Source organism: Eschrichtius robustus, chromosome 2 (genome assembly GCF_028021215.1).
Source record: "Eschrichtius robustus isolate mEscRob2 chromosome 2, mEscRob2.pri, whole genome shotgun sequence".
NCBI lineage: Eukaryota > Metazoa > Chordata > Mammalia > Artiodactyla > Eschrichtiidae > Eschrichtius > Eschrichtius robustus.
The window spans coordinates 26,932,999-27,077,177 of record NC_090825.1 but is presented as its reverse complement, the minus strand read 5'-3'; the positions used below and the strand labels follow the sequence as shown (position 1 = coordinate 27,077,177).

Below are 144,179 nucleotides of genomic sequence, written 5' to 3'. Positions count from 1 at the left end.
GCTGGGAATGTGGAATTTTGCCTCCTGAATTGCAAATGTTGGTTACTAGTTTTAATTAAAATTTTAAAAGACTCTTGAGATAAAACATCTGTAAACAGGCTGTGTATTGGTTTGCAAACTTTAATATACTGTGTTCCCCAAAATAAGTTTTGAGCAGCCAGGGGGCAGCAGGAGGGTGTAGACTGTCATTGGAGTATGAAATGGATAGACTGGAAGGCAAGACTAGTCCACTTGGCAGTTTGGCCCAGAGAGCAGAAGCAAGAAGCAGGGAGGTCCAGCTATCACCTTGCAGAGCAAGGGCCCACAGAGATTGGTGGAGGATGAGGTAAGGCCCCACTGTTGGTGCACATTCCGTCTTCTCCAGGCATCCCTGGGGAGGGCACATTCCTCATGGTCAAGTGGCAGAGCTGTTGATTTAAAAGATTCTTAGAATATTCTGTTCAGTACCCCAGTGGGTTTTTCTTGCCTTGGAAACAATATATCTAGGCGATGCCTTGGACTGTGGGACCTCCGTAAAAGTGAATAGGAAGATTGTCATAACTCTAGGTCCCTACGCAGAATTTCCTGGGGCCTGGCAAGTCCCTTCAGGTCCTGCATCTATTGATTTCTTTTTTCCTTCCCAGAGAAGAGTGCTGGTCACACCACCAAGTCACAAGCTAATTCTCCATTCTTTCCCATAAATTTTAGCTTCTACAGAAAATTGGAAGATTGGCTCTTGTCATATAGAGAATCTTCAATTTCTTTTTCAATAAAGCTTTTAAAAATTACTTACAATCACCTCTCGAAAATATAAGTAATTAATCAATAAGCCCATCTTTCCTTGAATGCAACAGGCTCTCTGAGATTCTTCAGAGGATTTCAGGCCAGATGAGAAATGATGGGGAATGCAAAGAGAAGGTTTCCACAGATCCAGGTATAAGGGAGAGGAACCTGATTCAGAGATTTGCCTGCAAGTTGTGAAAGGAAAAACTGGGCCTAGATGTGATCATTACTTCTCTCATTGGGGGGCCAGTTACCAAAGCCCACCTGGACAGGCTGTTGGCGTGTTTATTTTGAAAAAGCTTCTCTCCTATTTCTAATATCCTCTCTCCCTACCACCCCCCAAAAAGTCCAACTGAGAATCCCTATGGTAAAAAAAAAAAAGAGATGAACAAATCATTCTGGGATAGCAAGGCTGTGGATTGGCCAAGCTGGACACAAAGCGAAGATTGAAATTGCTCCTAGGAAAGATGTGAAAAGGTCCTTTACTGTTTACTACAACCTCATTGTGACTTGGTTGTGTTCTAATAGTCCCCTGGGGAAATGATAAATAGATACAATGCTTCACAGAGCATTGCTTCTATTGTTCCCTTACTGCACAAGGCTTCTCAGAGATGGTGCCCTGGAGCTGTAACCCTAATTTCTTTATAACATTTACAACCAACACAACAGTGCTTGCAGATAAAGACCCCAGAGATATTATACTGCTTTCTCAATGAAAATAAATTGAGACTAAGTTCCACTGCAGAACAGAGCACAGTATAATACGTTCCATTATGCATTTATTCCTTCCACTGTGGGCATGTACTATAGAAATAGTGTCCAACATATGCATACTCTGGTCCTCCATTGGTTCTCCTCCCATGCCCTCTCCCATCCCACCTTTCTCTTCCAGTTCATTCCAGACAATAACCAGCCAGTGCTCTGTCTCTACTGCCTCTGTGCATACTCCCACCCTGCTGGCTCACAGCAACAGCAGCATCAGAAGTACTTTTATTGCTGACTATCATTTATGAAATCCCCTACTCTCAGCCTCAGCTACATTCTCTCATTTAATCCTCACACCAATCTTGTTGTCGTTAGTTTCAACCACTAAGTGTTTTAGGGGGGGTTGTTTGTTTTTTACTGAAGTATAATTGACCTAACATTATATTAGTTTCAGGTGTACAACATAGTGATTCAATATTTTTATACATTACTAAATGATCACCACAATAAGTCTAGTCACCATACAAAGTTATTAAAATATTACTGACTATATTCCCTGTGCTGTACATTACATCGCCCTATTTTTTTTTTTATAGCTGGAAGTTTGTACCTCTTAATCTCCATTACCCATTTCACCCATCCCCCCAACTTCCTCCCCTATGGCAACCACCAGCTTGCTCTCTGTATCTATGTTTATTTCTGTTTTGTTTTGTTTGTTCATTTGTTTTGTGTTTTAGATTCTATATATAAGTGAAATCATATGATATTTGTCTTTCTCTGTCTGATTTATTTCACTTGGCACAATACCCTCTAGGTATATCCGTGTTGTCCCAAACGGCAAGGTTTTATTCCTTTTTATGGCTGAATAATATCCCATTGTGTGTGTGTGTGTGTGTGTGTGTATATATATATATATATACCACATCTTCTTTATCCGTTTATCTACTGATGGCATTTAGGTTGCTTCCGTATCTTGGCTATTGTAAATAATGCTGCAGTGAACATTGGGGTGCATATATCTTTTTGAATTTGTGTTTTCATTTTCTTTGGATAAATACCCAGAAGTGGAATTGCTGGATCATATAGTAGTTCTATTTTTAATTTTTTGAGGAAACTCAATACTATTTTCCATAATAATTGTACCAATTTACATCCCCACCAGTAGTGTGTTTCCATTTCTCTGCATTCTGACCAATACTTGTTATTCATTGTCTTTTTGTTGATAGCCATTCTGACAGCTTCAAAATGGTATCTCATTCTGATTTTGATTTGCATTTCCCTGATGATTAGTGATGTTGAATATCTTTTCATGTGTCTGTTGCCCATCTGTAAATCTTCTCTGGAAAAATGTCTATTTAGGTTCCCTGCCCATTTTTTAATTGGATTGTTTGGTTTTCTGATACTGAGTTGTATGACTTCTTTGTATATTTTGGATATTAATCCCTTATCAGACAAAACATTTGCAAATGTCTTCTCCCATTTCGTAGGTTGCCTTTTCATTTTGCTGATGGTTTCCTTTGCTGTGCAAAAGCTTTTTAGTTTGATGTAGTCCCATTTGTTTATTTTTTCTTTTGTTGCCCTTGACTGAGGGGACAGATCCAAAAAATATTACTAAGACTGATGTCAAAGGGCATACTGCCTGTGTTTTCTTCTAGGAGTTTTGTGGTTTTGGTCTTACATTTAAGTCTTTAATCCATTTTTAGTTTATTTTTGTATATGGTGCAAGAGAGTAGTCCAGTTTCATTCTTTTTCATGTAGCTGTCCAGTTTTTCCGGCACAATTTATTGAAGAGACTGTCTTTTCCCCATTGTATATTCTTGCCTCCTTTATTGTAAATTAATTGGTCATATGTGTGTGGGTTTATTTCTGGGCTCTCTATTCTGTTCTCTCTATTGATCTATGTCTCTGTTTTTGTTCCAGTGCTATACTGTTTTGATTACTATAGCTTTGTAGTATAGTTTGAAATCAGGGAGCATGATATCACCAGCTTTGTTCTTCTTCCTGAAGTTTGCTTTGTCTATTCAGGGTCTTTTGTGGTCTCATGCAAATTTCAAGATTATTTGTTCTAGTTCTGTGGAAAATGCCATTGATTTTTTGATAGGGATTGTGTTAAATCTGTAAATTGTTTTGGATAATATGGACATTTTAACAATATTAACTCTGAATCACGAACATGGTATATATCTTTCCATTTATTTGTGTTGTCTTCAATTTCTTTCAACAATGTCTTATAGTTTTCAGAGTACAGTTTTTTTTGCCTCCTTGGTTAATTTATTCCTAGGTATTTTATCCTTTTTGATGCAATTGTAAATGGGGTTGTTTTCTTAATTTCTCTTTCTGAAAGTTTGTTATTGGAGTATAGAAATGCAACAGATTTCTGTATATTAATTTTGTGTCCTGCAATTTTACTGCTCTAAGAGTTTTTTGGTGGAGTCTTTAGGATTTTCTATATATAGTATCATGCTATCTGCAAATAGTGACAGTTTTACTTCTTCCTTTCCTATTTAGATGCCTTTTATATCTTTTTCTCGTCTGATTGCTGTGTTTAGGGCTGCCAATACTATGTTGAATAAAAGTGGCCAGAGTGGGCATCCTTGTCTTGTTCCTGATCTTAGATGAAAAGTTTTCAGCTTTTCACCATTGAGTATGATGTTAGCTGTAGTTTTGTCATATAAGACTTTATTATATTGAGGTATGTTTCCTCTATACCTACTTTATTGAGAGTTTTTGTCATAAATGGATGTTGAATTTTGCCAGATGATTTTTCTGCATCTATTGAGATGATAATATGATTTTTTTAATTTATTTATTTTTTTATTTTTGGCTGCGTTGGGTCTTCGTTGCTGCATGCGGGCTTGTCTCTAGTTGCAGCGAGCGGGGGCTACTCTTTGTTGCAGTGTGTGGGCTTCTCATTCCAGTGGCTTCTCTTGTTGCATAGTACAGGCTCTAGGCATGCCGGCTTCAGTAGTTGTGACACACAGGCTCAGCAGCTATGGCTCACGGGTTCTAGAGTGCAGCCTCAGTAGTCGTGGTGCACGGGCTTAGTTGCTCTGCAGCATGTGGGATCTTCCCGGACCAGGGCTCAAACCCATGTCCCCTGCATTGGCAGGCAGCTTCTTAACCACTTAACCAGGGAATTCCCAATCAAATGATTTTCATCCTTCGTTTTGTTGATATGGTTTATCACATTGATTGATTTGCAGATATTTAACCATCTTTGCATCCCTGGAATAAATCCTACTTGATAATGGTATGTGATGCTTTTGGTGTATTGTTGAATTCAGTTTGTTAATATTTCGTTAAGGATTTTTGCATCTATGTTCATCAGGGATGCTGCCTATAATTTTCTTTTCTTGTTTGTTTGTTTGTGTTTTTGTAGTGTCTTTGTCTGGTTTTGGTATTAGGGTAATACTGGCCTTGTAGAATGAGTTTAGAAGTGTTCCTTCTTCACATCAATCTTATAAGGCAAAGACTTTGTCATTTTACAGATGAAAAAATTAAGTCATAAAAGTAAAGGGAGTAATTTGTCCCAAATTACAATTTGTCCAGAATGCAAATACAAGTCAATTTGGATTCCAAAGCATTGTTCTTTCTATCAACCTGCACTGGATTATCCACACACTCAGTCTCTTCCTTTCTTTTACACATCTCCAGCTCACTCATTAAGTATGTTCTCTTTTCTTAATTAATTTTATTGAAGTATAGTTGATTTACAATGTTGTGTTAATTTCTGCTATACAACAAAGCAACTCAGTTATACATATATATATTCTTTTTCATATTCTTTTCCATTATGGTTTATCACAAGATATTGAATATAGTTCCCTGTGCTATACAGTAAGATCTTGTTGTTTATCCATCCAATATATAATAGTTTGCATCAAGCACACTCTCTTTTTAAGCCACATTTTCTGTGACCCCTTTCTCTTTGCTTTCTCTTGCTCAGTTTCCTGTTAAAAATTCCTCTTATTTTTTCCATTCATTTTTGCTTGACTTGTTTGATATGTGAAAAAGTAGTACTAGGCAGGTACCTATGAAAGAAAACAAAATTTGTGCTTTTACAAGTAAAAAGTAGACATAATAAACAATACCACTATTCAAAGACTGAGAGATACCCAAAATTCCTCCAGAATTTCTATAGGAATGTGCATCCATTTTCTCCCCGTTCTCAAATGAAGTATTTTTCTCCTTAACCGTAAACTGTATTATTTTCAGTTTGATCTAGTTTTTACTCTAAAATCAGGTTATTTGGGGTTGAAGAGACTTTTGCAGGCTGACCTGGGAACTCAAGCACCGAACATGCTATGTTAACCCAGGAAAAGGAATTTTGAAAACCCTGTTTTAGTTGGTGATAGTTTGTATAGTTTCTGGAAATGTATAATATGGAAACATATATGTATAATGTCTCCAGTCAGTCTGTGCAAGCTCCTGATTAATTCAGGAGAACAGCCTCCCCTTTCCCATAATCTTATACACCAAAGGACTGTCATTTATTTTTTTCACAGCGGTAATTATCTAAATGTGTTTATCCTCTTAGCCCTTTCAGTTGCCTGCCTGCTTGATCAATGAACGCATAGTTCACATTCCTTCCCTTAGATTCCTGTTCTTCCTCATTATTTCAGTCCCACTCTGTCACTTTTTCACACAGCATGAAATTGGTACATGACGTTATAGATAATTGAGAGATGAGATGAGATCCAGGATTTTATTTCTTATACCGTGACTCATTCCTTAGCTTGGTGTCAGGAAGACTTGCTTTGGTGTCCTTAGAAACTACTTAGAAACTACATTTTGCCCTAAATATATTTTTATAAAGGTCTCATTTATTTATAAATTCAGTGTCTACCTTTTGGGCACCTTCTGTGGTGCTCCAAAATGGTACTTGCTCAAAAATAGAGTCCTGGCCTAGGATTTATGAAAACTGGATCCGATTCTATTTTAAGACCATTTGTGTGACCTTGGACAATAAAATAATTCTATAATCCTGTCTATGAATAAGGCACAGTTACTTTCCTCAAAGAGAACTTGGCACCATGGACTTTTATTTGTTTCAGGCTCTACCCTCATAAAACAGCTTATACTTCATGTGGGGAGATTAAATGTGCACACATAAAACAGATAACAAGTCAATGCAAACTAATCAAACTCTGAAAATTGTCATGTATCTAAAAATGCTATTGAAAGTCACAAAATGGATGTTCGTGTGGACTAATATAGTTGGCAATGACTTAATGGAGGAAGAGAGATTAAAGGTGAGTCTAAGCATATGGGTAGGTATATTAGTCTGCTCGGGCTGCCATAACAAAGCACCAGATACTGGGTGGCTTAAACAACAGGAATTTAATTCTCACGGATCTGGAAGCTAGAAGTCTAAGATCAAGGTGCTAGCTGATTTAGTTCCTGGTGAAGGCACTCTTCCTGGGTTGTAGCTTCCTTGCTGTGTGCTCACATGGCCGTTGCTGAGCAAGAATAGAAAGAGAGAGCAAGTTCTCTGTTGTCACTTCTTATAAGGACTAATCCTATAGAATTATGATGCTTATGAGCTTATTTAACCTTAATTACTTCCTTAGAGGCCCCTTCTCCAAATATAGCCACACTGGTATTAAGGCTTCAACATATGAATCTGGCAGGGAGACACAAACATTCAGCCTATAACAGTAGGGTACGACTAAAGAGCGTGGAGAAAAGTGGTTTGGAACAAGAACAGCATGAGAGAAAATGAGGAGGTAGGAAAAGAGTGTATATATATATATGGCATTCATTATTTCTTAACAAATACTTATTGAGCACCTGCTCAGGACCAGGCACTGTTCCTGGCACATGGGCTGCCCTCATGGAGTTATTTCTAGCAGGTGGCAACACACATAAACATAATAAGTCAATTATTTAGCAATGTTATCAGATGTGTAAAAATGATGAGTACTATGGAAATAAGAAGAAAGTCAAGCCAGAGATGGGGGTCAAGGGTAGACATGGTGAGGCGGAGAGGTTGAGAAGTTGAATTAGGGTAGTCAACACAGGCCTCTTTGAAAAGAAGAGAACTGAGCGAAGACGAGGCAGTTAGTGAAGTGGCTAAGTTCCAGACAGAGGGAAGATAAAGCAAAGGCCTAAGAAGCAGAAGATTCTTGACATTCAACAAAGAAGGAAGATGCCAGTGTGGCCAGAGGGGAGTGAGTGAGGATAGGGCTGTGGGAAAGTCAGAGTGGGTCTCAAAGGCCACTAAAAGGACTTTAGGAGCCAATGCAGGGTTTGAACCAACAAGATCCAACTTTTTGAAGGCTCACTCTAGCTGATGCGTGTAAGGTTAGGAGCTGGGAGGCCATTAGGTATTCATTGTGATAAACTAGACAGGATATGATGGTGGTTGAGACCAAGATGGTAGCAGGGAGGTGGGAGAAGCGATCTGATTCTGGATAGATGTTGACAGCAGAGCCAAGAGAACCGACTGCGATTTTGAGTATTATGTTTACATATCTCACTAGATTCATTTCACTGTAGTTAGAGCACTTCTACTTTCCTACCCCCACTCCACCGCTGTTACTTTGTAGGTGAGAAATGCAGGACTCAGAGAACCTCACTGAGTTTTCAGAAATCTCTGTGTTAGAGGATTGAGAACCAAAATTGTTTCTGTTTGTAATACATAGTACAACTTCATTTTACATTGGTTAAGTGCTCTCTATACTGTTAAATATGAACAGTCCTTGATCACTCTTCGAAAAGGTGCAACTCAACTCTCCCTATTTCCCTTTCTTCATTTATTTTTCTCCCAAGCAATTGCCAACATCTAACATGTTGTACTTGTATATCTTGTTTATTGTCTATCTCCCACACAAGAATATAAGCAGCAGTTTTTCTTGGTTTGTTCATTGCTGTATCTCTACAGCCTCAAGAAGTGCCTGGTACATGTAAATATGTATTAAGTGAATGTGCTCATGCATGACTGTGTGGAAGAAAGCAGGAGGGAGGGAGAGAGAGAAGAGAATGACAAAGGAGAGGAGGGGAAAGGAGAGGAGAAAGGGAGAGAAAGAAAAGGAAATTAAATGATGAAGCTGCTTTAGGAGCACATATTCCTCAGTGCCCTTTACTAAGGGACACAGGAAATTCAAACTCTCCAGCTTTTTAGGTCTAATACATCCACATACATATACACAAACAAAATAATAGAACTAAAATTTAAAAGTAATAAAAAATAAATGAGAGAATTGTTAGTTTTTTAAAACAAAATTCAACTTTTTATATATTCCTTTCCCACAAATGATATTGAGTCTGGGCACATTTTCTTTACGCCAGAAGATCTGAAATCCTGCCAATTTCCACTGGGAGGGAGATGAAAGCTATGGTAGGAGTTAGCAAAGCTATGACATAGATTTTTTTTAATGAGTATTGAGCAAATAAATCAAGTGACACCATTCTTCCCAATAATGCTAAACTAGTGGCTTATAATTCTGAAGCCCCTCACAGAAGAAAATGTGCTACATGCTTATGTATAAATGAAAAAGAACTGAAATTTCAGGTCACAAGTTCGTAACTCTGAAAGCTGGCCTTTCCAATCTACAGCCCCCAATAAATCAAAATGCAGTATAGCCAGCATGGGAATGATTTCCTGCTACTGAATCAGTGTCACTGTCTACTGCAGTTCTTCCTAGATCTGCAAATGGGTTGAATTGTATGAAAACCTACCCTTGGAAATGAAGAGTGAATATTTTCAATTAAACTATATTTCAGTTTGCAGTTTACAAAGCATGTTTTCTGTATTTCACCTATTCACTCTCTCACTTCACCTCAGCTTACCCTTCCCCCTCCCCGTGTGGGCTAAGTAGAGCTCCCTTCCCGGGGTGAGAAGAAAATTACTCAACTGGAGTCTTTCCATGGTCCTTGTGCTGGGTACCTTCCGTGTGCCACTCCAGACCCATTCTCCTCCCTTCTCCACTCCTCCTACTCTGCCCTCTGTGTCTCGAAAGCCATTAGCCTGCAGCTACCATCCCCTGGGCTTCTGGCTTCTCACTGGGCTCGGCCAACGGGAGCCACTGGTAGGAGAGGGGAGGGCAATGGACAGTAGGCCCTGGGCATTTATTTCTCTTGCTCCCTTCTTACTGGATCTCAGTGCATGAGCTCTATCCCTCTAGCCAAGCACATGAGCTCTATCCCTCTAACCAAGCACCGTTCCTTTCTGGTGGCCCCTCGGCATTCCAGACATGGCCCCCTTCCCTATCCCCTTCTGGCCTAGAGATGGTAACATGTCAATAGCCCCAAATACTGCATTATTTGTTGTTTTCCTTGAACTTGGCTCTTGCTTTGTAAACAGTCCTTTTATTAAATTCTCCTCAAATCACCTGATTTGAGTGTACCCTCTGTTTCCTGCTAAAATCCAGTAATACACACACTTAATAAATAAAGACAAGAACAGAACTTGCACCCAGATCTGTTAACTTCAAGTCCAGGCCTCTTACCCTGGTTCATAGTCGAGGCTATTCAATGGTAAACCTGATTGCCCCCTTCACCTTTTGACAATATCTCATCTCCAGAGGCAGATCCAGTTTCAGCCCTAGGGGGCAGGTGCAGGATGAGGCTAGTGGAAACTCAGAAGGAATTGATCATTCCGGAGGAATCATCATTCCACTGTGTTTTATGGCATGGGTGTAAATCAGTCCCACCTAAGATGCCCAGAAGGGAAGGATTCCTGATTCTCAGGCTTTTGCTCTTTCACCATGCTAGCCAAGCCCATCAAACTATGCTCTTCTCTATATGATATAATACTGAGTAAGAGGCTTCCCTGGTGGTGCACTGGTTAAGAATCCACCTGCCAATGCAGGGGACACAGGTTCGAGCCCTGGTCTGGGAAGATCCTACATGCCGCGGAGCAACTAAGCCCATGTGCCACAACTACTGAGCCTGCGCTCTAGAGCCTGCGAGCCACAACTACTGAACCCAAGTGCCACAATTACTGAAACCTGGGTGCCTAGAGCCCATGCTCCACAGCAAGAGAAGCCACTGCAATGAGAAGCCCACGCACCACAACGAAGAGTAGCCCCTGCTCGCCGCAACTAGAGAAAGCCTGCGTGCAGCAGTGAAGACCCAAAGCAGCCAAAAATAAATAAATAAATAAATGAGTAAGACAATTTAATCTGCCTCTGAGGAATCAGAAGGATGTTAGGATTCTACAGCTGCAACTGTCAAACACAAAAAGGTCTCTGGGTAAACCAGGTGCGCAAGCACAGTCCTGTGCTGTGACAAATTCAAGCTTAGCGCTGAAGGAGACAGCTGAACATGTTCATGCCTGACATGAATTTCGTTCCGTGATAGACGTTCCTGTCATGTCAGGTTGGCCTGTGAAATAACATTACTCTAGACACCCACGTCTTCTCAAGAGTCTATTTAGATGACGGTTTAGATTTACTAAGGACAGTTGACTATGGCCCTTAATTCTGGTTAACAGGCTTGATCTTAGTTGAACTGTATAGAATTTGTTTGTCAAAACATGATTTTTTTCCCTGAGTTAGATAAACGACCCAAGTTCAATGTGCTTGATTTAGACCATTAAAATGTTAATCACATGTCAATTTTATGTCACTGTGAAAAAGAAGAGGCTGCACACTTGGGTCCTTCCATTTTCCTGAGACGTGCCCTTGAGCTCTCCTCACTGGCTACAGAAATTTAAAGATAAAATTCCATACAGGGAAAATTCCATACAGAACATTTTGCTTTCTTCCAGGGAGTAAAATGAGAACACCAAGGGAAAAAGAAAGCAGCTTTGGCCAGGGAGGAACCCCATGAGGGTCAGAGTTGAGAACAACCTCAGTTTGTCTGCACTGTTGCTATAGATTTAAAATATACAGTCATGCAATGGTTTTGGCTGATTTCCCAGGGGCATATATGTTCCAAATTCCTAGCTCATCTATCAAGAGCTATAAATTGTTTAATGTTGCTTAAGACAAGCTGGGTGTTGCCAATACATCCTTCCCTTCAGGGAGCGCTTTTCTCCTTGAACGTTTTCATCTTGGCTTGTTTGAGGCAAAGGCCTTAAGAACACATCAAGTGCTTTGCACTAGGTATCACCGCACCCTGAGGGCTCCTCCGTATTCTATACCTCATAACATATAGAAATGAGTCTTTTCGTCCATTCTGTCTTTCACTAAGCCTTTAAGGATTATGTTTGTTCCAAATACTAAGCTTAGAGGACTTTAGCAAGTGGGAGAGGTCAACAAGTCAACACAAAACCATAATCCAAGCTGATTATTGCTGAGAGATTTAGAACAATGTGCTTTGGAATATTTTTCAACAATCTTGTCCACAACTAAATTATGGGCTCATCTCTGTGATTTTGCCTTCTTAGACTCTTCACTGTGCCCCCAATATAAATACCTCCTTTAGCCCAGTCCTTTCCAGAAGAGAGCCCTATCCTCAATTCTTTCTAATGGATGGGCTTGGAAAGTCTAAGTGTGTCTTCCACAAAGCTGTTTGTTCTATTATAGTTCCATCAGAGTCCCTATATCATAAAGATCATTGGGAGATTTTGACTCTTCTCCGAGGCACCATGCCATTCCAAATAATAGCTAGGAAGCACAAAAGCTTTTGTGCCATGGAATTCATTCAAGAGGAGGAGAGGTCTTTCTCTTGAAGGATTTTATGTAGAATATTGAAGATGTTAACTCAGTCATTGGCCCCTAAGCAGGGGCTTCTTTCAAAACAGAAACGACTGGCAGCTAAATGTTCCTTTAGTTAAATCATCTGAAAGTATAAACACAGGAATTCCACCTCCTTATCGATTTATCTCCAACGCTTCTGACAGATAAAAGAGGTGATCTCACATTGTTGATTGAGATGGGTAACTATTTTACTTAAGCTCTCCAGCAACAAGGCATTATTTGGAATATGTTAGAGGAAAGAAAAAGTAAAGCTAATTCTTTAGGACAATTATGGAGAAACTGCCAATGGAGCTGGCATTTCTTTTTTATCGTTTTGTTTTTTGGTTTTTTTTGTTGCTTTTTGGGGTTTTTTTAAACATCTTTATTGGAGTATAATTGCTTTACAATGGTGTGTTAGTTTCCGCTTTATAACAAAGTGAATCAGTTATACATATACATATGTTCCCATATCTCTTCCCTCTTGCATCTCCCTCCCTCCACCCTCCCTATCCCACCCCTCTAGGTGGTCACAAAGCACAGAGCTGATCTCCCTGTGCTATGCGGCTGCTTCCCACTAGCTATCTATTTTACGTTTGGTAGTGTATATATGTCCATGCCACTCTCTCACCTTGTCAGATCTTACCCTTCCCCCTCCCCATATCCTCAAGTCCATTCTCTAGTAGGTCTGTGTCTTTATTCCCGTCTTGCCACTAGGTTCTTCATGACCTTTTTTTTTTTTTCCCTTAGATTCCATATATATGTGTTAGCATACTGTATTTGTTTTTCTCTTTCTGACTTACTTCACTCTGTATGACAGACTCTAACTCCATCCACCTCACTACAAATAACTCTATTTCGTTTCTTTTTATGGCTGAGTAATATTCCACTGTATATATGTGCCACATCTTCTTTATCCGTTCATCCGATGATGGACATTTAGGTTGCTTCCGTGACCTGGCTATTGTAAATAGAGCTGGCATTTCTTTATAAACAGTTGGCTTCAAATGATCCAGAGATTAATTGACTGGAAGCAGGAATGGCCTCATCAGCCTTCACTTTGACGTCATAAAACTACTGTTGCTTGCTCTTCCCTCCATCAAACGAAGGGACTCAAAGCTCTTCGTGGGTACACATTCCTGTTCCCATCGCCAAAAGCCCTCATGCGTTTAAATGTCAATGCCTCTGAAAAGGGACTTCAGCCCTGCTGAACCAGGAAGAGGGAGAGCAAACAGACGCTTATCTGCAGGACCAAAGGAACAAACTGCTCCCTGGTCTGAACTTGAGTCTACAGCCAAGCCAGGCACCAGGAGGATACCGTCTGGCAGGAGGCCACCGCACAGCCCTCTGCGGAGTCCAGCGCCCTGAAAGAGTTCATTCACTCCACGTGGGTGAGCAATTTCCTCCCAAGTGGCTACTCACCAATGGCAGCCTCAATTACAGGCAAGATTGATGGGTCTGTCTGGCGTGCTAAATCTACCTTAGCTCTTTTTTTTTTCTTTGAAGAAAAATCTTCACACACAAGAACTAAAGCTCTGGGACAAATCTCATCTCAAATAATGGGATGATTTCTTTAAATGGAAGAAAAAGGAAACAAAGAGGGAAACCACAAGAAATATTGCAGAAAGTGACTCAGGAAGCACTGACTTCCACACCTCCGTCCTACACACATACACAGACACACACACACACACACAAGCACACACATGCACGCACACACACCCCAGAAGGGCAATAACTCTCAGGGCCAAGAGTTGAAGACATTTTCTTACCAGTGTGGGAAAAGCCATAAGCTCTGACCACGGGAATGCCAAGGGCTCTGTGCTCACTCTCTCTCTTCCCAGCTGGATTCCTGCTGCCTGGGTCTGAAGCTAAGGGGATGAGTTTGCCTTTGTCTGGTTTTATCTAGAATAACTTTTTGGTAAAGCTGTATTGGACCCTAAGCCCTCTGAATTTCACCTACTAGAATTTTTCTTCCAGAGCCAGCTACATAATTTATGGGGCCCTGTGTAAAATGCAAATGTGGGTTCCTTGTCCACAAAAGCAGAGAAAAATGATATTTCTTTTGTGGTTTCTCTTTCAACCTTTTTCAGGTGTTTTTTTATTGGCTATTCAATGTTGCACATGCAACAGAGCACTTCAAGGTGAGTGGAGACCCTCACAGGTGTCTGGGGCCTCACCCCAAAATGTGGATTGCATATGCTTGACCACCAAACCTCTGTCCACCACGTCCATGCCCCCACCAGAGATAGAAGTCAGCAGCAACAACTGGGCAGTCTCAGGGAGTGGGAGGCCAAGAACCCATCCAACAGAGGTGGCAGGAGACAGGAGCACAGGTAAATCAAGGCTCCAAGCCCCCCTCTGCATGCTCCACTGTCCCATTGGACTTCACTTACAAAACACAAATTCAAAGATAAAATTAAGAGTTTCAAGATGGTGACCACAGAGCATTAAACTCCAAGCATGAACCCTTGTGTGAATGTGGGACGCTGTATAACTGCACTGGGCACCCACTCACGGAGCCAGCCCTGTTTTCTTCTAATACAGGAAATATGGATATGAAGCTAAAAATTACAAGTTTCTATAAACATATAGATTTAGATAAACAGAGGATACATGCACACATGCACTTACATATGTAGAACTGACTCTTCCCTATATTGTTCTCTTAAACTAGTTGCTTAGATGCAGGGTTACTGAGACAAAGGTATAAACATTGCTGGGATTCTGAGTGTACATTGACAGATTATTTTGATGAAAGGTGTGGTGACTTCCAACGCCACCAGCAAATCCTGGTAGGACAGGTTGACTATATCCACTTTGGCACGGGGTGGAGGATGGGGTGGACACGGGTACTGTGTGCTAGTCAACAGTTTTGTTCATTTAACAGGGAAAAAAAAGTTAGCCTAATGTTATTCTTATTTGGGTTAAAATGTTATTTTATGTACTTTTTGTATGTCTGAAATATTTTGCAATTTTTAAAAACCAAAATTTTTAAAAATTAAAGTATACTGTTTAGTGATGTCATTCAGCAGACACTATTTTAAAACGTCACCTTTCGAGTTGATCTTAATGGGCGAGTCTGCATCCAGCAGAAGAGGAGAGGATAGGAAAAAAGAAGGGAAAAAAAGAAAAGGAAAGGGAAAATTAAACCTCAGTAGGAAAGTATCTTACCTTGAGTCATCATTGTCACATGTAGCAGTTGGAGCTATCACTTGTTATTGTAATTGGACAAACGCATCTGGTCTCATACATTCGTTATCAGTATTCATCCAAAGTCCTTTATCACTTGCTGCTTTTACTGTGGTTACTCTCATGTATGTTTTATCCCCCAACCTTTCACCCTCAAACAAATCATAAGCCCCTTGGGTTTTCTGCAGCTTTGCATGACACAGTGACAGGTACATAGACATCACCAGACTTTCTAAAAGCATGAGAAAAATTCAAACAGCTTATACACGTTGAGGTCCCTCACCCTATCCTCTCACCCTCATGTGTAGCTATTACTAGATTTATTAGTTTCAGGTAGAATTTATGATAACCATGAATTAAAAGATAAAGAGACAAATTCAGAAACATATATATACGTATACACACAGACACACACAAGAGAATGACATTTTGTGAAACTAAAATACTTGCACTATTCAGAGCACACAATAGTTGCATTTTTACCTAAATTATTTCCTAATTAATATCTAAATTCAGGAAATTTAATATGTAATCAAGAATAGTTTTTAACTTTAATTTGGCAAATAAAACTCTGACTATATTAAAAGCTTATAATAATTATACATTAAAAGTTTACAAATATTATGATGAAGCTAACAAAAAATGAGGTTAAACATACCTATGTTGAAATATTTTAAAACGGAATACTTTTTCTTAAACCAGAGCTGAAACCAACAATAATAAATATAGACAACTTAATACAAAACCTTCTACAAATGGAGAAAAATATTTTTAAGGAGATACACCGGACAATGCAGTTACTACATACAAGTGTCCTGGCCAGTAAGAAACTCTGAATATAAGTACAGATGTAAATACAGAGATAGACATAGACATAGATAAGATGTATTATGGATAATTGAAAGTGTTATCATCTCTGTGTTCTCTGGGAAGTGGAGGCCATATGTGAAAATACTAACATTAAAAACGAAGTTTATTGAGGACACGGAGAGAGGGAAAGGTAAGCTGGGACGAAGTGAGAGAGTGGCATGGACATATATGCACTATCAAAGGTAAAATAGATAGCTAGTGGGAAGCAGCCGCATAGCACAGGGAGACCAGCTCGGTGCTTTGTGACCACCTAGAGGGGTGGGATAGGGAGGGTGGGAAGAAGATGCAAGAGGGAGGCGATATGGGGATATATGTATATGTATAGCTGATTCACTTTGTTATAAAGCAGAAACTAACACACCATTGTACAGCAATTATACTCCAATAAAGATGTTAAAAACAAACAAACAAAGTTTATTGAGCACTTATCATGTGAAAGGTATGCTAGATTATTTAATTCTCACAACAATTCTAGGGAAATGGAGACTGTTATCTGTTGTTTTGCAGAGGAGGGAACTGAGACTTAAGAAAGTGAACTAAGCTAGTAAGCAGTGGAACCAGAAGATGAACCCAAGCAACAAAGTCCTGCTTTAGCTTCTTCATTTGTCTGCCTTGCATTGCGTTATTAATGGATTCGCTATCCTTAAAGCTCGGACCAGGCCACCAACTGTTTCTTGCCCTTGGAAGCTAGCTTGTAGGGTTGCCAGATTTAGCAAATTAAAAATACAGGATACTCAGTTAAAACTGAACTTCAGATAAACAATGAATTTTTTTTTTTAGTATAAATATGTCCCAGTATTGCATGAGGCATACTTATATTTAAAAAGGTTCATTGTTTATTTGAAATTCAAATGTAACTGGGTGTCCTATATTTTATCTGGCAACCCTACCATCTTGCCATCTCCCAGGACCTCTGAGTGACCATCACAGTTTCCGAAATGACAGCAGTGTGGCTTTTGAGAAAGATAGAAGAGTAATTATAGGTTAAAGTTCACATCAAAGACAAGGACAGACCCTGTTTCCATAGACAAAATCTCCACTTAACAGCAGCCAAAATGAACATCCCTCTTAAGCTTGCAGATTGGGCCAAACGGCCTCATTGAACCTCTCCTCTCTTTGGCCCTGTAAACCTTAATAAATATTTACAGAATGAGGGCCTTCTGACCTTCAGACTTCTCACCTTGTAAATAATGATAATTTTTCACTGGGTTGTTTTGAAGATCAAGTGAGGTTAATGTCTGTAAACATTTACTGTAAATGCTGTTTTGGGACTCGTGTTTTTGAATATATGAAATTAAGAAGTTATGTCATTTTTATCCAAGAACCAAGAATAAGTACTGTTAATCCAAGCCACTTTCAGTGAACATATAAACCAGGAAGCCTAATACTTAAACAAATTAAGATAAAAACTAACGTACTTGAAAGGGTATTTTTTTAAAAAGACAGGTTTAAATTCTGAAATCAGCTGTAAAAATGACTTAGCATCTGTTCAGGCAGTTACGTACAAGTAAAAATAGCCCTTTTTATTCTTTATATCCATTATTATGAAGTGTCGACTATTTTTAAATAATATGACATCAAAAACAAATAATACTAATAAAGATCATCCTTTTTTCTCTTCTTAACTGAAAAGTTACCAAAACACAATTACACAGAACAAAGATTTCATTAAAGATGCTAGCAGACAAGAGTAACATGGGAAGAGGAAAGTAAATACGTTATATACATACACGGTGATAATGAAACAATGATTTTTGAGTGAATTTTTTTTTTTTTTTTTTTTGGCTGCATTGGGTCTTCGTTGCTGCGCACGGACTTTCTCTAGTTGCGGCGAGCGGGGTCTACTCTTCATTGCGGTGCGCGGGCTTCAGTAGTTGTGGCACATAGGCTCAGTAGTTGTAGTTCACAGGCTCTAGAGTGCAGGCTCAGTAGATGTGGCGCACGGACTTAGTCGCTCCGCAGCATGTGGGATCTTCCTGGACCAGGGCTCGAACCCTTGTCCCCTGCATTGGCAAGCAGATTTCTTAACCACTGTGCCACCAGGGAAGTCCCTGAGTGAAAATTTTAACTTACCAACATTTTTCAGTTTTTGGCTCAATTCTTGCTTTTTACACAAGTCTTGTTTTTTTAAGAAACCTCCTTCATCCTGTAAATGGGAATTTTGACTGTTCTGTTCAGAAGGAAACATTTTTCTTGAAAAAAAAGAAAACACCTCTGAAGGAAAGTTAATTGAACAGAAGACTCAAATATTCAAGTTGGATTGATCAGCAGAGGCAATCTCTTCCCCAGAATTCCTTTGTAGACCAGTAGCCCTCAGTCTGATGAGGGTTAGACTACTTGAAATATAACTTCTTCTAATAGAAACTTCTGAAAGAGTTTTAAGAAACTCTAGGGAGTTTGAAGAGAAATGATAGAGCTATAGAGAAGAGGGAAATAGCTGAAGCTGGTGGACCAGAATGTAATCCTGTGGCTTCAGAGAGTAGGCAGCTGAGGAGATAGGGTTGTAAGGAAGAGAATATAAACCTTGTGAGGCAGGAAAATCTGAATTCTTGTCCTACTTCCACTACTAACTTGCTGTGTGATGCTGGGCAAATCACTCAGTTCCTCTGAGCCTCCATTTTCCTATCTTCAAAATGGAGATGGTAATACCTCACAGGGATATTATGAGGAGGAAATGAGATCATGTGGCATAAATGTACTTATTTAAAGTTGATAAACGGTTGTTATAAAGAGTGTTCTTGCATTACTTATAAGGGAGTAGAGCAGGAAGGCTAGATCCTCAGGAAAGAGGGGATTCAGTGAGGAGAGAGATAAGAGGCAGAATTCAAAACTTTATAGAGTTCATGTGGGTACAGGGAGAAGAAACTGAGGATGAAAACATAGATGTAGAGGCCAGAAAAAGAATTATAGTTCCTGAAAGTTCTGATGTTAACTGGGACATAGACCTGGAAATTGTTGTAACAACCTCCACTGTCTGTGCACTCATAACTAAAGTCATTGTACATGTAGCTGGTCCTACAAAATCACTTCACACAATAATAACTCCCATTTGTGCTGTGCCTGAGGGTTGAGTGGAGACAACCCAGAATGGGAGCAGTGAGTCAGGAGAGTAGAGAAGAAAGGTCATGAGTTTGAAGGAGAAATACAGGATTGGATGCGATAGAGGAAGGTTTCCCAAGTGTCAGCCAAACCAGATAGATGCATTCTGCCTGGATGAGTCATGTTTTGCATCGGTTCCAAATTGGAAACAGTTGGCAGTCAGAGAGGAAATCAAGTCAAATCAAATCAAATTATGAGTTCAGTTTTGCTCTTTCCCCTGCTGCCCTGCAGGTAGGAATGAGGAATGAATGAGGTACCAGATACCACATCCCCCAGATTCCAGTGGATGCAGTGAAGGTCATCGGAGTGATTTTCTTGAAGTCCCCTCCCCCCACTTGGCTTAGGGTGAAAGGGAGTGTTCCCTGCCCCCACCCCAGGGTCATGCTGAGAATCTTCTCCAGAAATGTGCTCCTATTAATCTTGTCAACCTCCTCATTAATTCATAGCCTTTAAAAAAGATATAACCTCTTATATGAGCTAATAGCAGCAGATCTGGATCACTCACTTTGCAAGTCCTGCAAAAATGGTCTGATAATCTCACTCCATAATATAGGTATTCACACTTATTGGGGGTTTTTTAATATAAATTTATATTTTATTTATTTATTTTTGGCTGTGTTGGGTCTTCGTTGCTGTGCGCAGGCTTTCTCTAGTTGTGGCGAGCGGGGGCTACTCTTCGTTGTGGTGCACAGGCTTATTGCGGTCGCTTCTCTTGTTGTGGAGCATGGGCTCTAGGCGTGCAGGCTTCAGTAGTTGAGGCTCGCGGGCTCTAGAGCACAGGCTCAGTAGTTGTGGTGCACGGGCTTAGTTGCTCCGCGGCATGTGGGATCTTCCTGGGCCAGGGCTCGAACCCGTGTTCCCTGCATTGGCAGGTGGATTCTTAACCACTGCACCACCAGGGAAGCCCACACTTATTTTATCCTTGATTTTTTATGCCTCTAGAAAAAGTGAGACATCAAGAAAATTCTCAGTTAACATCCCACTTCATTAGTGTATTGATAGAAAAATCTAAAGGAATATGCACGAAACCATATAGTATCATGATTTTCAAGGAAGTGGGAGTGATCAAAAGAGACTTTAAATTTCTACAAGACACAGTTCTTCTAAGTTCAGATTTGTATGTGTATTTCTTACTTTTGCAAAAAGAAAAAAAGTCATTGATATAAACGTCCCCAGGATCTTAGGATAAGGTATTCACAGGGAATGTTGAATTGAATATGAAGTCCATGGAGAGAGCAGACTCTGGCTTCAAGCATGGTGAAGCTCTAGATTCAGAAGATGACATCAGCTCCCTGCCCTCTCTCCCTCCAAAACTTGGCTTTGCCTTCCTCTGAGTTGGCTGCATTCCCGGGCAGACTGTCTCCATGTGGAAGGAAATATACCTCCCAGAAGTTCCAAGTTCATCTGTGAGCACCAGGGGCACCAAGTCTCTTGATGCTCACAAAGTCAGGAATAGGGAGAGTCTCTCTTTCATAGAGGTCATGTTGCTGTCTCCCACCCCGAAGATTCTCAGTGGCCCTGCTGGGACCAATCGCTATGTCCAGGGAGTAGAACACTTTGATTGGCCAGCCTGGGTTAAGTGGCTGGTGTCACCAAGTGACAGGTGAGATAAGATCCACTTGATTATTGGCCCTATCTGTAATAAATGTTTTAAAAAAAAAAACTGATGTGGAAAGAAATCAAGTCAGATGCAAGAATTTCTGGATTGTGGAATGAACAAGAGTTACTAAGAGAGATACTGAAAAACAAACAAACAAAAATAAATAAATAAAATATACATAAAGGGGAAGAGCATGTCCTCTAAAGTGACGTAGGGCAGAAGAAAAAAAGAAAGGAAGGAGAAGGAAAGAAGGCAGGAAGGAGGGGAGAGAGGAGGGAGGAAAGTAAAAGATGACTACTACCTCAGAGATGAAGCATCTATAGGGAACATTTATTGACTGCCTACTGCATGCATAGTACTGAAGATCCTTGGAAATCTAGCATTTAACTTTGAAAGTTTTAGCTATAAGGGACTTCAAAGATCCAATATATGATAGCATATAATAAATTCTATAGTCATAATGTGTCCTACATCAGTGGTTCCCAAACTTTAGTATGCATCAGAAGCACTTGGAGGACTTGCTAAAATACAGATGGCTGGCCCAGTAAGTCTGGGGTGGGACCCAAGGATGCACATTTCTAGCAAGTTCTCCGGTGATGCTGATATTGTGAAGACCATACTTTGAGAACCACTGCCCTACATGAAAGGGTTTCATGAAGACAAATTAGATAATGTAAGTAAGGCGGCTACCACTGATTTGAATCTCTGGTTCAGCAAGAGTGGTAACCTTGTGTGAAGAACAAGTCAATTCAACTTCTGCATCTCAACTAGTGGTGTTCATGAGATAGAAAAACCATAAATTCCATTAGTATATTCTTCACAATTATCAAAGGTTTGGTGTTCAAAGAAGTTTAACCAAGGGCACACCTTGGATAACGGTGAGATTCCATGTCAGATGCTAGCTCTCTGACTGAAGCTAAATCCAGAAGCAAATGGCCCCCCTGACCTTTCCCTGTTGCTGCTCCGTCCTATGAAAAACAGTGCACGTCATGGCCAAGTCAAGGACACCATCAGAAAGAAACCAGCAAAACAGGCAGAAATGACAAGATGCTTTAAACTCAAGGTGCTTTCATCTCCAAAACAGCATGTTCTTTCTCTTTGGTTCACCCACTGTTTCTGACGGAAGTGAAACGCTTCTCTGGCTTCCAAGAAAGATTTATGACTGAAAAAGAACAGATTTTACCCGGCAGCGGGTGCATGCGAGGTTTGCTCTCTTTCATGGCAGGCCCAATTGCTCTTTATTTTGCAGATGCTAATATTAGACTCGGTTAATCGTTGCACATTCCTTTTATTAGGTGAGGAGCTACATTCTTGAAACCACTCTCGGGAAAACAATCCGTCACTTCCAGACCACCCTGAGTTGTAGGCTTGGGGTTTCGGCAGCGGTAGCACTGCTAGGCCATGTGGCAGACGTCTGGGCAGCCCAGAGACATCTGTTCCTCAGCCTCAACCCTTTGCAAGTGGTTCAGGAACTTCTTCTTTTCTTGTTCGCTTGGTCCAAGGTTGCTCCTTCTATAAACATCCAGAAGGTGTTAGTACCACCAGAATATCAGACTTTATTGCCTCTTTCCCTATGAGCAAACCGGCCTGTAATGAGGGCAAGAATGTTGGAAGAGGATGTATTCAATCTACTTTATTTGAAGTCCCTAATTCAGACAAATTAGAGCCATCTGAGTTTTGTGCAAAATCTGAAATAGTTAGGTTAGCTCTCAGTGAATATGTCTTGATTCTAAAAGTCATTTCTAAGTTGATTATTGGCAAATTAGTAGTCAATTTGCCATGGAAACATTGTGGTTAGATTCTGAGCCAACCCCCAGAATGCTTCCTTAACTCATTTTGTGCCTGGAGTGTAGCAGTCCACTAAGAGTACCATGAAATCTCATCACCACTTTCAACTCTGCTTTTGAAATTAAAACATTCCAAGTTCCTACTCAGGACATCAGGAAGTGGTTGCTGGGACTGTCCTGTTCCAGCCACAGTAGTCTGCAGGATTCCCAACAGTGAGATGGGGATCCCAGAAAGCAGAAAGGGGGTTCCAGGGGGAGACTTGGGGTGATGGCAGCAACAGAAGCTGAGGTCTTCACTGAACATCAGCAAGCAGTAGCAGCTGTCCACATTTCACATGGTGGTCCCCATCCTTGCTGAATGACAACAGTGGAGGAAATGGGGAGTCAGGAAACAGGAGGAGGAAAAGGTGGCCCCTCACAGAAGCAGTGATGCCCGTAGGGAGATGAGCCTCTGGCTTGGCCTCCAAAACAAGAAGTAAATACTTTAGAGTCTTGAATTAGGAAGTGGTCCACATGATGACCACAGCAGAACAAAAGAACGTGTTGCCAACAAGATCCTGTTTCACATAAAAAATTTAAAAAAAAGATTTATAACTGGCACATCAATTCAAAACATAAATGCTTCCAATATGCTTGAAAGTAATTTATTCCCTTAAGTCTTTTAGCACCTACTTCTCTGCCTACCCCCAGTTTCCATGATCAGACCTCACCCAGCGACATTTACAGACTACCTACTCTGTGCCAAGGCCAACCTCATGTATCTACTATTAGTTTGCACAACCTGCAAAACATTTGCTGTGCATCGGAAATAAACTCACTTGCCTCGTTTATTTCCCACCTAACACCTCTGGGCCTTTTTCTCTCCTTTGCTTCTTCTTCTTACCTCTTTAAATTCATTCAATCTGACCAGCCCTCCTAAGGGGACTTGTGGGTACTGCTCATTCTATGAATCCCACTCCTGGTCATATCCCAGATGGACAAGATCCCTGCTGCTCCCCAGACAAGGAAGCAGGCATCAGTCCTGGCTGCAGCCTGAGGGTCAAACAGGATAAACAAAGCCTGCCTCTATTTCTGTCTGCATTCTCTTTTCTAGCCTCTAATAGGACTTGCTTCTTTTACTTTCTTTCTTTTCCTTCCTGCCATTTTTTTCCTTGTATCCCTTGCCTTGTATTCCCTTTCCCTTCCCTTTCACTCTTCCTTCCTTCCTTTCAGCCTTTATCCATAGAACCCCTGCATCCTGCTAAGTAGTGTGGGGAAGTAGGAGAAATGTTACATATACACATATCCAACTCACAGAGAGGAGAGATGGACAGGTTAGGCTCCCAGTGAAGAAAACAAGAATGCAGGATTACATTCCCAAATTATCCTACTTGAAAGACTCCTCACAGGCATTCATGGAAGTCTCCAGCCTCTTAGACTTCACTTACATTTCATAGCTTTTACTGAATTTTCTTCAACTGTCTCTCCAAACACGCTTCTCTGGTCCATAAATCATTTCCAGTGAAACTTGGATCATATTTGATGTAATTCCTGTAACTTTGCTAGAACCGGAGACAGACCATTCATTTCTAAGCAAACCTCTACTTAAAAGATCACCTTTGCCATTTCTCAGTCAGCATTGTTAGTCACTCCATCCTCCCTCCTGATAATCATGATGGTCTGTATCTCCCTAAAATAGTGGTTACTGTGACCCTTGTTGCCACTTTTAATTTCATTGCGTCTTTATAAACATTTATTTATTAAACTATGAAACAAGTCTGTTCAAATTGCATGGGGCCAAATGTGAGAGAAATGCTGTAACATTTGATATTCCCAGCCTTCCCCAACCTTGTCCTTTTAAGTTAAAATACCTTTTATACTAAAATTTAGATAACAGGTAAGGCTCAGAGGTGACTTCTTCCAGTATATGAAATTTTCATTGGGGCTAATGTAAGGTGGAACTTCAGGGAGGGAGCATCCAGGCTATGTTCTGAAGCTCTTGAAATATTGATATTATAACATTAAGGTAACCACTTACTCCCCTGGGTCTGAGGGCTCTGAGAAGTCAGAGGAATTGCTCACTGTGCCACTGCTACCTGGAGTTTCACTGTTTTTTAAAAATTTTTATTGGAGTATAGTTGACTTAAAATGTTGTGTTAGTTTCAGGTGTATAGCAAAGTGAAACAGTTATATGTATATATATCTCCATTCTTTTTCAGATTCTTTTCCCATGTAGGTTATTACAGAATATTCAGTAGAGTTCCCTGTGTTATACAGTAGGTCCTTATTAGCTATCTATTTTACATATAGTAGTGTGTATATGTTAATCCCAATCTTCTAATTTATCACTTCCCACAACGTTTCCCCTTCGGTAACCATAAGTTTGATTTTGTGATCTGTGAGTCTGCTTCTGTTTTGTAAATAAGTTCATTTGTATCATTTTTATTAGATTCTACATATAAGTGATATCATATGATATTTGTCTTTCTCTGGCTGACTTACTTCACTTAGTATGATAATCTCTAGGCACATCAATGTTGCTGCAAATGGCATTATTTCATCCTTTTTATGGCTGAGTAATATTCCACTGTATGTAGGTACCACATCTTCTTTAGCCATTCCTCTGTCAATGGACATTTAGGTTACTTCCATGTCTTGGCCATTGTAAATAGTGCTACAATGAACATTGGGGTGCATGCATCTTTTTAAATTATGGTTTTCTCCAGATATATGCCCAGGAGTGGGATTGCTGGATCATATGGTACTTCTATATTTAATTTTTAAGGAACCTCCATACTGTTCTTCATACGGTTGTACCAATTTACATTCCCACCAACAGTGTAGGAGGGTTCCCTTTTCTCCACACCCTCTCCAGCATTTATTGTTTGTCGATTTTTTGATGATGGCCATTCTCACCAGTGTGAGGTGATACCTCATGGTAATTTTGATTTGCATTTCTCTAATAATTAGTGATGTTGAGCATCTTTTCATGTGCTTTTTGGCCATCTGTATGTCTTCTCTGGAGAAATGTGTATTCAGATCTCCCAGCCATTTTTTGATTGGGTTGCTTGGTTTTTTGATATTGAGCTGCATGAGCTGTTTGTATATTTTGGAGATTAATCCCTTGCCAGTCACATCGTTTGCAAATATTTTCTCCCATTCTGAGGCCAATATCACTGATGAACATAGACGCAAGAATCCTCAACAAAATACTAACAAACCGAATCCAACAATACATTAACAGGATCATACACTGTGATCAAGTGGGATTTATCTCAGAGATGCAAGGATTCTTCAACATATGCAAATCAATCAATGTGAAACACCACGTTAGCAAACTGAAGAGTAAAAACCATATGATCATCTCAATAGATGCAGAAAAGGCTTTTGACAAAATTCAACACCCATTTATGATTTTTAAAAAACTCTCCAGAAAGTGGGCATAGAGGGAACCTAAATCAACATAATAAAGGCCATGTATGACAAACCTACTACTAACATCATTCTCAATGGTGAAAAACTGAAAGCATTTCCTCTAAGATCAGGAACAAGACAAGGATGTCCACTCTCACCACTTTTATTCAACATAGTTTTGGAAGTCCTAGCCACGGCAATCAAAGAAGAAAAAGAAATAAAAGGAAACCAAGTTGGAAAAGAAGTAAAATTGTCACTGTTTGCAGATGACATGGTACTATACATAGAAAATCCTAAAGATGCTACCAGAAAACTATTATAGCTCATCAATGAATTTGGTAAAGTTGCAGGATACAAAATTAATACACAGAAATCTGTTGCATTTCTGTACACTAAAGAGGAAAGATTAGAAAGAGAAGTTAAGGGAAAAAATCCCATTTACCACTGCAACAAAAAGAATAAAATACCTAGGAATAAACCTACCTAAGGAGGTAAAAGACCTGTACTCAGAAAACTATAAGATGCTGATTAAAAAAAAATCAAAGATGACACAAACATATGGAGAGATATACCATGTTCTTGGATTAGAAGAATCAATATTGTCAAAATGACTATACTACCCAAAGCAATCTACAGATTCAATGCAATTCCTATCAAATTACCAATGGCATTTTTCACAAAAATAGAGCAAAAAATTTCACAATTTGTATGGAAACACAAAAGATCCTGAATAGCCAAAGCAATCTTGAGAAAGAAAAATGGGGCTGGAGGAATCAGGCTCCCTGACTTCAGACCATACTACAAAGCTACAGTAGTCAAAACAGTATGGTTCTGGCACAAAAACAGAAATATAGATCAATGGAACAGGATAGAAAGTCCAGAGTTAAACCCATACACCTGTGGTCACCTAATCTATGACAAAGGAGGCAATATACAATGGAGAAAAGACAGCCTCTTCAATAAGTGGTGCTGGGAAAACTGGACAGCTACATGTAAAAGCATGAAATTAGAACACTCCCTAACACCATACACAAAAATAAACTCAAGATAGATTAAAGACCTAAATGTAAGGACGGATACTCTAAAACTCTTAGAGGAAAAGAGAGGCAGAACACTCTCTGACATAAATTGCAGCAATATCTTTTTTGATCCACCTCCTAGAGTAATGAAAATAAAAACAAAAATAAACAAATGGGACCTAGTTAAACTTAAAAGCTTTTGCACAGCAAAGGAAACCATAAACAAAATGGAGTTTCACTTTTTAAATGATCAGAGTGTAGTTAGGAAGCAGCCTGATCCGTAAAGACCACCTACGACAGGGAACTCCACCGTAGGAGAGGCATTCACTTTGCCCTCACCCCTCCTGGAACACAGAGAACACACAAAGGCAAGCTCCTCTTTAAGTCCCCTGGAAGAACAAAGTCTCTCTCCTGGGAGTCTAACCAAAGAAAAGAGCACTTTGTCAATCATTACTCATCATCAGTTTGGCCAAAGAATTGGGGGTTGGGGGGAGTTGTGGTTTTTTGTTTTGGAGTGAGTTTCAGGGGGGTTTATTTGGGGGGGGGTTGTTTGGTTTTCAGTTTTGGTTTTTTTGTTTGGTTGGTTTTTTGGGGGGGCTGTTGCATCTGGGTGGCACAGAATCTGGGCAAATTACATCACGTAAACAACCAGTTTACAATTCTGGGTGGTTTCCCTGAGGCAGAAACTCTCAAACGTGTCCTTCTAAATTTCCAGTGGGATCTATATCACCTTAAACCTAACAGAGTTAGCATTTTCAGTCATCCTCTTGACCTGGTGAAATGGAATTCTCTATGTACCTCTTCAGAGCTCAGGAGGCTTCTCTGGAAAAAAAAAAAAAGTTTCTACAGACTATCATTTCCAGGTGAATTTACCTTAAAATGGAAGAATGAATAAAAACACTTCTGTGCATTCTTCTTCTCCCATCACCTGGTGCTGTAGACTCAAGGGCTCAGCTTGCCTTTGCCTTTGGGGACAGGGGAATGCTTTGTGATACTCGTAGTGGGTCTAGCTTTTCTTCCTCGAGATTAGTTATTCAGTGACCTTGTTTGATTTAAACAAGCCCCATTGATTCTTTTGCCTTCGACAAATGGAAATGTCCAGTAGGAAATCCATGTTTACTCTTGTGCATGGCAGATATGCATTATTGACTCTAATCCTCAAAGGCTCTTAGAAACACTGAGTCAAATTTTCATTTCTTATGATGGTCCCTGGGGAAATCTCAGGCAAAAATCATTTGCTTAGATAGGCAGGAAACAATTGTTAGTATTTCATTTTGATTCATTTCCTGAGAGGACTTGGAAAAACTGAGAGACTTCCGCTCCTCTGATATAGGACATAGAAAAAAATCAAAATATTCTGCTTAGAATCCACAACAAGGCAAGCTGCACTAGCCAAGACTGTCCCAATTCTAAGAAAAAGCCAACAACTCATTCAAACAAAATCAAATTGTAGTTTCTAGAAGGTAAATCTAAGACAGCACTTTTCAAACTTTTGTTTTTACTATAACCCACAGCAAAAATATATTTTTTTACATCACTTACACACACGTATATATTTGCCTGAAATATATTTTGTTAAACATAACTTACCCTTATTACATGCTGTGAACTCTGATATTCATCTCTTTTATTCCATTCTATTCAATTCTATTTCATTCTTTTAAAAAATGCTAGCTGTGACCCACAAAATTGATTTCCCAATCCACTACCCACAGTGTGAAAAAACACTCTCAGGGTGGGGGATAAAGAAGTTAATCCCTATCACAAATCCTCTTAATCCTCTCACTTCTGTTAGAGATGTTCAAAATTTCCCATTGAGGATGTCACTGGTTTGGCTAAAACTATTCTCTCTAATTAAAATGTAAATGAACACTGTATGGCTAAGAGATTAAATCTGGTTCATCATGTACATCTTTATGATTCTGAGTCTATTACATCACATCATCTCACGGCCATCACATCACATCCCACAGCAGATAAAGGAGGTCAGGTTGGAGAAGAGAAGAGGTGGGAGTGAGGACACAAATGTTCCAGGGAAGGAGTGGGTAAAGGGCTTCTTCTGAGGGCACCTTGGTGATCCCAGACCTTTGCACTCTCCCCATATGAAGGTGAGGAGAAACCAGGCTGAAGCCCTCCTCAGCACATCCGGAGTTCCCTGGCTGCCCCGCTCCTCTCCAGTGTGCATCATGGGGCAGGAACGGGAAGTACAGGGCAGAAGTGGATAGAGCAGAGCCAGCGCGCCGTGGGGGCTGCAGTGAGGCTTCCATTAGGCTGTGGAGCAGCCCAGGAGCAGGCGCCACCCACCCCACCCGTGGCCCCACCTCCTTCCCTTCGCTCCACTCTTTCTCCCTCTGGGAATGTCCTTCCCATTCCTCTCCACCTTGCTTACCTTTTCCAATAAGAAGTTTCCAGCTCTGCCAGCCCTTCTCTGGGTGCCAGGAGCACTTTCTGCCAGTACCAGTCCTCTGCCCTTTCAAAGCAGCATGTGCATACCTCCACCAGAGCGCTGTGTGCAGGGCGTCACCATTGTTTGATCAGCTGCCTTGGTTGTGAGATTGTCAGCTTGGTGAGGGTCCTATGGCCATCTCTAGTACCTGGCTCAGTGACCACACCTATTTGCTCATTCATGTATTCTTTCATTCATGTAACAGATATTAATATAGTGCTAGCACTCTGGGCCAGGTATAGGTAGTACAGTGATGAGCTGCCTTGTAGAACCTGTTGTCTATTTGTTAATGTTGTCTGTTCGTTAATGAATAAATATTTGCAGAATAAATGAAGGGTCGAAGGAGCAAATAAATGAACCCCATACTGCCTTATGTTGTTGTCTCACTGCTTCATCATATACCCCCAGTCATCCGGGACAGCTTTAACTGTGAGGAAGTCCTGATGTTGAATCAAAGTCTGTTGCCCTGAAGCTTCTATGTATTAGTCCATAAAGAATAGGAGCAGCTGACGACAACTGCTATGTCCCTGGGCCTTCTCCTCTCCAGTCTACACATCCTCAGTGTTTTCAGGGGCTCCTTGAGATAGCTACATCAGGAATAGCATGGAATGGATTGAGTTGCCCCACCAGTCTCCTTGCTTCCCTCAAAATTCTCTCCACTTGGTCTACAAGCTCCTCTGAGTGTGATCCCCATAACAGAACCCCCGCCTCCAGGTGTACTGACAGCTGCACCTGCAACTCCACATTCACAGACCCAGTCTCCGGCCACATCAGCTTCTCTGAAAAACACATTCTCTTGCTGACTTAATATTAACAGTGTTGACCACACGCTTATGCTTAGACTATAGGAGGCTGTTTATCCAGAAACTCCCTCTACTTCTTGAAATTTTGGAATTTCAAGGACATTTAAATGGCTCTTTTGAGAACTGCCCTTTTTTATATGGTTCTGTTTCCCTGGTTACAGGAGAGATCTTACCAGGTTTCCTATCAGAAATCTTCCACAGAATTTTTCTGAGCCTCTCTCAAGTCCAATAGCAAAAGTCAGAAGACGTGAGACTCATAAGCATGTAAGGGCCATGACCCTGCCTAGTGCAAAAGGATGGTCTGTAGTGAGAGAGAAGAAAACCCAAAGGAGAGAATGCCACCCAAAGGGAAGCTGAGACTAGAATGGAGAGAGCCCCGGGGCTCTTGTGTCCCTTGCCCCATTTACCCCTGAAACCCAGCAGCCTCCTTTCCTTCCCTCGGTCTGGTTGTTCTTGGATTCCGAGAGCCAATCAATTCCCTTTCTGCCCTTTTGCCTAATTCCAGTTGGGTTTCTGTAAGTTTGCAACCAAAAAAATTCCTGACTAAAACAACCCCTAATTTTTTCTTCCTGAGTGCTGCTGTGCTGTTCCTGAACCAAATATTCACAACCTGTACTTACGGATTTTTGAACTCAAAAGCAGGACCTTACATTCAGTGCTATGGAACATCATCTGGTTTTATTTGATTCATAATTCTAGTGTAGCTGGTCACAAATTTGCACACACTGCCTTCAGCTGTGCTAAGAAAATGTGGCTTTTGTAAACTTGGTAACAGAGCTAGTCACCCTCATAAGACCCTGCTGGGTGGCAGGAAAAAAAATAAATTTTCCAGTAATGATGTCTCATTAAAGAAGACTTTTAAGCCAGAAGAAACTGACTCAGTTCTTTTGAGTAAATTTTCAGTCCGTTGGGGCACGCCAGCCCTTCTTCTCCAAGATGTCAACTAGCTGAAGGAGGGAATCATGAGACCTCATGACGATGGAAAAGGGTTCCCAAATCCAAGTGGCATCCTCTGGTTCTCACTGGTCTAACCATGGAGCAGCTTGTCCAGGCTCATCCCTGAGAGATCAATGGCCCCAACTGAGCCTTGGGGTATCATACTGGCACCCACGGCTGGATCAGTAGCCCTGGCCATTTGCCTCTGGTCACAAACTCACCGTATGCTGTTGTCAAATAAAAACAAATCCAGACTTAATAAGATGAGACTTTATCCAAAGGATTGTTGCAGAAGGGGGAAAGGCTATTGCAGAAGGAGGAGGGGCTATTGTAATAGGGGGACTCTGTGACCATAGGTCTGCCAGCCTCTCAAGAATTCAGCAAAAAGTAATTTTTCTTTTATAGAGAGGAGTAAACAGGGCTAAAAAGAACTGGGTGTGGGGAAGTAGGATGAAAGGATGGTGTGATGGAATAGTAGAGCAGAGAGTATATGGTACTCTGAGACCAGCCTATTCTTAGGAGGGGTTGTATGCTGGCTCAGGCTGAGGGTAGGCCAAAGTTCAGAGACCTGGGAGAAGGAGAGAATCCTAACTCTAACTAAACCAGTTTGCTTAACAAGTTATTTTGTTCCAATTGATCAGTATACACAAGCAGTTTAGGTAATCATTTATGAGGCAAAAATGGGAATTTGGAGACTGTGTGTCTGGTCTTGTCATAGGTAAACGAGGTGGCATCAGAAACTCTTTTCTAGGTCCTATGAGGGAGGGTGGTTCTTTGTGGTGATCCCTTTCCTGGAACACAAAAGGATGGGGGATTTCTTATCCTTCACTTGTTTTCCAGGATCACAGGGTTCGGGTAAGGTCTAACACTATAACTGTGAACTTTTGTTTTCACTCTAAGTCCTCTCAGCTTCTCCATGTGCCCTCCTTGGGGCACGGGAGAATGTCTGGGCTCTAAAAATGAAATAAACAGATCACAGGAGGCCGGAAGTGGTGTGTCTGGTCCTTCCATCGACCTGCCTCTCTGTCAGGGATACACCACATTGGAAACTGCGGCTGCCCAACCCATTGAGAGGCCAGTTCCAGAATTTTGCAAGTTATCTCAGTCTGCATCTAAGGAAACTGACCAATCATCCCAATATGACTGGGTTTATGGAAACCTATCTGGATATTTCTTCAGCCCTTGCATTTTTGGTCTTGAATAAAGTCCCCAAAGCCCTTACGCCTGACTTCCATATCTTACTCTAGCTCCTTCCTCCTTCCCACAGCCCTCTGAGATTGCAAGGGATGAGCTTTCCTTCCTTCTCTAATGGCAGAGGCTTCTGAGACATCATACCTAAGTTCCCTCTGCTCTGTTACTTATAATAAACCTCAGTGGTCTGAGACCAAAGAGGAGCAATGTACTCCTAGTTATATATCCAGGAGAAATAAGACATATGTCCACACAAAAACCTGTTCAGGAACATTCAAGCAGCATTATCCATAATAGCCAAAAGTGGAAACAACTGGAATGTCCATCGATTGATGAATGGATAAATCAAATGTGGCCTGTCTTACAAAGGAATATTATTTGGCAATAAAAATGAATGAAATACTGACCCATGCTACAACATGGATGAACCTTGAAAATGCTATGCTAAGTGAAAGAATCCAGTAACAAAAGACCACATGTTGTATGATTCCTTTTGTATGTAATGGCCATGATAGGCAAATCTATAGAGACGACAGTAGTGGTTGCCAAGAGCTAGGGGAGGGAGGAAGGGGGGTTGCCTGCAAATAGGTACAGGGTTTCTTTCTGAGATAATGAAAATATTCTAAAATTAGATTATGGTGATGGTTGCACAACTCTGTGAATATACTAAAAGCCATTGAATTGTACACAGTGTTTTGTGAGCTGTCTTCAATATATTTGCCGTATTGTAGTGTAATCTGTAACCTTATTTACTAAAGGTGAGGATGGCCTCTAGGAGCTGAGGATAGCCTCTAGCCAGCAGCCAGAAGGAAGCTAGGGCCCTTAGTCTCACAGCCGCAAGGAATAAATTCTGCCAACAACCTGAGAGAGCTTGAAAGAGGATACTTTTCCAGTCAGGCCTCCAAATGAGAACACAGCCTGGCTGATACTTTGATTGTTGCAGCCTGAATCCAGAGAATCCAGCTAAGCCTTGATCATATTCTTGACCCACAGAAATAGTAAGATACATATTGTATAGAATATATATAGTATGTAAATATATACATATAATAGTGACATAGTAAATGTATACTGTTTTAAGATACTATGATTGTAGCAATTTGTGACATGGCACAGAAATCTAATACAGGGTCACACAGTGAGGGAACAAACTGTTCAGACATGTGCCTTTGTTCTGCTTCAGATTATATTGCCCCTTTAGTCAGGTGGCTGAATCAGAACTCAGAAGAACTAGGATCCCATTAGACAATTTCCATTAAATTGTGAGCAGCAATTTCTTTCCCTTCTCTATGCCTAATTTTTCTCACCTGTAAAATTAGGATATCATAGTGGTTGAACTCTAAGGAACATTACAGCTCAAGTATTTTTTGCCCTATGGCCCAAAAAGAGGAAGATACCCTTGAAATGCATTTGAGCTGAGGTGAAGCAGAAAAGAATGAAGTTTGGACATAATGGAACAGAAATGAGCAAGTATTGAAGACTAAAAGGAAATTCAGCTCAGAATAGAAAGTTTAAAAAGCCCATATACTGATGGCTCCATAGAAGTCAGTGAAATGACCCAGACCAATTACAGACACGATGCTGGCACATCCCGCCAAGTGGGCAATGGGACCATTAGTACTTCCCACCTTTGGTTTTATGGACTTCGTTCTGAAGACATCCATCGTTTGGGTGTTTTTTTAATCTAGCTCAAGTCTTTTCCAGTGAAAGCAAAAAGAATTTACCTTTAACCCAACTCTGAGAAACTCTGTGGAAATCCTCTTCATGTTCTCCACCCCTAATAACAGGCATTACTCAGTTATTAGACCACTGTCATGACTTCTTGTTAGTCGGAAGAGCAGAGCCAATGTTCCTAGAAGTAAATTCATGTGAAATAGTTTTGTGGGTCTCCATTTTCTAATGCTACATAAAGAAAGGCTTTGAATAGTGCTGGATTCTGGGAAGAACCATGGTGAGTATTTTCTAAGATTTCAAAGTCAATGGGGGTAAAACTGAGAACATAAATGCTAAAACCATCATAAGCTGAATGTTGGAAAAAGAGAAGCAAGTGTTCTTTTCAGTGTGAAAAAAAAAAAAAAAAAAAAGCCCTGCTCATTAAGGCCTTAGCATGAATCTACTCTTACAAGTCTAATCCATGAATAAACTAAGAAATAGAACTTTGCTGAAAAATTCCTCATGGATTTACAAGTTGCTATGAGTCCCCAAGGAGTAGGGTTTGAGCTATAAAGTTGCCTGAGGTACACAAGTCTGTACAGTGTAGTGAGAATTTGGAAACTGACATCTGTCCACAACAAAGACACTACTGATACCAAAAACCAGGCCTATCTGGCTTTCTGTCCCCTGTGTTACATAGCACTTAGTGTGGGTTTAAGAGTAACTTAATGGTTGTTATTTTAAGAAAGAGGGAATTTTGAGGGATTGTTGGATGTATGAAAGCAGAAGAGCCAACCTAGATTTCATAAAAATCTAGGACTTTAAATCATTTAATTTAATTTTTATCTTAAATTTATCATATAATTGGTCTAATAATATTCAAAATTCTTAACTACTTAGAAACATATAGGTAAAACCAGAAAACAAATGTACATATACCTTTATTCCTCTTGTCAAATGAAATAACAATATTAAAGAGCCCAGCAAATAGAAGGTATCAACAAATGTAGGTTTCCAACAAGGACCTACCGTATAGCACAGGGAGCTATATTCAATATCTTGTAATAACCTATAATGGAAAAGAATCTGAAAAAGAATATATATACTTATATATATCTTATATATTCTTATATATATTCTTGAGTAAATACATATGTACCTTTGCTGGACGCCTGAAACTAACACAACATTTTAAATTAACTATACTTCAATTAAAAAGGTTAAATTTTTTTTAATTTAAAATTAAAAAGTAAAAATAAATATAGGTTTCATTTCATCTTCCATTCTGTGCTTCATTCAAATGTCCCATGATAATGGATGAATTCTTTGCCAACTCTTAGATTTTGTAATGAACTAAGCTGAATGTTAAATGTGTTGTTTTGGATGAACATCAGTTAAAAACACAGTCACAAAACTGGACTATAGTAAGACTAAGCTGAGAATATTGACTATCCAATCTCTGATGCTACAGCCATTTGTGAAGCTTGCTTTGATCAAATGCAGCATTCCTTTCTTCCTCAACTGAGGAAGGATCTAAATTGGAAGAACTATGGGAGACAGGAAAATGAGTAACTTTGGGGACATAAGAATGCCTAGTCAGAGTAAGGATTATTTTATCTTCTGTATATTTTGCTAATTAGACTGAATCAAAAATCTGGAAGGGGCTTCTCTGGTGGCGCAGTGGTTGAGAATCTGCCTGCCAATGCAGGGGACACGGGTTCGAGCCCTGGTCTGGGAAGATCCCACATGTCACGGAGCAACTAGGCCCGTGAGCCACAATTACTGAGCCTGCGTGTCTGGAGCCTGTGCTCTGCAACAAGAGAGGCCGCGATAATGAGAGGCCCGCGCACCGCGATGAAGAGAGGCCCCCACTTGCCACAACTAGAGAAAGCCCTCGCACAAGAAACGAAGACCCAACACAGCCATAAATAAATAAATAAATAAATAAATAAATAAATAAATAAACACAAAGTTAAAAAAAAAAAAAAATCTGGAAGTCAGTGATTGGTAGTGATCTTACCACCTTAAACAGATAACTGGATGCTCATCAGATGGAGGACTTCTGGGAAATGTTTCGTGACCCTTAGATCTCTTCAGGATGGGCTTTTTACTTACCTTGGAGTTCATTCAGACTTCCTAGTTCACATTCAAGAATTCAATAAAAGAAAACTTTTAGTAATTTAACTCAGTGTATTTAATTACATATCAAATACTCATCCACCAAAAAATGTATTGGTGTCCAACTACATTCAAAATGTCTTGCCAATTAGGGAGAGCAGTTTGGAGAGAAACATAGGAAATAAATAAGACATAATTCCTGGCCTCTAAGAATGCCTAGTCCTGGTGGGAGAAATGAGACATAGTCACATACAACCACAATACAAGGTAAGATATGCCGTAAGAGGAATACAGGTAATATAAAATGTGAGTTTGAAGGCAGAAGGATTATTTGGGATTGGCAGGAGTCAAAAAAATGTTCAGTAGTATTTGCCATTGACTTCACAATAAGGAGCAATCAGATTTATCTTAGAGTCAAGAATCTCTGAGAAATCTTCAAGTCCAATCCTTTATCCCATGGGTTCTTAAGTAGAAATCCATGGACTGACTTTAGGGTATTTAGACCTTCTACATTGCTTCTCATTCTCTGTCTCCTTTGGAGACCCACCCTCTTCTACCCCGTCATTAAATATTGAAGTCCCTCAAATATTCATCTCAGGCCCATTCATCCATACCCATGACTTCAATAGCTATAAATATCAATGATTCCTAAATTTATCTCTCTAGTCAAGATCTCATCTCTAAGTTCCATATATTTCACTGCCTACTAGGCATCTCCACTAGGAAAACGCAACACTTCCAAGATGTACCTCATAATCTTCCCCCTTAAACCTGGTCCTCCTTTATAGTTACTCCCTGCATCCATCCTTAAACACCTACAACCCTATCTCCACACACTGAAATTAGATCATCTTTTTTCCAACTCAGAGCTGACCATGTCACACTTTCGTTAAGATCTTTTAACAGCTTCTCATTGTTCATTAGTTAAAGACCAAACCCTGCACAAGGCTTCATGATTTTGGATGCTTTTGGATGCAAATAACAGAGAACCCTCACTCAACTAGCTTAACTAATAATGATGTCACTTAACAAGAAGTCCTTAAAATGGCGGCTCCAGATGGATCATCAGCATCTTCAAGGACCCAATTTTCTTCCATCTTTTTTCTCTGCCATTGAATTTTTTCAAGATTTCTGGTTTATGTTCACCATAGTTTGGTCATGAAGGAAAAATTTTCTTCCCATATCAATCCTTCATTGAACTGTTATTTAAAGTGTCTTCATTTTGTCTTTTAATTATGGTGAGGGCATTTTGCAAGGCACTTTCAAGTGTGATTAGGTAGGGTCCATGGGATATGTTGCTTCACCAAGGGGCACATTTTTGAGAACAACCACCCTGGTCACATGACCAAAAAGGGTCATGGTCCCATACTAACTTATCTGTAAAGCAGCAGCAGCCAATGAGTTTCAAGGTCAGAAGCATTCAGTTGTATTGGACTGAAATGTTTAACAGTGTTCAGTCATGAATAGGTTGGCACACTGTGTTTCCTTCAGGCTACCTCCCAATAAGATAAAATATTCACTGATTGTGAGTCATAAATTCTCCCCTTGCCATGTACTTTGTTGTGTTAAATGGGTACAGGGCTGTAACTCAAGAGATAATAAGGAAATAAAAGGGAATGTAAGAAGTACAATTTCTTATTTTAGAGCCATGCTCTGAGGAGAGGCACACCAGGCAGAAATGCACCATGAGATACCCTCTTTGGGAATGGCATAATGCTGACAGGAATACAGCTTGCAAAGCTAAATACACCAGGTTCTAATCCAATATTAACTGCAAATAAAATCTGATGAACAGAAAGTCATTTGCAGTAAAAGTTCTATGTTGCTTGTAGTCATTACTTAAAGGTAGCCAAGGCAACCTTTGCGACCTCCAAAAAAAGCCCAACCACCCTAGCTTGAGGAGAGACCGAGACTGAAAATCAGAAGGGAATGGACTCCTATAGTTCTAGTCTAGTCTGTTCCAAGCATAGAAAAGACATGGCACAATGACCCTAGCATGAGCTCACAGAAGAAAAGCAGAAGCCAAGATGAAGTGGTCTTTCCATCATTAGGAAAACACACAGAAGGCTTATAAGGAGAGCTCTATAAAGCTTATGTAATGAACCCAGGTGGAATTTGGTAGTGAACATTAATTGAGTGATAATTTTGGATGGAAAGCAAACATGAACTTTCTGGATGTTTTCTACTCTTGATCAGAATCTTAATTTGTAACAACTTCTTTTAATTTTGAAGATCATTTGAATACCCATCGCCATTGAAAACTGAACTAAGCAACTAGAGATTTACTGATGGGATATTTTCAAAACATCCATAATTCCAGGAATCTTATGAAGAAATATAAGAAAGATATTGCCATCTCACATCCATTAGGATGGCTACTGTCAAAAAAACAGAAAATAACAAGTGTTGGCAAGGATGTGGAGAATCTGGAACCCTTGTGCCCTTTTGGTAGGAATGTAAAATGGGCAGCTGCTATAGAAAATAGTACAGAGCTTCATCAAAATATTAAAAATACAACTACCATATGATCCAGCAATCCCACTTCTGTGTATATATATCCAAAAGAATTGAAAGCAGGATCTCAAAGAGATATTTGCACACCCACGTTTATATCAGCACTATTGACAATAGCCAAGAGATGGAAACAACCCAGATGTTCATCAACAGATGAAACTAAAAACAAAATGTGATGTATTCATACAGTGGAATATTATTCAGCCTTAAAAAAGACAGAAATTCTGACACATGCTAAAACATGGATGAACCTTGAGGACATTATGCTAAGTGAAATAAGTCAGTCCCAAAAAGGCAAAAATACTGTATGATTCCACTTATCTGAGGCATCTAGTAGTCAAATTCATAGAAATAGAAAGGAGAATGGTGATTACCAGGAGCTAGGGGTAGGGCGAAAGGGGGAGTTGTTTAATGGGTAAAGAGTTGCAGATTGGCAAGATAAAAAACGTTCTGGAGATACATTTCACAACAACGTGAATATGCTTAACACTACTGAACTGTATACTTAAAAATGGCTAAGAAGGTAAATTTTATGTTATGTGTTTTTTACCACCACCATAACAAAAAAGACATTGCCAATTCCTTCACTGGCAATTAACTTTCAGGAGAGACTGGGTGAGAGACTTCCTCACAGGTAATGGGAAGATGGATGGGAGAAAGAATACGGAGAGTTTAAGGGGTCTGGATTTGTCTGTCCTTCCCAGTAACTTGGGAACTATTGAGGCTGCAGAGCGTAAATGAAGAGAGAGCTGAGATAATAACCTTGGGATACAAAAGGGATTGAAGAGGCTTATGCAAGACCTCCTTCCTGCTAACTTCAGGTCTCCTCAATTCTGAATCTCTTGATAGATCTGCATATTTTGATACCACACACCCACTCACTCTGTGCTCCTAAGAATCTGTACTACCTGAAATTCAAAGCAGAGTCTTCATATGATTTGCCTCTATCGTGCTGGGGAGAAGACTCAGAGAAAGTACTGCATCCTGAGAGCTACAGCACAAGAGGTAGGTGAGCCATCTAAGGGTGGAAACACATGGTTCTTTAGGTTGGATCAAGGCAATAGTTCAAAACCTTCAGGCACAGGCTAACACAATAAACCACAGGATTACAAAGAAATGAAAAGAAGGCCAGGCAGTGGGTCAGAGCCTAAGAAACAGAGACCAGTAGTCTGGACCATAGACATGACTAGGAGCCTCCCTTCCCCGGGTGGGAAGTATGACCAACAGAGGTTTAGGGACTCAGTCAGGTGGTCCAGGCAGCAGATGCAGAATCCCTGCAGCAAAATGTAACTGATGCCCCTGTCAGAGAGCTCTTCCCAGGAGTAATACAAATCACCCAGCACAGAAACTCACCTATACCCCTGTCAGAAAGATCTTCCCAGGAGTAATACAAATCACCCAGCACAGAAACTCACCTATACCCCTGTCAGAAAGATCTTCCCAGGAGTAATACAAATCACCCAGCACAGAAACTCACCTATACCCCTGTCAGAAAGATCTTCCCAGGAGTAATACAGACCACCCAGTACAGAAACTCACCTCACCTCGAAGACCCTGATTCAGGACTTCACCAATGCCTGACACTTTCTACTAAGGGTAAGAAGGTGCATCTGTTGTTGATCTGTTTCCATTCTCTTTACATCAGATTTCAAAGACTTCACTTCTGGCAGTATGGAGGATGGGATTACCTAGAAACTGCCCACTGCAGAACAGCTAGAAATGCTGGATAACTCTAACAAACATTCCTTTAAATGCATACCTGAGCTCACCAAAAAAATCAATGGAAAGCTCAGGAACCCAAAATGCATAAGGAACGGAATGAACACTGGAGCAGTAAAAACATGAGCCCTGGTTCAAAGCAGGTGGGGATTTGTCAGTTTACAGAAACCAGGACTTGGGTTTTAGCCAGACAGGAACAGAGAATAAATGTTTCCGAGAAAATGTGCCATGACTAGGTGTCTCTCTTAGGTGACCCTGGGTGACTTCTAGCCTTCTAGTTAGAACCAGTGCACAGATCTTTCTTCCCATTGACTGGTCCTGAGAAAGAACCTGGTGAACTTTCTTTGGTGGTTCTTCTGGATATGTTTATCTCTATCAGAAAGCAGAGGACATTGAAGCTACTTAAGTACAATTTTAAAACTCTGGAGACCCTCAGAGTCCTCCAGCTCTGGGCATTTAGTCACCTGAGAGCCTTTAGCTCCTCATTTTCTCACCCAGGTTCACAAAGTTTAGGGCTACATCATCCACTCTTCCTGCCTGCCCCGCTCCCAGGCACCTAGAGTCTAGAATCTCTAGCCCAGAGGATCCTGAGTTCAGAGCCTGCTTTGCCTTAAAATGAGCAGTCAAGCCTAGAATGTTCTTTCTGAAAAATTAAACAATTATTCCTTTTAGAAGGCGGGAGCCTGTCTTTTTAAAGCCAAATATGATGCGTTTACTTTAACAAGTCTCCATAGTGACAACTTTGGTCATGGCCACCTCAAGTCTGGAATCAGCATCTGGGAGAAAATTTGGAGGTCTCAGGACATGGCACCAAACTGTCAGGTCAGGAGACCAGCAGGCACCTTGGAAGGAAAAAAGGAGCGCACAGTTACAGTAAAAACAGAACTCCTTATCGGTGATGTTCGTTCTTAAACAAGGAATTCCGTGTTTTCCTGAGAAGGTAAACATGAGAAGTTTATTAGCCCTGAGATGACTCACTGAAACACACCCAGAGTAGCTGTACGTTCACTGGGAGACCCCCACTGGCATTGCAGGCTGTAAATTATGGTCATTCCTAAGAGGTAACAAGAGAGGTTCTGTCAGCTGTGCGATTACTTTGTTTTGGCAGGACACTTTGGAGTCAAGAAAACATTGGCTGGAGTTCAAGGCCAAGATTTTGGATCAGCTGCCTCCATAATTTTTCAGAAATGTGATGACTGTTCCTCAAGAAATAGTTTCCTAAGAAAGCTGCAGGAATGTCTCCTGTACATGTTCAAATGGGATTTAAAGAATGAAGCCCTTGGGGACTGACCAGTTCAACTGAGTTACCATGGGCTTCTCAAGCAAGGGGTGAGAAGGCCAGGTCACATCAGGAATCCTGCTCACCAAGTGGAGTGAAAGAATTAGCGATTTTCATTGAGATAAGGCATGCCTGGACTCTGTATCTTCTACATGATATATGAGAACAGCAATATAAACTCTATTGAGGTTACCCAGATAGATCTTCTCTCTTCGAGTTCTGTGTTAAACTAACAGTGTACTACGCTTCCTACGCTTCTCCATATCCTGTTTGGATGTAATAATTGTAAAGAGGAGAATCATGTGAACATCTAACTGGCCCCCAGCCCTCCAGAGGGCCACTGAATGCACTCACTCTTTCTTGCCTATTCATAGTCCTTGATTTATATAGCAGAAAGAGTCATTCATACTTTAAAAATTCAGGTAATCATTGCAATTTGAATACCTGAGTCTATGGCTTGGTGTGAAGAACATTCCCTGCTCTTTTTTATTTAGCATAACATTGCATCTATGTAAACACCGTATTAACACTGTATATTGGGTTCATCAACAGAAACATTTACAATGTCCCTGAGTTCCTAAGATAGAAAAGAAGATAAAGTTTGGGTTGTTGGAGGTTAGGTATGAAATTGAGAGTCGACTACTGAGTCAGAAATTCCATCACGGAAGCATAGATATGATGCCTGAGGACTGAGCATGCTTAGCAGTGAGGACAGAGAGAGGAAAATGCCGGTCCTTTGAGGCAGTAGCTGGGCCATGCAGATAAATACCCTGAAAATTAGCTTATTATCAGCTATTACAGTCATTTTATTGATTTTATAGGAGTAAAATTAAGTGTATTAAAAATACCGTTTGCTCTCTAAGAGATTAAAAAAAGATGGTAGCCGGTCTCTGAGAGTTTATATAGTTCACACAAATGGTTTCCAAGATGGAGGCTGATGATGGATTTCTCATTCTATTTAGGAAATTATATTCATTTCTCTTGGGGAAGCCTGTAAAAATTTCTCTGCTCTACTATGAGTGTGCTTAGATCGTTTCTACATTAGAATACAATATTTAAAATGTCACAAGATAGTGTTATGCAAATGGTATGGACTGAGATCTTACTTGGAAGGCCTACTATATTTCAATTGTTTTGAATTGAGTTATTTATTTATTTATTTATTTATTATTTATTTATTTATTTTTGGCTGTGTTGGGTCTTTGTTGCTGCACACGGGCTTTCTCTAGTTGCGGTGCACAGGCATCTCATAGCGATGGCTTGTCTTTGTTGTGGAGCACAGGCTTTGGGCATGCAGACTTCAGTAGTTGTGACACGAGGGGGCTCAGTAGTTGTGGCTCGCGGGCTCTAGAGCGCAGGCTCAGTTGTGGTGCACGGGCTTAGTTGCTCCACGGCATGTGGGATCTTCCTGGACCGGGGATTGAACCTGTGTCCCCTGCATTGGCAGGAGGATTCTTAACCACTGTGCCACCAGGGAAGTCCCTTGAATTGGATTTTTATTTTCTATATTTTTTATCATGTTGCCAACTTTACCATGTGTGCCATGTGGTGAGTGGGGTTGGGTGTACATTTAAGGAGGTGGGAGAGTCTAAAAAGTTCAACAACGAAGCTTCCAATTATCAGATCCCCAGGGATTCTCATCCTTTTGTGCCATTCTCCCTTTGCCATCCCACAACTTGCAATCCATACACAAACCTCACTAAAATACTAAGGGTTTCTTGTGAGACAACAATTTGGGAATATTAGCTGAGGCCGCAAAAACATTTTCATATTTTAAGGATTTCTGTTATAAGAATCGAAATCTTTACTCTCTCAGCAGACCCTTAGGGCAGAACTCTCTCCAGGGCTCTTGTTAAGCTGGGAAGTTCATCCTAACACTCAAGATTCTTTTTAGGGTCTGAGGTGTCTTTCATCCGCTAGTATAAAAAAAGCACTAGACTTTTGAAGCCCTGGGTTCTAGACCTGAGATTATTGTTTGTCAGCTGTGAGATTTTGAACAGATCATTTAACTTCTCAGAACATCAATTTCTTTATCTGTGAAAGAGAAGTGTCATTGTTGGGTTGAGTTCTGGGTTCACCTACTAGGAAGACAAGAATGGCAGACAGTGGTGTGCTGGTGAGCATTTAACAACCGTGTCTCTGAAGGGAACGTGCCATGGTTTGTAGTGTTTGTTGATTTCCGTGGTGTAAATACTCGTACCATGGCCCATTTCTAGCTACCTGTGTGACGTCGCTGAAGGTGGAGCTGGGAAGAGATGTACATCTACTGGAGCTGGGAAGAGATGTACACCATTATTCTGTATTTCCGTACAGATACCTTACAGATAGAGTAATGTAAATAACCTCAAATGCATAGGTAATGGGAAAATGTAGTAATTAGAAAGTGATGGTTTGAGTCTTTATTTCCTTTGCTTTTAATAAGATTTATTTAATTGTGATCTGGTTTTTAAGAATGGCTTTGTTTACCAACCAGCTCACAGAGTTCCTGAAAATGTAATAAATTGTTCTTACAAGCCAGTAGGAGCCAGCTCCAACACACCACCAGTGGGTTTGGTTTCTTTATATGACAGAGATGAACCAGAGAATGGCAATTAATTAATTCTTAAATAAAATCTAAGAAAGGCTTTCAGCCAAGGCTTACTTGAATGAGAAGATGGGTAGAAATGAGAATAAAATGTAAAAAAGCATCCACAGTGATATGCAGGACTTGGGCATCAGGGGCTATTCTTTTTTCTCTTAAGTCAGAGCAGCTAAGTTTACAAGGGCTTGAAGTAAGAAAAAACAGTTTCAGTGTGATGGTTTGGAAGGACACACTAAGTGGAGGTCTCTAATGTGTTGTCACAGTATTGTCACTATCCTTATTGTTGTTATTATAATAAGCTGATAAGTAGTGATCTGTCTCACTATAGAAGCTGCTTGTAAGGTAACTAAAAGTTCAACACTGGGGACTGGTTTTGAGAAACAGCTATGAAATCTTTGAAGGAAAGAGCTTCAGTCTGAGATGTTTGTTCTGCCAACAGTTTTGGTTTGAAGATGACTTAATCATGACTAGTCAGAATGTGAGGGATCGCTCAAAGAAGGGCAAAGATAAACTATTAAGAATCTGGGCTGGGACATAGGTTTTGTGTGGCCCTTAAAAGAATCAGCCAGCAGGGATTTACTCAAAAAATATCTCTAAGCTCGTGGGATACACAAAGGGGGGAAGGCTGGCCCAGAAGACAAGATACAGTCTCATGTAACAATGAATAAACAAGCGGACATTTTGTAATTCCATCAGACAACAGATTATATTTCTAGACTGGTGGATTTCAGGAATTTCAACCATTATTTGCCAACTTTTTATTTTGTCTAATAAAGACATTAAAACAAAACAAAACAAAACAAAAAACCGGGGCTTCCCTGGTGGTGCAGTGGTTAAGAATCTGCCTGCCAATGCAGGGGACACGGGTTCGATCCCTGGTCCGGGAAGATCTCACATGCTGCGGAGCAACTAAGCCCGTGTGCCACTACTACTGAGCCTGCGCTCTGGAGCCCGTGCGCCACAACTACTGAGCCCGCATGCCGCAACTACTGAAGCCCGCGCGCCTAGAGCCTGTGCTCTGCAACGAGAAGCCACCGCAATGAGAAACCCACGCACCGCAACGCAGAGTAGCCCCCGCTCGCCGCAACTAAAGAAAGCCCGCATGCAGCAATGAAGACCCAACACAGCCAAAAAAAAAACACCCCACTACTAGTGTCACTACCATTTTATACTAGAAAAAGTATTTTTTTCACAACTCAGACACAAAATCACTAAGTTATAATCTCAGAAAAAGAGCCAGTGCTTTAAATACTGAATCAACTTGCGTTTGTGAACATTTCCCTATTATTGCCCTAATTTTTCTTATTTCAGCACAAACTGGTAAAACTCCATGGATTGACACCAGTCTGCAGATGGTATTGATACTTGGGAACCTCTGAGCTACAGTCCTAAATTCTGCTATAAACATACTATCCTTTTCTTATCATAGTGATTGATGTGTGGTAGGACAGGAGGTGACAGAGGATTAAAGGTGGAGGGTCTTTGGGGGCTTGTAGACATACTGAGGACATTAGGACACCGAGTGTGCCTCTGGTGTATTTCAGAGGGAGGAGAGCTCGGGTTCTAGAACCAGATTTGCTACTTTCACGCCTTGGTGCTGTCATTTCCTGACTGGGGATCAGGGCAAGGTGTTGAAGCACTCTGTGTCTCAGAGGTGACCACAGTGCCAGCCTCGTAGGGCTGTGGTGGGATACAGGACTGAGTAAGATACAGGACTTAGAACAGCCTCTGGCAGAGGGTCTGTGCAACAGACGCGAGCTATTGCAGCTGCTCTGTGCCAGGAACCTCAGAGCCATAATCTTGGTACCCCCCCGCATCCTCATCTATGAAATGAGGATAAGGTTAGAAGGATGCTTGTCTACCACAAGGTTCATGGCAAAAAGACCCCACGTCCTCTGTTTGGGACCAGGCTTGACACCAGGAACCCAAGAACTTGAGGCAATAAGTAAAGCTGCCTCATGAAAATAGTAACAGCTCCAATTTATTGAGCTGCTGCTGCATATCAGACATCGCTTGAACCCTACAAAGTAGTTAATATTCTCCTGATTGTGCAAAGGATGAAACTGAGGCTGGGAGAGGCCTGTGGTTTGCTGGGCCCCAGAGCTAGTAAACAGAAAAGCAGGGATTTAAGCTCTAGAGTCCTCCTTGTGGGAAGACATTTAAGAATATCCCAGTTTTAAGAACATTTCACAAAGCAGAAAGATTATGGATTGAGTATTAACATTACAAAACTACATGGAGTCTCTTTGGGGAGAAATATTTTATTTTGGAATCACTTAGCACTTGACAAAGATGATAAAGGAAGAGAAACAAATCTAAAGTATCAGAGAAATCTTTGAAGACCAGCAGCTTGGAAGTTATGATGTTGAAAAGATAAGTAAGGTGGCAGTAGAAGAAATGGGGCAAAGCTCCACGTGAGATCGTCCAGTTAGCTGTACATGCAGAATTTGCAAGCCCCAAAGCCCTGATGTAAACCAGCCCTGATGTAAATCAGAAAACTGGGTGTAAGAACATCAAGAGTGTAGGGATCTGGCAAACTGGAGAGCATTTGCCCCATCCAAAAACATTCAAATTCCTTTTGTTTTTTTTTTCCTTTCTAAACACTGGCTGGCCAAACAAAACACATCTGCAGACCACCCATTCATAACCCCTGCGACAATAAATGCCACAAAATAGAGCAGCGCTCATCCGAGGCGAGGGTGGATGAGGAAGCTTACAGAGGAGTTGGGATGTGAACTGCAGATAAAGGATGGATGGACCTGATTAGAAAGCAAAGGGTTTTCCAGGTGGGAGGAACATTGGGAATAAAACGTTGCTGGCAGGAAAGTGCAGGGAATGTTTAGTGGATGACAAGTAAATCAATTTGAGTAAGTCAATTTCAGCATAATTTGACTGAACAAGGAATAGTGAATAATAAGGCAATAAAGGAAGACTGAGGGGGTAGGGCTGTGACACCAGGAACCGAATATGGAAGCTGACCTCTGAGGATTGGGAGTCATTATAGGTTACTGAACAAGAGAGAAGCATTATCACAGCAGTATTTTAGGGAGACTGACATGGCAGTGCTGAGACAAATGAGTTAAAAGAGGAGAGCTTAGAAATAAGAGTTAGGAGGCTGCTCCCTGCTAATTTGGGGTGAGGTGATAAAGGCCTTGTTTAGTGGCAGTAAAAATGGAGAGGGAGAGATGGATGAGAATCTGATTGGATGTGGAAAGTGAAAAGGGTGTGAGGTCTACTGATAGAGACTGAACTGACCACGAGCCGCGGGATTCAGCAGTTTGGCGTGGTTGCTAGAGCCACCAGTCTGCCTTCAAACCCCAGCCCTGCCGCCTAGTAGCTGGGAGGCCTTGGGCAAGTTACTTAGCCTCTCTGTGCCTCAGTTGACACACCTCTAAAGTGAGGAGGATGACCGTAGTCCTGCTTCGTAGGGGTGACATATGGATAACCATGTCTGGTGAAATAAACGAGCACAGTTTAGGTGCTGGCGCAGTCTTGGCATGTAGGGAGCTCTCCATAAATAGCCACTGGGATCGGATTGAGGTGGGCACACGCTCCTTCTCATTCTTCATTTTCCTTCCGAATAAAATGCTGAGAATAGTCCTCAAGGGTATACGACTAAGATACCAGGTGGCAAGTTCTATTTAGATAGGGCCTCTTGCTGGATTTTTGCCTGAAAGCATAAAATACCTTTGACGGCACCCAAGACGGCCACTGCTGGGGGAGCACAGCCCTCACGCACAGCTGGTGCTTCTCAAGCAGTTTATGGAGCTGGTCCACCCCCGCCAGAGGGTGCCCAGCACTGGCCCCTGCGAGAAGGGATGTGGAGGAGGGGCCACAGCCTGGAATGCAGCCTCCCAGACCTGCCTCACCCGACCCTCTGCACTGTGGCAGGCTTTCCAGAAGAACGCTCTGTCTTCATCTGGTCTCTGGGGCCGCTAGGTCCCGTGGGGAGAAGCCCCACAAGCACCAGGGATTTCATGGCTTTGATGAGGTCACTTTCCAGCAGCCTGCATGATGCCTGGTCTCTCTTGGCCCACTGGAGTGGCCGTGGAAAAAGAACTCCCTTCTGTCTACACTGGAAAATCCCCCCCCCCATCCACTAACACACTTATGAGGTGCCGCTGTTGCATTTGGGACAAAATCCCAGCATTCTCAGGGGAGGCCTGGGGTGAGGGCAGCCCCGGGTGGGAAAGATGCTCTTTAGGGCACACGAGAGTCCCTCATGTTGCAGGGGAGAACGTACTGCTCTGACTGATCACAGCTGCTAGCGTCGTTGCCCAGGGGGGATGAGGTCCAGGGAGCGGTCCTTAAGGTCCTCTCAGCCAGCGGCGGAAATCAGGATGTGTGTGGCAGGTGTGACACACTGGTCCAGCTGAGGAGAAAACAGATTTGAATGAAACTGCTCACGCCCTCTGAGATCTTCGGAGGAAATGTGGCCATCACTGTCCCCTCCTGGCCCTTGTCTGGACCTTTTGGCGGGTGAGGGAGACAGTGTACAGAAAAGGGACCTCTTTCTCTTCATAGTCTCTCGTTTCATCCTCTAAGAAGGCAGGACTAGGTGTCATCAAGCCAAATTGCCTTGAAAAGGCTCAAAAATGGCCAACTGAGAGTATTGTCTCCTTATCCAAGGAAACAGGAGAGTGTGGTAATCATTCGCTTGAATGCTTCACTGTGTGGCAAGTTTGAAGTCCTCCCAGCATCCTGATGAACTCGGCACTATGATTATCCCCATTGTCACACAGGTTACACAGCCGCAAGGATCAGAGCCAGGATATAAACCCCAGGAGTCTGGCTCCACTGTGTCATCGTCTATGAAATGGGAATGAGAGGCCTTTGGCAGCTATGACAGTCAGGGATGCACAAAGCCTGCAAAAGGAATTATTTTTCTTGGTTCTATTTCGGTGATAATAGATGGTTTATTAAATTGTTATTTTTTTAAAGACCCGCAACCATTGGTACCTCTCACAATAGTAGATGCTATTTAAGTCAACCTCAGAAGCCCATGATTTAGGGTTAGGGTGAGGCCCTAAATCAATGGTATTTGGAGCTCCCAAGGGTTCTTCCAGGGACATACCCCCCGCTAGTCGCAGTCATGAGGCATCTTTGGCCTATTGTGGGGTGTTGGGTGTTCATGAAGAAATTCAAAATGGGTAGGATGTGGAATGGAAAGATTCAGGGAGGCCATGGTCCCCAAAGTGATGTAGGAAAGTAGTGATAATACTCTGTGCTATGGACTGAATGTTTGTGTCCCCCTTAAAATTCATATGTTGAAGTCCAAACCCCAGTGTGGCTGTATTTGCCTCCAAGGAAGCAATTAAGGTTAAGTGAGGTCATAAAGATGGGGCCCCATCATAGGATTAGTGTCCTTATAAGAAGAGACACCAAAGAGCCTCCCTCCTTCTCTCTCTCTCCCTCCCTCTCTCTCTCCACACACACACACACACACATACACACACACACACACACACACACACACACACACATACACACACACACACACACACACACAGGACAGGCCATGTGAGGATGCAGGAAGTAGGCAGCCATGTACAAGCCAGGAGGAAAGCCCTCACCAGGAACCAAACTTTCCAGAACTGTGAGAAATAGATTTCTGTTGTATAAGCCCGAGCCTGTGGTATTTTGTTACAGCAGCCCAAGTAGACTGAGACACCTGTGTTTCCTGGAGGTTTCCTGGCCCCGCCCTTTATTCCTGCCAGGACCGCCCACATTCTGCCCCCCACTCCAACCTCCAACCCTAGAGTCAGCATCCTGATGCAGAATCTTCTCAAACTCCAGTACCCAATGTGTCATTGGTGGTATTGCCAGGGGACCTCACTGGTGGTGGCAGCAGCAGCAGCAGGGCCCGGGGCACCTTGATCCAACCCTAAGGATTGGTATGTGTTTCTTGGGCTTAAAGTAAATCATGACTAACTTCCCAGAGAGTGAAGCAGCTTTTTACAAGCCAGAGGCACCTGTAGATGCTCCAGGCTATTGACTTGTTTAGTACCCTAGAAACTGAGGAGCTCTTTAGAATGACAAAACTGACTTAGGACCTCTTCAGAGTGGGCAAGGGACATAATAATATGAGGCCAACGTGGTGTCCTCAAGCTGTAGAGACTCAAGATATCATTCACAAAGATTTCTCCCCTTACTTGCCAATTCAAGGTTTACTCCTCATTTTAATAATATATTCTTTTCTTATTTCTGCAAATTTCCCTTTCCTGGGAAGAAATTCTTGAGTTCTTTCATGGGTACCATTCAGACAGCACAATTCATCACATCTGCTAATTAATCTTTTACTTAAACTGGTCCTAGGAGAACAGAAAGTCCTCGGAGAATATGGATATGTGCAGTGTATGTTGGTTGAATTAAAAACAGGAAAAGGTTTCTGTGGGATGTATTTTTTTAATGAGAACACATTGTTATACTGTGAGCATGTGGCATTCTTGCTTAACAGAAACATTTACAAGAACACATACACATTTATATCCAAACACCAAATGAAGATATCTTAAATGACCAATCTGCACCAGAAATAAAATATATTATACAAAACAGGGGTTATATCCACAGTCATTAATTCTCGTTTTCTACACAAAACAACAATAAATTAAATCACATTATATGCAGATAGTTCTACTTACATTAGAATAATAAACTGTATGTAGTTGTCAGCTTTTACTTTTACTTTTCTACCAGACTCATGGTACGTATGTATTGTTCGGTAGTCCTATATGTAAATTATCAGTGAATAATATGGCCCAGAAGACAAGGGCTGCAGAAGTAATCCCCCACGTGTCTGTTCTGTGTCCTCTTGGATTCAATTATGCACCATGCACAGGGAACAAAGCTCAGATTCCCAGGACCCAGCAGAAAGATGTGCAAACTCACAGCATCTCCAGGCTGTTACGGGCACCTCATTGCTGTCTTGTAAGACACACCACACTGAACATTTTAAGATCTTGGCATTGAATAATAAATAGGACATCCTGTCTCAAAATCCAAATTTTCCTCTTTCTCAACCTTCTCTGTGCAATTATTATGTGCTATGACAGCTTTGTTCTCCTAGCAAATAGAAAGCACTTTGGTAGTCTATGTTGTGACTTACCCTGGTGAATGGGCCCTTTATTCCTTGCACGTAGAAATTTAGGTCTTTAAACATGTGAATCAAAGCAATGCAGCACTTTTGCTAACTCTTAATTCTGCTTGTTCAAATATGTCCCCTAGGCATCATCCCACACCTGATACATCAAAGAGCTATTGTAACATACGGATTTTTACTTCTGAGACTCAGCTCCCACTGAAACCCTTTCACTGTGCTTGAAGTGGCTTAGAATATGCACATTAACAGCATCAGCTGGTTTAGAATTGCTTTGCCTTTGGTATGAATTAACATTAGTGGTTAATGAGAAATTTGAACAAACTCCAATCCAGCACCTTTTGAAAGGCGATTTAATCCTGGAGTCTAGCTATGGGGGCACACCTGCAAGCTCTACATGCTGCAAACCGAAGCCAGGTTTGTTGGAGTATATGCACATCAGAGGCTTGAACTGCCCTGGGAGCACGTGGTCAAGTTAGGTGAGGGTTCTGATCAAAAGCCAGCTACATTCTTACAGCCAGCACGTTGTCTTCTTTCCCCCTGAGGAAGCATGGAGGCTCTACTCGCAAGCTGCTACCTGCGTGGGCACGATGCTGATGCATCTTTGGAGCCATGGTGGGCAGTGGATGGGGGGTGGGGGGAAGGGTGGCAAAGATGCTGGCAGCTGGCAACACTACCCTCTTCTGTTTCTTTCGGAAGAGCTTGATCCTGATTCTTCTTGCTGGGTGTGTCCCAAGCTTCTCACTGAAGAGGAACTAAATTCTAGGTCATTCTGTAGTTCTAAAGATCACTGAAAAAGAAACAGATTCCTCTGAATAGCACCATCTCATTCTCTGTGCTTCCGCACTGCCCCCAAAACATAAGCCACGTTATTAGTTTCCATTTTTTCTACTGAAGAAGAAACTCAGCTCATCTTCAGCTTCCTTATGAAGCACTGAACCACACGGCGTAACTAAACAAAACCCATGAAATGTAGACCGAGGGACCTGATTTTGGTTGTTGTTTGGCTTTATGACTGCATCCACTCAGGATCTGAATGCTTTGTGTCCCAAGAAACATAGGTATGTCTTCCTTTCAGTTTATAAACACTCCCTTAATACCAGTGGCATAATATTCTATTTGGTCTCCTAAGAGACTTCCACAAACAGCTACTTTATGCTCGCTCACAAGAAGGTGGTAAGCCCACTGGACCTACTCTGAATTCCTGTCTCTGGCTGTATAAGGTCTATACAATGGCCTTACTTTCACGGTCAACAACAAATCTCACACTCCCCAAATCAGCGGCAACCAGAAGGAAAGTGGTCAATTAGGGGAGCAAAGGGCACAGGTGCCTTGAATAAGTGAATGACACCAGGAGCATGTGAATAGGGAGAAGTGCCTGACATTCCAAAGCAAAAGACTGAATTTAAGGAAGAAGAGAAAAGGAGGCATTAACTTTCCATACCTTTCTCCCCTTCCTCCATTAAATATAGCTTCTGAAGTGTAAAGAACCATTTTAAAGCCTGTGGAACCATGTCTGCAGTTCAGGAAAGGACAAGCTGATGGTTCTTCCAAGAAATGTAGTGCTTACAGGGACTTCCTTGTGGAACCTGTGGTCATTCTGGGGAAAGCTCCACACTCTACACAGAAAGTTCTTCCTGGATAGAAGTGATCACTTAGAGAAAGCTTTTATTTCTGAGTCCAGAAAAGAAAAGATCTAAGATGATGATGATGACCATAAAAACCTATACTTATTTCCAACACCAAGAGTATACACACAAAAATATATACTCATTCTGACCTGTATCAATGTCAGCTTATGTTTCGCCAGATAAGAAAATACTGATAAAGTATCCCTTTTGAAATCTGAACGCCCTGGATTTCAGGATAATAATTTATAGAACGATTTAAGAACTAAAGTCCTATTTATTTTACCATATGATATGTGGCTACTGGCGAAGTTGCCACATGAATAACTAGTTGTCAAACATGTTAGCAGTTAAGAATTTCAATCCCGAGTTATAATCTCCAGAAGTCTTAACCCAGGGTAACCTTGGGCCAAACACCTACACTTTTAGCAAAGGTTTCCCAACTTAAGGGAGCTTTCAAAACTTAATAGAGTTTTGTAACTCATGCGACAATTTCAAGGAAGAAAGGATAGAAAACAGACATGTAAATAAACAATCTTAAGAACCCTAGAATCGCTTTAAGATTGGAAGAGAATGGCGTCCACATATCAGAAACCTCATGATTTGCTCTACCATTTTTAAAAGACTAAATTCTCACTTAAAATTTTTAAGATTTTACCTGGGAATATAATATTAAGTTTAGAACTATTCCTCTACCTGAAGTAGAAATAAAAGATATTTGCTTTAAAAAGGTTAGCGTTAACAGCCCTTATATAAATTCTAGAAAGGTTAGAAATGTTTCTACCCAAAGACTGCAGCCAGGTAAGAGTGTTTTTTCCCTGTAATAAGCACATAGGCTCAAATTTTTAATGTTTTTTACAAACACAAGATAATAGAGAATGAGTATCTCTAAAATACATGGAAAACATCACTGAAAAACATAAATGAGAGAGAAATAGTCTCTCAACTCTCAAAAATAAGATGGATGCAACTCTTCCATTCTGTTTTCACGTTGAGGAGTCCTGAGATGTTACACGCGTCGCTTTCCTGGATTTTACTTCCCAAACTGTCTTCCTGTGTCAGAATTTCTGGAGCTGGCCTCTCTTGCCTTCTTTTTCCATCCTGTTTTGAATTCAGCAATTTTTCATTCACGCCCAGCATGGAGAACTGCAACATAGTTCTTTGAGTTGATCAGAGTTCATTCTTTTATCATGTTCTCCAACTGCCTGCATTCCATTCTTTTTTTTTTTTAATTTTATTTATTTGTTTATTTATTTATGGCTGTGTTGGGTCTTCGTTTCTGTGCGAGGGCTTTCTCTAGTTGCGGCAAGTGGGGGCCACTCTTCATCGCGGTGCGCGGGCCTCTCATTATCGCGGCCTCTCTTGTTGCGGAGCACAGCCTCCAGACGCGCAGGCTCAGTAATTGTGGCTCACGGGCCTAGTTGCTCCGCGGCATGTGGGATCCTCCCAGACCAGGGCTCGAACCCGTGTCCCCTGCATTGGCAGGCAGATTCTCAACCACCGCGCCACCAGGGAAGCCCTGCGTTCCATTCTTAAACAATGGAGGGGAAATGTGCCTCACGCAGAAATAATCCATTCACTTTGACTGGCTGAAGTAGGAGTGGCGGACGCCTCCAGGGAAGCAAGCTCAGGCCAACTTCCAGGACACGCGGCTCTCACTCGCCCTGCCTCACTTCCACCATTACCAGCGTGAGCCACAGCCTCCATCACTACCTAGGAATTGCTCCAATTCCGGGATTCCCCTATTTTCTTAAACTGCCCTATTTTCCTCCTATAGATGGTCTTTTCCAGACATTAAGATAATTTTTAAAACTATTTTACAGCTGCTCAAAACATTATTGAGGAAAGACCCTTGCGACGTCATGATAAGGTGGTACACTGATCTGGCAACTTCCCATTCTTCCCTCACTGTCTATATTCTCCACAAATTATACATGAAAGCAGCAACCTGAGTTTAAACCTATGAGCAGAGAACTAGGCACAAAGTAGAGGTTTGGTATATACTTATTCAACCCTGTCCAAATTCCTCATATCCCTACCCCTGTTACATGGGTTATTAGTGGACGACTGCGAGGCTCTCTGGAGTTTACTAAAAGGGAATATAGTAGCTATTTAGATTCCCTCTTTTAACCAAAATCATCATTGTGAATTTTAGTAAAATGTCATTTATTGTGTCGTTTCTATGCTTACTGTCAAGTTCTAACTCTATAAAGTTCTTCTTGAGAAAAAAGGACCGCCTCCCTTTTATAAAACCTGACTTAATTCTATTAGATTTCATCCTTGGTCTTGATACTCATCATTGGCCAGAACTGGAAGGAGTCTATCCCTAAAACAAGTTGCATTTAAAACAGGTAAATTGATGTATTCCTGTAGAGTCTATAATCTGAATACATTTCCAGATCTCTGTAATTAAAGCAGCAATTCGTATTGGGCTACAGCCACGGGGAAGAGGAAAACAGGGAGAAAAAGAGAGGCATCTTTCATCATTATTGGTTTGTTGTACACTTTACCCATGCTTTTAAAATATAAGTGAAATTTAATCTTCAAAATGAAAAAATAGACACATTTTCTAATAGTAAAATATAAGATTAAAATACTTAAAAATAAAGTGTTAGTGTGAAATAGGGCTTTTTTATATTAAAAAATGAAACATCTTAGATTTGCTTTTCTTGTATAAATCCTCTTAACTTATTAATAGTTACAACTTTCCAGAGTAGCTTTTATGAGATGCTGAAGGAGACAGGGGGCAGAGGGGGATTCTTTTTCGAGATATGAAGTCAGGACCTGAATGTATACATCGGACAGAGCAGTTTTCAACCTCAGATCTGTCCACCAGCACTAGAGAAAGGAATGATGTATTTCCTACCTTGAGATTTTTCATTACGTTTTCTTCTTCTTGGGGTTAAATTCTTTTCAAGAATATTCTACTTGTAAAAATTATTTTATTCTAGCTATAAAACATTTCATTTAAGAAAAACACATTTTATAGCCTTGCATAAAATCCCCCCAAAAGCCATCAAGATATGAAGACATCAGACCTTCAAAACATAAATCTGATCATGTGCCCTTGAAACAGTATGAACATTTAACAAAGTGACCTTATATTCTTATATTTGTTTGTCATGAGATGAAAGGCCGGGAGGCATACGGTGATTAATTACAGTTCCTGAGCTTCTAAAGAAATTTTACAACAAAATGACTAACTGCTTAAAAGAAAGAGTTTTTCAAGAGCGCCCCTTCTGTTCCATTGATGTCTTTCATCCCATTTATCTCCTTAAAGAATCTCAAGCCAAAAGAATAGGCTTCCTTTTAAGCCACCGAAAAATGGGATCTGATGGAATCTTCCCGTAACTCCCGATGTTTTCCAACGTTGCTTTCTTCTTGCTGGTTTCGCCTCTCAATGGTTATTCTGTATTTCTTCCTGGGTAAAGGGAAAGTGAATGTAGTAATAAAACCTCGCTTGGCTACAAAATACTATGGTTTCTCTTACAAAGAATGCCCTCAAGGGACATCTGGGTTTGGGTTAATAAATGAGAAGTGACACAATATGAAACCCTGGTCAAAGATTAAAGTAGTGTGCCCTAAGGCATTGTGCCCTTATTCAAGGAGGAAAATTGGCCTGCTTTCCCAGATGCCATAGAACAAGCCTTCCCCTTCTTCCTGTGTGCCTCGTGGGTTAAGTCTTGTCTATTCTGCCACAGAAGCTCTCCCCAGCTCCCAGGATATGCCCTAGATAAAGATCAGATGAAGCGTACAGGAATACAATTGTCCCCACAAAGAGTCACATACACCCGGAGTTACAGTTCCAGGCAGAAATGAAAAAAATCATGGTCCACTGACTTAAGAATAAGCCACAAATTCAACCACCAAAGATTGCAAAGGAATGAACTGGTCTCAAGATGCAAAACTATCGGTATCTTGAACACACATAAATATTACAACTTTACAAGACTCGGTGCTTAACCACAGTGGTCACTAAGCATGCGGGTTCTCAAATACTGAGCACAGACGTCCTGAGAGCATAGACTGCTTGGAGCCACTATGTCCTCTACAGTAGGTGAGCCCAGCACCTGTTTCTAAACTGGAGGAAGCCTGAGACTGGGGAAGTTGATTCTCCCTTTGTCCAGATTCCCTCTCCACTTACGCATGTGGTGGGTGGTAGGAATTGGGTCAGAATATTTGTGAGCCAAGGACAGCAGTGGCTCTGTGCCCATAGGGGGAGGCAATAGAAACCCTGACCCACTGCCTGGTATGCTAACCCACTGACCACCAAACCAGCGTCACACCAAAGGAATGGCTCAGTTCTTCTCACCACATGCTTTTTGGGTAAAAGCAAGATAGGCACAGGTCACAAGGAGGATCGTTCAAAGGCAAGTGGCAAAGGCAGTTAAGGGGAGTGAATTTTAAAACTTTATAAAGTGGTCCTAACCTGAAAAAGTAGAAGGCCATTAGCAAACCAGCTCCTAGTAAAGCTCCCACAACAATTCCTGTCACCGCTGACTCTTCTAGGCCACCTGCTTGAAAAAGAAACAGAGATAATCTGAGTTCATTTTGAGAAATAGCTAGAAATCCCTCATTCTGACGTTTCATTCATTGAAAACTTTCATTCATTGGAAGGTATTTCTCAATTTCCCACTTGGGGCAAATTTTCCAATTTTCCTTTCTTTTTCAGAACTATTTTCTAGGGGATCCTCTTCGTTGTTGTGGCAGTGGTGGTTGCGGTTTGGTTTTGGGTTTTGGGGTTTTTAACCAAGTGCAAAGCTTAAAAAGCACTTAAGAAAATACTAGATGAATGACTGTTACAAAAAAAAAAAAAGTGAGCACAGTGGGAATAAAGCAGGTTCAAGGAGGATTTGAAGAAAACTGGAAACTGAAGTTCTCAGATCTAGCCACACTCTTTTGAGTTTACAGTCAGAGAAGACAACCATGCGGACCATGGGACTGAGCGGGCTCTTCTCAATTTCAGTGTCACTTGGATGGTGACACTTCCAAGTGCTGGAAGATTTGGTGAAAAAATTCATTGGGTTAATGTTCTGTTTTTAGATGTTCTTTCACCAAAGCCAGAGTTTCATGTCAAAATGTCTTATATAGCTTTGTGAAAATGTAACAGTTTGAAACAATCAAGTTCAGTAGTGTCCCAGTTATTATATAAAAATGATAAATAGCTAGCTTGTGTAGGAAGAGTTTAGGACACAGTCTTATATGCATTCGTGTTTAATCCTCAAAGCAGTCCTAAGAGTGGGGTACATTTCTTTCATTTTACATATGAGAAAACTGAGGCTTAAAGAAATGGAAGGAACGCTCCTGGGTTCACAAAACCAGTAAGTGACAACGGTGGGATTCCAAATCCAGGCCCAATAACTCCAGAGACTGTGTTCTTAACATATTTCTGCCTTATGCTTTCCCATAATTATTGCATATACACAAATACCTCATAGTTTAAAGACTGTTCCCAAAACATAAGGAGCACACATACGTTAGCCTAAAGTGAACAGATTCCCTGAAAGGTCTATACTCACTTTGCCCTCCCTCAATAGCTTATCAAAGGGTCTCGCTAAAGCAATGATTTCCAACCATTTTCCTACTTTTAAGCTCCTTATGAGACCCTCCACTTGCTTCTATATTTATAACAAAGCTGCTCATAAATAACAGATTTCACACTTATTTGCCAATTTGTAAATTTTCAGGTGCCTAAGGGAACACTGGTTCTGAGGGGTAAGAGGATAAATACAAACTTTGAAACTAGAGATGAATAAGTGAGTGACATTTAGTATTTGATATTTTGATCTTCCCTAAAAGTGTAAACCTCAAATACTAAGAAATTATAGTAAGAGATGTAAAAATAGGGAGATGCCTTCTACCATTTTGGAAAAGGATGGAAGGGAAGAAGGCTCTGCTGAAGCCTCTGCTTTAGGCGGATGCCAGTTTGTGAATTGTTCCCATGGGTTTTACCACATCAGAAACAGGAATCTGCACTTTCAGGGCATGACCCCTGCATTATACTGATACCATAGATGATGAAACACAGAGCGAATTAAGTCTCTACACTTACATGCTTTGCAAGGAGAGCTGCTTGAGTGCTCCACCATCCTGGTTTCATCTATTCTCAGCTTTAAAGGCCCCCAAGGGTATTTGACGTTCGGCCGCATCTCAAAACGACCTTCTTTTCCAAAGTAATCACCAATAACCTATATAAAGACAAAAAATATATACATATACACACTGAAAGGTCAAAGTTATCCGGTTCCAAAGGAGGCACAGAGTGGGCTCCCCTGTCCTTCACACTGACTACGATGGTGTGTTTCTGAGGACTTTGTAAGTCAAGATTTGCAAGCGCCAACAGCGCTCCTAAGGTGAGCGTAATTTATGGAGAGCAGGCTCCGCATGGCAGGGAAGGTGGTTATACAGAAAGCAATAAGCAGGGAAGGCACGGCTTTTCCCTTGCTCACGGGAGAGGGGGCTGCTCCTCCCACTTGCCACAGAGCAGCCCACATGGTCAGCCATCTGTCAGACCCCAGTTCCTTTCAGGGATGAGTGAGGTCAGGACCCATCTTAAGGGTCCCAGGCTAAGTGGGCCTCACACCACTTAATGAGCTTGGCATCTAGTTCAAGCATTAAAGAGGGTCTTTAGGAACTGCCCACTTCACCCTCCTCTGGTTGCAAAATTATTCCGCATCCTGACTTCGGGGGTTACATTCTCCTCTCTGATGAATTTACCCTATTTATACCCCACTTCCAAGCTGAACTCCTTTTCAGTTAGTTCCTGTGGCCCCTGAAAAAAATTAGTATTCTTTTATGGGTCAGTTCAAGGTTCACGCTCAGTTTCTGGTTCAACAGCCCTTTCATCAGCTCCCTGAGCCCTGACCTAGAAGTACCCTCGCACCCAGCTTCTCGGGATCCGTTTCCCTTTTGTCTGGGCACCAGCACCCTGCTCCTGAGCGGCCTGTGACACTCCCTCCCCCTCTCTCTCCTGAAGGAGGCCCAGCAAGCTCTCATAGCCCATTTCATGTCAGAATGAAAAGAATTCTAGATAATCGCCAAACTAACAATCACTGGCATGTCCTGAGCACATACCAAGTACTTTACACACATGCACTCCTGAATCCTCACCACAGCCCTATCTATAATAGACTGTTACTATCCACCTTTTATAGAGGGGGAGACTCGAATATACACGAGACTCAGACCATCAAAGAGTAAAAAACCGTGCAGTAAATGCAGCAAGTGCGGGTCCTGCCGGCTCAGCCCCTCCCACAAAGGTCAAGTATGTGTGGACTAAGAGAAAAAGAGCCAGTCCTTTATGCAGGGTCACATGAAGTGTGACAGGAGCGTCAACTCTGGGTGAGAGCCTTCAGAGAAGCAGAGAGGGAGCAGCTTATGTGACCTGAAACACTGCATATTCCTATCATCTTTATTTATAGATTTATCATGTAAAGTTTATATAGTACTTTTCTAGGTTCCATTTTATCTGGTGCTCATGATCGCCATGTGAGATCAGCAAGGGAGAGATTATGATTTCCTCATTACAGCCAAGGAAGCGGAGGCAAAGAGCTTGCACCCCAGGAAGTATCAGAAACTCCTCTTGGTGTCCAGGGCCCCCTTTTCTCTTCGTGATGCTATCCTGAAACTCCATCATCTTTTGCAATACTAATGCATGTCCAGTTTGTACACACCCCCTGCCAAAAACAATTTTTTTTTCAAATTTTTAGGGAGGAAATAAATACACAATTTCACTTTACATCTCTCAGCTGTTGATGCTGTCCTGCATCTTAGGACTGAGTTGTGATTCTTGGCCACTTTTGAAAGGTAGGATTTCCCCACTTAGGATAAACGTGGAACCATTTCCTGAAGTCTTCCCTGATACCCTCAACCAGAAGGAAGCCCTCTCTTGGAAACGCCCTGTGTTCAGCTCATTTTTATTTGGAGGCTGCTTTGGGGGCAGCTATTTGGACACCAGGACAAATACATTCCTTGGAATCTCAACAAGCAGAGGAGCGGCTGTGGCAGAAGTCCTGTTTGCTTACCTCCTGCGTGCCCGCTTCCGTGTCGGTCATGGCAATCACGGAGAAATCCCCGTACCGGTCTCCGTTGGCATCTATGGACACCTGCCCGGCAATACCTAGAGGATGAGATGTAAAGAACCCAGTTGGTTACTTAAAATGCCTCTGTCCGCCAACAAAAACAAGAAAATGAATTGACGGGACTTTTTTTAAACAAACTCATGCCACAGGGAATCTCATCAAACTCGGAGCATTTTTGTTGGCATTTGAAAAGACATTGTAATTTCATCTGTGTCTGCATTCCTAAATTCTTAACATTTCTCCATTTAAAAATGAAAAGAAAAAGAAACAAATGACCTTCTTTGGGGAATATGTTAAAGAAAAAAAAAAGATTAAGGCTAATCCTGAAAGTAGTATGCTTATCCCAGAGTTTTGTATTCATTTTTTTGAAAAATGCAGAGCGAGAAGTGGAGTTGTAGTACAGTTCCTAGACTTGTCATGGGTTCACATTATCACTGGGCAAACATTATAAAAGAAGACCCATTCCAGGCCCAGGACTCAGTGAATGTGCTTGCCTATGGGCTCCTTGGACGCCCAGGAGAGCAAAGGGCCTGCTTCGCAGGTCATGGGAGCCAAGAGCAAAGACGATCGAGTTTTATCGCACTTGTGTTCATTGCTTGGGGCGTTTTGTTTTTGTCTTCCAGTTTAATGGAGATGTAACTGACATATCTCACTGTGTGAGTGTCAAGTGTACAGCATAAAGGTTTGACTTACAGATACTGTGAAATGAGTTTAACATTCATCACCTCATATAGATACAATAAAGCATTCATTGTTTACCCAGTGATAACTAGGGGCTGAATTTAATGCTAAGGCAAAGATGATCTGGACACAGTGTCTGCTCAAGAGAGAGGCAGCCTGGACAAGGGGTTTATTTTGGTGGCGCTGGAATCCAACTGCCTGCATCTGAGTCCCAGCTTTCACATTTCCTAGCCTATGACCTTGGGCAAGGATTTAGCCCACTGAGCCTCAGTCTCCAGGGCTGTAAAGGAGGCAAAATAGTACCTCCCTGCCAAGAGGCTGCTGAAAAGATTAAGTGAGCTAAAAGAGGTAAAGTACTTTCAACATGGGTTTAAGAGAAGTTGGTCATCTTCTTATTTTGTTATTACTTCTATCGCTATGCCTGGAATCTGGGAGAGGACATCTGACTATGCCCACAGCACTCAGAGAAGGAGCTGGCACATCTAGCTGGAGACTCCTGGACGACTCAGTAAAAGAGCAGGTCTTTTATAGGAATGTTGGTGAAGCCTCTGATTCGGACAAGCAGCCAGCAGAGTGTGGGAGTGTTCTAGGCAGAAAGGCAGCCCTGTTAGTATTTACAGAGACACAAAGCTGAAAGGTACCCAAGGGATGGTGAGCTTTTGGGGGAGGTGGCCCATGTGTATGGAAGGGAACGGTGAGATGTAAAGCTGGAACAGCTGGAACAGGGTGGCCAGAGCATGGAGGGCCTTGAGTGCCACACAAAGGATTTGGATTTACTTTGGTTAGCAATGGTGGCTTACAGCAGCTAATCAATAAAAGCAAATACGTATATACTATTAGTTGATATTAATATGTCTATATTGCAATTTTCATTAACTAAGAGAATTTATATGTCAGCCACATTCTAAGTATTTGTTTTCTTTCAATTTAAACTGTGGCAAAGTTCAGTGTAATTCTTAATTGGCACCTCTACTGATGTGGTTCTCTCCGGAAGTAAAATGAATGTCTGGGAAAAGGGATCCCAAGGGAAAGCTCCATCCTCTAGTGTGGTTTGGAGAGGGCAAGTATTTGGGTTTACTGTCCTCTGGGTTGCTGTTTGAAGGCCCACTGATTTTTCCAGACTTTGGTCTACTTTGCCGGAAATGGAATGGAGCTACTATTCATCTTGATTTCTTTGTCTTCTTAACATAGACTGATTACAAAGGATACACCTATCTCAAGCTAGCTTATCCTTGACAGTCTAAACAACTTTTAAGTAATTAATGTCATTTAAATATATATACATTTATCTCCAAACATATTGGCTGTCCAAAACCATATGCCATTCTGTTCAGAGGTGTTTATGATGGTGTGTTCTGCTACGTGTTTTGCAGAGTATTTTATAAGGCAAGGTGGCCCTAGTAATCCAAGACCTCATTACACTTTAAGCTATTACAATTCTGCCAAGAAATGGAGTGTGAACCCTCAGGGTGGCCAATCAGCAAGTGAAACTTCACCTGAGCATATTGTACATAAGGTGAGATCGTCAGGCTGACAGCAGAATTTTCCTGTACATAAGTAATGAGACTTTCCACCCTCATTTCTATTGGCCTGTAGCAGAGCTCAAGGTTTGAGCCACAGTCCTATTTACCTTGTCACTCTGACCTCTCACACAGAGAGGAAATTCAGCCTTCCCAGGCCATTTATTGAAAGCCTTGAGATTTGGTCATAGGTTTCACGGTAATAAAATCCAAATCTGTCAAATAACGTCCAGAGTATTTTTCCCTTGACAACTTTATGGTCACTTACAGTGACCATTAAAATTTAAATTGTTTTTAATTTTAGAACAGTTGGGGATTTTTTTTTATAGTTCTTTTGGGGACTACCCTCAGATTGATCATTGTTTAGCAAATAAAATGGGCTCTTCAAACAATTCAAGGTCAAAACTTACCTTGGCTTCAATTATCTTTACATTTGGACAAATGAGATTCTAAGTTTAGACTGAACTATACAGTTGATTGTTTTGGGACTCATTTCGTATTGCCTGTGTAGACCCAGCCCTAGAATGGAAGCATCAGGTTGGCCTATGGGAAAATTTAGTCCATGCCCTCTAAACAAAACTGAGTTTCAGCCATTGTGGGCACCTGCCCTTCCCTTAACAACATCCCTCAGATGACCAAGAGCAAATGACCACATCGTGTAGTGAGGAGTAACTAGGAACAGGATGTGGCCTACCAAGGTCGTGTCCACACATGCCGGTTTCTCAGTGCACAGGACACAACTTCTGGGAAATTTGACTCAGTCCTAATATGCCCCCGACTTATCCTATTTGATTCCAACTCCTCAGCTGAAGCAGTCAGAGGTTGAGCAAGATAATCCTGGAGGCTTATTTTATTCGTTCATGTCCTACAATCTGTCCAAAGTTAAAGCAGATGTCACTCTAGTTTTGAGTAAGATGTGGCATCCACTGAAACCACCAAGGAGAAATGAAATGCACCAAATGTCACCATAGCTGCTGCCCAGACAATTCTCGCTGGAACTTGACCTCTCTGTACCATCCTACCCTTTCTAATAACCAAGGGCAAGACGAGGCAGTGGAGTGGATGGGAGTCCCAAGGGAAAAAAAAAAAAATATGTGCCCCAAATCTAGCCTTGATAAATACATGTAGGCATAGCCCCAGTGCATTAAAGGGCTCAAAGGATGAGTTGGCATGATGCAGAACTGAAAGGGTCTTTGTCAGTCATCAGCTAGTCCAACCCCCTTAGTATTGATGACAAAGAAGAAGCCCAAAGGACTGAGGTCACAGCCAGTGGCTAGGTTGTGGGTTTCCTGACCTCTGGTCAGTGACCTGTATGGCAGTGGTCCTCAGATGATACCCACCAGCATACTACAGTTTATTTTCCTCAGCCCCCAGAAAGCCCCCATCTAAAAAAGACTCAATACAGATCCTGTCCCTCGACACCCTCTGGTGGCTTTCCATCTCACTCAGGTGGAAACCCAAGGTCCTCAGTGCAGCTTCCAGGCCCACAGGATCTGGCCCCTCTACCTCTCTGACTCTGGCTACCATCACACTGCGGCTCACATACTGCTTCAGCCACACTGGCCTCCTTGCTCTTACGGGGGCCCTCAGCACTCTCCTGCCAGATACACTCAGGGTCTCTGTGTTTGCTGCTGCCTCTGGAATATTCTCTCCCAAACATCTACATAATTTCTTTCACTACTCTGAGGTCTCTACTCAACCACCGCTTATCAGAAAGACCTTCCCGGACAACTCTATTTAAATTAGCAGCCCTACCACACCCCTCCCATCACTTTCCAGCTCCCTAACCTGCTTTACTTTATAGCCCCTGAAGTGGTGTATTTATTCATTTATCGCCAGTTCCCCCTACTACCATGGAAGCTCAGTTGATTGCAGGGAATTTCTTTAGTTCACTGCTGAATCCTCAGCACCTTGACTGGTGCCTGGCACATAGTAAGTGCTCAAGAATATCTGATGAATGAATGAATGAGTGAATATGAAGTTGATATCCACAGGGCTCCAGCAGCTGGATCATTCTCATATTGAGTCTCATGTTCATTCTTTTTTTTGACTGATGGGGAGGTGAGAGGAAACTAGCACTCCACATGCTGTTAGCAAGAATATGGACTGGTAGACCTTTCTGGAAGATATTTGGCAATACCTAATGAACTTTAAAAGGTACCAACATACTTTTGGACCCAGATAGGCCATGACTAAGCATGTTCCCTATTGGATGTACTCACAAAAATTCATCAAGATGTGTAAGATCATAATAGCATTTTGCATAATAGCAAAAACTGTAAGCAACTGAAGTGTCCATCAATAGGAGACTGGCTAAAGAAATACTTGTACAGCCAAACAGTGGAAAACTATGGAACCATCATTTAAAAATGTGCTGAATCTATGAGCGTTCATATGGAAAATTCTTCTACTTGACATACAAGTGAAAAAGCTAAGATGAGGAATGGCATTCACAGAATGACCCTTTTGTGTAAATTTTTTAGATAAGATATACAAATGCATATGTGCTGGCAGAAGGCATAAAATATTTTTAGGCTGAATCATAGGAAATTGTTAATAGTGATTACACTGGGGACAGGGGACTAGGGTGTGAAGGGAAAACTTTCACTTTTCATTTTGTACATTTTTGTAGCATTCAAATTTTCCAGCCAAGAATGGTCTCATTCTTGTACAATGTTTAAATGTCAATGGAGATTGCTTGAGTGATGAGATGACGAGCCATTTTTTTGTTGTTGTTGTTCTTATACTTCTCTGTTCTTAAGCAACAGCTAGTATTCACCATTTTAAAGAATAAAATATAAGCAGAGAGCTCAAATGGACCTGCTTATCATCTCAAACCTCCCAGTTTTGAAAAGAGGAATGTATATCTGGGATTATTCCTTTTAAAATTGATCACAGAACTCTTCACAAACTGATTATTTGCTGTGAATGAGGCTTGTAATTAATTTTAAGAAGCCTAGAGTTGTCTAGTAATCAGGAGACAAGGCACTTCCTATTTCAGTAGGACTCTTTCACAAGCTTTATCTCATTTAATTTTCACAACAAGCCTGTGAAGTGGGTTGATCTTGACTTATGATCCTTCTTCTACTGCTGAGAAAAGTAAGACACTGGCATGGTCCCAAAGTTGTAAGAGAGAAAAACAGAACCAGGAAAGAAGCAGCTTGATCAGCTGCAGAGTGTTGTTGTCTTGTAGACTGAAACCTCACCTTCAAATGTTCTGTTCCAAGTCTGCTGGATAATTTTCCCTCCATCCTTCTTACTGTAACCAGCTCTGAGTACTTCATGTAAAGCCAGGACGTAGAGGAGAATGGCATCGTGGAATCCTTCAACAAACATGTTAACCTGGAAAGGAAAGCCCAGCTGGGTGAGCCCGGACAACAAATGACTCACATTCGGGAATAATGCGGGCAAATCCAAGTTAGACTCGAGGCCCGTAAGCGACGGCAGAGGTGTGCAAAAGAGTAGCTAACAAGACTCATGCCACAATTTTCCTGGCACTGGCTTAGTCAGGAAAACCCTTCCCCCGTTTGGGAGTTTGGAGAGCAGACAAGATATTACAGAAGTCAAGAACATTGTACCTGTGGGCCAGGTTAAGTATTCCAGGTGCATCAGCCTTTGCCCATAGATGCCTCTGCACACGTGCCCTCCTTCTTCCCACGTCTGCTCTCTACCTCAAGCCAACTAGAGTCCAACCTTCCCCCTGAGGTCTTCTCCATCTTCACCAGCCCCTGTGATCTCCATGCTCTGAATGTGGAGCATGGCTAAAAAAACAGTAGGAATCCATTCATTCATATTCAATACTACTGAACGCCTAGTAGAGCACAAAGGGGGCAAAGAGGAATGGACGCTGCCATCCCTGCCTGCCCAGCATTTCTGTCCTCTCCTCTACCAGCATCAACATCTCAGTTTCTCTTTCCTATTTGTGTTCTGAGTAGTTCCAGGGCATCTGACCACTCCCTACCTCCAGTCCCTGCCAAGCTCCAAGGAGAAGAATGGAAACAGGCCCTTGGTTTATCTCAGTTGAGTCCTGGCTCAAGTAAGATAGCCCTTGTGCTCAGAAACATACAACTTCATGTGAAATTGGAGAAGTCACTTAATCCTTCTGAGCCTTGTGTCCTTCTATAAGCACCATTTGGCAAGTTCTGATACCACATTTAAACCCACTGTAACGTTCATTGAACATGAACTGAGCAAATACAATCTTGAAACACTTAGTAGCTTACAGATTAGGTATAAGAGTACCCCCAAATTCTAGCCGCCTTATTTCAGAAGAAAGCATCAAGAATGGAATTCCATGCAGCAGAGTGAATTGGGCATCCCACAGACAACCACGGTGAGGCATTGAGAGAGGCATTCCTGCCCCAGTCCTAGAAAGAGACCCCGGAGGAAGAGAGCCACCTGGTTCAAATACACAAACATTCACAGAAGATATGGCTCAACGTCCAGTTCTTCTTGGCCTCGTCCAACCCTGAAGGACAGTAAGTCCTGTTTGCATCAGAAGAGCAAATATTTCAGAATTGCCAAAGCCTAGTGCTGAGAGGCAGGCTAGAATAATGGTTAAAGAGCCTGGGCTCACTACCCAGCTCTGCCACTTCCTGGCTGTGTTTTTGCACCACTCTGGGTCTCAGTTTTCCCCATCTGGAAAACGAGGGAAATATTCGTGCCTATCTCAAGAGGTTGCTGTCATGTTTAAGTGAACTAATAGACGTAAAATATGTAAAAGTCAGCACTCACTGTTAGCTTTTGTTGTTATTGTCTAGAGACAGAGAATTATAAACCTAGGAATCCTGCTTAGCTTCTAATTCCTAATAGCAGTGTTCAAAAAAATAAGGGATCTACTTACTATTACAACATATCTTACTGACCCACTTTACACTTAATGGAAACTAAGCCTCCTTGTTCATGCTTTCATATTCCAAACAGTTCTTTTCCACAAAGTCACGTCCTTAATTCCACCCAACTGCGATGGGTGCAGCCCAAGCTAGTCAATTCCACTGACCCTCTGGGAGAGGCAGAGGACAGAAGAGTATGGTTTACAGGAGACCCCTCAGTTAGCTGCTAGACCCAAAGTCTAATCCTGGCCCTGACATGTTAGTTGATCTCTTTAGTCTTCAATTTCCTTATCGACTAAATGGGAGGTTAGTATCTACTCATCTCATAGAGCTCTTCTGGGGATTAAGTGAACGAGTGCATGTAAAACATCTAAAACAGTTCTTGGGACTGTGAAAGCAAATGGTAGACATTAGCTCTTACTGTTAGCCATCAAGCTTAAGTCTCAGAGTCATTATTTTTTTAGGCAAAGCAGAATGGTGTAGAAATAAAATCTACTAGTCAAAGATAATTTTCTGCTGATTGTGCTATGCTAATTCAATTTTCCAGAGGAATATGAAATTTTCACTTAGGACACGAAGTCATCATGGCTTGAGAAAGTAGCATGCCGATGAGTTAATGAGTTTTAATGAGTGGACTTTAGCTGTGTAACTTAATCCTCAGGCCACAATAAAAACTATTTTTTCAAAAGATCAATCTTCCCTTTGATAATTGTATAAAAACCACCCTGCTACAGAGGGAAGCATCATAGGATCGTGGAATATGGGAAACATAAGATGCCTTTGAAAAGCCCTGGTCTGATCCACTCCTTACTTTGAGAACCTAAAGACATTGCTCACGTGCCATCTCCCTGCATTCTGTAAGTGAGAGCTGTTCCATCTATAGTCCTTGTTCTGAGGGAGCCTAAGACAGCCCCTACTTAGACTGTGAAGTACCAGCTGCTGGACATCACCTGTCCACCTCTCTCCCTCCTCCTTCTCAAAATCCTAACCCTGGGCCACCACGCTGCCATTGGCCACCCAAAGCACTGGACACGTGTCCCAGCACCACCCCCTGTCTGGCTCTTGAGCTTCCTTCCTTCTTGATATGCCCTCTGAGCTGCCCCTCTACAATCAGGATGGGAAGAATAATTATCTGGCTGAAAAACATGAACTTGGATTACTTCTGTCCTAACAGGCTTAATGGTAGAAGAGAATAGATAGGCTCTCAATACATGCCCGCGTCCGAAAACTCATTTTATCTGGGTTTGCAAATGAATCACAAAATTTACCTTCTTTCCTCTCAAAGTGGCTGAGTGTCTCCCTCTCCTGCCAAAATTAGCAGGAGAGCTGCTGGCCCCCACTGAGGTTCACTCACACCCCAGCCCGCTGCGGGGGACATTTCATAACACCTACCTCATAGGACCTCAAGCCAGAAGCAAAACCCCAGAGACCGTCTTTTCTCGAGGAGAACATTCTCACATCCACACGTGTTTTTTAATGGGAGGAAAGCCCATTAGCACATTATAGACACTGAAAATTGGAAGTGCCAATTTAAAAAAAATGAGGGAGAAAAATAAATCCAGAGTATTAAGTTGCCTTTGGAACACTTTCCGCTGACCCCCAGGCTGAAAGGAACGAGGTCATCTGGTCCGTCCCCCCGCCTCTGGCCAGAACAACACTGGGACCTCAAACTCCTGCCTGACAGATCAGGCGGTGGTCACTAAAGGAAGAAAACAGGGTTCCCTCTTCTGACCCACCTGTTCTAGTAGTAAGCCTCATTTCTAGCCGGAAAGCCCTTCCCTACTGTCACTAGTCATGAGTCTTCGTTAAATTCCTAAATGCAGCCATTCCCCTGCTCGATGCCAGAGTTAAGAGAACAAATACAGTTCGTGAGCCCTAGGAGTTTTGTCTCCACCAAACAGCACCGCCGCCCCCCACTGGCGCGTAGATGGACTCCACACAAGGCAGCTGGTGAAGTCGACCCCCATGAGGGACCAGCTCCAGGATGATAATGATTTGTGCTGTGCATCAAAGTGTCTATCCTTCAAACAAGATGGAAATCGTTCACCATCTTCCGCTCATTCTGGGGAGTTTGCCCAGAACAAGGAAGCATGCTCTCCCGTCATTTCATCTCAGTTCCCTTGATTTTGTCCTCTGGTGCTGGCCAGTGGCAGCTATTCCACATAAAAGAAAGCCATTTTTTGCCTTCGGCCTTTCTCCCTGATATCACCTGTCAGCCATGTCTATTTGTTAGTGTGGTTTCTTTTTAATTCTCTATCATGGGAAAAGCTGAATACAAATCTAGTTCTTTTCCAAAGCTGACTCACAGATATAGAGAACAAACCAGTGGCTACCAGTGGGGAGAGGGAAGGAGGGAGGAGCAATATAGGAATAGGGGATTAAGAGGTACAAACAATTAGGTATAAAATAAGCTACAAAGATACATTGTACAATGTGGGGAATATAGTCAGTATTTTATAATAACTATTAATGGCATATAACCTTTAAAAATCATGAACCACTATATTGTACACCAGTAACTTATATAATATTGTACATCAGCTATACTTCAATTAAAAAAAAAAAAAGAAATCTAGTTCTTTTTTAACTGAGCGTAAAGAGTTGCCATTCCTGACATGGCTCCTATCTGTGACGGTGAGCAAAGTCTTTCTCATTTCTCTTTGGGGAGACAAATTCATAGGTGAATTCCTCAATGCTTGTGCTCCAAACAAGACAGCAGAGAATGCTACATGCCTCAGCTGTTCTTGTAAAGTAAGAGTGGACAACCCGGCAGTAATCTCACCACCAGGGTCGTCTGGATATCTGAAAAAGCCTGTAAAGCTCTCAAATGGAGACTAGTGGGAGAAAGCTACCAAAGTTAAGCACAAGGCTAGGCTATCCCAGGGCTTCACTGAGGTATTCACATGTACTCAAGCATATCGTAAGGTGGTTCTGTCTTTCTCACCACAAACCAACGGTTCCAAATGCAAATGAGGAAAGCAGAGGGTTTGGGGCAGTGTTTCTCAAGAGTCTTTTGAAAAGACATGACCCTTAACGTCCCCATCAGTTAAAGGGGAGATCGGGGACAAGGACATTTTGATGGCAGGCAGATAAGAGGAGAGATGGTCCAGGACCTGCCTCTCCCTATCACAGCAGAAACAATGGCAGCTTCATCTTGAATGACTAGTAATAAGACCCTGAAAATGAACCTTGCCCTGCCCTTCTAGGACACTGGAGATGGTAGACGCAGAAGAAAGTGGCCTGGCCATGCTGCATGGGGAGGCAGAAGGTTAAAGGACATTATGCATTTGATGAACACTGCACACATGACCTCCATACTATAAAAATATAGATCCTATCTGTTTTCATTCCCTTTTCTTTTGAATCATAAAATTTAAAATCTACAATATAGAGTAACAACAGCAGGAACTTCCATAAATCAAGTGATGTCACCAATTCTTCAACATCAAGAGGGGTTCTCACTCTTACTGGCATACACCCCAATGTCTGCTCTTCTATACTGGGCCTACCTTCATGGAATTCACACTTGGTGACTTATTTTAGCCTTGAGGAGAGTGAAGTTGAAAATTTTTACCCTTATCCTAGTAACTCCGAGGAAATGCAAAGGGCAAGTGGCTTGCCAACAGTCAGGCAGCAGACCTGGGAGAGAGCCAGGGTCCAGCCCTGTGCTTGGCCGAAGAATTGCCATATCGTCTGGCAGACTTCTTTGGGGTGGGGATGGGCCCTAAGTTGCCCAGATGACTGTCTACATCCCAGGCTCAGCTCTGTCCCTATAGTAATGCCCTAGACTGGGAAACTAACTTGGGTCTCCTAGCCTAAAGTGTGGCTGCATGCAAATAGAAGCAGAATTTTTTTCTCTCTCTCATCACCTAAAACAAAACGGATCATTAAACAAAAGCAGTCCTGGGAAGATCATTCAGTCAAGTTCTGACCCCTCAGGTGTCTCCCATGCTACCGCAATCGACTGCCCTTCTAATGACGGGAACAGCATTGCAGGCTGCGCGCAGGTGCCGCGGTGCTGGTGGACGGCATCCACTTACATGAGGCAGCCTCAGCCAGGAGAGCCGCCCCGAGAAACGAGGTGGAGGAGAACTCCGTGGAACTGGACTCCTGGAATTAGTGGGTGTGGAGCACAAGCATGAGAATGACTTTTTAAAGTTCTCCCAGCGCTCATACAGGGAACTCGGTCATCTGATACATGTGCCCTTTGAATGTGTCCCACACACACGTCACATAAGGATGCTTCTCATCACCTATCACTCTTGAAGGCTTAGTTGAGAAATGCACATACCTAATGACATAATCGGCTCTGGCTTTCAGATGATCAGGTGAGCAAAGTCTGTCCTTGGCCTTGATGTCCCACCAGTGCCCGACCAGATGTGCCTCCGGAAAGCCTGGGGACCCGACCCCCACAGACTGCTCTGGACACTTGCTGGCCTTCTTTCCAGGGGTCTATGTTCCTGTCGGGCACAATGTCGATGTGGGTAAACACACACACCAAACCCAAGGGGAAGGGCCGAGGCAGGCAGCAAGTGCCCTGCTCACTCTGCTGGACGGTGAGGCAGCCCCAAGACTGCAAGTGGGGTGACCAAGCCAGAGTGAGATGGAGACCGGGGAACACAGGGGGACAATTTCTGGCCTCACTCCTTCTGAAAGGCCAAAATCAGAAGACGCATGTAGACTCTACTTTATCCACCTTGACGACATCCTTGAAAGCTGATCCTGAGAACTTCAGATAGCTTTCCTTAAATTTCTTGAGTCACCTGGAGATGTGATTACAAGGAAGAGATAAACAAAAGTCTAGGCTTTGTATAAGGATGACTTTTTTTTTTCATTTCTGTCTTGTGTCATAAAATGAAACCTCTCCTTCTTATTCAAGCAGTTTCAAGGTGTGGTGAGGACTGAGTTAAGATCCAGAAGCCCAACTCCCAGTTCAAGCAGCACTGGTTTATTCACTCACTGTGAACAGTCAGCAGCTTAATTTTGTTCAATTCTTAATTCAGAGTTTCCGAAGCTGCATTCCATACAGCAGCAGCATTCCTTAAAATATTAACAGATGGCTCTAGAAATAGCACTATCATGGTTAAACAGGTTTACAAAATGCTAGATCGAACAAAGTCAAGCAGTTCTCTTTACTTCCAGGTATTAACTATGATATTGAACAAATCCTATATTCTAGGAGCTGAACTTAATAGAATTTAAGTTCTACTGTGTTTAGTCCTTACAAAACCTTCATAGATGGACACTGTTATTATCCTGTAAGAGACACTCTAACATCCTAAACAGAAACGAGAGATCTTTGTCGGTGGATGGGGTCAAAACTGCAGAAAATGTTGGGTGGGCAAGTTCTCAAGTAGGGGTCCAAACCAGGCTTGCCTAGTTATGACGTCTATCCAACTGGCACATATGTTCAGCCAGCTAAGGTTGTAAAACAGCTTTGTGCTCTGGTTTCTGCTTCCAACTGGCTAATAGTTGGGGAGTTCTACAAGTTGAGCACGTAGGCTGGAAAGACCAGTGAGGGTCTATAAAAGAGAAGACTAACAATGTACTTGAAGATGAGGGAGGGACAGAACCCGCACCTAGAGATGGAACGAGAGGGCAGAAGATGGAAGAAGAAAAGAGGAGAGGGGACGTGAGGCAACACGCTAACTGTTAAGCAGATACTTAAACCAGCAGCTCAGATCAAGGGAATCAGGATTTCTGACTCAGCTAAAGTGGCCCTTGCCCCATCTGTGAATAAAAAGGCCTATTAAACCTATTAATCCCACTTCTGGATATATATCTGAAGGAACTGAAGTCAGTGTCTGGAAGACATAACTGCACTCTGTGTTCATGGCATCATTACTCACAATAGCCAAGCTATGGAAACAACTGTGTCCACTGGCAGATGAATGATTAAAGAAAATGTGTGAGAGAGACAGATAGAATTTAGTCATAAAAAAATATGGAAATCCTGCCATTTGTGACAACATGGATGAATCTGGAGGGCGTTATGCTAAGTAAAATAAGCCATACAGAGAAAGACAATACTATATGATCTCACCTGTGTGGAATCTAAAAAAGTCAGATTCATAGAAAAAGAGAGTTGAATGGTGGTTGCCAGAGGCTGGAGAGTGGGAGAAATGGGGAGATGCTGGTAAAAGGGTAAAAACTTTCAGTTATAAGATGAATAAGTTCTGGGGCTCTGATGTACAGCATGGTGACTATTGTTAACAATACTGTATTGTATACATGTAATTTACTAAGAGAGTAAATCTTAAAATGTTCTCACCACCAGAAAATAAAAATAGAAAAGGTAACTATATGAGGTGATTGTGTTAACTAACCGTATTGTGGTAATCACTTCACAATGTATACATATAGCAAATCACTATGTTGTACACCTTAAATTTATGTGACTTTATTTGTCAATTATAGCTCATTAAAGATGTGGGGGGAGGAGAGTGGTTGCTTATGGGGGTAGAAACTGATTGGAAAGGGACATGAGGAAACTGCATGTGGTCATGCAATCTCCTATATCTTAACAGGAGTAGTAGTTGCATGGACATACACATTTATCAGAGGTGATCAAATACCACAATCAAGAACTATGGATTTCATTGTGTATAAATTTTATTTAAATAAAATAATAAACTTATCTTTGAGATACATATTAAAATGCTTAAGATGAAACGAGGATGCCTTAGATTTGCTTCAGAATTACCAGGGCCTAGGGGTAAGGGTGGGAAAAAAGTTAGAGATGAAATTAGACTGACTTGGTTAATTATTGAAGCTGAGTGATGAGGACACGGAGTTTCACATACTGTGCTCTCCATTTTTGTATGTACTTAAAATTTCCCATAATAAAAATTTTCTTTATTAATTCCCTAAATGAATATCCCAAGTCTGGAAAATTGTGGAAAACTTTCCACAGTAGCTTCTATAAGAACATATGAAAATACATAATCATAAGGTCAACATTCATGTTTTGTCCAGTCCAGTTCTGTTTTCTATCATTGAACTAAATTCATTTTTAATTTTTAAACGAATAATTCTTTAAAGGTATTTGTATATCTCAAATACCAACTTTAAAGAATAGGGCCTCACACCAAAATATCAACACGCTCTGAATCCCATTTGGGATCCAGCATAATGAACTGAACTAAATCATTCTGGAACCCATGTTAAGACAGCCTTTGGAAACTATGCAAGTAATGAGTTTCATATGCTTACTAACTACCAGGAAAAATAGTCATTCCTTGTCATTATCCTGAAAGTATCCCTTCAGGTCTACAGATTGAGAATTCAGTTAAGTCTTCAGATTTCAAGAAATGCCCCATGGTCCTCACAAGGTTGGATGGTGCAACATTTCAAAGAGATTGATCTTTTTAAGTCTATTTCGTAAAAAAATTGTTTCACTCCTTTGGGCAATTAAAAGATACTCTATTTCTTTTTAAAAACATTTAGGGCTAACATATTCTACTAATGTGAGGAAACTTGTTTCTCTTAAGAAAGTTACCAGAACTATGCAGAGTACTCTAGATGCAGATGTATCATGATTTTGAATCATGGATAGAATGACACTGAGCTCCATAAATATATTGGCCACAATACAAGAGAGACCCTTGGGTACACATCTTAGGGAGATGCATCATTTTAACCTCACAGGCATTCTTAACAGCCTAAAAGAATTACAGAATCACAAGTTTACAACTCGAAGGGAATTTAGAGCTCATATAGTCCAACCAGCATATTGTGTAAATGAGAAGCTGAAGCCTGTAATAGTTGCCTGATTCACTCAACGTTGCACAGATAGTAAGAACAGAGCTGCGACTGGAACTCAAGTCTCCTGGCTCCAAATCAGTACCTGCATCATCAGTGTTGATCTGTCTATCAAGCAAGGCACCTCCTTAAAGACCAAACTCACACCCAAGGATAGAGCATCAATATGAGTTCTCTAACATGTATAGGATTTCCAAGATGTTATATGCACATCAAGAGAGAGAAAAAAAGAATGAAGAAGTTTGCCCTAGCAAACACATTTTTAATTAACTGTCTGGAAAGTATAATCAAAGGAGGGGGGAGAAAAGGTGATATTGGATACCAGATTGTTTAAGTTAGCTCCAGGTTCCCTTTTAAAAAAATGTAAATTGACCAAAAGGCTTAATCTGTTTAAGCCCACTGCTGGTAAAGTCAATTCATCATTATTTAAGGATCTGCTATATCTTTTTTAAGAGCTGAGGCACAGAACTTAAAGGGGAAAAATCCTAATCAGAGGCTCTGTTCTCAAAGAACTAAGACGTCAAAAATCCTGTCAAATATCACTGTCATCTGACGCAAGGACCCTCCCTCACTCCCAAGGCATAATGAATGCATTAAGGAGGTTGGCAGTCAGCTCACATTCTTCCTCTCCACCCACATTATTGCATTCGTACTGAACCATTTCAATCTCCCTGTACATTATCCATTCATTGAACATTGTAGCCTCTTGGTTCGCTGACTGCCATTATTTGATGAATTTCATCTCCGCTGAACTTCATCAATTCACGCTCATGCACATACCCTAGGCCAAAGCTTCTCAGAACTGTGCACACAGTTCACCTGCAAATCTTGTTCAAATGCAGATTCTGATTCAGCAGGTCTGAGGGATAGAGCACTACACCTCCTCATTTCTACAGTCTCCCAGGTGACGCTGAAGCCACTGGTCCATAGACCACCCTTTGAGTAGCAAAGATCATATCATCACCCAGAACTGCTCTACTTTCAAAATCCTTGAAAATCTCTTTTCTTTTTTTTTTTTAATTTATTTATTTATTTATTTATTTATGGCTGTGTTGGGTCTTCGTTTCTGTGCAAGGGCTTTCTCTAGTTGTGGCAAGTGGGGGCCACTCTTCATCGCGGTGCGCGGGCCTCTCACTATCGCGGCCTCTCTTGTTTCGGAACACAGGCTCCAGACGTGCAGGCTCAGTAATTGTGGCTCACGGGCCCAGTTGCTCCGCGGCATGTGGAATCTTCCCAGACCAGGGCTTGAACCCGTGTCCCCTGCCTTGGCAGGCAGATTCTCAACCACTGCGCCACCAGGGAAGCCCGAAAATCTCTTTTTGACTACAGTCTCCTACTTTCTACTTTCTTCTGTGTGCAGAATAAGTTCTTTGAACTCGGAGTTCCATCCTCCTTGACTCCCCCTCTAGGCTTGGTCCAGCAGAGCTCAGAATGGAGCAGTTCTGAATGAAAGGATGAGGCAGGTAGACACAGTGTTATTCAGGCAGAGGTGCCAATGGGCAATTGGAACTCGGGGCCTGCCACTCAGAGACAGGCTGGAGTTGGAGATAGAAATTTAGGTGTTATCCACATCAAGATGAATATCCCACCCAGGCGAGAGGATGTGCTGCCCAGAAAGAGTTTAGAGAAGAAAAAGGGCCAAGGAAAGAATCTGGGAAACACTAATATTTGTGGAGCAAGTGGAAAAGGGGAGTCATGAAAGGAGACCAGGAAAGTCCACAATGTAGGCAGAGAACTTAGACACGGTGGTGTCTTGGCAGCCAAGGGAGGAGCAAATTTCAAAAAAGAGAGACCTTTCCAAACTCCTCCTCTACAAAATCCCCTCATTCAAGCCAGGTGATTTTGCTCACTATTCCCTAAATGTGTCTACTGCCTCCTTCTTCTAAGCTGGGATTCCCTATATTGGCCTCTCTGAGGAGGCTCTTCTGTACCCATCTCTTCTTACCCATCCTTCAAGAGCCACCCACACAAGTGATGAATTGTCCTCACAGGACACAGTGCCTTGCCTGAAGGAGGCGCTCAGTAAGTGTGCAATGGTGGGCATACAGCTTCAATGAACAACTGTCTGCAGGCTTAACTGTATGCCTGGTGATACATAGGGTCAAATGATCAACAAAAACGCATGTGCATCTAGAGGGCATATGTGCTGTATCTGAAATCTGTTCTACCCAGGAAATTCTTAGACATAGGGTTGCCATAAATATACTGTTGAGTATATTTCAGTCACTGCTGAGTTACGAAAAGAGAAAATGGCCCCAAATTGAAATGAATGTAGTTTGTAGAGCAACAATGGGCAAGTTAGAGTGCCAATCGGATGCAGGACTATTTACCAATAAATGAAATCTCTTTAAGATCTTTAGGATAGGGTAAAAACAGAGCTGGCTTACTTCAGTGATTTAGTAATTATCCCACATAGAGATAACGGTAAAGGAAATTACACAGGTCCCCAAATTTAGGCCAGTTGTTAAATTGTTCATTATACACACACAAATTCTCTGCTCACCTCCTCCTTATCTGTAAACCACAGTCTGTGGGAGCAAGATTTTTAGAACCAGGACTTCCCTGGTGGCGCAGTGGTTAAGAATCTGCCTGCCAATGCAGGGGACATGGGTTCGATCCCTGGTCCGGGAAGATCCCACATGCCGTGGAGCAACTAAGCCCGTGCACCACAACTACTGAGCCTGTGCTCTAGAGCCCGTGAGCCACAACTACTGAGCCCGTGTGCCACAACTACTGAAGCCTGTGCGCCTAGAGCCCGTGCTCCACAACAAGAGAAGCCACCGCGATGAGAAGCCCACTCAACGAAGAGTAGCCCCCGCTCGCTGCAGCTAGAGAAAGCCTGCACACAGCAATGAAGACCCAACGCAGCCAAAAATAAATAAATAAAATTTTTTAAAAAAAGAAGAGAGAGGGACATGGTGGCTGATGCCTCTTGTTTTAAAAAAAAAAAAAAAAAAAAGATTTTTAGAACCTTATAAAATGAAGCAAGTTCTCTCCAGGGGGGAAATCAGATGATAAAGACTAATCCAAAATAATTTCCTACAGCTTAAGCCACTTGCGAATTTCATAACCAGGAAGGGGTTGAGCCCCCAGCAATATATTATTCTAGTTCCTCCCTTTTAACAATTGGCTGGACCCCAGAAAGGATGCCATTTGACACTGCTACTGCACACTGCTCACAGGGCCACGGAGATGCTCTGCTCTCTGCAGCTGGGGCTGTTTTCTTCGGACACTATCAGTCAAAGCGCTTAAGCTTCGAAAACCCCTTTACAATCATTCTTCATAACTTCCAAGAGCAACCTGGTGTGGTTTTCTCCATTTCACAGATTAACGTCTTCTGCACACAAGATGGCATGCCCCGGGGTCATCGATTGTTTTAATGCCTATCAATTAACATTTACTGAACCACTACCTTGGGCTCCTCCGCCATATCCACTCATACGGACAGAAGCATCAATGGCCAGGCCTTACGAACCTGACTCTGCCCACGGACTTTCATAACTGTGGCTGCAGTCAGCATCAAACACCAGAGTCCTCTGTTAGCACAGCGGCCAACGAAACCGACGGGGCCCATCGGCCTCCCTCCCGTCTTCCAACTTGGAAGGCTGAACACATGGGCACTCCTTTCTGGTTCCTGTTAAATTATGTGAAATGCAGCCATTTTGCTGCTGCTCTATTAGTAAAATGCAAAGCTTCATGTAAGTTTAGAAAGTACCACGCTGCTCTAGCCACAGGGTGGCCTGACTCAATAAATGTTTCCTGAGCAGAGCTCTCCGGTAGAAAGATTAAAGCCTGGCACTTGAAAGACTCACTCATCTCCTCCACGGAACAGAAAAGTATCACCTTTAAGTTTACTTATGTTGTCTTCTTTTTCCAGGTTCCTCCTTTAAATGAAATATCCTGGTAAAGCTAATCTACTGAACCCCCAATATCTTTGTGGAAATGAGTTCCTCACCAAGTGGAGAAAGAAGGATACTGAGGCCCCCAGAGCACAGAGATGTTGGAAGGGAGGAGAAAGGCAGAAAAAAGAACTCTGAGCTTTCATCCTCTACAGTTCTGCCCCATGCTTCTTCACTTATGCTAATGGGTATAATTGTTCAAGCTGATGTATGTTCTTTCTGCAAGCTGAACTGGTAATGCATCTCTAGTCCATATTTTTTTTTTTTTCTAGTCCATATTTTAAGTGACCTGACTCTTCTAGAAAGAATGTGCTTCCGCTGTAAAGAGTTTGGCCAAATGCGTGAAATGCCCTTCTACTCCATTCAGTGACGATACAGGAAGAAAAACAAAGGAAAATAGCTTGGCCTTTGGATTGTGAAACTTATTTCCACACTGCATTGCTATTTTAGTCATGCGCATTTGAGTATATTGTCACCATTATTGCAAAATGTCTTTCTAACTGAAACTACATCACCGCACATAATGGGGAAAAAAAAAATGCAGTGATTGTCTTTTGAAAGGTCAAAATGAAGTCTACTGCTTGGAAAAATCATTTCTCATAGGTGCTGTGGATCCTCCTTGAACATTTTCCAATTGCACCAGTTCAACAGCATTTTTGCAATTAATAAATCCACACCTGCCAATATGTAGAAATCACAAGCAAATGGATACCTATTTACAATCAAACAAAACTACTTTAGCCAGGAGATTCTCAAGTTTTTTTTACTATTCTAATTTAGCACAACTAAAGCTATTTAAAAGTTACAGAAATAAACAATTTTAAAGCATTTTTCCCTTTTATGTCAAGAAAGTGACATTGATGTATTTTTTTAGATTTCAGTACATCTTTATTTAAATGCGTTTTGAAAGCCGACTGATATTTCTTTAGCTAGAAAATAAAAGAATGGCTTTTAAAAAGCCATTCCTCTTGCAGTCCTTATTCTGCCTGATTACATTTTCCTAATAAAACTAATCTTATTAATATGTTGGTATGTGAACGCATTACTTTTCTGTTGTTAAAAGCCAGCTTGTGGTTTGCTTTGATTCTTTCAAATACAATTAGCAAAGCCCTCCAGTGCCTGAAAGGGCCTTTTCATTTGGACAAATTATTCCCTGGCTGACTTTAAAGAAAGGGGGTGAGGGCACAGGGCAGGGTGGTGTTGGGGGGATTCTCCTATTCTGATGCAGCTCTGGCAGACACAAAAGGCTGCCTGTGCACACCCTCACCAGAAGTGGGGCAAATACTGCTTGGTCGGCTGCATTTTTTTTTTCTCTTTCATTGGTTTTACTGAAGAGCTAACTGAAAATTTTCAGTAAGAGTATCCAGTTCCAATTAAATGATATTATATAAGACAATAAGGGGGGAAGTGCCCGGCCAGGATTTCACTGATGAGCTGATAACTTCTCAACTGATATCACCTCCCACACTGCATCTGTGCAAAGCCAGTGTCAAAACACAAGCTGGATTAGACAGCTTTACTGATGGGCCTTCCCCTCATTGAAGGAAATGAGAGTGTTGTTTTTCAACATTTTGGACTTTCCAAAATGTAATGCCTGGCCTATCTAAACAATGCTTTATTAAACCTTGTCTCTGTTCAAATACTGTGGCTAGATACGCTGCAGGCTCCAGGCTCCCATTTCATTTTTGAGTGTCAGAGGGAAACCTGGGAGGGAGGGATGGCCCAATACACATCCTACCTCCCTAACAATTCTGCTGTGCATCAGACACTGCCGGAATATTTGTTTAATTAGTTAAAATTTCAACTTTTAAATAAGGAGAAAAAACAAGCTATGGGTGGCCTGCTAACCTCAAATGAGCAAATATCCAAGCTTATAAAATCACCCCCTGCTCAGAATACCTGGTTAGAAATAAAAACAGCATTTACCAAATTCTACCCCAAGTCAAGAACAGAGGTCGCATTAAGAAGTATGAAACTGAATTAGAAAGCCAGAGTACCAAGGATGCAGCATTATTTCATTAAAAAATGGACTCTGCACATTCTCTATAACTAAAACACCTTTCTTTAACAACAACATCAAAAAGCCATCTCTGAGATTAACTGGAGAAATACTTTTTTAAAAAATGCATCTAAACCACTCTTAAAAACCAGGCTCTAATTTTGTGTTTGCAGAACGACACTTGCAGCTGGATCCCTGCAAATGCAAATTGGATGCAGAACATTGCACTTACTTAGTTTGTGTACACAAAGATGAGTTTTGCATATACAAAGGGTTTCAGGCTGCAGAATGGTGACCAGTCTGTAGCTGAAGAAAAGTTGGTCCTTTGTATTTTAAAGCTGGAGTAATGAAAATTTCCAAGAGACTTTTATGATGTAATGTTATAAGCAGCAGAATACTTTATTGGAATAAAATCCTCCTAAAATGGGGGTGGGTGGGTTGTGATGATTGTTACATTGTGATTTTTCAATAAAGGGTAAGTAAATTCCATATCCAGATATTGACAATGAAATACAACATCTAAATTAAGACTAAAGTTAGAAAAACACTTTCAACATATAATAACAGAAACCTGGGAATGGGAAAGCCCCTTGAGGCGGTGACCCCAATCTCTGGTTTTACAACAGAGGAAGCCCTAAGAAGTAAAGGGACCCAGCCAAGGGCCTTCTCAGCCCAAGTCCAGGGTCAGGAGCTCTGCCTTCTCTCCTACAGCTCCTTCCCCAGCTGGATTGCCTTTGGTTCTAGAATAATGCTGTCTGCAACATTGGAGATTACTAGGGAACAGATCCTATTCAGAGGAGATGGTCTCTACTACCCAAGGTTGCACTGGAAGGTGACTGAGTCCCATGCTGGAACCCTCCATACAAGTTTATGTCTTCCAATGTTTTCACTTTTTTCTGAAGTATTTTGTTGTACAATAAGAGAGTCCTAAGAGATTCTAGAAAGGGTGCAAAATTGCTACCACTACATTGTTATAAATTACAAATAACCCACCAGGACACAAACAGGTCCAATTATTTTTATGTAAATACTCCATTTTTTAACCTTAAATCTTAGCTTTTTAAAAAATCCACTTTAAAACCTAAACTTCTACCTACACTGGCAACAGGATTCCTAGATGATATTCCTATATGTGTTCCTTTTTCAAATGACACTGGCATAAGAGCTATATTAGAGGAAACAGTTTAGCCCTGGACATAAAGTAAAATAAAGTCTTCATACACTAGTATGACAAACCTGTAAAAGAACAAGCCTTTTCTTAGTGAGTATATATTATTGTTAATGTATGTTGCTTCTGTACAAATGCTTTTGAAGAATCACAGAGGGCAGGCATATCTGTGAGGGTAAGAAAGAAAGCACTGAGCTAATAAATCAAGATTAAGTAGCCACTAGAAGAGAAACTGTAACCAAATGGGAAATTCTAAAGGAGCAAGAGCATTCTGGACTAAAAGAAATACACTGAATCCCTCTCTCAAACACACACTCTCTCTCTTTTCCTCTTCCTCCTTTGCTTTGAATATAACTAGATTACCACAACCACCACCTCCCCCAAAAAATAAAGATGGCACCACCATCTCTGCATACTTTCATGGTACTGAGAGACTTCCAGTAAGTCACAACCATTGAAACATACATTCCCTGCAAAATCCCCACTAAGATGACAATGAAATTTTTAAGATGTAAATTTACAAGTTGAAAGAGTACAGGAAGGAAATAGTAGATGAGGAAAGTCAACAAAATTTTGGAAGTTGGAAAGGGGTGACTCAATAGACCTGAGAAACCTAAATCCAAGTGTGCATGGGAGCATGACAGGGAGCTCCAACAAGAAGCAAAGAACTCCAGTCCAGAGGCTCTAGAACTGGAGACACTAGTTACCTCTGGATGTAGGGATGCAGTGGGGTTGGAAATACTGGGATTAGTTGAAAATTTGTACAAGAAGCACTTAAATGTCAGATCCCGCACCCCCAAGCCTTACACAGAGAAGAAACTGTCCCTTCCTATCCAGGCAGAAGACAGGAGATTTATTGTCTGAATATGTTGGCACAAAGATCCGACTGGGAGGGTACAAGTCACAGCTGGAGATTGGGTGAAGCATAATACTGAAAATTGAGGTGTAAGTGAAAAGTCCTCAATCCTAAAGGTGAGAGTCCCCCCTCTCTAGGCTCCCAGAATGTAGGGCAGACTTATGACTCTCAAGAAGTTATTTGAAGGAGAATTATTTATTGAAACTGACCAGCCTAAGAGAAACAACCCTCACATAATCATATTTGGGATAACCCTTTGAAAAAGCCAACTTGACACCTTATTACCCTACAATAAAGTCCACCACTAGACAAGTTCCCATGCACACAGAACTTAGATAAGGATTACTAACAGTTTAAGAAAAGCTTATAATATGAAAGAGAAAGAATTCAAAATGAATATTTTTAGAAAGGAATTTGAAAGAAATAGGCAAGCAGGAAGTAAAAGAAAACAATCTCAAAAAATATGAAATACCTGCAATTATATGAAGCACCTTTGTTATATGTGCCCTTAGAAAGAAAAAATTATGACAGCCCACCAATTATAAAATGAATCTCAACTTTAGATAAGTTAAAATGTGAAAGAAGTATATTCTAGAACTGATGAAAGAGTATACTCAGGAAAAGAAGATATTGCATCCAGGAAACAAGGTCAGTGTTTTATTTTTTAAAAAGAGAGTCACTCAGAGAACAAAAAAGAGGTCTTGTAAATTAAAAATATGATATCAAAAATTAAAAATTCAATAGACAGGTTGGAAGATAAAGTTGTGACAATCACAGAAAATAAAAGAAATTGGAAGAGTTGAAAAAATGGGGAAACCCAAGGAGAAACACTCTGAGACACCTATTAATCAAACTAACAAAAATTAAATTCAAAGAAAAAATATTAAAAGCAGCAAGGGAAAAGCAAAAAGTAACATACAAGGGAATCCCCATAAGGTTTTCAGCTGATTTTTCAGCAGAAACTCTGCAGGCCAGAAGGGAGTGGCAGGATATATTTAAAGTAATGAAAGGGGAAAACCTACAACCAAGATTACTCTACCCAGCAAGGATCTCATTCAGATTCGATGGAGAAATCAAAAGTTTTACACACAAGCAAAAGCTAAGAGAATTCAGCACCACCAAATCAGCTTTACAACAAATGCTAAAGGAAATTCTCTAGGCGGGAAACACAAGAGAAGAAAAAGACCTACAAAAACAAACCCAAAACAATAAAGCAAATGGTAATAGGAACATACATATCGATAATTACCTTAAATGTAAACAGATTAAATGCTCCAACCAAAAGACACAGACTGGCCAAATGGATACAAAAACAAGACCCATATATATGCTGCCTGCAAGAGACCCACTTCAGACCTAGGGACACATTCAGACAAAGTGAAGGGATGGAAAAAGATATTCCATGCAAATGGAAATCAAAAGAAAGCTGGAGTAGCAATACTCATATCAGATAAACTAGACTTTAAAATAAAGACTGTCACAGAGACAAGGAAGGACACTACATAATGATCAAGGGATCCATCCAAGAAGACATAACAATTATAAATATTTATGCACCCAACATAGGAGCACCTCAATACATAACACAAATGCTAACAGCCATAAAAGGGGAAATCAACAGTAACACAATCATAGTAGAGGACTTTAACAGCCCACTTTCACCAATGGACAGATCATCCAAAATGAAAATAAATAAGGAAACACAAGCTTTAAATGATACATTAAACAAGATGGACTTAATTGATATTTAGAGGGCATTCCATCCAAAAACAACAGAATACACTTTCTTCTCAAGTGCTCATGGAACATTCTCCAAGATAGATCATATCTTGGGTCACAAATGAAGCTTCAGTAAATTTAAGAAAATTGAAATCATATCAAGCATCTTTTCTGACCACAACACTGTGAGATTAGAAATCAATTACAGGAAAAAAAAACTGTAAAAAAACACAAACACATAGAGGCTAAACAATATGCTACTAAATAGCCAAGAGATCACTGAAGAAATCAAAGACGAAATCAAAAAATATATACAAACAAATGACTATGAAAACACGATGACCCAAAACCTATGGGGTGCAGCAAAAGCAGTCATAAGAGGGAAGATTAGAGCAATTCAATCCTACCTCAAGAAACAAGAAAAATCGCAAATAAACAACCTAACCTTATACCTAAAACAATTAGAGAAAAAGAACAAACAAAACCCAAAGTTAGTAGAAGGAAACAAATCATAAAAATCAGAGCAGAAATTAATGAAATAGAAACAAAGAAAACAATAGCAAAAATCAATGAAACTAAAAGCTGGTTCTTTTTATTCTTCAATTTTTAATATGGTGTATCACATTGATCAATTTGCATATACTGAAGAATCCTTGCATCACTGTCCTTCAAAACTAAGGTGAAATTCAACAAAGAAGGAGATTTGATGTCCAAGAAAAAGAGGATCCGGTACAGGAGAGAGCTAAAGGTTGATATTGAAGAAAGCAATTACTCTAAACTAGAGCAGGAAGACAAAGGGGGAAAAAAAGAAACATTATCCAAAATTTTTGGCTGAGGGAATAAGAATGAAATAGTGAGAATTACATGGAAGCAAATAAAAAACCAAGGAAATCACTAACTGCAGAAAAAACGAAAAGCTAGGCAGGAAAGGAAATATAATCATAGAACACTACATAATTCAGTTGTAAATACATATACATATATATATATATGCATGTCATAATAATAAAAGCTCTATTTTTTTAGCTTCAAATTTTATTTTGTGACTATACATTTAACTAAAAATTATGTCATAAAATATTGGGAGGATGGGAGGAAAAAGAAGTATTGGTAGAGGAAGAGTGTATAAAGGAGCTAAATCTTTTTCCATTTTACAAAATCACAAAATAATATCAAAATTTTTAATATTCAAAACATCAATATAAATAAGCTATTTTAGAAATATAAAGGGAAAGAGCAGAGGCCAATAAAAACGTTAAGGATTATGGACTTCAAAGAATGGGAGTCAGGAGTGGAGAAGAGCAGAATCGGAGACTTGTGTTTGTCTTAACTCTCAGAGTATTATGAATTTATTTTTAATTCAGTGTGGGTCTTCTTTCATTATATTCAATCTAAAAAATCATGTATTGTTTTGATTTAAACAACTACAACATCAAGGAAAGAGGGTGAGCTTCACCCAAGGGCAGAGCCAACTGTTAAAGGGCCAGCCCGTGAATGGGTCTCAGAAGTGCCAAACACAATAGGAGAATGGGGCAAAGCCAAGAGTGGGATTTACAGGACCGAGAAGTCAGAGCAGCTGCCAGAGGGGAAAAGAGGTCTCCAACATTGGCTCAGTCTAAACTGAGAAATAGTAGCTGGGACAAATTTAAGTCTACCTCTTAAAGACATCATGTGAAAACACTGGTAGTTGTAAAGACTGGACTGACTCCCTAGTTCAGAATGAAGGAATAAATAAATGAATTAGTATCTCTTTCATCTCAGAAATAAAACTAATGGTTTTAGAATATAAGATTAAAAAATATTAGAGCATTCAGGTGTCTCTTCATTTTCTTCCAGGGGAGTGACTTTTCAATGCAGCCCTGCTTGCACAATGTTGTACCCTATCCATGAGTAGATAGGGCTTGGGACAGTAACTGCTCAAATGGCATGCTGACCAACCCTGGTCTAGTTCAATGATTCTTACCTTTTTGTGACACTGGCCCCATTAAAAATCAGATGAAGGGTGCTGGCCCCTCTCTCCAGAAATATACACATGTGCACTTACATACAAAATTTTGCACAGAATTGTAAAGAGTTAATGCACCCTAACTCAAGAAACCCTCATCCACTTAAAGAGGTCATGGAAAGTTGGATGAATTTGGAGGGAGCCTCCTGCTAAAGAACTAAGTGAACCCACTCCACCGTGTTTGATTTCATTTCTCTAGAAACATGGATATTTTCACACATGTGCCGCATTTGGTCTACTGCAAGATAAACTGTCCAGACTTGTGTGAATGCCATCAGTGTGTCAGAGTGCTGACACTGAAGTGAATGATGTTTCACATCCGTGCTGGCACAGGAATGCAGCTCTTGTAGCCTCCCAGAGCTCATGGCCATGGATATTTATATACTTGCTCAAGTATTTTTAGGTGATGAAGATCCCACCCAAGATGGGACCATTACATGGTCCAGGATCAAGTTCACAGCCATGGTCCCTGGGGTGCTCAGTAAACAGCATCTGCTGTTTTAGGAAATGGTGGTTTACACTTCAGAAGAAAACAGGCAAAATAGATCGCTGCAGATGGAGAGGAGACAGAGTCCTAGCTGGACTTTGTCAAGTATGTGAAAGAGTAAAGAGAAACTGATATCTTAAAAGTGTGTGTTTGGGCAGGCAGGGGGCAGGTAAAGGAAGTTCTCCTGCCTGTGCTGCCTGCCAGGCTCACTTGTAGGGCCTGAGACACTTAATCTTCGGGTCATGGGTTTGCCCCCATCTTGGGCACATTGTTGTTAAAAAGGTCAGACTGATGTAGTGGATAAAGAAAGCCACTGACCAGGAGTCAGGGGATGCAACTAATCTTGGCTTGGCCACCACACAGCGCATTCTAAAACCAAATACCAGTGCTCTAGAATTGTAACCATTCGGTGGCAGAGGCCAAACAGCTCCATCCAGACACCCTGGAGTGAGAGCCACTGCACATGTGGGCGACCCAATATAAACCACCAGAGAGCGTCCAATAATGACTCCGGGAACCCGGCAAGTAACATGACTAAAAAGAAGCTGGAGAATCTGGGCATCGCTCTAGAGATCGATGGGCTGGAGAAGAAGCTGTCACAACGTCGGAGAGACCTGGAGGCTGTGAACTCCAGGCTCTATGAGGCGGAGCTGAGCTCAGAGGCCAGGAGGTCTCTGGAGAAGGAGAAAAGCCACCTGATGAACAAAGCCTCCAACTATGAGAAGGAGCTGCACTTGCTTCGGCAGGAGAACCAGAAGTAAATGCTGCTGTCTGTGGCCATCTTCCTCCTTCGGACCCTCATCTACGCCTACTGGACCCTGTGAGCCTGAGATTTCTCCAGTCAGCACAGGTTTCCCCTCAGCTCCATGGTCACGGCCAAGCAGGCCCGTCAAGCCTCAAGAGGACCAAGGTACAAGGGCCATTTCTGCCTGACCCAGACATCGGAGCAGGGCTTCCTGTCGGCCCAGCCCCTCTCGCCTCCCATTCCTGCTGTGGGGCTTGAGTCTCCAGAAAGACTTTGTGCTGGCTTAGCCCAAGGGAAAGGCAATAAAGACCACCCTGGCTACAAAACAACCCCACCAGAGGAGGCTAGACAGACACTTGGCAAGCACTTGTCTGAGCCATGCTGGGAGTCCCACTGATATTTGAGGGCCTCTCCAGTAGGGGTTTACTTCTAACTTTAGATTTCTGATGACCCCCGCTAGATGGTCTTCAGAATCCCCACCGTAAAAACCCATTACTACCCCCCAGTACCATCTCCCACAGTATAAGTTGATTTGAACTCCTGGCTTTGTGTGCCTGATAAGGTCTAAGCACAGGACTCTGTCACCACCCAACATCGTTGTACTGACTGCAATATAGTGGTTACATTTGGAAAAGCCACCTCACCTCCCTGGGCCTCAGTTTTCACCACTGTACAGGAAGGGGGTTGGATTTGAGGTCTTCTGGTCCAATAATAACCCCAAATAATAAGCATAATAATAATAGCTTACATTTATTGGCTGCGTCCTCTGTGCTAAGCATACAGTAAGGGGGATGCGAGAGTGAACAGAAACAGACACGGTTGCTGCTGTCATGGAACTTACTGTCTGGCAAAGGAGTCAGGTCTAGTTAACTAGGAGTCAGGCCAAGGTTAACTTAAAAAATCCCACACATAGACCTGTGGTTACAACCAGAGAGGCGTGCTATGATAGAAAGGAGCAGAGTGTGTGAGATTCGTCTGGAGTGTCAGGAAAAAACATCCTGAGAAAATGGTATTTGAGTTAACATCTGAGGGATGAGCGGGGGTGCTGGGGAGGATATTGACATGCAGGAGCCTCATATACATTGGTTACATGGGTCTGGAATATGAGAAACAAAAGTAAGAGAAATAATGGCTACCATGTATTGAATATTTACTTAGTGCCTGGCATTGTGTTCAATATTATTTATATGCAATGCTTGAGTTCTTTCAGTGACCTTGTCAGTTAAAAATTATTTATCCCCATTTTAGAGTCAGTAAACTAAGGCACAGTTTCAGAAACATGCTCAAGACCAAAGCAGTAAAGACGCAGAGCTAGGTCTGTGAAACCCCAAGCCTGCACACTTAACCATTAGGCTATACCATCTCCCAATATAATGCGCCCTATTAAAAGATGATGCATCAGAATAGATTAGGTTTCCACCAGGTTCACTAGTAAAAGGACAAATATACTTTAAAAAATACTATAATAGTACCCCTAGGAATGGCGGAGACACTGTCATAGATACATGTGGTAATAACGAGACAATTACATTACATGCAATACCCAGAGCCCCAGTGATAGCCCAGCCCTAAGCAATCCTATTTTCCATCGCATCACACACGTGTACCCACCCAACTACCCACCAGAGATGAGTGAAACAAGAGTGGACTTCCAACCCAGAGAGCCTAATCTACAGGCTGCCAATAGCCTTTGAGACAACCCAGCATGGAAAGCTCCACCAAGCAAACTTGTACAGGTTCAACCACAATTATATTCTCCAAGATATGAACTGGGAAATCGAGGAGTTCAAGACTTGGTATAGAGAGAGAGCAGAGTTATTCCAGGAGTGCAGAGATTATTAAAGTTAGAAAACTCTAGCAATGAAGGTGGTTCAAAGATACAAATGTCCAATTATAAGATAAATATCAATACATTCCAAGGATGAGATGTACAGCAAGATGACCACAGTCAACAATACTGTATTGTATATTTGAAAGTTACTAAGATAGTAGATTTTTATAGTTCTCATCACCAGAAAAAAAATTTGTTTGTAACTATGTGAGATGATCAATGTTAACCAAACTTATTGTGGTGATCATTTCTCAATATATACAAATATCAAATCTTTATGTTGTACTTACACTTATACAATGTTATATGTCAGTTATATCTCAATAAAACTGGGGTTCAGGGGGAAAACCCTGGTAATGCAACTCACCACATTATAACAGAATAGAGAAAAATATCTGATTATTTCAATAGATGTAGAAAACGCATTTGATAATATTCAAACACCCCAACCTACACAGGTGATAAAATTCCACAGAACTGAATACCCACACACATGCACATACACACATAAGTACAAACCAAATTGAGGAAATGTGAGTAAAATTAGTGCATTGTATCAGTGTCAATATCCTGGTTGTGATCTTACATATAGTTTTCCAAAATGTTACCACTGGGGAAAACTAGGCACTATATATGAGGAATGTCTCCATATTGCATCTTAAAACTGCATGTAAATTTGCACTCATCTCAGTTAAAAAGTCACTTTAAAAAAAGAGAAGGCAAGAGTTGGAGATGAAGGTAGGGAGAAAGAGAGAAGGAGAGAGAGAAGAAGGGAGGAGGGAGAAACAAATTAACATTAATAACAAAATTTGGTAAGTTTAAAATATATAATAATAATTTTATTAAAAAACACCATTGCCATTCCATCCTTCTAATGTTTCAGTATAACCTTATAAAATTTTTTAAGCTCCAAATTTTTGCATCTTGAGAAGATCCCAAGCTTTCCAAAGACGCCAACCACATGCTAATCTGATAACAGTGATACTAGCATACACGACATGGGGTCAAGGATATCATATAGTTTACAATGCTTATAATCAAAAGCTGTGTCCTGACATAGAGAACAGAAATGTGGTTGCCAAGGGGGAGGTGGGTGGGGGAGGAATGGAGTGGGAGTTTGGGGTTAGCAGATGCAAACTAGTATATATGGGATGGATAAACAAGGTCCTACTGTATAGCACAGGGAACTATATTCAATGTCCTGTGATAAACCATAATGGAAAAGAACATGAAAAAGAATATATATATATGTGTAACTGAATCATTTTGCTGTACAGCAGAAATTAACACAACATTGTAAATCAACTATACTTCAATTAAAAAAAAACCTGCGTCCAGATCCTTTCCTAATCTACATTATGTGAATCTTTATGTTTTCTGTGCTATTTTTGTTTCAGTTATCCTAATAAAGGGTATCATTTTGCCAGAACAGAACTTCACCAACAAATAAAAACAAATAAAAGAGAACTTCCACAATCTAATAAAGACTCTTTCCCCAAAACCCCACAGTAAACATCACACTTAAATGGTGATATGAACAGATATGAAATCTTTTATATGCTCTTCACTTTAAAGTTCAGAACAAGGCAAGGACGCCCACTACCACTACTTATATTCAATACTGTATTGGGATCCTAGCCAGTAGCATTAAAAGTTTTAATTTAATTAATTATACTTAATTTAATAGACAATGTAATTAAATATCTCTTAATTAAGCATACTTAAAAGAAGAACTGAAAAGAAACAAAATTGTTACTATTCACACGTCTTGTGGTTGTTTAGAAAATGCATGGTAAAAATTTAGAATAGAGTCCACCAAAGTTGCTGGATTTGAGATCCAGTAACAAGGACTGAAGAGCTCACGATGGGTGTCACTAACGGAAATTCTAAGTAGATGAGACAACCTATTAGTACAAACAAGAGAAGCAGCAAGAACGAGGAAAGAACTGAGGCTTAGGATGAAGACCACCAAGTCTTGTTACTCCACTCCAGCATCTCCCACTGCAGGAGATCAAACTCTAGCCTCTGCGAGGCCCCGTATCTCCTTCTTCCACGATACTCACCACAACCACCTGTCTAAACTAACCTGATAAACAGCTGCAGTGGCACTCAAAAGAGCACAGCTAAAACACACATAACTATGAAAGACAGAATAAGTCATTATGAGGAGCTCCAATTTCTACTTTACATTATCATTTTTATTTATTTATAAAATCCGTTTTAATGATCCCACCATCAGAGGGAAGCCATATTGTAATCTACAACTACAAATAATCTCTAAAGCAGCAGTATTTGGTTTGGAATGTATTATGGATCTTTGTAGTAGGTACCCCTTCCAGGGAGATTTTGCCTAGACTACCATTAAAATAAGATTTAATATTCTGAACACAGTATAACTAATGACCAAGAAGATGTACCTGATAGTGCAATGGAATGCCAACTTTTGCCCACTAAGTATCATCATGTTTGACAACCTATACTGGAATACTTGAACTTCAACAACCTTAGGAAAGAGGTTAGACAAAATGACACCATTTTTGAGTTTTTAAACCAGAAAATTAATATGAACCTAGTAAAGTAAAATAACATACAGTGGCATAGGTTAAAGACTTGTATGTTTTCAATATTGACACAGGCCACCTCTGGCAGAACTACTGAAGAGAACTACAATGTCCTTGGTGTCCTTTCACATTCCTGAGGCAAAAGATTCGGATGATGACAATACTATCATAGGTTTCTGTAAACTTGGGCTCTACTTCTTTCATAATTAAGAACACCCTGTCCAACATGGCAGCCACTGGTCACGTATCGCTACTGAGCACTTGAACTGAATTAAGATACTCTGTAAGGGTAAAATACACACTAGATTTCAAAGACTTCATACAAGAAAAAAAATATACAATCTCAGTCATAATTTTACATTGATAAAATGTTGAAATGATTTTTTTCTATTTAAGTGAAATAAAATGTATTATTAAAATTAATTTCACCTGTTTTTTTTTAACTTTTTCTAATGTGGCTACTAAAAACTTTTTAATTACATTTGTGGCTCACATTACATATCTAGAAGACAGTGTTAATTTAGAAAGTCAAAAGGTATTTTAAATGATATGTGTATAATATATAAATTGCATTTAAGACATTAACACATGTTTATAAGACCCTTTGTATGTCGTTTAGTAGCAAATTCCTATAAAGACAGGTATGATCTTATAACAATAGTACAAAAGAGGCACCATTCATTGAGTTCCAACTTTTTGACCAGACAGTGCCAAGGACTTCAGCTAGATTATCTGTAATCCTCCCATCCTCATCTGAATGAGGGAGACTGAGGAATCTGCCCCAGATCACACAGTTAGATGTCCCTCTACTTAATCCTGAGCCTGGCCTGAGCTCCTGACTCCTGTCCACTCTTGGAAGATGCATGAATAACAACCGCACTAATGGTGTGCGACGCTCTGGAATCCTTCAGTAGGGAACAGCCTGCAGCAGAAGGAGGCGACAACACGGCCACAAAGGAGAGAAGCAGACTGGCCACGAAGCTAAGACAGATTGCCAAAAGAAGGAGCCTTCTAGAATCCAAAATACCTTCCTCCACCAAGCTCTGGAAAAATCAGGCATGCAAAACTTTGGCAATCCTTCATCCGTCTTCTCCCCTAACACTCTCCTAGCAGAATAGGCGATGGAAGTCTCCAGATCTCTGCTCAGCATGACCACAAGTACCCACAGAAAGCAATTTCCCTTCCTTCAGCAGCTGGCAAAGTGTAAGTGAAGCGTGGGGGTGATGGGCGCCTGGTGGGGAGGAGGGAGGAGAGCTGGCCAGAAAAAAAAAAAAACACACACACAGGAAGCAACAGTGACATTCAGACGTGAACCTAGGAATGGTTCAGAACAGGACGCTTTATCACACCTGATTTAATTCGAAGACTGTTTTCAGGATGCTGAAGGTCTAGGCTCATAATCAATTACTTACGTAATCCTCCTCACTGAGCCCTTGCTTCTCAACAGAACTTTTCACCTCCATGGAAAACTTCTCAAACTCAGGTTTCACTGTCCTCAGTAGAGTGATTGTTTGGAGGGATGAGTACGCTTGCTTAGCTTCAAAGTCGTGTTTGTCTCCTCTCTTCCACGAGCCATCTCCTACGGGAGAAGTAAAAATATTTATAATTCCAAGCCAGTCACCATAAAGGGGCCATTCTCCCTTTTCAACTGCGATGTGTCTCTACATGTTTCTTTTGGTGGCTGGGGCAGGAGGTATTGTCACAGTGTTGCACTTGGATAGAAAGTGACAATGTCAAGATCCTCAAAGGAGAAGAAGGCCCTTTGGACACGTGTTCCTTTGAAATGTGAGGCAGAAAGAAAAGCACTGTTGGGTTAATTGCCTTATAATAACCCTGTAACTGTAATTTTCAGCCGCCAAGAATTGCAGCACTGCAGGAGTAAGCAGTAGGTCTATTCCTTTCCATTCACACTTAGTTTTTAATATTTTTTAATCAACTGTGGAGGTCAACCAAGATGTTACTGCGCTACAGTAAACCCGACGCTACATAGATGTGGAAGGCAGGGATGGCTACATACGACAACAGATTTACACAAGTATTATAAAGTTGGTGCTAAAAGAAAAAGGTTTGAGATTACTGATATTTCTTGAAATGTTTCTCAAATCTCTTCAGACTGAAAAGTAGCCTAGGTGAACTTGAGGATTTCTATCTCTCTAGTGCTGGCAACATCAGAAAGTTTATTTATTGGACAAGTCGATCTGTGCATCAATAGTAATAAAATAAAAATTGCTAACATTTATTGAGTATATATATATATTATAATAATAATAAAAGCCTAGTTATTGAACACTTTATATTTATAAACTCATTTAATCCTCACAAGATCCCGTGACTGTGGGTACAATTATCCTATTTTACAGATGAGGAAACTGAGGCACTCAGAAGCTGGGTACCCCGCTGCTTCACGGCTCTCCCTTTCACAAAAGCAAAGGCAAATTACATGGATAAGAATCATTCCTCTTCTCTTTATTATTTCATTTTTGAGAAAACATGTGGCTTGCAGGACCCCAAAAGGAAATATAGACCTCTAACTTTTGACCATAATAATAATAATTCTGTGAATTATCATTATGATTCCTTGAGATCTCTGAAAATACCACAAGGAATTCAACCAACCAGAGTCCAACATCACAGTCATTTGTTTGCCCTGAGCCCAGATGCCCAGAGCCCAGCGGCTAAACAGAGAGGATGCTTCTGGAATGTGTAGCCAGGGCTCCGTGGCCCTTGCTCTACTCTTACAGAAAAAGTTCAGTTAAGAGCTGGTGGTTTTGGAATTTCTATCATAGCTTAAATCAGACAAACATGGATTAACTGAACTACGTGCAAGTTTCTGTGACAGCTGGAACAGTGGGCATCATAAATGTTTTGAACAGTCTCCACCACCTTCAAGAGAGGGATTTAGAGATGGGCATGTAAACACCTGAAGTCATTACAGGGTAGCAGTTAGCTTACTATGAGGGGCGGGGGGTGGTACATGGAAACCACGCAGAATAGAGAGGAAGAGGTAACCAGCTCCAAAGAGGGAAGTTTCATGCCAGGAAGAGGCATCAGCTTGGCCCTAAATGTGTGAATAGGATTTTCATAAGAGGAGAAGAGGATGGAAAAGCATGCTTGGCAGAATCTGCAGCACAGGCAGAGGTGCAAATGTGTATGACATCCAGTGGGCAGCTGGGAACCTCTGTCTGGAACATGAGAAAAGGCAGAGACAAAGAATTTGCTTGTGGAGGCATCTGTTTAATCATAATCCTAATAATAGCAGCCATTTATTAATTGCTTAGTATGTGCCAGGGAGCTGTTAAAAGATAAATAAGACAGAGACAAGGACAGAATTCATTAAGGGCTAGATCCATTCGCAATGAGCACAAGATTAAATTTCAAGCCACTGAACAAAACTTGATGAAGTCCTCCTCCTCCTCCTCCTCCACTATGAAACCTCCCAAACACCAGTGAGGCCACAGCTATGCCGGTGCTTGCTCAGAGGGCAAGTGAGCTGTGTGGCACTGTCATCGGCCAGGGCCAACCCCTCCGGGTGCTCAAGTCATGGACAACGTGGCCTTTTGTCAAGGGGCCAAATCCATTAGCCAGCAAGACCCCAAATTCTAAGAATGTCCATCTTCAACCCATGAAGGAACCCATTTCTTCTAGGTTTGCAATCCATATGTATTGATTCTTTTTTAACTGACCCGAGGTATCAAGAATCAGCAGGAATGGTGTTTCTTAGGCAGAGAGGATCAGAGTTTCTCAGCTTTGGGTAAGAGTCCCCTCCGGGCACAAGAAAGGAAATAACCCTATAGGGTATTATGCTGTGTAATTAGAAAGTACACATAGAACTGGAAACGGCAACTATCTTAGTTACTAATATGGAAAAAACTTTTTTTTTTTCCATTTTGAAAGAAGTGAAATACAGTACAATAAATCTGTCTACCACAATCTAAAAGGTAATGATCTTGGAGTTTCGTTTTCTAGAAAAAAGAATGACGGGACTTCCCTGGCGGTCCAGTGGTCAGGGGGCATGGGTTTGATCCCTGGTCGGGGAACTAAGATCCCACACAGCCACGTGGCATGGCCAGAAAATAAAAAACAACAAAAATTTTTAAAAAAAGAGAGAAAGAAGAATGGAAACAAAAGTGCTTAGTAAATGTAAGCCAAACTAAATATGTATCTAGTCACAACCATAACCAATACTATGACTTCCTGCTTTGTGTGTGTCTCTTATTGTACCGTGTCAGTAACCTCTCGGGGCCACTGAACCCTAGGAAAAGCAGAGGTCGGCTTGGCATGATGCCCCATCAGTGGGGACAAGTTTAATTCAGCAGACACTGGGTGCCTCTGGAGATTTACGAGCGGAACAGAAGAATGACATGATCAGACTCATGCCTTGGGAAATAGCAATGGATTAGGCTGGGGAGACACTGAGGGTTCACAGCCACAGTAATCCAGGCAAGGGGTTACCAGAGGTTATATGTGGGAAGTCACACCCCCAAAAAATTGAACATGGTTCTCCGGGTGGTTAGAATTACAGGCATCTTTTCTTTTCTTTTCTTTTTTTATTTGTTTTTTTGACTTTAGCAAATTTTCAGCAGTATATTTACTGCTTTTATAATCATAAAAAGAGGGAGGGCCCTTGAGAATGAATGCAGAGGGCTGTGCGAGAGGAATCTGAAGACTCTACAAGAGTGAGGGAGTGAACGACAGCCGAGAGGGACGCGCGTCACCAGTGATGCCAGAGAGGAAAAGCAAATGGTTGTCAGACGAAATAGCAAAGCCAGAGGGAGGAGGAGGGGTTAGGTGGACATGGAAATGACAGTGATTTCAGTTAGGGTCATGGTCAATCCAAGGTGACTGACTACAGAACACCCAAGTGGCAGCACCAGGCTGGGGTTGGAAAGAGGGGTCTGAAGCCAGCAAGAGGAGTGAGGGCTAGAGAGAGTGCTGGATGTCACGTCCATATGTCTTATACTTAGTACCCAGAAGGAGAGGGCAGAGGGTGAGCACACACTTTGGGGACGCTGTTTTTAGTGGGCAAAGGACTAAGAGGAGACAGAAGAGCTAAGAGAAAGCCCGAAGAATGCTGTGCCACCAAAGCTAAGAAAAACAGGGTTTCCAGAAAGAAATGGACGGAAACAATATGGCAAGGACTAGAGCTGTATATAGCTCTACTATAGCAGCCGCTAGCGCCATGTGTGACTACTTACATTTCAATTACTCAAGATTAAATAAAATTAAAATTTCAGTTTCTCACTCGCACTGGCCACATTTTAAATGTGCAATAGTCACATGTGGCCAGTGGCTCCCGTCCTGGGCAACACAGAGTAGAACACAGCCAGCATCATAGAAAGTTCCCCTGGACAGCACTGCTTTAGAGGCATGTAGGCACGGTCTGCACTAAGGCTGATGGCTTTGGTGATGGGAAGGTCAGCGGTGACCTAACACTCTCAGAGGAGTGGTGGGTCTTGTTGTCATACTCTTACAATGGTCCTGAACAAGGGATTAAGAAGAGGAGAAAGAAGTCAGCTAATGAGAAGTAGGGCAGAGAAGGTGATTCTTGCAGTTGTTTCAGGAATAAGGGAAAGTGAATTTGCTTTCTTTGTTTTGTTTGGTTTTAAACATCATGGAGCCCCAAGCTTGCATTTAGAGTGAGAAGGGTACAGAATATTTGTGAAAGAGGAAAAAAACTGCTCAGCACCAAGCCCTGTGCTTGGCAATCCTGGGGCCAGGGAGCTGGTGAGAGCCGGCGGTACTGGGACAACTGTGTCATCCTGTAGCTCTCAGTACTTACCAAGGACCCAGCACATAGAAAGCCTTTGGTAAATGTGCGCTGAATGACGAGCTGAGACATCACAGACTACATCCAAGAAGTGATGCCTGGAGTACACCTGGGCTGGCTGCAGAGTACGTGGCTCTTGACCTCTGGAAGCCAATTAAGTGAGACAAAAGCATTGGCCACCCTGCCTCACCCCAACCTCTCCAAATACCCAGGAGTTACATGCTTGCCTTGAGCTAGGCTGGTCCAGATTCTCCCATCAGTGATAACAGCACCACTTACTGAGCGATGCCATTGTGAATGGCTTTGCCTGAAGCATTTCATTCTTTAATCCTAATGAAAGCTCTATGAGGAATATTTAAGTTTGATACCCATCTGACAGATAAGAAACTGAGGCTCAAGGAGATTAACATGCCCGAAGTCACTTGGTTAATAAATAGAAGCAGGATTCAAATTCAAGCCAGCCTCCAAACTCCAGTGTTGTGTCTGCTGCTCATTCATCTCATCCAAGTTTGGTGTGTTCTAAGATTTAAGACTTCAAATTCAGTGGAGGACAAAAATGTTAAAAATAAAAGTAACAGAGGAAGACAGATCAGAAGAAGAAGTGTCTAAACGTGGTTTAACAACTGTTACAGTTGAAAGATTGTGTGAGAATTCCTTCTCTTTTCTCATTACCCTAAACTGACTATAACATGAATATATCACTTTAATAGCAAAATATAAATCCAATCCTTCCCCAGTTTTTCTGCCATTTTTCTACTTTTAGTGAGTCAAGTAATTTATGTGCATTACCAGCCCTGGAATACTCCCATCCTCACCTTAATGAGTGCCTCTGTGTTCTCAGGAAGTCAGGAAAGCTCTACAATAACCTTACAGTCCCAGACAAGATTGCGCAAATGACTTTCCACCTAACTTACATCCAAAGAACATAATGCCAGTGAATGAAAATGCCAACAGGTGCTATTCAAAACTCTGCAGCGCAATATATATCATCTTCACTCTGGATTTTTTTAAAACCTATCCTTTCAATCTTATTTTCCATCACTTGAATTCCCTCATAATATATTCAGAACTCCTGTAACAATATAATTGGGGCAGATCTGAGAATTTTTCTGAGTGCTCACCAAGACAATCTAATAATCAGTAAATATGGACATGCTATCAATATGTTTTCTTAAAAAACCAATCTCAAGTATTATTTAAAACAGAGTCTTTTTCTAGAACTGGTGTAGACTTTGATGTGAGGAAGCACAGGGAGAGGAGGAGGTTGGAGAACTTTTCATGAACATATATCTGATTCTTAGAGTATAAAAATCTCAGAGGGAGCCCTTTATGAGCGACAGACACCAGAACCTTGGTCTAGGTCACTGTGCCTGCCATAAGATTCTATTTACTGCTTCTACTCTGAAGAGGAAAAGTGCTTCAGGGTCTGCGGCAAACCTCCCTACATCCATTCTCCCATCCATTTTCTCTGTTACTCCCTTAGTAACAGATTCCTGAATTGATGTGAGGTAGCAGTGAGCCCAGCTAAAAGCACACATTTCCTGGCCCCCCTCCCAACCACGGGTAGCAAATGATACGTAAGCGAAAGTTAGTGAGTGGGGCTTCCAGAGAGCCCTTCAAACAGAACTGAGTCAACTGAAAAGGATCTCTTTTTGCCTCTCATCTTTCCCCTTCTGTCTTGCCTAGAATTAAGACACAATCCCTGGAATCCTAGCCATTATCTTATGATCTTGAGGATGGATGCCATTCACTAGGATTGAGGGAGCAGAAAACAAGAAGACGCTTGGATCCCTGATGACATTATGGAACCATCATTCTGCCCCAGACTGCCCACCTCTGCACTTCTTACAGTTGAGAGAATAAACCTCTACATTTGTTTAAATTACTATAGCTGGAAGTCTTGGTTATTTGCAGGCAGATATAATTCCTAATGCACCCAGGTCCTTAGGATGTACTAGATAAAAGTTGACTAATTTGGTAACAAAAAAATGTATGGCCTAAATCAAGCTATAAAACTGCACCACAAGAAAACGTACAAACTTAACTTATCATTTTTAAAGTACTATATGTAATGGTCAAAGTAAACTAAAATTAATAGTAAATTTAGTGAACATTTACTAAACACTCATCATGTTCCAAGAAGTTTTCTGTGTCTCTCATATACACCACCTCATTTATTACTCATCCTGATGCGATGAGATAAGTACTATTATTATCATTAGAAGAAACTGAGACTTGCAGGGGAAGGGCAGGGTTATGTCAATTTGCCAAGAGCTAGTACATGGCACAGACTCTCAGGCAGGCTGACAGCCGAGAGCAAAGCCTAAGCAACAAGGCAGTAAAAGGGAAAAGAAAGGGGATATAATCAGAAAAACCCTCACACCACAGAAATACAAAGGATCATGAGACACTACTATAAGCAACTGTATGCCAATAAAATGGACAACATGGAAGAAATGGACAAATTCTAAGAAAGGTACAATCTCCCAAGACTGAACCAGGAAGAACAGAAATATGACCAGACCAGTCACAAGCACTGAAATTGAAACTGTTATTTAAAAATTCCCAACAAACAAAAGCCCAGGACCTGATGGCTTCACAGGCGAATTCTATCAAACATTTAGAGAAGAGCTAATACTTATCCTTCTGAAACTGTTCCCAAAAATTGCAGAGGAAGGAAAACTCCTAAACTCATTCTATGAGCTCACCATCACCCTGATACCAAAACCAGACAAAGATGTCACCAAAAAAAGAAAATTACAGGCCAATATCACTGATGAACATAGATGCAAAAATCCTCAACAAAATACTAGCAATCTGAATCCAACAATACATTAAAAGGATCATATACCATGATCAAATGGGATTTATCCCAGGGATGCAAGGATTTTTCAAAATCCACAAATCAATCAGTGTGATACACCACATCAACAAATTGAAGAATAAAAACCATATGATCATCGCATTAGATGCAGAAAAAGCTTTTGACAAAATCCAGCCCCATTTATGATAAAAACTCTATAGAAAGCGGGCACAGAGGGAATACACCTCAACATAATAAAGGCCATATATGACAAACCTACAGCTAATATCATACTCAATGGAGAAAAGCTGAAAGCATTTCCTCTAAGATCAGGAACAAGACAAGGATGTCCACTCTCACTACTTTTATTCAACATAATTTTGGAAGTCCTAGCTATGGCAATCAGAGAAGAAAAAGAAATAAAAGGAATACAAATTGGAAAAGAAAAGTTAAACTGTCACTGTTTGCAGATGACATGATACTATACATAGAAAATCCCAAAGATGGTACCAGAAAACTACTAGAGCTCATCAATGAATTTGGTAAAGTTGCAGGTTACAAAGTTAATTAGTACACAGAAATCTGTTGCATTCCTATACACTAACAACAAAAGATCCGAAAGAGAAATTGAAGAAACAATCCCACTTACCATCACATCAAAAAGAATAAAATACTTAGGAATAAACCTACCTAAGGAGACAAAAGACCTGTACTCTGAAAACTATAAGATGCTGATGAGGGCTTCCCTGGTGGCGCAGTGGTTGAGAGTCTGCCTGCCAGTGCGGGGGACACAGGTTTGAGCCCTGGTCTGGGAGGATCCCACATGCCGCGGAGCGGCTGGGCCCGTGAGCCACAACTACTGAGCCTGCACGTCTGGAGCCTGTGCTCCACAACAAGAGAAGCCACGATAGTGAGAGGCCCGCGCATCGCGATGAAGAATGGCCCCCGCTTGCCGCAACTAGAGAAAGCCCTCGCACAGAAACGAAGACCCAACACAGCCAAAAGTAAAATAAATAAATAAGATAGGCTATAACTAATCTTAAAAAAAAAAAAAAAGATGCTGATGAAAGAAATCAAAGAAGACACAAACAGATGGAAAGATATACCATGTTCTTGGATTGGAAGAATCCATACTGTCAAAATGACGATACTACCCAAGGGAATCTGCAGATTCAATGCAATCCCTATCGAATTACCAATGGCATTTTTCACAGGACTAGAACAAAAAAATCTTAAAATGTTTATGGAGACACAAAAGACCCTGAATAGCTAAAGCAATCTTGAGAAAGAAAACGGAGCTGGAGGAATCAGGCTTCCTGACTTCAGACTATATTACAAAGTTATAGTCATCAAAACAGTATGGTACTGGGCTTCCCTGGTGGCGCAGTGGTTAAGAATCCGCCTGCCAATACAGGGGACACAGGTTTGAGCCCTGGTCCAGGAAGATCTCACATACTGTGGAGCAACTAAGCCCGTGTGCCACAACTACTGAGCCTGTGCTCTACAGCCTGCAAGTCACAACTACTGAGCCCGTGAGCCTAGAGCCCATGCTCCACAACAAAAGAAGCCACCGTGATCAGAAACCTGCACACTGCAACGAAGAGTAGCCCCCACTCACCACAACTAGAGAAAGCCATGCACAGCAACAAAGACCAAATGCAGCCAAAAATAAATAAATTTTTTTTAAAACAGTATGTGGGGGGAGGAGAGAAGATGGTGGAAGAGTAAGACGCAGAGATCACCTTCCTTCCCACAGATACAGTAGAAATACATCTACACGTGGAACTGCTCCTACAGAACACCCACTGAACGCTGGCAGAAAACGTCCGACCTCCAAAAAGGCAAGAAACTCCCCCCGTACTTGGGTAGGGCAAAAGAAAAAAGAAATAACAGACAAAAGAATAGGGACGGCACCTGCACCAGTGGGAGGGAGCTGTGAAGGAGGAAAGATTTCCACGCACTAGGAAGCCCCTTCGCGGGCAGAGACTGAGGGTGGCAGAGGGGGGAAGCTTCGGAGCCACGGAGGAGAGCGCAGCCACAGGGGTGCGGAGGGCAAAGCGGAGAGGCTCCCGCACGGAGGAGCGGTGCCGACCAGCACTCACCAGCCCGAGAGGCTTGTCTGCTCCCCCGCCGGGGCGGGCGGGGGCTGGGAGCTGAGGCTCGGGCTTCGGTCGGATCGCAGGGAGAGGACTGGGATTGGCGGCGTGAACACAGCCTGAAGGGGTTAGCGCACCACAGCTAGCCGGGAGGGAGTCCGAGAAAAAGTCTGCAGCTGCTGAAGAGGCAAGAGACTTTTTCTTCCCTCTTTGTTTCCTGGTGCGCGAGGAGAGGGGATTCAGAGCGCCGCCTAAACGAACTTCAGAGACGGGCGCGAGCCGCAGCTAACAGCGCGGATCCCACAGCAACAGGGGCGCAGAGGAAAAAGCGGAGAGACTCCCGCACAGAGGCCCGGCGCCGAGCAGCGCTCACCAGCCCGAGAGGCTTGTCTGCTCCCCCGCCAGGGCAGGCGGGGCTGGGAGCTGAGGCTCGGGCTTCGGTCAGATCGCAGGGAGAGGACTGGGATTGGCGGCGTGAACACAGCCTGAAGGGGTTAGCGCACCACAGCTGGCTGGGAGGGAGACCGGGAAAAGGTCTGCAGCTGCCGAAGAGGCAAGAGACTTTTTCTTGCCTCTATGTTTCGCTGCGCGCAAGGAGAGGGGATTCAGAGCGCCGCCTAAACGAACTCCAGAGAAGGGCGCGAGCCGCGGCGATCAGCGCGGACCCCAGAGACGGGCGTGAGACGCTGGGGCTGCTGCTGCCGCCTCCAAAAAGCCTGTGTGTGAGCACAGGTCACTCTCCACACCACCCCTCCCGGGAGCCGGTGCAGCCCGCCACTGCCAGGGTCCCGTGATCCCCGGACAAATTCCCCGGGAGAACGCACTGCGCGCCTCAGGCTGGTGCAACGTCACGCCGGCCTCTGCTGCCGCAGGCTCGCCCCGCCTCCTCCGTACCCCTCCCTCCCCGCGGCCTGAGTGAGCCAGCGCCCCCGAAGCAGCTGCTCCTTTAACCCCGTTCTGTCTGGGCGGGGAATAGACGCCCTCAGGCGACCTACACGCAGAGGCGGGTCCAAATCCAAAGCTGAACCCCAGGAGCTGTGTGAACAGGGAAGAGAAGGGGAAATCTCTCCCAGCAGCCTCAGAAGTAGCGGATTAAAACTCCACAAACAACTTGATGTGCCTGCATCTGTTGAATACCTGAATAGACAACGAATCATCCCAAATTCAGGAGGTGGACTTTGGGAGCAGGATATATTAATTTTTCCCCTGTTCCTTTTTTTTTGTGAGTGTATATGTATATGCTTCTGGGTGAGATTTTGTCTGTATAGCTTTGCTTTACAATAGCTTTATTTTACTTCACTATATTATAGCCTCTTTCTTTCTTTCTTTCTTTCTATTTTTTCTCCCTTTTACTCTGAGCCGTGTGGACGAAAGGCTCTTGGTGCTCCAGCCAGGCATCAGGGCCGTGCCTCTGAGGTGGGAGAGCCAACTTCAGGACACTGGTCCACAAGAGACCTCCCAGCTCCACGTAATACCAAACGGTAAAAATCTCTCAGAGATCTCCATCTCAACATCAAGACCCAGCATCACTCAATGACCAGCAAGCTACAGTGCTGAACACCCTATGCCAAACAACTAGCAAGACAGGAACACAGCCCTATCCATTAGCAGAGAGGCTGCCTAAAATCATAATAAGGCCACAGACACCCCAAAATACACCACCAGACGTGGATGTGCCCACCAGAAAGACAAGATCCAGCCTCATCCACCAGAGCTCAGGCACTAGTTCCCTACACCAGGAAGCCTACACAACCCACTGAACCAACCTTAGCCACTGGGGACAGATACCAAAAACAACGGGAACTACAAACCTGCAGTCTGTGAAAAGGAGACCCCAAACACAGTAAGATAAGCAAAATGAGACGACAGAAAAACACACAGCAGATGAAGGAGCAGGGTCAAAACACACCAGACTTAACAAATGAAGAGGAAATAGGTAGTCTACCTGAAAAAGAATTCAGAATAATGATAGTAAGGATGATCCAAAATCTTGGAAATAGAATAGACAAAATGCAAGAAACATTTAACAAGGACATAGAAGAACTAAAGAGGAACCAAGCAATGATGAAAAACACAATAAATGAAATTAAAAATACTCTAGATGGGATCAATAGCAGAATAACTGAGGCAGAAGAAAGGATAAGTGACCCGGAAGATAAAATGGTGGAAATAACTACTACAGAGCAGGATAAAGAAAAAAGAATGAAAAGAACTGAGGACAGTCTCAGAGACCTCTGGGACAACATTAAACGCACCAACATTCGAATTATAGGGGTCCCAGAAGAAGAAGAGAAAAAGAAAGGGACTGAGAAAATATTTGAAGAGATTATAGTTGAAAACTTCCCTAATATGGGAAAGGAAATAGTTAATCAAGTCCTGGAAGCACAGAGAGTCCCATACAGGATAAACCCAAGGAGAAACACGCCAAGACACATATTAATCAAACTGTCAAAAATTAAATATAAGGAAAACATATTAAAGGCAGCAAGGGAAAAAAAACAAATAACACACAAGGGAATCCCCATAAGGTTAACAGCTGATCTTTCAGCAGAAACTCTGCAAGCCAGAAGGGAGTGGCAGGATATACTTAAAGTGATGAAGGAGAAAAACCTACAACCAAGATTACTCTACCCAGCAAGGATCTCATTCAGATTCGATGGAGAAATTAAAACCTTTACAGACAAGCAAAAGTTGAGAGAGTTCAGCACCACCAAACCAGCTTTACAACAAATGCTAAAGGAACTTCTCTAGGCAAGAAACACAAGACAAGGAAAACACCTACAATAACAAAACCAAAACATTTAAGAAAATGGGAATAGGAACATACATATCGATAATTACCTTGAATGTAAATGGATTAAATGCTCCCACCAAAAGACACAGTCTGGCTGAATGGATACAAAAACAAGACCCATATATATGCTGTCTACAAGAGACCCACTTCAGACCAAGAGACACATACAGACTGAAAGTGAGGGGATGGAAAAAGATATTCCATGCAAATGGAAATCAAAAGAAAGCTGGAGTAGCAATTCTCATATCAGACAAAATAGACTTTAAAATAAAGACTATTACAAGAGACAAAGAAGGACACTATATAATGATCAAGGGATCGATCCAAGAGGAAGCTATAACAATTGTAAATATTTATGCACCCAACATAGGAGCACCTCAATACATAAGGCAAATACTAACAGCCATAAAAGGGGAAATCGACAGCAACACAATCATAGTAGGGGACTTTAACACCCCACTTTCACCAATGGACAGATCATCCAAAATGAAAATAAATAAGGAAACACAAGCTTTAAATGATACATTAAACAAGATGGACTTAATTGATATTTATAGGACATTCTACCCAAAAACAACGGAATACACATTTTTCTCAAGTGCTCATGGAACATTCTCCAGGATAGATCATATCTTGGGTCATAAATCAAGCCTTGGTAAATTTAAGAAAATTGAAATCGTATCAAGTATCTTTTCCGACCACAACGCTATGAGACTAGATATCAATTACAGGAAAAGATCTGTAAAAAATACAAACACATGGAGGCTACACAATACACTACTTAATAACGAAGTGATTACTGAAGAAATCAAAGGGGAAATCAAAAAATACCTAGAAACAAATGACAATGGAGATATGACGACCCAAAACCTATGGGACGCAGCAAAAGCAGTGCTAAGAGGGAAGTTTATAGCAATACAAGCCTACCTCAAGAAACAGGAAACATCTCGAATAAACAACCTAACCTTGCACCTGAAGCAATTAGAGAAAGAAGAACAAAAAAACCCCAAAGCCAGCAGAAGGAAAGAAATTATAAAGATCAGGTCAGAAATAAATGAAAAAGAAATGAAGGAAACAATAGCAAAAATCAATGAAACTAAAAGCTGGTTCTTTGAGAAGATAAACAAAATTGATAAACCATTAGCCAGACTCATCAAGAGAAAAAGGGAGAAGACTCAGATCAATAGAATTAGAAATGAAAAAGGAGAAGTAACCACTGACACTGCAGAAATACAAAAGATCATGAGAGATTACTACAAGCAACTCTATGCCAATAAAATGGACAACCTGGAAGAAATGGACAGATTCTTAGAAATGCACAAACTGCCGAGACTGAACCAGGAAGAAATAGAAAATATGAACAGACCAATCACAAGCACTGAAATTGAAACTGTGATTAAAAACCTTCCAACAAACAAAAGCCCAGGACCAGATGGCTTCACAGGTGAATTCTATCAAACATTTAGAGACGAGCTAACACCTATCCTTCTCAAACTCTTCCAAAATATTGCAGAGGGAGGAACACTCCCAAACTCATTCTACGAGGCCACCATCACCCTGATACCAAAACCAGACAAAGATGTCACAAAGAAAGAAAACTACAGGCCAATATCACTGATGAACATAGATGCAAAAATCCTCAACAAAATACTAGCAAACAGAATCCAACAGCACATTAAAAGGATCATACACCATGATCAAGTGGGGTTTATCCCAGGAATGCAAGGATTCTTCAACATATGCAAATCAATCAATGTGATACACCATATTAACAAATTGAAGGAGAAAAACCATATGATCATCTCAATAGATGCAGAGAAAGCTTTCGACAAAATTCAACACCCATTTATGATAAAAGCCCTGCAGAAAGTAGGCATAGAGGGAACTTTCCTCAACATAATAAAGGCCATATATGACAAACCCACAGCCAACATTGTCCTCAATGGTGAAAAACTGAAACCATTTCCACTAAGATCAGGAACAAGACAAGGTTGCCCACTCTCACCACTATTATTCAACATAGTTTTGGAAGTGTTAGCCACAGCAATCAGAGAAGACAAAGAAATAAAAGGAATCCAAATCGGAAAAGAAGAAGTAAAGCTGTCACTATTTGCAGATGACATGATACTATACATAGAGAATCCTAAAGATGCTACCAGAAAACTCCTAGAGCTAATCAATGAATTTGGTAAAGTAGCAGGATACAAAATAAATGCACAGAAATCTCGCATTTCTATACACTAATGACGAAAAATCTGAAAGTGAAATTAAGAAAACACTCCCATTTACCATTGCAACAAAAAGAATAAAATATCTAGGAATAAACCTACCTAAGGAGACAAAAGACCTGTATGCAGAAAATTATAAGACACTGATGAAAGAAATTAAAGATGATACAAATAGATGGAGAGATATACCATGTTCCTGGATTGGAAGAATCAACATTGTGAAAATGACTCTACTACCCAAAGCAATCTACAGATTCAATGCAATCCCTATCAAACTACCACTGGCATTTTTCACAGAACTAGAACAAAAAATTTCACAATTTGTATGGAGACACAAAAGACCCCGAATAGCCAAAGCAATCTTGAGAACGAAAAATGGAGCTGGGGGAATCAGGCTTCCTGACTTCAGACTATATTACAAAGCTTCAGTAATCAAGACAGTTTGGTACTGGCACAAAAACAGAAATATAGATCAATGGAACAGGATAGAAAGCCCAGAGATAAACCCACACACATATGGTCACCTTATCTTTGATAAAGGAGGCAAGAATATACAGTGGAGAAAAGACAGCCTCTTCAATAAGTGGTGCTGGGAAAATTGGACAGGTACATGTAAAAGTATGAAATTAGAACACTCCCTGACACCATGCACAAAAATAAACTCAAAATGGATTAAAGACCTAAGTGTAAGGGCAGACACTATCAAACTCTTAGAGGAAAACATAGGCAGAACACTCTATGACATACATCACAGCAAGATTCTTTTTGACCCAGCTCCCAGAGAAATGGAAATAAGAACACAAATAAACAAATGGGACCTAATGAAACTTAAAAGCTTTTGCACAGCAAAGGAAACCATAAACAAGACCAAAAGACAACCATCAGAATGGGAGAAAATATATGCAAATGAAGCAACTGACAAAGGATTAATCTCCAAGATTTACAAGCAGCTCATGCAGCTCAATAACAAAAAAACCAACAACCCAATCCAAAAATGGGCAGAAGACCTAAATAGACATTTCTCCAAAGAAGATATACAGATGGCCTACAGACACATGAAAGAATGCTCAACATCATTAATCATTAGAGAAATGCAAATCAAAACTACAATGAGATATCATCTCACACCGGTCAGAATGGCCATCATCAAAAAATCTAGAAACAATAAATGCTGGAGAGGGTGTGGAGGAAAGGAACACTCTTGCACTGTTGGTGGGAATGTAAATTGATACAGCCACTATGGAGAACAGTATGGAGGTTCCTGAAAAAACTACAAATAGAACTACCATACGACCCAGCAATCCCAATACTGGGCATATACCCTGAGAAAACCATAGGTCAAAAAGAGTCATGTACCAAAATGTTCATTGCAGCTCTATTTACAATAGCCAGGACATGGAAGCAACCTAAATGTCCATCGACAGATGAATGCATAAAGAAGATGTGGCACATATATACAATGGAATATTACTCAGCCATAAAAAGAAATGAAATGGAGGTATTTGTAATGAGGTGGATGGAGTTAGAGTCTGTCATACAGAGTGAAGTAAGTCAGAAAGAGAAAAACAAATACAGTATGCTAACACATATATACGGAATCTAAGGAAAAAAAAAAAAAAAGGCCATGAAGAACCTAGTGGCAAGACGGGAATAAAGACACAGACCTACTAGAGAATGGACTTGAGGATATGGGGAGGGGGTGGGGTGAGATGTGACAGGGTAAGAGAGTGTCATGGACATATATACACTACCAAATGTAAAATAGATAACTAGTGGGAAGCAGCCGCATAGCACAGGGAGATCAGCTCGGTGCTTTGTGACCACCTAGAGGGGTGGGATGGGGAGGGTGGGAGGGAGGGAGATGCAAGAGGGAAGAGAAATGGGAACATATTGTATATGTATAACTGATTCACTTTGTTATAAAGTAGAAGCTAACACACCATTGTAAGGCAATTATACTTCAATAAAGATGTTTAAAAAAAAAAAAACAGTATGGTACTGGCACAAAAATAGAAATATAGATCAATGGCATAGGATAGAAAGCCCAGAAATAAACCCATACTCCTATGGTCAATTAATCTACAACAAAGGAGTCAAGACTATACAAAGGGGGAAAGACAGTCTCTTTAATAAATGGTGCTGGGAAAACTGGACAGCTACATGTAAAAAAAATGAAATTAGAACACTCTTTGACAACATACACAAAAATAAGCTCAAAATGGATTAAAGACCTAAATGTAAGACTGAACATTATAAAACTCTTAGAGAAAACATAGGCAGAACACTCTCTGACATAAACTTCAGCAAGGTCTTTTTTGATCTGTCTCCCAGAGTCATGGAAATAAAAACAAAAATAAACAAATGGGACCTAATTTAACTCAAAAGCTTTTGCACAGCAAAGGAAACCATAAATAAAACAAAAAGACAACCCACAGATTGGGAGAAAATATTTGCAAATGATGTGACCAACAACGGATTAGTCTCCAAAATTTACAAACAGCTCAAGCGGCTTAATATCATCAAAACAAACAACCCAATCAAAACATGGGCAGAAGACCTAAATAGACATTTCTCCAAAGAAGACATACAGATGGCCAAGAGGCACATGAAAAGATGTTCAACATCACTAATAGAGAAATGCAAATCAAAACTACAGTGAGATATCACCTCACACCTGTCAAAACAGCTATCATCAAAAAATCTACAAACAATAAATGCTGGAGAGGGTGTGAAGAGAAGGGAACCCTCCCACACCGTTGGTGGGAATGTAAATTGGTACAGCCACTGTGGAGAACAGTATGGAGGTTCCTTAAAAAACTAAAAATAGGACTACCATATGATCCCTCTAACCCACTCCTGGGCATATATACAGAGAAAAACATGGTCTGAAAGGATACATGCACCCCAATGTTCATTGCAGCACTGTTTACAATAGCCAAGACATGGAAGCAACCTAAATGTCCATCGACAGAGGAATGGATAAAGAAGATATGGCACATATATACAATGGCATATTACTCATTCATTAAAAAGGATGAAATAATACCATTTGTGGCAACATGGATGGACCTAGAGATTGTCAAACTGAGTGAAGTAAGTCAGACAGAGAAAGAGAAATAAAATATGATATCGCTTATATGCAGAATCTAAAAAGAAATGATACAAATGAACTTATTTACAAAACAGAAACAGACTCACAGACTTAGAGAACGAACTTATGGTTACCAGAAAGAAAGGGTGGGGGGAAGGGATAGTTAGCGAGTTTGGGATTGACATGCACACACCGCTATATTTAAAATGTATAACCAAAAAAATAAAAAAATAAAAAGTAAAATGTATAACCAACAAGGACCTACTGTATAGCACAGGGAACTCTGCTCAATACTATGTAACAACCTAAATGGGAAAAGAATTTGAAAAAGAATAGGCACATGTATATGTATAACTGAATCACTTTGCTGTATACCTGAAATTATCACAACATTGTTAATCAACTATACTCCAATATAAAGTAAAAAGTTTAAAAAAATAAAATAAAATAAATAAATTTTTAAAAATTAAAAAAAAGAAAAACCAAGGATACTTGGTAGATTGTATCAGAGCACATTGTATAACTCCATGCAATTCAGTTTTCAAGAATCAGAAAAACTGAACTAATGGAAAAATAAGTTTTAAAAAGTTGTCCCAAAAATCACCAACAATAAGTCATATATACATAAAGCCAATAATAAGTCATATACATATGTATATACATATACATATACATGACTTCTTATGCACTCATATTTTGCATTGAGAAGGACACAGCACCACTTTTGTAGTATTCTTGACAAAAATGTGTAAACTCAACTTATCATTTGAAAACACCAGATAAATCCAAATTGAGAGACATTCTACAAAATAACAGACTTATCCAAAGTGTCAGGTCATAAATAACAAGGAAAGGTTGAAGAACTGTCACAGACTGGAGAAGATTAAGAAGACACACAACTAAATGGATTGGATCCTGGAACAGAAAAAGAGCATTAGGAGGAAAGGTGGTAAATTTCAAATAAAGCCTGTAGTTTAGTTAGTAGTATTGTACCAATGTTAATTTTCTTATTTTGATAATTGTACTATGCGCATTTAAATTGTTAACATTAGAGGAATCTGGGTAAAAGGTATACACGAACTCTATTTTTTTTTTAAAGTTCTCTGTACATCTAAAATTATTTCAAAATAGATTTGTTTTTTTAATTTTCCAAAAATTACCTCTGAAAAGAAGTTAGGTCCAGACAGAGAGTTGAATTGTTTCCATATTTCAAGGAATATTCTTATGGTATATAAACTGCTCTAGAGCATAAAAACAATGGAAAGTGTCCCAATTAATTTTATAAAGCTACTATTAACCTGATATTAAAATCTGACAATACCACCTAAAGGCAAGAAAACTGTCCAATCTCATGAGTATAGATTCAAAAATCGTAAATAAAACACTAAAAACTTAAAATCAGCAATACATCTAAAAAAATCATGACAAACTATGCTTAATTCCAAGAATACTATAATGACTCAATATTAGGAAATTTATTAAAAGTACAGATAAAATGTATTTGATAACACTCATCACTCACTTCCAATTTTTAAAACCACACTTAATAAACTAAAGAATATTTTAACATCTACTTCTGACAAGATATTAGAAATTAAGTATCACCATTGTTATATAATATTATTCTAGAGGCTACTGCCAATGCAGTAAGAAAAGAAAGATAAATATAACATTCAACTATCAAAATGGAGGAATAACTATTGTTATTATTTGAAAGTGATTTTAAAAAATCTATTAGAACAGAGGATTTAATATGTGGAATTCTTGTTTTCTATATAACAACTACAGTTACAAAATGTAATAGGAAAAGATCATGAACATAATAACAACCAAAAAACATAAAATGTCTAAGAATGAACTCAGCAAGAATGGTGCAGAATTCAAATAAAGAAAACTGCAGAACTTTGCTTATGGACATAAAAAGAAATTCAAATAAATAAAATAATTTAAAAGTTAGATGATACAGGGTTGACAGAGATGCAGGAAAACAAAATATCTCATACACTGTTGCAAAAATGTAAATTGGCAAACCTCTTTAGAGGACAACTTTGGCAATATCTATCAAAATTTAAATGCATATAACATTTGACCCAGATATTCTACTTCTAGAAGCTTGTCTTACAGATTACACACACATACATATGTGTGTATGTATGTGCACACATGAATGCACATGGCAAGGCAACTCAACATAGCATTGCTCTTATAGCAAAAAGCTGGAAACAACATAAATATTAAAAAACAAAAGACTGATTAAGAAAGATGGCATATCAGCATTATAAAATACTATGTATTCATACTATAGATAGTATGATCATTTTATTGAAATTTTTTTCATAAATATATAATTTGTAATAAAATAGACAAGATGGACATCTAAATATTATCAATGTACCTTTATCTGCATGGCAGAGTTTCAGTAACTTATTTTCTTCCCTATGCTTTTCTATGTTTCTCAAATTTTCTACAATACTTGTGTATTGTAATGAGCAGGGAAAAGTAATGCAAGCTTATCCGTGGATGAAAGGAATTCCAGTACCTAATTTGTACTTGCTCACTTATAATATGCATTCACATGCATTGCCTCAAAATGTTATGCTTGCAGTAGCCAACTTGCAAAACTCAGAATAAATTTTTTTCATTTTTCACCAGTCTCTACCACTATCTCAATGAATTCAATACCGTAACCAATGATGTAATTACATTCTGATCTTGGGTCAAGAAGCAAAACTGCCACTCTGCTTGTGTAAAGATAGGGGGAAAGACAGTGATGGGAGCAAGCAGAGGAAAACTGGGTGTTTATCCTGCAAGCCTCAAATCTTCAATTTTATTCGCTACAGGAAGCAGAGGTTACTTTTGCTTCAACAACTTTGCTATATTCCCGTGAGAAGTGTGATTCATTACGTTTATGCACAATGATCTACTGCTTAAGTAAGCCAGGAGCTTATCAGGGCAGGAAACTGAGGCATATGCTTTAAGGTTTAGATCCCATCTAACTATATCTCGACCACAATAACTGAGAAGTGGAGCTCAGCATGAACATGATGTTCGTGATACACACACTTACAGTTCCCCTATAACTGCCAATGTGCAGTACTTGAGAAAATGTTCCATAGCCCTACACTGTTTACTTCAGAGAGAGCCCTAACCACATTTGGGGAAAATGTTTTATGCCTGCGATCTTGATGACTTCCTTGAACACCCACCATCACAGGAACCCTGGGAACTTCCCCAGATCCATTTTAAGGAGTTAAATACTTTCGATTGTAACTGTTAGTGGCTTCCCAACTTTTTATAAGAGAAGCTAAGAGACAGTAATCTGGAAGGAGGAGGGGCTGGGAGCAGCAACTTTCAAAATTTTTTACCTCAGTTTACAGTAATGGTTATTTTATTTATTTCACATTGTGGCCCATTACAAATACATGTGTAACATGCATAAATATATACACACAAACATGTAATCATATTACTAAAATAAAAGTTGTATGAAACCATACATATGCTATGTGTGACACACCTTGACATGTTCTATTCTATTATGTTGATGTGTTCGAGTCTATTCCATGCTACTAAAAATTCTGCCCAAATCTCTCTAAAATTATTCCAGCAGTCCATCATGGTGGCAACCCAAAGTTGGAAATGCACTGGGGAGGGGTCCTCAGGGCCTGGATTTATGATCCTTTGGGGCGCTGGAGTGAGCTATGTTCTCCCCAAGTTCCTTGGCATCACAGGTGGTGGTAACTTTTTGCTCTGAGTTCTCAGAGGAGAAAAGCTTGAGAACTTATGAGAAGTGGGAGTGTTCAGAATCACAAATTTCTAAAACCCTATCTATGGAAATCAAATCCACTGAGATGACTCAAGTTATTGGCCCTGTCTCACAATCCCTTTTGGACACCCTGGCAGCGGGAGGGGAAAGCGGAGGCAGAGTTACCGTAGGAAGAACTGTTGAAGAGCTCGATGTTGAAGAAGGCGTAGTCTCCGCTGGTCATCCCGTGCCTGTGCGCCGCCAGCATGATGCCGCGGATGGTGTCGCTGCTTGCACACATGATCACCACTGCGGGGGAGGAACAAACAGACGCGTGAAACGCCCCTGCACGGAGGACAGCATCTGACGAGGAACAGGGCACGGCTAAAGTCCTAAAGAATCCTCACAAATTATTCATGAATTACAAAGGGCAGAATAACAGCTTGACAGTGGAGAAAGCTATCCATCGCCACCATCACCAAGTGATGGACGTCAACATCACCCACCATGGGAGCAGACTCAGGAGTCCCCTGGTGTAACACACCCCGGGCCCCAAACCTCACAGTGGGTGACCTGAATCTAATCAGAAGGAAGCCGCTGCAAACCCAGCTTGGGGGACAGTGTATAGAATAGTGGACCTGCGCCCTTCAAAATGGTCACTTTCATGCAAAACAAAGATGGCCTGAGGAAATGTTCTAGACTAAAAGAGACTTAGAGAAACAGAAAGCTGACTGCAGTGTGTGGTCCTGGATTGGATCCTGGACCTTAGAAAAATAATAATAAAAGTTTTTCTATAAAGGGCATTATTGAGACAACTGGAGAAATTTGAATAAGGTCCGTAAATTGGGTAATAGTATTGTGTTTGTGTTAAAGTTCTTGCTTTTCATAATTCTACTGTGGTTATATGAGTGAATGTCCTTGTTCTTAGGAAACACACTTCAGTTTTCAGGGGTAAAAGAGCATGATAGCTGTATTTACTCTCAAATGGTTAATAAAAAGATAGTAATATTTGTGCATGTATATGTACATGTGTATATATTTGGAGGGGCAAGGGAGGGAAGGGAGAGATTAGAATGACAAAGCATAGCAGCAGAATGCTAACCATTGGTGAAAATCTGGGTGAAGGCTATACGGAGGTGCTTTATACGTTCTTACATCTTTTCCAAACATACACAATTGTTTCAAAATGAATTTTTTTAAAAAAATACTTCAAATAAATTCCCAGATTTGCCCAATATAAGATAGTGAGGCTTGTCAACTGCTTTTTATGCTTTTACTAGCATAGTACACACATTTTCCTGAGAAAGCTTTCATTTGGCAAATCAGAGGATGCAGCGAGTGCTACAGGCTTTCTGCAGTCTGAATGTAGAACCCTTTTTCTCAAGCTGTCTCAACAGATATAGGAAATAGTTACCAAGATTCCAGGTCCCTCCCCATGTGCTCTCAATTCACAACCACACTGTCAGAGCTGAGAGGCTTTAAGCAGCTGCAGAATATTGTTGCTTGCCACGTAAGAGCTGCAACGGACTAGAGGGAAGTGGGGACCTGGCCTTCATCCAGTTATTTTGATCATTGTTGATGGCCCCTGGCCCCCGAGACAGTGCCCGCTGTGCTTTTCTGCACACATGGAGGAGAGGAGAAGCCTGGGTGCCATGACCACATTATCACCATGCGTGCCAGCCCTTCAGGTTGTGTATGTTCTTTGTAAAAGCATGGGTGCTGAAAGATGCAGAACAAACTTCGGGCTGTGCCAAAGCCTCCTTGGCAGCCTGCAGGAAGGGCCAGGCGCTTGTTGACATTTCGTTTACTGCACAGGTTAATTCAGAATGTTAGATCATGACTCTGACATTTCTTACGACAAAAGGGCTCAGAGGACAGGCTGAAAGTCTGCAGAACAAGTTTTTAAAACAATACAAAACTCCGAAAGATTTATAACTGTGGGAATAGGTGTTGTTTGTGCCTGGAAATATAGTTATATATTTGGGATACATAGTCAAATTTCAAGATGTCTCAGTAAGGAAGCTTTTGAAGAAACTCCTCATTACTCACTATGACCTAGACACTTGTTTTAGCTCCGATTTGATTCTAGTCCTTTAAATGACAAAAGAGCCAAGGTGTCTCACGAAACAGCCTGGGCTAAGGCTGGACAAGTTTGAAGAGTGTGGATTCCCAGGGTGGGCGTCGCCAGGCGGGGCCAGGAGGCTCCGGCTGACTCTCCACTGGCAGAACTCGTCATTTTTTGATCACTTGACCATAGTCCAGAGTCTGGCTCTAAACCTTAAGACACAGAACCTGACTCTGTCAGCACATAAAGAGTAGAGTCATTGCTTGGGGGAGCAGAGTCCCGACAACCTAACTCAGATATTTTTAGATAATCCGAAGTGAAGATTAATTTCAATGGGGACCAAAATGGTCACAAACATGTTTGTGCCGACAGAGACCTGGGAGTGCTAATTGAGGAGCCAAATTATAAGCAGAAGGATGTTAGTGAGGATGAAGTCAGAATCAGGGAGATCAGCTGCAGGGTTCAAGCATCCAAAGGCGTCAGGTCTTGATAACCCAAAGCATCCGTCTAAGAGCTACACCTGGCCCAGGCCTGAACAGGCTGTGTCCTCAGGCCGGAGCACAGGCTTCCTCAAGTCCTGGGTGGGCTGTGCCCAACACTGGCCTCTCTGTCACTTCTTTTCTATTTTTACAGCCCTGGCCCTTCTCTTTCTCTCCCTTCCCATCACCCTTAAGGCCAACCCCTTGTGATAGACACATTCTTTCTTTAAATGTCAGTACCTGCTTGGACCAAAAGAGTGACCCGGAGCAGCACTGGGCCTATCTGAGCAGACTGGAATTATTGTAGATCTCATCTGTTTTGTGTGGACAATGTGGTCCAACTCTGAAAAGGAAATCCTAACTCCCATCTTCATGGGCCAGGTGTTGTTTTTCTTCCACAAAACTAACCCCTAGTGCACATTATCGCCCAGTTTAAGTTGGAGCAAGCACTTAAAGACACTGGCTGAGCAGTCAGAATGCAGAGTCCTTCTAGAATGTTCCCTAATCTCTTATGGCTTTTTCATTCATGCCTAATTCAACAGCAAGTATTTTTAGCAACATGCCTCTATACAATCTTTTGGAAGGTTTAAAATAGTTTTCACTGAAACAGCTTTCTCTTCTTACTCATGTTTCATCAGTTTACATAATAACTAATTAAATTGCATACTTATAATAATAAGTACAACTGGTATAAACAGATTTATGAGAAATGTGCTGGCAAACATGGGAGAAGTATACCAGCTACCAGCGTCCACCAACAGCCAATAAAGTTTATAGAGAAAAGGAGAGCATCAGCTAATCCTGCAAGCTGCTTAAGTGGAGGTCAATTAAAATAATTTCTGCTATACTTAAGTATATTTAAATATATAAATATTTAAATATATATTAAGTATATTAAATATATATTTAAATATATAAGTACTAACTTTTTTGGTCAAATTGTTAAACTTCTAGAAGAGGAAATGATGATGCGATTCCAAGTTTCTGGATAGACTTTTCATCATTCTGCTCTATTTTTTCCTCCTTGCCAAAGAACTTGTGATGTTCCATGTTACCCTCCACTATCTGATTCCCACAATGTCTTCTGTTAAGTGGCTTCTCCCTACTGCAACGTTCTTGCAATCACTCTAAGAACAGCAGAGAGAAGTACAAAGGGGTGGCTAGAGAAGTCAGTTCAGAGACCCCAAAACAATCCAGGAAGCATACCTGAGTTAGGGTGATACCCTTTCCCCCTTTCAGGCTTACACTTGGAGCAACCTCTGACAGAAGGACAATCTTCATTTCCCCATGTGCCTTCATTTGTCCCTCTCCCCCATTCCCCTGGGGGAGGAGAAGGAGGGAATTGTCTGATTGCTGAGTCTGGAAAAGACAGCTGGGCATCCTGGACTCAGCCCTTTCTTCCTTCCTCTTTGGGGTGTGTCTGCTTGCAGAGAGTACACATTACGGGCAACTTTCACCCTGTAGTAAGGGGCCTGTCCTGGAGGGGGGCCTGCAGCACTACCTGTGATTTAGTGGATGACCCTGCCTAATTATGAGGGGAAGTAATAGCAGGCAGGCCCTTTTGGCAACAGATCTAAACCCATGTTCTCCAATAGGTTTTTATCAATAATAAAAATGACATTTTCATATTCTCCATCTGACTCTTGCATCCATCTTCTATTTAATTCTAAACTTACAAGGGAAAAGAGAGGTTATTCCATGGAAGCAAAACAAGATATGCCATGTGCTGCAAACTGAAAATATGACAGCAGAAATTTAAAACTAAAACTCAATAGTAACTGTGGGAGTAGCCAAAGAAATATCTAAGTAAGAGGAACTTTTTTTTAAAAGACAGGTGGTAAATAGGAGAAAAGGGATAAGAAAAACAGAGTCCCAAATCAGAAAGCCTAATATCCAAATAAAACAAATTGTAGAAAGAGAGAACAGAGAAAATGAGGGGATATAAGAAATAATTTAAGAAGTTTTCCCAGAACTAAAAGACATGAGTTTGTGAACGGAAGAGACTTACCCTTCAATACCCTAAAGGGCATACGGCAAAATACGGGCAGGGAAGTACAATCAGAATGAAATGTTAAAACACTGGGAGAAAAAGGGGATTCTAAAAATTTACAGAAAAAAAAAAGCAAATAGCAAACAATAGGTCAAGAATCCTAATCAAATCAAGCTTTCCAATAGCACCACTGAAATGTAAATGACAATTCTTCAAATTTTGAGGAAAAATTATTTCCAACCGAGAATTCTATAATTATGTATAAGGGTAGGAAGAAGAAATTTCAGTCATGAAAGGTCTCAAACTTTAGCTCTCATCCATCCTTTCTCAGAAAGCTCCCGGAGGATGTGCTCCACCAAAAGAAGGGCATAAACCAAGAAAGAGGAACACATAGGGATCTAGCTCAAAAGGGAGAGGTGATAGAGTTGCAGAGGATGTTGAAGAAAGAATCCAGAGTGGCAACCATGTGGTATGCTTAGAAAATAACCAAACTGGAGCAACTCAGGAGGCTTAAAATAGAGAATTGGTAGATGATTTAGTTATAAGTTCATAGGAAACTAAGCAAAAATAGACTATCTTTTTAACCCCAAGGAAAACAAGTAGGGCAATAAAGAAATACCATTGTAGTAGCTATATGGCTCAACTACATATAGCATTTACAAGGTAATAATAATACAGACACTGAATACTGAGCTAACCAGAAAAAAAACCTGACACAATCATATTGAAAGGATGACTGGAAGGAAAGCTTGAGTGTGTGGTTAACAGGCAGTAGAAGAAAACTAAATCACTACCTTCCCCTAGGATGGCAAGAAATAAGACCTACACCTGAAAAAAATAAAAAATAATGTTATTTAGAGGTATGAAGTCAAATACCTACAGACATAGCTACAGGAGTTGAAAATAGTTGCCTCTGGGAGGTGAGATATGGGGAGCAGGGGATAGGAAACTCTTGTTCCTAGTAAGACTTGTGTAGTTTTCTGACTTTTTAAACTACATAGCTGTATAACTTTCATAAAAATAAAATCTATTATTTTAAAAAATATATTTCTCTCTGGCTGTTTTTACTTTACATAAGCAATAGGTTTCATTTGCAAAATAGAGACTGCACCTTTATTTTTTTTGTTCACAAAGTTCCATCTACTCCAAAGACTTTCAGAATTTCTACACTGCAGCCTGCAATGCTTCTTTTACCCCCTGCTGTGAATTAGTTATTTTACATTTATCATGGGTTCTTTGCTTAAAAACTCTGATCAACCTCTCTGTCATTTACCCCAGCCTAATTCTAAAAATAAATGACTCTTCTACTGATTAAATACTGTTATCACTACAGTTGTTATGCAGGCCAAGAATAATGACATATTAATAACTAAAAAGATAAAACTACACTTCTTCATACAAAAATGTTGTGTGCACACACTTCTAGCTCTGCATCTTATGAGATGTATCAACAAAACAACTGCTGGCTTTTATTGCTTAAAAAAATATTTATTTTTAAACTTCCCTTTTTAAAAATAAATTTATCATTGAGTATAGAATATTGAGGGTAGTAGTTGACTTTTTAAAAATAATATATGCTCAGGTGTGTGTATTTTAGTGATATATGTTAGCTAAAAACATGAGAGAAAAAATGTTAATTATTGATTTTGATAGTAAATCCCTAAGAAGAATAAATAATACCCCTCAGTTTTTCATTCTATAGCACACACATAGCCAAATGAAATTTTAGTCATATTATTATTAGAGATGGTGGCATTATCAGTTTTACCCTTTAAGAGATTAAAACTTTTGAGACTTCCCTGGTGGCGCAGTGGTTAAGAATCCGCCTGCCAATGCAGGGCACATGGGTTCAAGCCCTGGTCCGGGAAGATCCCACATGCCGTGGAGCAACTAAGCCCGTGCGCCACAACTACTGAGCCTGCACTCTAGAGTCCCTGTGCCACAACTACTGAAGCCTGTGTGCCTAGAGCCTGTGCACCACAACAAAGAGTAGCCCCTGCTCCTGCAACTAGAGAAAGCCTGCACACAGCAACGAAGACCCAACGCAGCCAAAAAATTAATTAATTAATTATTTTTTTAGAAAAAGAGAGATTAAAACTTTTGTGATCTGGTTTTAAAGATGAACTTAAGTCCGAAAAGGTGCTAAAAGCATTATCTTCAAAGGAGGGGGGGAGACTCTCTAGGTCTATGATATTTAATATGGAATTTTCAAAGACAAAAATAGAGTCAGTTCCATTTTACACTTGAGTGAGCAGAAATCAGAACCACCAAATACCAGTCTGAAGAGGCCTGATTGTCATCCCACCTCAGTTTCACAGAGGAGGAAATTCAGCCTCTGAGAAAGTAAGTGACTTGGGCAGGCCCTGCAGCAGCTGAGTGCAGCCGCCAGATCCAGAGGGTCTGCTTCTCACGCTTGACATGGTCTCGCCTTCTGGTAAAGGAGATTATCACCATACATATAAAATAATTATAACGACTATAATAAAACCTAGTTTTATTGAGCACTCAGTAGGCATCTGCAGGGCTTCAGGGCATTCCTGTAAGATAGCTCATTTACTCCTCCCAGCACCCCCCCACTTTACCTGAGAAGCCTGAGGCACAGAGGTTTATAGCAGCCCAAACTCCCTCCCCAGTGAATGCCTCAGCCAGGCCAAGAACTCTGAAAATTCAAACTCCATTAAATCCTTGTACTGGACCCCTATTTAACCCATTAACCACTTATGGTGAAACAAAGGTGATTAGTAAAACTAAAAGACCCCCAGAGAGAGCTTTGTTATCAAGCAGCTTTCTCTCCTGAGAGTAGGGAATTTCAGGGGAGGGAGGAGGGCTTAGGGGAGATATTATTTTGTTTTACATTTCTGAACAACTGCCAAGTCACTGTTGGAAATGTATTTTAGAGTAAGAATGGTAACCTTATCACCTGTAAAACATACCGGTCAGTCAAGCAAACTTTCACCACTAGATTCAAACTTGGAGAAAAAAAAAAAAAGTAAAGAGGCTTGGGAACACCTACGAGGCTTTCGGAATTAAAAAATAATCAGCAGCAAGACTGTAGCCCAAGCTCTTTGAAGCCCCCTAGGGCCCTGACGCCCTCCCTACCCTCTGGCTCAGCCACACCCTTGCGAGGCTGAGGGGCCCCCGGTGGCCTCGATCTGCCCTCTTCTGGGCTGACCTCGGCCACGAATCCCAGGCCACGTGCGAGGAGGTCACCGCCGGCATTGAGACCTTCAGGGCAGTAGCATCTCGGACGCATTGGGAGACCGCGGATCTCGCCCGTAGGGGGAAGAGACTGACTGAGTGAATAACGTGCTCAGTTAAATAGCAAGGACCAGCCCAGCTTCCCGGGGACACACCCCCATCCCCAGCCCAAGCTGGGAAGTCTCCAACTCCTCGCTCCAGGCCCTCGAGAGTGAGAGCTGAATAATCAGGTTCGGGGGCTAGAGCAGCCCGAGGTCTGCAGGGGTCTGCAGTAACCTGGGGACTGGGTGTGGGAGAGTAGATGTGGCTTTCTCAGCCTGGCGTGGCGAATCCGCAGCCATTGTATACAAGTGCCCTTTTTCATAATCAGCAAAGCCGGCGCCCTGCCTGCTTGGCTGGCAGGAACTCGGCGCAGACAGCCTGGAGTTCGAACGCTCAAAACTTGGCCGTGCATCCCCACTCTCAACACTTCCCGCCGCTTCGCTCTAAAGAGTGCGTTCACGCCGAGTCCGAAGTAGTCAAACTGGGAAGGGGGATGACCGCAGCGCCATCCTCTTTGGAACCTTTACCCACTCTCACCTGTTCCTGAGGCCCCCTGCCTCCGCTTGCGCTGTCTCCCACGGCCAGCGCCCAGGTGCCCAGCCCTGCCAAGTCGCGGGCTAGCCCCGCGCCCGGCTCGGCCCCTCTCCCCTTCCGTCTCCCCGCGTGGGGTAGTGGGGAGCTTTGCTGGGGTTGCACCCCACTGACAATCGAGGCGCGTGCGCGCCGAGCGGGAGCAGGCAGGATTCCCTGAGCGTTATGCACCCCAAACCTGACATCGGTAAGGAGGGAGCTGCGCTATGCTGGGATCTCCGCCCGCCATCCCGCAGGTCTACTCTGCAGTACAATGAGCCAGCCGCACTGGGGGGGGGGGGGGGGGGTCCGCGATTATGTATCCGTGACCAGCCGCTTCTCCTCCCATTCCCTGTAGCCATAGACACTATCCTCAACCTTGAGCTCTTTGGCCAGTTGGGTGGTTATTCAAACCCCCAAAGACCCAAGGAGAAAACTACAAGGGGGCGGGGGCGGGGGGGACGTGGAAAGGAGGTTCAGCGCCCGCTTCTCCAGCGCGCGCGCTCTAACAAAGCCTGGCTGCCGGCGCTTTAGACCGCGATGCCGAACGCGCCGGGGGCAGTGAGTGTCGCCAGAGTCCAGACACTGCGAGGCATTTTTGATGGAAACCACAGAAGCCCGTTCATAAAGGGCTGGAGGGGCCATGGAAGGAATGAGAAGGGCGATACAATGAGCCTTTAAAAGAAAGCTGGGATCTGTGCAAGGAGCAGCCGGGAAACCCGGAGACCGGAGCGGCCCGTGAGGCGGAGCGTGGGCTGTAGAGCGTACGCTTCCGCACTCGGAGGGGGCGCACGTCGGCAAAGGCCGGGTAACAAGTTCTTTCGGCCTCGTCGAGCTTTCAGACCCTGGTTGGAGAAGGGCACCCGTAGTGAGCCCCTAACCACAAGCCCGGCGCCGGAGCCAGGGAAGCGAGAAAGAAAGACCCCAGGAGGTTTGACAGCACCTGTTGGACCAGAGCACTAGCGAGTTGCGGGCTCACATGCCCCTCCCCCAGGCTCCACCACCTCCCCGGGACGCTCTACGTACACCCCACCACAGCCGTGAGTGATGGTCAAAGGTCTTCGCAGCCAGCCAGCGCACAGCCCGGCGAGTCCAAGCGCACGCGCCCTCCCCGGGTCCTCAGTGCCGCAGCGGGTAGTGGGGTCCCCAGAGGAGCGGACGGGCGTGTAGGGAGAGCCGCGGAGAGCGGTTGGGTTAGGGCCTGGGGCCCGAGGCGCACTCCCGCTCACCTCGCTCACTGGCCTGGATGTAGCGCACGATGTCGTCCACATCCAAGTCTTTGGTCTCATCAAAATTGTAGGCGGACGTGTGCAAGCCTTCCTCCTGGAAGACCTCATGGACCCCCTCGAGGGTGAAGTAGCAGTTCCGCTCCAGCTTGTCGTCGCTGTAGACCAGCACGGCGCGGCTCCACTGGTGGTGGCGGAACAGGGCGAGCATCATCTCGCCCATCTTGGCGTACGCGGGCGCCACGCGCGTGAGGTGCGAGTACTCCGTGTCCTTATGCCGGAAGCCGGCTGCCAGTGCCCCGGCCGACAGCATGGGTAGGTCCCAGTGCGACGCTAGCCGGGCCACCGGCGCCGCCGCGTACTCGCACACAGGCCCCAGGATGAGGTCGGGCTTGGCGCCCCGCGCCGCCGCCACGCGGTCCACCAGACTGAAGAGTGCGCGGTTGCCGCAGTCCGAGTCTTCGTAGGCCACCTGGAAGCGAGTGCCGGGTGGCAGAAGCCGCCGCCGGGTCCCGTTGCCCTCCACGCTGCGCAGCGCGTATTCGATGGCCGGCCGCACCCGAGCCAGGGAGAACAGGTACGAGTCGTCCTGGGGCAACAGCACCAGCACCTCGATCTTCTGCGGCGGCAGCGCCTCTCTCTCCCGGCGCCCGCCGCCCGGGCCCGCGCCCCCGCCGACACCGCCACCCGTGCAGCCGGCCAGCAACGCCCAACCGAGCAGGACGCACGCGGAGAAAGTGAGCACCAGCAGGGACGGCATCGTGCCGCAGGAAAGCGCCAGCCCTCGCTGCGGACTCGCCCTCTGCCCCCCACCGACCCTTCCTCTTTCCTCCCCACTCTTCTCTCCGAGGTCCCTGCGCCCCCTTGGGCGCTCTAAGAAAACAGAATACCCCCTTCACTAACTCGCCAAAAGATAGAGAGGAAGAGTCCTCCTTTGCAATGCCACTCGTTTGAAAAAAAGAAAAAGAAAAAGAAAAAGTTCACCGGGTGTAAACCTGTACGCCTGTAATATATTTATATATATACTTTTTATAAATATATATATTCGCCCTCCCTTTATATATACGATTTTGCTTAGAGGTGGCTTCTTATTTGGGCATTGCTAAGGTTGCTTTTGAAAGCGTATTTGTAAAAGAAGAAAAAGTTAGACTTGTCCAAGTGCTTGTAATTGACGGTGCATCTCCCTCGCGTTTGATCTCATTGATTCGCGCCGGTTCCTGGATCCATAACCCGCGTTTAAATAGCGTGGCAGCGGCGGAGCGTGTTACCACACAAGGCGCGCCGAGGCCCGGCTTGTATTTCCAGCGGGTGGGGAGGGTGGGGGGGGGGCTGGCGGCTGGGCTAGGGGAGCCTCTCATTAACATTCTTACATCAGGACTCCTCCCCGCACCCCTACTCTTCCCACCCCTCCCCTGTCCCTAACTCCCGCTCCCCGCCAGACCTGGGCCTTTTCCTTAAAGCCACAGTCGCTCACTTCTGTACCGGCGGGAGCCCCCAACGCGCTACACCGCCACCTGGGTGTAGCGGGGTCCCCGCCTCTCCCTGGCCCCGCAAGCGGCAGCTCTCTTTCCAGTTCCGGGCTTTAAAAATGGAAATATGTTTGAAAGTAAAGAAACGCGCGCAGACACACACACACACACACACACACACCACGCCGTGCAAAAAACAACAGGATTAAAGGAAGGGGGTGGCCCTGGAAATTGGTGGTTTCGTTGCAAAAAAGAAAAACAACAAACCACCCTAGGTCCCGCTGACTCTCACCTCTTTCTCACTCCAGCCACATTCCCTCCTGACGCGCCCACTCGGGGCGTGCACTCGACCTTCCCGGTCCCTTGGCGCAAGGTCAGGGAACAGGGACCAAGGTCCCGGGGCAGACGGGTCGGTCGCGGACCTGGAACGCCCAGCTAGCCCGGACGTCCCCGCTATCCCTCCTTCCCGCGCTCCCCACCCCCGCCGGCCTCCTCCCCCTGAGCCGCGCGAGTTCGCGCCAGAGTCGCAGTGCTGCCGGGCATCCAGTGTCCCCGCGCACGGACACCTCCGCCGGCGCGCTGCGAGCAGAAAAGCTAAACTTGTTGCTTCCAAAGGCGAGAGAGCAGTTCTTCTGAAGGTGGCAGAAAGCTTGAAAAGCATCTCCAAGGCGTCCTCTGGGCTTTACTTGCTAAGCCAGGTAATTAAATAAAGAGACCTTCTCCCTAAAGCTTTACCCCGAGGGTCCCCCGGGTGGAGGCGCGTCCTCCGCTCCAATTCGTGCGCTCGGAAATCCCACCGCTTCTCCTAGGGGCAGCGCGAGACCCTGTGCTCCGGCTTCGGTAATGCCGAGGAAGGTCCTGCATCCAAGACCCAGTCTTGCCACTTGTCACAGGCACAGGAGCGGTGGAGACGAGAGTGGAAACGGCCGTGGAGAAGTCCGTGGCCAGAGGAGCCTCGCCGGAGTCCGCCGCGCTGCAGGGCAGGTCCGAATGGAGCTTGACCCTCTGAACGTGGTAACATACCGAGGTCATTTGCAGTGGGAACGTACTACACTGGACGGGTGAATTCTGACACTGAAGTCCCACAAATTAAAATAAATTGAGAATGTTTTAAAATGGTCTTTCATTTGGGCGTCCGTGTCCACAAATTTCTATTAGTCTTAGACCAACGCCCTCTTTCGGCAGAAACTTGTAACCGACTTGTAACCCCGATGCCACCACCCCAGGCGCTGAGTTTGCTTTTTGGTCTTTGTTTTATTTTTCTTTGTTTAACGCCGAGGCCTCAAAGAGCAGTCGCTCTCATTTGTGACGATAAAAAGGCAAATTGGGGTTTCCGGAGATGTGGCAATTTCAGGCATCAGCGCTCGTCACCTTTAACAGCACCCTCCTTATCGCTCTTTCTGGCACCGTAAATGTAATTATGAGTAACGTCTCATCCTCCGGGGCATTTAGAGTTCAGATTATGCACTGTGATCCCTGAATCTTCAAGTAGGACCTTCTTACTCCTGCGAAAACTTTCATTTATTTTATTACAGCTGCTAACCAGTAGCAAACGAGGCATCTGTATACAATTTAATTCCACACAAAGGGTAGTCCTCACATACTGGAAATTGAGATTTAGAGCTTCACAGCGATGAAACCCCCCCTTAACTCCTAGGAAGGAGGGAGGGAGGGAGGGAAGGAGGGAGGGAGGGAGGGAAAAGAGAGAGAGAGAGAAACAAGCTAAATCCCGAATTCCAAGGGTCTTAATGGATTTCGAAACTGGTTGCCAGGAGACGTGAAGGAACCAAGGTTTACTATTACTGCTCGCTATGCCCCGTGTCTGGGGAACACTGGCCAACGGCGATATGATTCCGCACACTGTGTAACGTGGGCTTAGTCGGAAAGGCTGGGGTTTCAGTGGCACCGGGTGTGAACGCCTCTCCCCTAACAGGCGCTGCCCGTTCGCGCCAAGGGTCACGGGCAGGGTAGTCAGTGCATTTATGTTAGGGCGAGTATCGCAGCCTCTCAGTGGCCTTTGGATCAGAGCTCTCAACTTCCAGTTTGTCATTCAAGAGCACTGACAAACCGTGTTAGGGAGAGCCCCCAAACTAGGCAGCAGAACCAGAAAAGCCAGTGTTACCTCTCTTGCTGATGCTCAAAGCACCCCTTACATTGTTCCATTGAGCAGGATTTTTTTATGGAGGTATAATTGACATATGACATTATGTTAGTCTCAGGGATATAACACAATGATTTGATATTTGTTTATACTGTGAAATGATCACCACCGCAAGTCTAGTTGACATTTGTCACCATAGAATTATAAAAACTTTTTTTCTTGTGATGAGAACTTTAAGATCTGCTCTTAGCCACTTTCAGATATGCAATACTGTATTATTAGCTCTAGTCACCATGCTGTACATTACATCCCCATGACATCATTTTATAGAAATTAAGATTTTTGAAGAAAGTTTTTCAAATGAAAATAGCCACAAGATTATAGGAAGACCTGCCAAGTAATATATGTATATGGATTTAACATTACCAGTTTATTCACTTTCCATCAAATTAGATTTTCCCAGGCAGCTGAAAGTGTGCGTATCATGAATATCATGAAGTTCTCCAATCTTAGGGCTGGAAAAATTTTAGAAGTCACCTAGCCTGAGCCCCTTCACTCTCTACGTGAAGAATCTAGGCCAGAGAATATAAATGGCATACTTAAATACCTCTTCATCCCCAGAGAATATTTTTAAATGGGATTGGATTAGAAATAAATATTTATTACACCATGTAAAAGAGTGTTGGGAACAAAGTTAAATTTCATTAAGGAGTAACATGCTTTATATCAAACTTTGATTTTATATGAAGCTGTTTTGAAAATATGCAGCATAGTAACACAATTACTAATAGATTATAGTATAACTTTTGCAGCATCGTAATCACAAAGATGAATCAAATCAAGAAGGTAGGAAAAAAGAAAAAATAGAAATAACTCATCCCTTGGACTCAACTTTTCAATATTGTTCCCTTCAATTCTGTAAAACTTGAAATGGGGAAAAAAAGAAGCACTTTTTTTAACATTCAAAAGATTGCTAACCTTTTCACCGAGTGCATTCTTTCTGGCTACAATTACTGAATGAAAACAAAAGAAAGTTACAGGGAAATGCTGCAAAATAAAATAAAATTAGCCAAATAAAAAGCAATGTTAGCCCTAAATGTGATATTACAGAAAATATCAATAAAGGACTTTTTATAGGATTTAGAACTCTCATCAATATCCACAAATCATATTTTTTAACTTTGTTACTAAAATCAAGTGGCAAGTTTTCTATAAAGTATTCAACTGTTTGCTTTCCATCTGTGAAATGAAATCATGTCTCTATGGCATTCCTTTGCCACCAGGGAAGACAACATTCTTTAGGGAACCTCAACCGGTGATTCTTTGAAATGTGTTAGAAATGCCATCAGAAGGAAGTTTTCTCCACCAACTGTCACGGTCTGTATGATCTCCCTCAGAATCCAGGCAGCAATCTCTAAAGTGCCTTTCAAAGAGTATCTCCTCTCCCTTGTTAAGCCAGCCCTGAAGTCATATTGAAGAATAACCCTATGAAGCCTGTAGCCCACAGAGAAAGTGTCCTCTGGGGACAGAATTGTTGAAAACACACTTCCCCCTAGAGGCAGAAAAGATGAAAGAATATTACACATAATTCAAGAACATTTCTGTAATTCAATAAGTGTTGAGATTTTGTTTTTAACATATAGTTGATCTTTTAGAGGGAACCATCCATTCAGGACATGGAAGGAAAATCAATAAAGGGCAAAAAATTAAATTGAAACCTTGCCTCTAGGTTTTAGCTTTCCTTAGCAGGGACTCTGTTAATTGATCCTTTTCTTCTTTTATACAAATCTACAATTTTTTGCCAGCACTGTAAGTAAAAGCAATTACATATTTTTTCTATTTAAACTTATGATTTAATTTCATCAGAAAATGCAGTTAAATGTGGCCTCGAGGGATTCTTTTGAAAATGCAGCTCTAGCAGATTTATCTCCTTATGATCAGATTTGTTTCTGTATTACTGTCCTCCTAGGTTTCCATCAACCGCAATCTCTCTTCATTTCTTTGGAGATGTTCTGAGATAAAATGACATTAGAAACACTTCTGAGAAATGTAGAACTCATCTGTGATTTAACCTGAGTTGCTGGCATGAGGTTTTCTAGGATTTGCAAGCTACATCAAGAATTCTCGCCGTTGATTTATAGACAAGTCATTTAATATAAATCATTAGATTCACAAAAACAAGTGTATGTGCCTCAACTCTATCCATAACAATTCTGACTCCATTTAATTGGTTTATTTAGTTGTACATGGCATTATTCCAAAAAGGACTTAAGAAGGTATGTAAAAATATAAAATGGAATTTTAGAGAATTTTTCTCAGGGCAAAAGGCACAGCCATTGCATCCTACTCTCCTACTTTTTTTCTTAAGGTTTTACTAACAGTTGCAAGCCTCAACAACAGTCACCTCTCCCATCTGAGTTCCCACAGCATCCCTCGGGGTCGTGATCACACTCAATTTTATTTCCATTTACGAGGAAGCAGTCTGGATAGGGATCAAGTCCTCAGAGCAGTGTCCTGCGGGAACAGCACGCATTTGGAAGCCTCACAACATGTCCCGAGATTATCTCCTCACCTATTTGCCCTTCAGTTTCCTCGTTTCCCTCAGTTTTCTCCTTCTAACATGGAGATAATGGTCTTGCCCTGGTGCTGTAGAAGTAAGAGAAAAAAAAAATATTGGCTTCCCTGGTGGCGCAGTGGTTGAGAATCTACCTGCCAATGCAGGGGACATGGGTTCGAGCCCTGGTCTGGGAAGATCCCACATGCCGCGGAGCAACTGGGCCCGTGAGCCACAGCTACTGAGCCTGAGCGTCTGGAGCCTGTGCTCCGCAACAAGAGAGGCCGCGATAGTGAGAGGCCCGCACACCGCGATGAAGAGTGGCCCCCACTTGCCGCAACTAGAGAAAGCCCTCGCACAGAAACGAAGACCCAACACACCCATAAATAATAAATAAATAAATTTAAAAACAAAAAATATTGATAGACGCACAGGGCGTCGTATACAGTAGGAAATTAATAAATGGCAGCTCTTGCTATTACATTCCCTTCAATGCCTGGTGAAGAGTACTATACCAAGTAAGTGTTCGATCAATGTTCCATAAATTCATTATGGAATGAGTGAATGAATGAATTTAAAACCCAAAACCAAGATGGTTTATGCGTACCTTGTTTGGAATTATCTATTGCCTGATCGCAAAAGACTTTATTTAATAAGCCTTCTTTTTTAACTTTAACAGTGGCTTTTTTGGAGGAAACGTTTTGTCAATCACTTTGATATTGGCCCTGGATTCCCAGACTCAGATATTTCCTGATAAGCTTGAGGCAGGAGCTTGTTCAGTGTTCTTTCCTCTGCATAGTGGGGCAAAGAGAGCAAGAGCTCATGCCCACCACTGCCCTTCACAGCTTTAAGGCTCCTCCAGAAACTCAGGCTAAAGGGAGCAAGGGGAGATGGGGTAAATCAGAGAGCAATTTTAAAAATGGAAGAAATAGAAGTGGCTGATGCCTGCAAGGGGCCAGACCTTCAATATAAAGGGGAGCAAATGCAAACTGTATAGAAGCACAAAGAGGATGGTACTGGAAGGAATGTATTTAATTTCTAGATCATGGATATTATCATAAGTAATGAGAAAAGAGTAGAATGTCCTAATGTATTAAAACCCAGGCTGTAAAATGGTCAGACCCAGGGCTTAATGCTCTTGTCCAATTCAAAAAACCTTTTTAGACATCTACAGTGTGTCAAGGACAATGGTGTTCTATAGCTTAAACCTATTGCATCAGACATTCACTTGTTTTATTTGGGGATATGATTTGACCCAAGTTATATTTGAATCTATGTGATAGTCAATCATGTTATAATAGTCAAATGTGCAAAGTTTAAGAGAAACATTGTCAGGACAAAAATATATCAAATTTCATCTTATAAACATAACATTTTGTAAAAATCTTATAAAATTCATTTTCCTGATGTTATTACATCACAATATTGAGCAGTTTATACTCCAAATTAATCAGCATTAATCCACTAGAATGTAAACTCCATGAGGGCTGGGATATTTTTCTTTTCTTTAATCCTGCATTCTCTCCTTCAAGAATGATGTAGGGCTTCCCTGATGGCACAGTGGTTGAGAATCCACCTGCCAATGCAGGGGACACGGGTTCGAGCCCTGGTCTGGGAATATCCCACATGCCGCGGGGCAACTGGGCCCGTGAGCCACAACTACTGAGCCTGCGCGTCTGGAGCCCGTGCTCCGCAACAAGACAGGCCGCGATAGTCTTGTTGCTCCACAACAATAGAGGCCCGCGCACCGCGATGAAGAGTGACCCCCACTTGCCGCAACTAGAGAAAGCCCTCACACAGAAACGAAGACCCAACACAGCCAAAAATAAATATAAAAATAAATAAATTAAATAACTAAATAAATAAATAATGCAATAAAATTAAATAATTAATTAATTAATTTTTAAAAAATGATGTAGTAGGCATTTGAAATTTCATTTCACCAATGATAAATCCAAAAAATGCAAGTTTCCTATAAAACAGAATTTAGAAGCGAAATAATAAAGCAGTGAAGGGAAAAAAGATAATTCAAAGAGAAATTAGCTCATATATATTCATATACATAACTTCTAAAATAACTTTTTAAATATTCAGATATCATGTTGGAGTTATGATTATGCAAACAGTATCAGAAGCCAAAGATCCTAAATACTAACTTCAAGAGAGCTTAACACATTGACATACCAGCACCTCATCACCCATACCTAATTCTTGATTATTTCCTCGCTAAGAGAAAAATGCAGTATTCTAAAAAAAAAAAAAAAAAAATCAGTACACTATCTTTTGTAACGCTGTGAACAGGAATTAAAGATTATGAGGAAAATCTGTGTTACCACCATGTACAATGTTGTGAGATATAGTTTTTTATTTCTTTCCAGCAAGTACATTCCAAGAGGTATTAAATCTTGGAAAGCTGATGCATGAGACTAAAATAGAATAGAATGCCATGAGGAAAACATCAGGAAAATTCTTGACATTTGCCCTCTCGTATTTTTGGTGATCATGTTGTGACATCAAATTTCGCCCTGACATTAGTGGAGAAAACTGTTTCATCAAGCTAACATTGTTACTTTTCAATTGTTGGTAATTCCTCTACATTAAATGCTCTCCTTTTCTCTTCATTCTTCCCCCAAAAATATTCCCTTTTCAGCCTTTATGTTCTTTTTCCCTTTACTAACTGCCTGGGGAAAATAGTAAGAATTATTTTAACATAAACCCTGTTGCTTTGCAGACTTTTGGAAGTCTGGAGGTGAGATATGGAAATGACTTTCCACTTGAGCAAACTGTCATATTCAAGTGTATATAAGTGTACAAATTGTCTCAAATTGCAAGTCATTCATGTTCTAGTGAATCATTTTGGGGTTTTTGTTTAACCTCAGGTACAACTGTTTTAATTAACTATATCCTCAATTCTTGGCACATCCATGATCAATCTGTACGGTTCTTGTCTTATTTTAAGTTCTCCTCTTCATTGCTCCCTTCATATACCTTTCACTCTATAAGATCCTCTTTACGTGTTTAATACATGCTGTGGATAAGTCTATATTCTTAAAAAAGAGTGTGTCTTGTGCATACATGTGTTATTCTAATACAGAAACTGTATTATGTTACTTCTTATTTTCACAGAGGGTGTCAAGGATTGATCTTAACAAAACTATTAGGGGGAAAATCTACATCATTAGTTTCATTTTGTTTAGTTTTTAGAACTGGTCATCTCTTTATCGACAAATAATTGTCAAATATAATTATACATATTTAATGTACAACGTGATGGTGTGATATACATTGTGGAGTAGTTACCAAGATCAAGATGATTAGCACATATATCACCTCATAGAGGTAACTCATTTGTGTGTGTATGTGTGTGTGTGTGGTGAGAATGCTTAAAATCTACTCTCAGCAACTTCCCAGTGTACAATACCAGACTGTACATTTGATCCTCAGAACTTATTCTTCTTATAACTGAAAGTTTACACACTTTGACTGGCATCTTCTCAAACCCCCTCCTCCTAGCGCCTGGCAATCACTATTCTATTCGCTGTTTCTCTATGGAATCAACCATGTATAAGTGATACCATACAGTGTATAGCATTTTTCTTTCTCTGGCTTATTTCACTTAACATAATGCCCTGAATTTTCATCCATGTTGTCGCAAATGGCAGGATTTCCTTTTTTTATGGCTGAATGATATTCCATTGTATATTCATTGTAATACATACATACGTATACATATACATATATATCACATTTTTGTTATTCATTCATCCATCGAAGGATATTTAGGTTGCTTCCATATCTTTGCTATTGTGAGTAATGCTGTGATGAACATGGTAATGCAGATATCTCTTTGAGATACTGATTTTATTTCCTTTGGATATATACCCAGAAGTGGCATTGCTGGATCATATGGCAGCTCTATTTTTAATTTTTTAAGGAATCACCACACTGTTTTCCATAATGACTGTACCAATTTACATTTCCACCAAAAAGTGTATGCGTTCCCTTTTCTCCACATCCTCACCATTTGTTATCTCTTACCTTTTTGGTAAGAGTCAACCTAATAGGTATGAGGTGATAATCTTATTGTGGTTTTGATTTGCATTTCCTGATGATTAGTGATGTTGAGCATCTTTTCATATACCTATTGGCCAGTTGTATGTCTTCTTTGGGAAAAAAAAATGTCTATTCAGGTCCTTTGTCCAGTTTTTAATTGGATAATTTGCTTTTTCGTTAGTTCCTTTTTCCTGTTAAGTTGTATGAGTTCTTATATATCTTAAATATTAACCCCTTATCAGATATATGGTTTACAGGTATTTTCTCCCATTCCACAGGTTGCCTTTTCAATTTATTGATTGTTTCCTTTGCTGTGTAGAAGCTCTTTAATTTGATGTAGTTCCACTTGTTTATTTTAGCTTTTGTTGCTTGTGCTTTGGTGTCTTATCCAAGAATCATTGCCAAGACCAATGTCAAGGAGCTTTTTCCCTGTTTTCTCCTAGGAGTTTTATGGTTTCAGGTCTTACATTTAAGTCTTTAATCCATTTCAAGTCACTATTTGTGAGTGGTATAAGATAGAGTTCCAATTTCATTCTTTTGCATGTGGATATCCAGTTTTCCCAACACCATATATTGAAGAGACTCTCCATTCTTGGTGCCCTTGTCAAAGATTAGTTGACCACATATGCATGGGTTTATTTCTAGGTTCTTAAATCTGATCCACTGATCTATATGCTTGTTTTTATGCCAGAACCATACTATTTTAATTACTATAGCTTTTTAATATAGTTTGAAATCAGGAAGTATTATGCCTCCAGCTTTGTTCTTCCTTCTCAGGATTGTTTTGGCTATTGGGGGTCTTTTGTGGTTTCATACAATTTTAGGACAGTTTTTTCTATTTCTGTGAAAAATGCCATTGGAATTTTGATAGGCAGTGCATTATATCTATAGATTGCTTTGGGTAGTATGGACATCTTAACAACATTAATTCTTCTAATCCAAGAACATGAGATATCTTTTCCATTTATTTGTGTCTTCTTCCACTTCTTTCATCAGTGTCATAGTTTTTAGTGTACTGGTCTTTCACCTCCTTGGCTATATTTATTCCTAAGTATTTTATTGTTTTTGATGCCATTGTAAACGGGATTGCTTTCTTAATTTCTCTTCAGATAGTTCAATGTTAGTGTAAAGAAACATAACTGATTTTTGTTTGTTGATTTTATATCCTGCAACTTTACCGAATTCATGTACAGTTCTAACAGTTTTTTAGTGAGCCTTTAGGGTTTGCTATATATAAGATCATGTCATCTGAAAACAGAGATAATTTTACTTCTTCCTTTCCTATTAAGGATGCCTTTTATTTCTTTTCCTTGCCTTTGCCTTGTGAGAGTGGCCATCTGCTGTTCCTGATCTTAGGGGGGAAGTCTTTTTAACTTTACAATGTTGAGCATGATGCTAGTTCTGGACTTGTCATATATAGCCTTTATTATGTCACCACAGTGACAGTTTCAACCCTGGGGAAGACAAAGCAGTGGGGACTCTGGGCAGCTCCATTAGCTGGGTTTGGTGCTGGTGAAGACTGTGGGGTCCTCAGTAGCAAACGTCCACAGCAATGAGGCTTGCTGGGTTTCTACTGCTTTCCCTTGCCCCTTGGGGTAAAATCCCTCCAAGGGGATCCCGCTCAGTGCCAAGCTGCTTTGGACTGGGGGATGGGTGACACAGGCAAAATGCTTCCTACTCTTTTCCATGTGGCCATCCTCCATTTTTGAGCCCTGTAGAGTTTCTACTGCTTCTTCATTACAGTCCAGATCTTTCTCGGAGCTATTTTCATCAGTTTGTAGTTGTTTATTTATTGTTTTGTTGTTTTTGTTGAGCAGGCAAGCGTTGAGACCTCCTAGCCTGCCATGTTGCTGGCCTACATCATTACTTTTGAATACCGCATAGTATTCTACCATATTTTACTTGTTCACTCCTCCAGTTTCTTTTTTTTTTTTTTTTTTTTGGCCTCCCTGTGCAGCTAACAGGATCTCAGTTACCCGACCAGGGATCGAACCCTGGCCACTGCAGTGACAGTGCCAAATCCCAGTCACTAGGCCACCAGGGAACTCCCATTCTCCTAGTTTTTGATACCTGCGTCCATTCTCTGCTACCAGAAACTGCTCTGATGAAGATCTTCATCTGTGTCCCCTTTTGGACTTATATTAGAGTTTCCCTGGGGTATATTTTGCTGCATCAACGTGTATATGTGCTTTTACTTTACTTATTATGGCCAGATTACAGCAGAATGACAGCATCAATTTACACTCCCTCCAGCTCTACATGAGGGTTTCCTTTAGGAACTTCTTTACAGTAAAAATTCAGTATGTTTCTAGTGGCTATTTGGTATGTCTCCATTACCAAAGAGGAGGGCCAAACCAGTTTCCTCAGATCTTTCATAACTTCAGAGTCTGCTTTCTAAATGAAAAGAGAGTTTGAACAAGTCCTGGACCACATGTTTAATTGTCTGAATTAAGTCACCTACTTCTTCCTGTCTAAACACTGTGGCCAAAGGAATCACATGTGAGAATTGAATAATTGATTTCCCTGAGTAAAATCCTAGTGTTCTTAACAAACGAGGGAGGAACGGATGCTGGGTGGCCAAAAACAACACTTGCTTACTGAAGAGCACATTCTTAAAACCATAGCTTTGTGGTTAGGGGATATGACCAACCCATAACCCTAACCCTAGCCATAACTTCTCTGAGCAATTTCCAATATGTCTCAGTTTTCTGTTTCTACGTAAAGGATCACCTCAAAATATAATGGCTTAAAACAGCAACCATTTATTTACTCATGATTCTGCAAATGAGCTCAGCCGGGTGGTTCTGGGGTTTTTCTCATTTATGATTTCTCACGTGGCTACAATCATCTGGTAGTTTATCTAGGGCTGGAAGATCCAAGAGGGCCTCACTCACATGCCTGGAGATTAGCTGGAGCTGCTGGCTGCTAAGTCTCAGTTCTCATCCATGCAACCTCTCCAACAAGATGGCCTAGCTTTCTTACACTTTCTTACAGGTGATCCAAGAACACAAGCCCCAGTACAAAAGCACATATCAAGTCTCTGGCTTGACATTTGCTGATGTCTCATTGGCCAGAGCATGTCACATGGCCAAGGCCAGAGTCAGTGTGGGAAGGCGATACATAAGGGAGTGAGTACCAGATGCATGATTCATTGGCAGCCATTAAAATAAGAATCTACCATGCTAGAGGACAGAAAATTCCACAACATACTACCCTAAAATGGTGAGTTTTACTGAGAGTCACCTAGGGAAGAGGTATGACTCCCTGGCCAAAAACTGAAACCAAGTAGGACAAGCCAAGACAAAAATTTGTCTCTTCTGGCTTGAGCCAGCGTGGGAGACTGAGGGAGCACTGAGGTGATGGGTTCTAAGATGAAAACTCCCCATGGGTTCTGGAGAGGAGCTCAAGGTACAGACAAAATACAGGCAATGTGGCTTTGGATTTTTCCCAGCTCTTTAAAGCTGAAGGACATCTACTGAATATAGCTTCTGAGCCATGGATGCCATCTATGGCAATGGCAGACAGGGCTATTGTCCATCCAATGTCCATTCTCCCCTTTGTCCTTAGAACCCCACTTTATTCAAGGAAACAATCTTCTCTGCTGATAAACTATTATTGATCATCCTCCCTTGACACTTGGCATGGCCATGTGAAACGAAGTTTGGCTAATCAAATGTAACTACAAGTTACATTAGAAGTTGGGTAAAAATTTCAGCAAGGCTCTTTTTAAAGGGAGGGCATACACTAAGGCCCTTGATCCTTTCTATTCTTCCTTCCTGGTATATGTACATGATGGCTGGAGCTCCAGCAATCATATCAGACTATAAAATGACTTTGAAAATAGAGCCCTCATGTTAAGGATGGTAGAATAGAAAAATCAGTGTCTGAGTCCCCTATGATAGACCTGTAGGCTTCTTTTACAAGAGTGAATGAATTCATATTTTTATGCCATTCTTTGTTTGAGTTTTTGGTCAAACCACATGAACATAGTCCTAACTAGTACATCAAGGTAGGTTGAATAACTTGTATTATGTAAATTGGGCTGTTGTGGTTTCTTGAAACTTGGTATTTACTTTCCTTTTGTTCTTTCCTGTTATACAGAAAAGTCCTTTGAAGACTTTCCTCACTGGTGAGTCTATAGAACCCTCAGATCCACTGTGAGATGGACCTGAGTCAGGACTCCATTTATTACCTGGTCTCCCATTTGCCCCCACTATAAAAGTGGTCCACAAAAATGTTTTGGTTCCCTGGATAGCAATGTTAAATTGTACCCCAGGTCCAACAGTCCTTGTAATGTTTGGGTATTGCCTTTTCCCCAGTGATTGGTTATCTGCGTAAATGCCATAGGTGTCCTTGGGAAAGGACTAGGGGGATTGTTACCATATACACTTGCCATGGTATTGCAGGGTCCTTCCTCCTGGAGATATGGCCTCTCCCTTAATTCAGGGGTTCTAGGTCTTAAAACAGCTCGGGGTCTGGAAACTGAGCAAGGGATCATGACTTTTGGGTCTGGCTACATTCAGCCTTTTTATCATCCATCCTTGATTTCTCTTGATTGCATAAATTAAGCAATACCCTTATTGCCTGCCTTCTGCCTTGCTCCTAGGGAAGACATCTTCTATTAACTAACTCTGAGCCTTCTTAGAGGTCAAACGCACTCACCCCATGCCCCTCTGATTTTGTAGCCTCATTGCTTCTGATGATTAAAGACCAACAGGTCTTTATTATTTTAGAATCCTATTATCCCCTTGTTACCAGGAAGCTCAGTTCTATATCAGCATCTCCTATCATCAAGGACAAATACCAGTGAGCATTTCAGTGAATCTGGTGCCCTCTTACCAGAGCATTTTTTTAATACATTGATAAATAGACTGTTCTCTGAGCCCTTTCCCAGAACATAATCAGCTAATGGGCTCGCTGACCTTAGATTGTATGTCTATTCTAGCATGCCCTCTTCTCTGAAACTTCTGATCTGTTTTTCACTGCCTACCACAGCAGCTCTGGGATTTCTATTTCGCTTGGTGTGAGCCTTCCCTTTCTTTTCAGGGTCATTGCCAATATTGTTAAATCACGTATCATGGAAGCGTGCTCCCGTGATAAACGCCTTTATTATGTTCTAACTTCCCTTCATGCAGCACCCTCAGGACCCAGTTCCATACACATCCTCCCGGCAGCAGCTACCATGTTGGTAAGTTCTTGCACTTCCAGGTAGAGTTGCTATCCTTCCTTAGCAGGCCAGCACTTCCACAGATGAGTTTTATTGTGATTTTACCCTAATTATTGACCTGGTAGCCAGGATATGAGATGGGTGTGGATCCCGAGGGGACTTCTTATTTTCTTGCGTGGCAGAGGCTTCCAAGTTGTTTTCAAGCAAGAGGGTGGGAGGGAAGGTCCTTTAACAGGGAGTAGTGTGCCCTTTCTGCAGCCCTAGGAAGTTCCGATTTCCCCATTTCATGTCATAGGCTACTACTCTTTCCCAGTCAGGGCCACGGCCTTGGTGTCACAGACTTTCTAATGTTAAAAATTCAACCACCTCTGGAGCACTAGTATTCTTATATGCACTATGCCTGATCCCTTTGGTTTTTCTGCCCTCCAGCTGCAGGAGGCGTCTGCTTATATGCTGCCCCAAAGGCCTTCTGTCTTTCATACTTAACCTTTAATTAATAATTAATATCCCTCAGTTTTCATTGTCTTACTCTATTTGATTAATTTTCCCCAGGAATCGCCATCCAATTCCACAGTTCTTATAATTACTACCTCCACCAAACTTCTCAGACACCTGTGGTATTGCCCCTACCTCTGCATTCCTTTCCACAATCCACCCATAAGTTCCTTTCCATTGGTATCCCATCCCAGTACACCAGCCGTGACAGTTTTAATGAATGCATTGCTACAAGCCTGGGGTGATCCATGTTCCACTTGCCACCAGTGATGCTGTCCTCAGTGCCAGTCAGCTGGCAGATGATCCTGCTCCAAGATCTCATTGTAGGGTTGGCTTCCTCATACCACACCTGGCACCAACTCTCATAGATGTGGTTCTCTGGGAAACACACTCTAAGAGAAGATTTGTATGCAGAAAGTTTCCTGGTAAATGTTTTCATGATGAGAACATCTGTGGGAGAGTGAAGCAGGAGAATTAGGCAGAGAGAGGGGTTGAGTTGCAATACAATCCCACCAAGAGTTCTGGAGCTAGGATGCCCAAGTTTGAAGCAAGGTATCCAGCTTCACCTTGAAGTCTGACCCCTACGAGAGGCATGACCTTGGATGAAGTGGCTTTCTTCAGCTTATAAAGGCAATTCCTGGAGAACAACTCAGCTGACAGTCCTCAGCTACCAACATTCCCAGCAGCTGATGGAATGAGTGTGTCTCTGCCCTAGAACGAGGATCTGGAAAGCACAGCACACATTCACCATAGCCGGGGAGACACCGCAAGTGAAATGGTCTCTTCAGTATCAACAGGAATGAATGAATCCAATGTGTTAGAGATGTTGGAGACCCAGAAGCAGTACATAGCAATCCAAGGTAACGTAGAAACACTTGATTACTATTCTACAGGCCTGGGACTAGGGCGAGGCAATCAAGACACACCGGACACAAAATTTAAGGAGACATTCACTCTCAAGGTTGTGCCAGTGAAGGGCTTAGCACTCATGTTACCCCCGAGAGTGAGTGCCTCCTTAAATTTTGTATCCTAGGCACCTTGCTTGCCTTGCCTTACTCCCCTTGCTGCTATTATAGACAGTAAAGTCATCATTGTAATTAAAATGTTCTGATCCATGTGAAACTTTGGTGACTTTTAATTTATTATTTGGTCCCTAGAATAAAAATATAAAGTTAAACTGCTAAGGTCCTACTTGACTTGAATAAAAAAACACAAAGTCCTAAGAGTAACAATGCTTTGCCCAATTTTCAGTCCTGAATCCATTCACAGAGTTGGTGAAGAAAAGTCTGGGTTCCATTGAGGAAAGAAGGAACCTGAAGTAACACCACAAGTGGGTACTGTGACTCTTCTTCCGACTCTTCTCCAAAGGGACCTTTAGCTATTCATCAGTATAACCATGCACTAGGAAAAAAGGGAAATACCCAAAATTTTGGAAAACTATTGTTACACTGAATCAAGGGTAATTCTAACTCCCAGAGCTCCCAGATATCACTACAGCCTACCAATCACAGTAGAGATAATAAAGGACACATGATATGCTGACTTTTTCTTTAACTTTATCCACCTCACCAGAGGTCCAATGGGACTGCCATACTATCCATGATTACAAAAAATATGGATGTCCTCAGCAACTCAAGAATACTTTCATTGCCTTCTAACCCATAGAGTAAGGACTATTTTAGTAGACAAGACCAAGTGGAAACTCAAGGATTTCCCCTCCTTTCCAAAATTGAAAGCCAAAAGCAATTCTGCATTTCTGAGAAATTACCAAGATTGGGGGCATCAAGAAATATTTTTTATATGTGAGGGAAGAGGATGATTCCTATCTCATGTCCATTTATATGTCCAATTCGGCAGGATTGAAAAGAGTATAATCTTGGGAAAATGACAGTGAATTATTTGATGTTCAATCTGGTAGAGACAGCATTTGTAGTCATCTAAACAGATGTGGGCAAACCAAACAGCCCCCTCGAAACTGTTATGCAACTACTGACTTAACAAGTTATTTCTCCAACCCAGGATTTAGAAAATTTTCCAATAAAGATGGTAAATATTTCAGACTTTGCTGGCCATATAGTATGTCTCAACTACTCCACTCTGTCCTTGTAGCATGAAAGCAGCCATAGACAATCCATAAATGAATGCATATCACTGTGTTCCAATAAAACTTGATTTACAAGAACAGAAAGCTGTAATTTGCTGACACCAGCTCTAGCCTAATAAATTAAAAACCCCAGATCAAGTTTCTTTGACCTGGCAGGGAAAGCAGTATACTTTTATGACAGCACCTCAGGTGTATTTCAACTCATTAGCTTGAAACAATTAATTTTGCAGGGACCTTGACTGTCTTAATATCTCATAGGTCATCACACTGATCAAGTACTTTTGTAACATATTAAGTGTACCTGGAAACATAACACGACAAATACTATTCAGACCATTTAAAATATATGCTTAGGTGAAGACAGAAGATAGAGCCCACGAAAATACATGTATTTGCACTGTAAAATAAAGGACAAATTTATGCATCTTATACTCCATACCCTTAAGAAAGAAAGATACATTTCACTAGCTGGGCCTCTTTGAATTTTGGAGGCACTGTATACTGTGTTTGGGTTTGCTACAGTGACCCAGCTAAACAGAAAGACTGCTAGCAGTAGCAGTACCCAGTCTGACAACAGCAGGGACCAACCCAGAGATAACCATTCTCAGGGTGAAACATCCACCTCTCTGAAGGGAAGCTAACTACACTGAATCCCTTCCTCTGGGTAGCAATGTAATATTTTCACTGCAATGTATACTTATTCTGTACTTGGATTGATTTCCTTATCACAATGCTTCTGCCAGCTCCATCATCTATGGAGTTACTGTCATGGTATCCCACACACCATTACTTATGACCAAGGAATTAACTTTACAATGAAAAACGGTGGGTAATAATCTCATTCCCATGAGATCTGCAGGTTTTATCACGTACTCACTATCTGTCAGAAACAGCTAGTTTTAAAGAACGTAGGAACAACCTATTTAAGGGTCAATCAATATACGTCGCTGTTGCTTCCACAGCCACAATACATGGCTCTAG

At 41.5% G+C, this 144,179-nt stretch overlaps 1 protein-coding gene, 1 long non-coding RNA gene and 1 pseudogene across 5 annotated transcripts; 2 read left to right on the top strand and 1 right to left on the bottom strand.

Annotated features, from left to right (window-relative positions):
• Positions 1-50,685: 50,685 nt before the first annotated feature.
• Positions 50,686-126,579, bottom strand: NPR3 (natriuretic peptide receptor 3). Of its 4 annotated transcripts, none has more exons than XM_068535207.1 (8): positions 125,259-126,579; positions 115,872-115,994; positions 94,574-94,740; positions 66,505-66,640; positions 61,041-61,135; positions 59,069-59,204; positions 57,446-57,530; positions 50,686-52,178 (listed from the first exon to the last, which is right to left on the bottom strand). In XM_068535207.1, exons 1-8 carry the CDS (start codon positions 126,013-126,015, stop codon positions 52,169-52,171), a joined length of 1,509 nt encoding a protein of 502 aa, XP_068391308.1. In that variant the 5' UTR covers positions 126,016-126,579; the 3' UTR covers positions 50,686-52,168. The 4 variants fall into 4 exon arrangements, with proteins under 4 accessions (XP_068391308.1, XP_068391307.1, XP_068391306.1 ...); XM_068535206.1 differs by having other exon boundaries at positions 57,446-57,533; positions 125,259-126,578; XM_068535205.1 differs by lacking the exon at positions 50,686-52,178 and adding an exon at positions 55,939-56,437 and having other exon boundaries at positions 125,259-126,577.
• LOC137756039 (coiled-coil domain-containing protein 167-like) lies at positions 88,555-88,848 on the top strand (annotated as a pseudogene).
• A 16-nt stretch (positions 126,580-126,595) lies between the features above and the next one.
• On the top strand, positions 126,596-127,840 carry LOC137759223 (uncharacterized). Its single transcript, XR_011073061.1, has 2 exons — positions 126,596-127,422; positions 127,534-127,840. It is a non-coding gene; the product is annotated as an uncharacterized lncRNA (long non-coding RNA).
• The last annotated feature ends 16,339 nt before the right edge of the window (positions 127,841-144,179 follow it).

Coding starts and splice junctions, on each gene's coding strand:
- NPR3 (XM_068535204.1), bottom strand. CDS start 126,015: ATGCCGTCCCTGCTGGTGCTCACTTTCTCCGCGTGCGTCCTGCTCGGT. Junction 115,995..125,258: donor CATCCAGGCCAGTGAGCGAG/GTGAGCGGGAGT, acceptor CCTCCCCCGCAG/TGGTGATCATGTGTGCAAGC. Junction 66,641..94,573: donor GGCTCAGTGAGGAGGATTAC/GTAAGTAATTGA, acceptor TTTCCTTTCCAG/GTTAACATGTTTGTTGAAGG.